The sequence below is a fragment of the Strix uralensis genome, chromosome 2 (assembly GCF_047716275.1).
Source record: "Strix uralensis isolate ZFMK-TIS-50842 chromosome 2, bStrUra1, whole genome shotgun sequence".
In the NCBI taxonomy this organism is placed as follows: Eukaryota; Metazoa; Chordata; class Aves; order Strigiformes; family Strigidae; genus Strix; species Strix uralensis.
In genome coordinates this window covers 33,769,212-33,877,392 of record NC_133973.1, presented here as the reverse complement: position 1 = coordinate 33,877,392, position 108,181 = coordinate 33,769,212, and the positions used below count along the sequence as shown (strand labels likewise).

Genomic DNA, 108,181 nt, shown 5'->3' with positions numbered 1-108,181 from the left:
AAATAATGGACCTGATACGTGGATCAATTTGCTTACTTTTAGGTCACACTCAATTTATTACATTTAAAATAGAAAGCAGTTATATGCAAGAGACCCTTTCACAAATAACCCGTACGTTTTGTGCCATGCCAACATTGATATATTTTAGATCTTACTAGGAAAATACTGTATGCAATTTCTGGTATTCAATGAGCTAAAGATTGAAAATGTTTCACTTGAACAATTTCAGACATATTTAGATTCCCCTGATGCAAATGGCCTTGTCTACACCAGGCATTCTTTTACCCAGAAACTAGTGATATTCTGCATGGTCCTAAAGTTGCTAGTGGGGGCCTTGCCAATAAACAACAAAACTGCAAAGGCTTTCAGCAGGATGTGATGGTAACTCGCCTCTTCAAAAAAAAAAAAAAAAAAACCAGCAGCTGTATTCAAGAGAACAGCAGGTTTGACTGGTGTAACTTAGTCTGTATCAGGGGCTTCAGACAGAAAAGCTGTTCCCATTAGCGACCATATCTCTGATGCGAACCAGGGAGAACCCACACCATGAACCTGCCCACCTTCAGGAAAGGAACCCTCTTCAACTGCAGTTAGTTCTTTCAAAGTAGCTTAACTACACTGATAGCCCTACCAGTGTAAGCCTCCATCTATACAAGGAAAATCGTGAAGACAGATACAAAAAAAGCAAGAGGACTTTAGTGTGTGCTGCATATTTGCTCTGGTTCCCTAAAAATTAATGCAGACAAAGTAATAACTACAAAAAACACTATTCATAGATATGAGAATCCACAGCCCCACAGGAAAGTAAATGATTCCTGCTCTCCACTCCCATCTCTGCTGCAAAAAAACCACAACCCTTTAGTTAAACACCTTCATTCAGTTAGGTGCTAGGTAGTTTTCAGATTAATTAAATGACATATTTTACTTTCATCTTGTCAAGACCAGTGATTGTTGCTGATACATTTAGTGTTCAATTTGCAAACATAGTATTACAGGGCTTTATTAATAGCAGTTCTGCTGCAGTCATCAATACTACTTAGAGCATTTATTCAGGTGACTGCTCCCTTTTAAAGCAAGAGTCAAAGGTATGCTTAAATATGTAAACAATATTTATTAAACCTGTATTTCATAAGCTAATTTACAAAGAACAGCGAGGTTTTCACATTACAGCTCTTGGGGGAGGAGGGGAAGCAAAACTATAAATCAAATCTGTTTTTATTGACAGCATTGTTGCACAATTGTAGCGTTAAATTGGACTAAATGCTGCCCCTCTGGTTTTATAAAGTTCAGTGTGGAACAAACTAAGGAGTACCTGGTCCTACCCAGTACTTAAAGACAGATACATAGGGGCATTCCCCCTGAGAGGACATAGAAACAAAATCAATCTTCGCACAGCCCTATCCAGCTAACTTTGTAAACCATCACCTTTACCCTCTGGAGCGATGTTCTACTTCCTACATAAAGTAAAAACAATAACCTACACCTAGATAAGGTTTTTCAGCCAGCTCCAGCACCTTCCCGGCCCGGCTCAGCACGCTCCCCAGGCAACACCCGCCCCCAGCGGAAGATATTTCTAGACTTGAAGAATTTGCGTGCAAAAGCCAATTAGTGTCTCTCTAACCGGAGACACAGAGCACCCTTCCTTCCCTCGCTCTCCCGCCCGCCCCGCGCCCCGGCCCCCGCCCCCGGGCCGACCCGCCGCCATGTCGCGGGGCCCCCTGGGTACTGTAGTTTTCGGCGGCGGCGCGGCGGAGGATGCTTTCCCGCTCCTTAAAATCCGCCTGAAGGAAAGTAAGTTTTTCTTTCGCTCTGGAGAAAGGCGCGCTCCGCGGGCCGCTGGGTGTCAGGGTCGTTTCCCGTTGCCAGCCTCCCACGGCCGGGCTGCGAGGCGGCGGCGGCGCGAGAGGGGCGAGGCGGTGGCGGGGCCATGTGCTCCCCGCGGCCCGCGCGGTAAAATGGCGGCCCGGCCCGGCGCCTTCCTGCTGGCCCCTGCTGCACCCAGGCCGCCGCGGGGAGCGAGCCTTGCCCGAAAACCCGGGCGGCTTCGGTTTAGCCCGGTTCCTGCTCTGCCCCTCACCTATGGCGGGGAAGGGGTGTATGGGGATATGGTTGCTAACGGCTTATTCATATATATAGATATTTATTTATTTTAATTGCATGTCTCCTGCTCAGATTTACTTCTGAGGAGCTTGATGTCTTAGAATTTTTAAATGTACTGCACTTTAAAGTATTTTAAAACGCACATGTCTTTTATTTCTACGGGGTTTTTTCTCTGCTCTATTTGGCTTGAAAAAGTGGTGAAATATTTGCTTTAAAGTAAATATTAAACTTCTAACCTCTATTCTTTTGGACTTTGACTCACTTTGATTCTTTCCCTGCTGTTTGCGAAGTTGGGGGCTTACCAACTTTAACATTGGCCCCCTTTTTTTATTCTATCCAGTAGTTAATCGAAATTAATGAGCAGAGTTAATACTTATTTCACTATGTTGTGTGTATAACTGAAATAGTAACAGAAAGGGCATTTCTCCCCCCCCCCCCCCCCTTCATTCTGGTTCTCCCCTAGTAGCTTCTGCTGAGGCATCAATGGTGAAAAACATCGAGCGCTTCCAGCTTCCTACATAGAGTTTGAAGTGTCAAAATTTAGTACTTCGAGGGTGGTTGTAAAACTTTATGATCCTATTTATTTTTAGCAGCGAATCTTGAGGTAATGTTTTGCCTAGGAAATGCGCAATCTGGCCGTTTGGAAGATCACACCAGGTGGCAAGGTGCCTGTCTTGCAGAGCCTCGATTCAGGCCACGTAAGACGTGTTTTATTCTCAGCTCTGATTCAGGCTTTCAGCATGCTGCTCTGATTTCTGCAGGGGTGAAACACAGGTATTAATGACTTACCTTGTTTTATTTTGTTTTATAAAGCGATGTGATACACCACACTCTATGCCCAGGTGAGAGCAAGGAATTAGTCCTAAATAAAACACATGAGCAAAATAAGCTTATTTAAACCCAACGTTATAACTAAAAATCTGTTTCTGGAGGCCTCTGAACTCCTTAAACAACTCTTCATGGTACTAAAACCTAAGGAGATTAAAAGTTCTCTAAGGCTGCGTTATTTTCCTTCGGGATGAGCCTAATGCTGCCCTAGCCTGAACTTGCAGTTCCATCATCGTATTTTGGCCATTTTGCCAGTTTAGGTGTCATGGCTGTTTGGTTTTGTACTTCTGTTTCACCAGCAGAGCTGCCTGCACAGTTGGCATGGTGAATTGCCTCTGGAAACCGATCCACATAGGAAAAAAATGTGGGGAGGCATGGATTTCTTTCCATCTCCAGTCCTTATTTGATTGTGTGATTCAGCTCACCCTCTGACCATAAACTGGCTGGGGCAAGATAGAGGAATGAGCAGTTGGGTGAGAAGGTAAATTGTGAAGCAGCATTTGCCACCAGTTGTATTATGGTCTCTCGATCAGTCAGGATGATCTGAGGGTGTAGTGCTCAGGACAGCTGGTTGCATGAGCGGTTTGCTGCAGCATAACCGAGCTCTTTTCACCCTCTCTGGTGAAATGTGTGTATATATATATATATTTACTTTACTGGGTTGGTTACTGTTGTAGCGTTAGCTTTCCTGCATTATTGTATTTCTGATCCAATTTCTGACTGCAAACCCTTGGCACACACGGGTGGGAGAGGGAAGGAGAGACTGGAGGTGGAGAAGGCAGTGGGACCAATGGGAAGCTGCACCAGCAAAGGACAGTGCAAGCCAATTGTGAAATACCAGTTGGTGAACCTGCAGTTTGCGCATTTCAGCCTCCAGTTTGTCTCTTTAAGTTTGAACAGGGTCAAGCGGTTGGCCAAGGTTCACTGAGAAGGCCAGCTCAGAGCTCACCTCGTGTACTGAGATCTGTGTGTGCTCATAACATGCAGCAGACTCTTAAGAAATGGCTCGGTCTGCTGATAAGAGCATTAATTCAGAAAGCAGAAGAGCTAGGTTCAGCCTGAGGGGGTTTGGGACCACGCGACCTGGTTGCTGGCGAGTTAGGGAGCCAAGTAAAGGATGGCAGGTTCCCGTGAGGGAGTATGGCAGCAGCCTAGCTGTTGAAGTTGGGAGTAGGAAGTCCTAGGTTTTAGCTGCTTCTCCAATCCATTTCAGTTTTACAGGTCTATGAAAAAACCACATAAATGGTCCTGATTGCTAGGGCTAGAAACTAATACTACACTCATTGGGGTGGCAGCCAAATTGCACAGCCTTCCCAGTTCTGTGTTTTTCCTGTCCCCTGTGAGTCTTCGTTGCTTTTTCTTCTGCCTAACTTCCAGAGGATGCGTCAACCTTCTCCTTTAGTACAAAGCCAAGTGCTCTTCTTCAGGGACTGGGGAGTGTGGGTTTGAACCTTCTCAGTGAGGCTGGGCTTGCATTCTTTGTGTTTGGGGTAAGTGCTGTCACTGCTGGGCCATTTTGTAGCCTAAGCTCTAGGAAAGGTAGGAGTTAAGATGCTCTGGGCAAGGACCATATCTTTCTTATTAAGAAATTTGGATGCCTGCATCAGTTTTTCTGAATCCCAGTGTTGGGAAGCTAAGGTATTGCAGCTTTTAAATGGCTGCAGCCAAGGTTAAATGTGTGCTGTGATACAGCAGATTGCTGCTGCCTGAAAGACAATTCTTGCCCTTGAATTCTTTTGCTCAGCTCTGTTGTCCCATCCATTCATTCACTGTTAGTGTCACTAGACCTTGGCTGATTGCACTTCAAGCCAGTTCATCTTACAGAAATCTGTTTTGGATTGTGGGTTGGTTTTTTTGTTGTGTGTTTTTTTTTTTTCTCAGGTTAGTTTTATGAAATCTCAGTGAATTGTCTATGCTCAAGTCAGCACCGGAGCCAGTACAAGGAAAGGGAAAGTGTGTCTGGGTTCATGACATCCCCTTTCAGTGACAACAAAGTATATGAATGGGTCCAGCATTAATGCATGTGTAAATTTTTGCAGCAGAGTGTAAACCTGCTTGAACAGCAAATACCTTTTAGTGAAGGGCTGAAGCACTTTGGATGCTGCACAGTGCAGCATTTTAAATATACCTATGTGTTACCATTGTCACTCCCAATTTTGTTGGAACTAAGACTTTGGTTTGGGGAACCTTTTTCACACAGGTTTTCAAGATATGGTATATTTGGCTCACCAAAGCAAAACACACTCCACCCAGGTGTCTCAATCAAGGAGCACAGAGAAAACAACAGCATTGGAGCTTAATTAAAAAAAAAAAAAGACACTATCTGAAACAGTGAGGTGCCACCAGTCATACCCTTTACTGTTTGTGCTATATTGCATAGATCTTATTTTAATTGCACCTTTTTACTGCTTTAGTTAGGGGTGAGGTGATAAGACAATGACTTATTACAAGACTCCACCTAGTTGAGGTAAAATGTTTAGGTAACTTGCACCACATACTTATGATATGAAACTGAAACTTGGGAATAAATCGCTTAAGGAGGTTACATTTTCTTATAGAGTTACCTTCATAAATGCATCCAAGGAACTGAGTGTAACCCCCAGGTCTGTGCACAGGATCAGTTCAAGAAAGAGTCGATGGCTCCTGTCCCTTCCTTATTATTAGGGAAGGGGCAGCAACTGAATTAGTAACCTCATCTCACTTCTACCTGTATTTGAAATCTCACCGTGCTTTGTGGAGGAGTCAGGATGGGGAAAGCTATCAGATACTGTTGGTTTTGCCTTCCTCACTTTATTTTCTCTGCTCCACAGGCCCTGACCTAGTGAAAGAGTTGCCCAGCTTCTTGGTGAGCCCTACCTTTTGTGGAGGATAAAGATCTCTAGTCTGACGCTCATCCCTGTTGACTTACTACTGGCAACCTCAGGGATAGGCTTTGGAAATTGCCTTGTCTTCACTCTATCCTCATGTCTTCTTCTCATGGATACACGGAGTGATTATCTTTCTGCTTTTCTGTTCTTACTTCATATAAGGACCCAGTAATAGACCCTTCTCTGAAATGCCACTTGTCTTTATTTTAAAGCATCTTTTAAACAAACATATCTTCCTTCTTTACAATAGCAGACAATGCTTGCTGAAGATAATTATGTACTGTGTTTTGGAATCTTTAAGGATTTCACATATTGCTTCCAAAAAAACCTGAGTGTGTGATAATCCTCACAGAAGAAATATCTACCTTGTGAATGGCTTTTGGTCTTTTGAGAACAAATTATTGACTCCTGGATTAGTAACAAAATAAAAAGAAATGTCACCTCTTGGAATTTTCATTTTTAATGCCAGATCTTGCTGGGCAGCAGAGGGCCTACACAACATCTTTCTATGTCAGTGTGAAAAAGAAAGGCTGCCACTGCTAGATTTGAGCTTCCTAAACTGGAATTGCCACCAGAAGTTCTTCTTTAGCTACATCCCTAAAAGTTGCTAAGATACCACTTGTGGGATGCACAAATAGAACTGAATTTCAAAACAAATGGCTGATACTTATTTTTTCCTCACATTTTGTTATAAAATGGTTACATTTTATTTGAACATATGATACATGGCTTGTTCTATTTACTTGCTCCCATATAAAACTTTATGATGTATATTATTAATTTTTTTCCAGCTGACAGTAGTATTAGAATATGTTACTTCAGGGGAAAAAAGGAAGTGATTCTTTGACTGAGTTGCCAGCATGGTGAGTTACTTCAGCTAGCAACAGTGTCACTGGATCTTCAAGCCTGTCCTGCTATTTTTAAGCAGTAGGCTTAATGGAGCGTGAATGTGCATTATGAACTTTATTCTTTCATACTGTTGATAGGACTATGCATAGCCTCATTTTTATGCATAGCCAAAGTGCATAGCCTCATTTTTAGATAAAAAGAGAATGTTTACAATCTGATTAGTAAATCGTTTTTAACTGCAAAAAATACCTGGGGTGGTACAGAATTTATTTTGCATGTTTAGAAACAACAGGATGTGCTGCTCCTGCTCTGCAAAGTTTTTGCTCCTCACTCCTGGACTATTTGTATGCAAGTTTCTGTCCCCTCTTCCCAGCTGGAATGGCTGGACTTTCCCGTTCATTGGCTAGTTGCACAGTGTCGTCAATGGGGCGGTAATATTGGGACAGGGGTACTACATTTTAACCAGAGGCTGCTTATCTCCTTTCTCTTTGTGCATCTGAACTCTTGAGTACTACTTTCCTCAAACTGGCAGCACGTAGGATAGAGTAAGTATGTTCTCTGTTTGGGTTTAAATCTCTGCACTCGATTCTGAGGTACTTGTAAGAAAACTATGTAATGTGTATAATTCAACTTCTTATTGATAAAATTGGCCTTAAAAATTACAATTTAATGATGACTCTCTGGACAGCACTGGAAGCATGCTTGGTTTGTTTAGTTAAGTTGGAGATAGCTGCCTGCTACATGATAAATTTTTGTTCTTTTATATTGCATTCTTCTGTCCTAGGTTACTGCCTGTATCTAATTCATCCATTAAGCCAGTCCCTTATTCTTTTATCTTTTCTTTCTGCTTGAATTGTAATATAAAAAGAAGTTTAGCATAACTTGGTGTCCCAACTATGTATATCATAACTGATGATTTTTAATCCAACATGTTTTTTTTATTGTAAGTAATCATGGAGTTTTGTAATTACAACATCTCTGCAATTTTGCAACATGTATATTTTGTCAAACGCTGTTGATTAGAAAGCTATTGGTCCCCCCCGGCCTGAGACTACAATTAAATTTTACCTCCAGTGTGTTTAGTTCATAGTGAACAACTCGGTATTAATTTTCTGTATTTTATCCTTCTATTCATGTTTATTTTGTCTTTATTCTGACTGGATGTTTTGCCTAAAAGTATCACTCTTTGAACAAATCATTCCTTCATTAATGGATTAAAATACAGTAGCGAATGGCATAGGAGTACCTTCTAAAACACGTGTGGGCTCTTCCTGTCTAAAGTATATTACAGAGGGCTTGGACTGAAAAATCGGGCTCACCAGACGCATCGCATAGTGCCTGCAGAGCAGAAGCTGTCTCCTGCGTAGTCCAGGTCCTCAGGAAGGACGGGTTTCACCAGGGTCAGAGCTATCAACAAGTCCAGCTGAGGCAGCTGACAGGAGGGAGAGGCACACGTCCCTGCCTTATCAGTTGCCTGAAAATCTGCTTTCTATCATGTCTTTTTGCTTCTCCCTTAGAAATCCTTTTTTTTTTTCCTCTTTTGTTTAAGATGTGCTTTGTGCTCGTCATCCTCTCTTGTCCTCGCACAAAGGAGAGGACCGCAGAGGAGATCTGAGTTTTCGCTGCTCTTGGAAATGGAGCTATCACCTGTGTGTATTCAAAGGGCATTGTGTGTGTGTGTCGGGGTTTTTTCCTGTGAGCTTGCCTTGGGAGGCACTGTACACATTGACAAGCACAGGTCAGTGACCAGTTGCTTGATGGAAGAGGCACAGGGAGCGACCAAGGGTTGCGTGTTACGTGTGCGGGGATTACAACAGGCGGGTGGGTTGTTCCTTTTGACTGGAATCTTACCTGAGCTGTGTTCCGCCTCCCGATGAATGGGATGTGATTCGCACAGCAGAGGGACACATCAGACCTCTTCGCTGGCCATGCAAAGCCCTTTGAACAAATTGTGCCATTTTCAGCACAAAACTGTTTTTGTTTATTCTCATTACTTAAAACGATTAAGCCATCTTTTATAGGTTTAGATTATTATTTTGCATATGGTAAGATTTAAAGTTCTTAGGTTATTTTTTGCAAGTAGTGCATGCTGCACATGGGCTTAGGACCACCTGCCAATTTGTAGCTGCTCACTGCTCTGCTGAATAGCTTCTTCAGGGACTGTTTGACTTCTGTGAATAAAACTCTCATTTTAACCAGTCCAGTGACATCATTTGTATATGTAATTTATTTATGGTTGGACTAATATGACTCTAACAGCTTATTCTTTGAATAGCTTAGGAGACTAGCCTTTGCTTCTCAGTGAACTCAAAATAAAGACATAGGTACTTATGTTATAAATTATGTACTTACTTATTTCTTTATTATGCTATTTTCTGAATTCCAGTGGGTTTTTTCAGTGAAAGCGAACTCTTCTGTTCCCTTGCTAGCTGTGTGATATCATTGTCGGGATAGCAGTTCTGAGGTGACATACTTCAGTAAATATGTAGAGAATATGCGTAGAAGTAATATGTCTTAAAAAGCAAAGGCTAACTTTCAAAGCTGCTCAAAGAAAAAATTGTAATATTGGCATCAGTCCAATATGTGTACATTAGGTGTACACACACAAGTAATGACATAGGGAGAGCGAAACTGAGAGATTTCATTTCATTTTTGTGACCATTTTGTTTCTAAACTGCTGAAAAGGTTTTGGACAGTTTAAGATTGTAATGAAATTGCAGCCTTCGTTCCTACACCTATTTCCACAGGCCAAGAGAGTGTTAATGTGTTTTTCTAAAACTCTGTGGAATGGGAGAGAGGAGTGGATGTCCAGCAGTACCTTCTCTGAGCCAGCTCCTTTATTAATGACACCTGGTCTTCCCTGTTGTTTGCCTCGTGGTTGTTCTCTCCTAAGGAAAGCCAGAGGTGGAAGTTGATTTCCCTGTCTCATCACTCTTAGCCTTTCCTCTTCATAAAGTATTTAGAGCTCTTTTAGATACTGCCTCTTAAAACTCTTGAGTGGTCCCATTCAGCTCTTAACACTGTAATACTGTGTTCATACAGTTAGTTCATCAAATGGGCTTTGCTCTTTGCATACTTGGATTCTCCAGGAATTTCTGTAGGCTACACATCACAGCCTGGACATCATAAGGGTTTTTCATATATCACAGACTTCTATATACCTTGGAGTAGTTGCCAATCTGACTAAAGGAAAACCGGGATGGGTTGCCCTCCAGGTTACTTCTGTGTTCTGGAGCAGTTCAATCTTCAACATTTAGTTTATATCACATCTGATTGAGTCAGTTATCCATTTTCATGTACATCTCTCGTTTGGTTTTTTTTTAAACCAACAAAACCCTTATAGAAATACTGTTGCCTGAAACAAAGTGACATTCACCTCTGTGTGAGCTGTGTTGCACCCAACACTTAAAACTGTGGTCTGAGAAGCTCTTGCTTTCCTAACCTCACGCCGCTAATTCTGGCTGTTTTTGCTTCTGGTTTTATGCAGACTAATGGCCGATCGAGTGCTTGTTATTGGCAGTGGAGGGAGAGAGCATGCGCTGGCCTGGAAGCTGGCCCAGTCTCCACATGTAAAACATGTGTTTGTTGCTCCAGGAAATGCAGGAACAGCTGATAATGGAAAAATTTCCAATTCAGGTAAAACCAAAAAAATACCATTTTTCAATTTGATAACCAGTAAGTTGTTCTATTCATCAATCTGAAATCACAGCTGTAATGCAATTATTATGATTACTATTTTTTAACATTTTGGACATGTGAAATTGATCATATAAATGCAGTTAAGAACAAAAAAATGTCTGAGCCAAGCCTTGTGCAACTACCACTCATTTTATATGATCTCAGTTGTGATACCTAATTCTTTAGGTTTGGGGATGAAGGATGCAGCCAAAACTCCATCTGTCGGATGCACGTTCCTCGGGGAATACAGCTCAGGATAGCTGTTGTGGCTCCCACCTCCCAGCAGCCTAGCAGGGAAAGGGTGGTGGTTTCTCTTGGTACCCACTGCAGTTCTACAGCTGGTTGGTGAACAGCTGAAAAGTGCCTCAAGCAAGTGCCAGCACCTAAAGTACTGAATTCACTACGATATTCTCAGATACTTTCTCACTTGAAATGTTCAACCATAGAAGAACATTCATTCCTTTGTCTTAGTGACCTTAAGAAGTTAAGGTTATTTTCAAATGTTTCTCTCTTTGTACTGACTGCCTATTTTGAGCTTGTAGCTTAATATGTTAAGCTCTGACTGGCTGTAATTGAAACTATTCATAGTCATTAGTTTTGAGAAATCAAGCTTAAGGTATTTCAAATTGAGCATCCAAAATTATGTGCTGCATTTGAAAAAACCGCACTGGTTTAAGGTGCTTGCCTGGAGGCACACAATGAATCGGTATAAAACCAGGGGTAATTACTCAGAGATTCCCGTCTTGTGTCCTTTATATAACAGATTCTGAGTTAGGTACTTTAAACAACCGACTTAAGTTTCCACTTTAAAATGTGATAACATACACAATTAAAGTTAACATAGTATGCATGTGAATACGAATGATACACATCAATTTTCTGCACTCGTATTTGTATGTGAGTAAAATCTTTTTTTTTGTTACCATCTCATGTGGAAACATGAATCCTGTCAGATTGTTGTACAGCAGGTAATTATCGTATTTAATTCCATTGGAATGCTTAATTACAGGCTGTTTAAATAACTTTGTCCTTAATTTCTTTGACTAGTCACAGTATCGTAAGTAGTTTTTTGTTCTATTTGGCCTCTGAGGAGAGAGCCCAAGGAAGAGCCTGACAGGAAAGTCATGTTTCCTTCTCATCTCTGAAAGGCAAACAAAAGTCTTTACCCTTGTGCAAAATGGAGTCAATGCCAGTCTGTATGGCCTGCAGAATTTTAATTTCAGTATTTTTTCACAAGTGGTATCTTTTACAAACTGCTGTGCTTTTCTCTCACCTTGTTATTCCATAAAAAATATTGCACCCTCAACAGTGGAAAATATTTGAGCATGTGCATAATAATGCTCGAGCCAGGTCCATGAAATCTACTGTGTGTACTAAAATCTTTTGGTTTTAGACTATGGGCTCACATGTACTTTGGGAGAGAACTCCTCAGCCAACCAGGGGGAGGGAAGAATATAGAATTTGTGAAGAGTTTGGTTTTTAAGGAAACAATATGTCTTATCCACTCAGGCATTTTAGTCCTACGACTAGGGTCTACATTTTAACCTAGGGTAAAAAATGGAAAACAGCTTTACAGAATCATGTGAGGCCTATTATATTGTGTGAGCCTGGGCAACAATGTCTGTGAAACTGCTACCATTGTTTCTTGGTTTTTTGGTATAATCAAGATTTGGCTCTGAAAGTTCATCCTCCTTTCATGGTTCATGAGATTGCCTTTAATTAGCATTGCAACCGTGATTCTCAGATGATTTCTGAAACATATAAAGGTGAGCTTAAAATTACAAATAACCTTAAATCCTTCAAACTTTGTCTGTATCTAAGTAAAAAAAAAAAGTTTTCATGGTTAATGTGAGTCAGTAATTGTTTCTGACAATAAAGACAGATTTAGGTTGAGTGACTAAATATAATTTTATATTAAATTTATATTTAATTAGCAGGTCAGTTTTGGTGCCCGAAGCTTACAGAATGGTTCGCTGAATCCGCAGGTAGACATATGCATGTCTGTGAATGGACTTTAGCATCCTGACACCTCCTTCCATCACATTTCAGCTGTCAGTGTAACTTATACTCTTAACTTTAAGCTCCAGCTTGGAAAACCTTGGTCCAAGGTCCTTCTGTCTGGTTTGAAAGGAATGTTTAGCTGTCGTTTTGAGAAATGAAACACAGCTACAAAAATGTCCCCTTTCAGTCTACATGCTGAGGAAAATTATGTTTGGGGGGAAAGTTAAAATTATATATCAACAATGTAATTTATTCCTTTCTGTTTGTTAGTAGGACATTTCCACATCATATAAATCTTGTGCCATATTCACTGTTGATACAATGGTAGATCACTCCTGTGACAAGAGAATTGGGGATGAAAAGCTCAATCACCTGGTGGGCTCTTTCCTTTCCCTGCTCCCCTTCACGTGGATTAATCTTGCAGGGAACAGGGGTCGTCCCTCTTCAGTTGCCCACCAGAGCTCCCTTCCTCTTCGTCAGGATCTGCTGTTCTCCAGCTGCTTTCACAACAGCCCCATGGGACTGAAAGACAATATTGACCTTTATGTTAATCAGTACTTTAAAGCCAAGTGTGTTATGCTTTTGTTTTTGCTCTCTTGTGAGCCAGAAGTCAATTGGCATAAATTGCACACAGAAGTCAAAGGCCTTTGCTTCTCCTTACTTACAAATGTTGGTGGAACAACATGATTGAACTATTAAATAGGTATCAAGGAGGTAATTTTTATTAGTATTCAGGCTGGTTTTTAACCCCACTCCACCCAAATAGGGTAAATAACCAAACATAACCAGATAGTTGCTTTTACGCCATCTCTTAGGCAGAAATAGCTGCTTCTCTTGTGGAAGCAGGCAATTTATTCATACAGGATGGCAGGAGCACTGCGGGCACTGACACAGAATCGTGTCTGTTTGTCCGTCAGAAACTGCAGTATCACTGCCTCTCCTTTCTCTCTCATCACTTCCCCAGAAACTAGCTGTAAGAGACCATCAGCTTCTGGCATGCTTGCCAGTAGAGTCATTAACAGAAGTTCACAGACAAAACTTAAAACAAAGTAGTCCAGCTGCAAGGAGGGGCTGTGCTGTGCTGTACTGTGCCCCCTCTGCCAGCTTTGTGCCCTGATGTGTTAGTCTCCTCCCCACAGGGTCAGCCAATCCATGCCAGGCCACGCTCCCTGCTTTTTTGGCTCTCTCCATGTCCGTATTCCCATCCTCTGTAGACTTTGGCTTTATTTATTCTTGATAAAAGCAGTGGCATTACATTGCCTTTGCGTAAATTTTTTATCATGAGACTCGACATGATTGTCTTTCATGCAAGCTTTTTCTTTTGTTTATACAGTTTTTGGTATTCCAAGTATGGTCATATTAAATGTTTGTTTATGGAAAGATAATGGTCGTAAAAACCTAAGACCAAATATCCTCACCCATAATTACAGCACCTACCCTTGTTAAATTCAGCCTAATGTAAGAAAAAATGTTCAGATTCCCCTTTGTTTCAGTGGGGTCAGTTTAGTGCGGCAGTTTTTAGCTGGCACTACAGAAAGAAGGAAAGAAGAAAGCAGTTGCAATCCCACCACCACCCAGTTGTTCCTGTGTTGTTCCTGTCCCCTACGCCATGATGACACAAACGTGTAAAGCTTCATGGTGACCCTACTCAGGGAGGAGACTGGCTGAAAAACATACATATTTTTTTTGCTTGTGAGTTATTTTTCACTTGGATCCTTTATGATGCTTCTTGTGCTGGCAAACAGGATTTTCCTAGAGATGAAACCAGTTTACTGTATGGCAATGTAGGGAAACCCAAAACTTCTTTTCTCACCTTCAAAAGCAAGATGGGGTGACAATGCATGTCAAACCACAGCCTGTGCTTTGGCTTTGGTGGTGTATTGGGCTCAGCCTTGTGTGTAAGTCTATATATTAGTGTTTTCCTCACTCTTCCAGATTCACAGTGACATGCCATTCAAGAATGTGAGACTGATGAAAATGCTGCTTCAGTGTTATGTGATAAATAAGTGCTAAGCAACAGTAATGAATGTAGTCTTACCGCCCTTTTGTATCTTTGACAGCTGTTTCAGTCAGCAATCATGCTGCACTTGCCCAGTTCTGCAGAGATCAGGAGATCAGGCTGGTCGTGGTTGGACCAGAGGTTCCTCTTGCTGCTGGTAAGAGAAAGCAAGCTAAAATTCATAGCCTTCATAATTAAGGAAGAAAAGTAAATTTTAGTCGCCATCTTCTGTACACCACTCACAGTATCTGAGTGTCTTCAGTAGGAATGAAAACAGATTCTCCCTGAAATTCAGGGTTGTGCTGTGATGAAAATGAATTTCTGAAGGGTACTGTGTGAGCTATATAACAGTTAAAATATCCTTAAATATTCAATTTCTTTTTAAGTGCTTGGGATTAGTAAAAGAGGTATCGAAGTGTTTCCATATAGGAACCTTAACTAGAGTTTTGATTTTCCTATGGATTTTTCATTTTTTGAAATAATAATAATTTGAGACTTGGTTAAAAAAAATAATAAACATGCTGACAATTTTTATGTTTTAACCTGTTACATGATCAACAGTTGTCATCTTCACAAAAGGCTAATGTCAACTTTGTGGCTAAAAGCTCTTAATAAAACAAGGGGGGATTGTCATCGCTTACCAAATGCAGCAGATCTTCTTAGCCCCAGATATTGCAGGGTTACCTGCTCATGATTACAGTGAAGAATGCATCTAAGGCCCATCTGATAAAATAGGCCCATAGATATATATGGCTTATCATTCCTGACATACTTGTTCCAATGAATCAGTGCATCTGTAGACTTGGACTACCTGTCTCCTATAAATCATCTGGTGATTTACAAATTTTTTTTGTGTTGTCATTTTTAGGAATTGTTGATGACTTGACAGCAGCTGGAGTAAGGTGTTTTGGTCCAACAGCAAAGGCAGCTCAGCTGGAGTCCAGTAAGAGCTTTACCAAAGCCTTTTTGGATCGTCATGAGATCCCAACTGCGAGATGGAAATCTTTTACTGATCCTAAAGCAGCATGTAGCTTTATTAACAGGTAAAATTTTTGTCGTTTTAGAAATTATTTTTTTTACAGCAAAGTACAATGTGCTAGGTATCCAAAACAATCAGATGATTACTAATGTATTAATACTTTTGGCTGTGATAGAACATCTGTAGAGGTTTTAAAGGATAATCTGATATGACACTATCACACCACAATAGGTCTGACAATTAGATGGTTCTTATTTACTGCTCTAAAATGAAAATAAAATTCAGTGTTCAGTTTACAGGAGAATATAGGACAAGCTTTTATTTTGCCTACTGTGGAAACCCAGCTTGCAGACTGATAGTCATATATTCTGCCTTCTTTGTACCTTTTCTCCACGAATATAAATTCTGCATTGGAGACTTACACAGCAAATTATGATCTACTCATCAAAATACAATCCAGGTGACCCAAAAATGACACAACAGTAAATTATTAAAAGGAAAGCAACCTTTCAGAACAGTAATGAAATTCAGTGGTGGGGAAAAAACAGGAGGCAGAAATCCTTCATAGGCATAGCATAACAAGAGAAGCCTTGTTTTTATTTGTGTGTTATTCAATAAGGTAAAATGATTGCTATGAAAACATAAGTATTTTGATCTTTCATCTATTGAAACGTTCAAAATGCCTGCAAAATGTATTTGCAATACAGAGTGTTTACTGTTGAATCTCTCTTCTCCGTCTTTGAAGTGCAAACTTCCCTGCTTTAGTTGTAAAGGCTAGTGGCCTGGCAGCTGGCAAAGGAGTAATCGTGGCTTCAAACAAGGAAGAAGCCTGCAAAGCTGTTACTGAAATCATGCAGGTGAGTAGAAATGTCATGCACTAACTGGAGGAGTTCTCACACAAAATAAGTTGTTAACCATCTCAGAGTTTCAAAGATATTCTTTATTTCTATGTAACAGGAACTTGACTGAAAGACATCAAACCTTTTATCCATTATTTGGACAGCTAGGAAGCTCTGTCATATTTATTGCTTGGGGCAGGGTACTCTTTCTAGGCATTGTTCCTATAGACTGAATAAAATAATTCTTAATGAAAACCCACACTTATTTCCATATGTATTTCTAATTGTTTGGGGTTTTTTTACCGTTTTTGAGACTGCTGCCATCAAACAGGTACTACAGTGCTGTAATACTAACACTGTTATTGAGCTGGATCTTGCAAGCCACATCAGCTTTAGGACTCCAGTCACACGCACTTAAATGTGCAGTAAAATTCCAGTGGAATTATTTCAAGTTAAGTATACATTTAGGTAGGATATTCAACAAATATATTAGGACCATCAAAATCTGAAGAGCAGCAAAATGAAGCAATTTAATCTGAACAGTTAGGAACATAGAGCTGGAAAATACGATGCATACAGGTCAGGTCCTTAGCTGGTGTCAGCAGCACAGCATCTTACAATTCAGTGGAGCTATGCTGATTCACAGGAGATACTGTCAGAGACACTTCTGTTTCAAGAGTTAGAATATAGGGTCTGCACTCATATTTTATTGTGTGTGTATGGTTATTGGGTAAATACATGTCTTAACATGTGGCCCAATGTCTTGAACCAAAAAAATGTATGTTAGAGAGTCTGATAGACACACAAAATTTTCTTGTCAGTCGGGGTTGGTTGTTCTTAATTGCCTGAATATGCAGTCAGTGTTAAAACATTGCACTGGAATATGAAAATATTGCCCCTTTCCAATGTATTCTATAGAATTTCACTTGCTTATAAAGTAAAGTTCAGATTATAGTCTTGACAGTCATTGGGATTAGTCCAGTATCATGGATGCAAACTTCAGAAGGTAGAGCATGAGGAATTGCTCAGTAAGTTATAAATATCATCTGCAATTTAAAAATACTCAAGCATAAAATCTGCATTTATTTAACAACAAGCAGAAAAAAAGGAGCAAAGATTTTACCATTGCTGACATACCCAGGGTGGAGAATGGATTAATAGTCTCAAAACTGTGTTGCATTTTTCTTGCTGTACTAAAAATATTTGTTCTTGTTGCATTTTGAATAGTTTAAAATAACTGAAACAGAACTAAGATTTTGGTTTTACTGTAGGATAAGACTTTTGGCATAGCTGGGGAAACTGTTGTTGTTGAAGAACTTCTTGAAGGAGAAGAAGTTTCTGTAAGTGTGCATCTCACTGTAACACTTTGATTATACCTGTTCTAAACTATTTAGGAAACACTGTGTGACTACCTACAGCAGGGGTGTGTAGGATTTTATTACTTAAAAACAGTTATCTGTTTATAAATAAAATTGTATTAATTAGACAGCTGTGTTAAGAACCAAACTTCCTGCAGTCTGTTAAAATAATTCAAATTTAAAAAAATAAACAGTAATCAGCTGTTGCCACATGGGAAAAAAATCAAACCTTAAAAATGTTGAGTGTCAATGAGTGTGCAGTTCCGTGTTATGATTTCTCTGACAGCAGAGACAGTATAAGATGTCCCTTCCTTTCCATATTGCTATCTCTTCACTGCCATTTGGCTTTGATTCAGTTATATTAGTTACCTGTTCATGAAGCTACAACCTAAAAACCTTTTTTCAAAGAAATCAACAACACCACGTTGCATGTTTTCTGTGTTGTGGTTTAGAGCACAGTGCCATTTGAATCAGTACAGTAACAGGATGGTGAAGTGCAGAGCAGGGCAGGGAATGGCTGGCAGTAAGGGAGGATGGAGATTTTCTTTAATCAGCTTTGCTGATGAAGAGAATATGTTGAACTGCATCATGAGGGAGCAGTAAACTCCTCTGGAGCAAGGGAACAATCAACTCAAGACAGGCGCAGGCAGGATCCTCTTTAACCGGTTTCATTACCAGAGATATTGCAGTGTGGAAGTGCACCCGGGGACAAAGGACCTGGAACCAAAGGCTGATGAATGTTTTGACAGTGTTGATTTACTCTGCAGATGTAGAGAGAACATTTCCTTCATTATAAGGTGATTGAGCTCCTTTGTTTAAAAAAGTATATCTGGTTTAATTAGCAGAATGTGAAGGAGAAAAGGTGAATTAGAGCCTAGGTTTTGAGGTGGCAGGGCAACTTGATACCTGCATCACACAAAGTAGAACAGCCAAGTACCAGCTCAAGTTCCTGAGTCCTGGAGCTGGAATTGACTTATGCTGGATGTTGTGAACATTCATCTTGGAGGTGGTGGTATTTATAAAGTAAGCCGTCATCTCCAACTGTTGCCAATCTTTGCATAGTCTGGTTTCCTGCCTGAAGAAATTAGATGTGCAGATATTGGTCATCCTTATTCCTTCCTGGTTGGCTTGACCTTTTTAGGAACTAAGGGGTTTTCCGGATCTTCATTCTCTGGCGGAAAATATGTAATGCTCTTAATTAGTTCTTAGAATACTAGCAGACTTACTGTAATATAACACAATAATATAAACACACAGTTTAAAGGTTTTTTTCCTGTGGTGACTGACAACATGAAGAAAACGTACTGCTTGCCTTACCTGTCAAAATAACTCACCTTCCACAAATGACTGTAGTTTTTAATATATTAATATTTTGGCATTTTCGGGTTTTGTAGGGGAATCCTTGCTTGTTTTTTTGATTAGCACTATAAAATGTTTTTGAGTGCTGCTAGCAGTAGTCCAGACAGTGCAGATCATCATCCAGTTACAGAAGATGCCAGCAGGCTTATTGCTATGAAGATATTGACCATAAAAGCATCTGCTATATAAGTAATTTACAAATAAATCAAAAGTAAATAGTATTATCAGCAAGGAAAAGGAAATCTTGAAAGGAATGTAATGCCTTCTGGGACAGGGGGAAGGAAGTGGGGGGGGAAGAAGTAGCTTCAATTGTGGAGTATTTTAATTTTATTTTTTTTTAACCTTTTTTCTTTTCAGTACAACTACTGATGTATGTTATATTAAAGGTAATTTCTGTAGGATGGTCACACCAAAATGAGGCACTGCTTCCTGAGGGAAAAGGGAAATATTTAGAATACTGTAGTTTGTTTTATCAGGAAGACAGAATTTATACTCTTAAATATTCATTTGCAACATTGAAATTCGAATATATTTGCACTTTTGCACTTTAATTTTAATCATACACTGGAGTTTTAATTATTCTCCTTGTTTTCTAGTGCTTATGTTTCACTGATGGCGTCACAGTTGCTCCCATGCCTCCAGCCCAGGACCACAAGCGATTAATGGATGGAGATGAAGGCCCTAACACTGGAGGGATGGGAGCTTATTCCCCAGCACCTCAGGTAAAACTGTATTGATAAGGAGATGTTTCACTACAGCTGTAGTACAGCTCTACTGTTGCAAGCATGTGTGAATTTTTAGTTCCGCTGTAATGAACAGAGAGAGTGAGCTCTTGTGGATGGAAAGAGTTGCCTAAAACAGACACAGTCAAGTAAAGTCCATAACTTAATAAATTTGTTTCTCTGGAGAGGATGATATTTTTACTCCATTACCCATTACTTTTAATTATAAAGGTGGAAGTGTTGTTATTTCTGCAACCTTGTATTTTTATTTGTTTTTTAAGTGTTGCGAAATACTGATCATTAGAACCAAGTATTTAAAACCATATTTTTAGCTTGTGCCGAACTAAACTAATGACACATTTTTGCTTGGCAAGGAACTTCCATATGCAAAAGGACTTACTTTTCTTTTTCTTCACCTATGTCATGGCCAGTGAATTTTCTTTTTTATTTTTAAAAAATATGGGGTTTGTTCCTCTATAAAGCTATTAATTTTGTTTATTGAATAAAATGTGATCATTGATCACTATGCTTCCCAGCTGTGATTTGTCTTTGTAAATTCCAGTGTATCTGTGCAAATGGTTTGCTCCAGTGAAGCCAGTGGGATTGCTTACACATGTAGATCTAAGCATGGAAAAGTGTCTGAAGAAATGCGAACATTTGTATTAATGCTGTGGCATGTTGTCTGAGGAGAGAGAAAAAAAATACTAGCTTTCCATTGTATGAAATGTTTTGGAGTGAGCAAGAGGCCATCCAAGTGTTCTGCTTGGCTCTTAAAAACACTAGCTGTCACAGGAAAAATCATGCACTCCCTTTTTACAACCACTGTTTTCTAATCCTGCTTTAATAGATTTCTAAAGATTTACTGCAGAAAATAAGAGATACTGTTCTTCAGAAAACTGTTGATGGCATGAGGAAAGAAGGTGTCCCCTATTTTGGTATGTACGAAAGTTTGGGTTTTTAATCATAAGGTGAAAGACTTTTTTTTTACTTTGTCCTCTTTATAGGCCTAACTTACACTGTAAGTTAAGGATGATAACTGATGAATTTGGAAGCTGGATTTGGTATCATTGGCTTGATTTAAGAGTCCATTGAAATCAGTGAATATCATTTCATTAACAGTGTAACATCAAGTAAGGAAGAACAGAAAGGAAAACATTTGAAAATAAGCTGCAAAATTTTAACCACAACTATTTCTGCCTGATTTATTTTTAACATTTCTCAAGTGTTAACATCCTACCTTTAAATGAGCATAGGGGGCATCCATTTTAACACTATTATGAATAGATTCAAAACAGATGACCTATGCAGTTGCTTAGATAGCTTCTCATATAATTTTTTATTCTAGGTGTGCTTTATGCTGGATTAATGCTTACCAAAGATGGACCTAAAGTTCTTGAGTTTAACTGTAGATTTGGTGACCCAGAATGTCAGGTGAGTTATTTTGTACCAGGTAGATACAGTTTGGCATTATGGGAAGAGAAAAATCTGTTACCATCTACCATTATTCCTAACTAACTTCTGGATGAATAATTAATGAATTGCACTAGAATTTAAAATATTTGGTTTGTTTATTCAAGAGGGAAGGTCTGTTATGAAATTGTTCCATTCCAGAGAAGATTTCAGCAGGTTATACTCAAATATGGGTTTTACAAGGGTAAGCTTGAGTGAAACTCAGCACTTTCCTATCCTTTCTGGAATGGAGTTGGATTTTTTTTACTGTATTAAAGAAGTGAACCCTTCTTTTCCCCACTCCCTGGACAAGTGGAACAAAACCCTTCATGACTATTCGTCATAACAAATAGGATTCTTTGGCCTCTGTTTTTTTCCCTCCATATGTAGCAGTTCTTTTACCCGTAGAAATTATCTTCAAGGAAGAGTATTTTTAAAGGTACATAGATTATGCACAGTATGTATGTGTGTGTGAAAATACAGTATATGAACATACTTATTTAATGTTATTTTTTACAGTTGCATTAGTATTTTTAAAAGCTCAATGAAGAAAATGTAACAATGTACATTGTTTTCTTTAATTTGCTGATCTGTATTTTTGTAGGTAATTCTTCCACTGCTGAAAAGTGATTTGTACGAAGTTATGCAAGCGGTTATCAATAAAAAGTTGTCTGGTTCCATGCCAGTTTGGTTTGAAGACAGTGCAGCTGTGACGGTGGTCATGGCTAGTGAAGGGTATCCAGGAACATATCCCAAGGGTCTGGAAATTACAGGTAAATATAGCAGGAGAACCTGCAGAAGTCTGATTCCTCTCCTGCCCTCCTTCCATTCTCTCTTTTGCCAGATGAAGGTGAATCAGTGTAACTCAGATTCATAGAAACTATAGATCTTGTCGTTACGGGTCAGCAAGAGACAACTGAATTTTCACACATCAAAGTTTATTGGTAATGCACCCACTGTATTTTCGATTCTCCGCACTATATTGTTAAGTTCTGTAGCATTTCTTTAATATGTGTTGTATTCTTACATAATGTTGATGCTAATAAGCTTTGTGGTCTCTATGTCAGTGAAGTATAAAATCCAGCTGGAATTAGATGTTGCATGCAGATATTTCAGCTAAATATCTCTTTCTGTGTCTCTGAGCATACAAGTAGCAGACTTGTCTCTCCTCAAAATGTAATTTTCACAATTTTTTTCCTATTTCCCAGCATGATCACACTGATTGTGATTTTTAGACACAGTCAAGTGCTGAATATCTGTTCATTTGTAATTTGATAGAGAATGTTCTAATCAGTTGATTTTTCTGCATTTATTTTCTTAAACAACAATCACAGGACTTCCTAAGGCTAAGCAACTAGGATTGGAGGTGTTCCATGCAGGCACAGCCCTGAAGGATGGCAAAGTGGTGACTAGTGGAGGAAGAGTCCTTACAGTAACTGCTATTAAAGAGGATCTAATGACAGCACTGCAAGAGGCCAACAAGGGAGTAGCAGCCATACACTTCAAGGGTGCCATTTATAGAAAGGACATTGGTTATCGGGCTATAGCTTTCCTGAGACAATCCAGGTAGATATTTGAAATACTTCAAATGGAAATAACTGGTGTAAAAGGGACTTAAAGACATTACTAGTTTACATTAATAAACTGATGTTGATATTATATATAACTCCAGACAAGTTTTAACTACCATTCTTGTAAGCAATCTAAGCAAGACCAGCCAAGGAAGGAACAGGCTTTTTGATGGCTCTCTCATCCATGTTCTTATTCTCCCAAGACTGAGTTAAACTACAGTGACAAGCACATAGGAATAACTTGTACTGTTAATGTCTGTTATACCTATTTTAGAGAGGGTGAAGTTCTGGTTCTTGGGCTTTAAACCATAACTTTTGCTCTAGATTTCTATTGCCCGTAAGTCTGATATTAATATCATGAAATATACGTATGAACAAGCTTTGAGCTATTTTATTGGATCATGTTAGAGATTTTAGAAATGGTTAAAATAATCTTGAAACACCTACCTGGTCAGGATATGCATTTTAATGGAATAGCTGGGTAACAATGTGGGTAGGATTTATTGCTTCTCTTTATTATTATGCCTTTTATTTTCACAGTATTTGGTTTAACAGTCTTGTGATTATATTGGTGCAGGCTTTTTTTTTAAAGCAGTCTGTCTTACTGTTTCTCTAATGTTACTGAGAGCTTCTTGCAGGTTTTTAGACTCATTTTTACCTAATAATGAAGCATATCTGCCTGCCTATGCTCTAATTAGCCCAAAACATAACTTTTGATAATAGGTGATTTTGTAGTCTGTGAAGCATATTAGTAAGAGTTTCATTTTTGTTGACAGTATATACTCATTAGTATATTGTAAAATTATGATCAATAAACTAATTAAATGAACAAGAGCATTCGTATTTAGTCTTCTTTCTCTCTCAAGTACTGTGCATCTTTTGAGAAATTTATGTGAAAATGTGTAATTGGTATTTGTATTGTAGTAGAAAAAAATCAGGTCATTGTGTGAGGCAAGAGGAGAAGGTACTTTAATGAACAGTTCTCTACAACACTGAGTTCACAGGCCATAGCCAGCAAGTTTCTTGACTGGAGTGCCTGTATGCTGGGAGGATCCCTATCTTATGAAGGGGACTCCTGGGAACTGTTGGCAGTCAGTGCCTGTTTCACTGTCTTTGAGTCTGCACCAACTTTTGCTCAGACATCTTAAAATTGGAAGAACGGACATTCAGGCACATTTCACTGTGGACTCTGTGTTGCACACAGTTAGGGAAGGTGATGGTTGGCTCTGTAAAGTTGTGGACGCACCTCCTCTTGGCAGCTTTGCAGGGTTAAGTCCTATGCATTTCACTTTGTGAAAATATCCAGAATATTTATTTAATAAAAATGTTTAAGAAAATTTAAATAGTTAAAAATTTGTTTAAAGAATCAAAGTAGATACCATGCATTTAAAAATAAGGTGAAAATATGTTGAATATTTATCATGTTCAGACTGAAAGGGCCTGACTTCAGTCTCTTGTTATTGCAGGCTAGTATTTCCTTGAGTCTTGTTCACAGGCTGAACAGCTGCTTCTTATAATTATTTTCCTCTTGCAAATTTTTGAGCAGTGATACAACGTGAGTGCAGATACCTTTGTATTTTTCTGATAGCACCTCTTCTTGGCCATTTGTTTTGTTGTATATGTCCTTGTGAATCAACAGTGTGTTTCACCCTTAGAATTTAAACTCACTACTGAATCACATCAGTAAGAGAGCTAAAATAAGTATGAACCTAAAATAGGGATGCACCAGGTAGCCTGGTTCATACCACTGACAGTGCAGAAATAACAATTACCTAAATGGAGTGAGATCCATTTGGTATAACTAGTAATTAAAAGTCATTGAACTCACTACCTACGAAATGAAAAGGTCTTTCTGTAAATTTGACATGATACTTAATGTCCCCAGTCAGTCGTATGGACAGACAAATTACATATACCAGTTTGTACTAAGTGTGTTTTCTCTGTTGTGTGGTTGTATATAAAAAAACACCCAGAGCTTATGAACATTTCTTTCTAGATTGTTAAAATGGACCTTAGAAACTTAGGCCTATTAAAATAAACTTTAAAATATATACTTCAATGGAAAGTCCATTTAAGTAAAAAAGAAGTGTGGCTGGTTTTGTGGTAGTATCATTCCGGGTGATAAGGAGAGGTGAACTTTAAGCTACAGTTGTAAAACTGTTGTAGTATCATAGAGGACTATTGATTTATGTGATATTTCTGTTTTGAAAAGCTAATGAGCTTGATCCTGCATGGTGCTGAGGTGTTCTGATTTAATGGTGCATTTTTGTGTATATTTTGTTTTGAGCATAGGAACTATACTACTGGCAGCCTCAGTATCTGGACCAGGGATTTATCTTGCTGTTAGTTTTTTTTGTTTGATTGGCTTTTATCTTGGTATTTTACTGGATAGCTTATGAAACTGGTGCTCTGATGCTGTTTTCAAGATATCTGGAACTATTTGAATACTGTTTATGGCAGACCGATGAAAATTCATGTAGTTATGTTTCTTTGGTATAACACTCCCTATCCTCATGTATATGTGTTGAGATCAGGTTCCAAACAGCAAAAAGATGAACTTTTGAGCCATTGAACCTGCCTGAAATGGGTACTGCAATACTTAGAAATCATTTTATGTGAGCTGTATGTTACTGTACAAATGGGGAAAATAATGGTACTTGACAGCAGAATAGGATTCTGAATGGTTAATCCCCTTAGTGATGCAGTAAATATTGTTTTAAAATACGTGTTTGTGCATTTAGTAATCCATTGCCTTAACAAGTTGTTTTAACATTCTTTCAGAGGCCTGACTTACAAAAACAGTGGGGTAGACATTGCAGCAGGCAATACTTTGGTTCAGAAAATTAAACCTCTAGCTGCAGCCACATCAAGGTCAGGTAAGGCTTGTACCTTCTATTCCTGTTTCAGTCAGTTTATGGCAATGAGGCTTATCATTTGATTTTGATCTTGATACAAAAGCTCATATATATGTATTCTGCATGTTTCTAGATTACACAAGAAATATCTGCAGTAAGCAAATCCCTGTGATTTCTTCAAAACTTCATTAAATTTACAGATGTTCTTCCCAAAATGACTCTGAATGTCATGAACATTAGAAATAACAGTCCAGCACTCTAAAAGGATAAATGCAAGCAAAAATCTTACCATTTAGTGCTATTTTTGATTACATGGACTATTATTTCTTGGCACAGTGAACTATACAGTTTTTGTAGATGAATGCTTAGAAAGGTGTACAAGATGTAGAATTCCTCAGAGATACTACCAATTACTTGAGATAGCTGTAGAAGACACATCTTTTGCTTGGTTAAAACAGAATCAATTCATCCTTTTTTGTTGTGATCTCAGGCATATCTTGCTCTAGCAAGTCCTTGTAATTCTTTTGATAGATTTAAAATATTGTTCATTTATGTAATAACGTTTTTACTTCAAATTAGCTGAGAACCTTCAAATATACATAGAGAGAAAAACATAGATACAAACACACACACACTAGTACAACTAGTCATTTCTTACTATTCATAGTATTTTCTACTCAGGTTTGTTTCACTCTTAGGATTTAACCAATTGTAGTTTTAAGTTTATTGTACTTACCCATCACAACCAGTCTTATGAACAAGGAGTCTTAATATGCTGTAAGTAGCAGTATTAACAAAGAGATAAGAAATTTCACTTGGAAAATGCCTAGTTATCATCTTTTCACAGGAAGCAGTGGGCTTCAATTTGTTACCACAATTCCTTTTCTGTTTCTCAAAGAAATACTAAGTGCAAGGGTGAAATATATCAGTCACAGTAATTATTGAATATTCAGTCACAAAGTTTTAGATTTTTAGCCTTAGGTAATAATGAAGAAAAAAGAAAAAGCAAATATAGGAAAATTAGGAGCTCCCATTCCTCTGTGAAGAGGCTCTAAATGTCATAGAAAAGTTTCCTGATGACAAAGCAAAGTCATGTTGATACACATTGGAGAGAATTTGTATTGGAGATCCTGGAGAAACCCATGAAAGTAAAAATTTACTATTTTCTCCCATTTTATGGCTGACAGGCTGCAATGCGGAACTTGGAGGATTTGCTGGCCTCTTTGATTTGAAAGCAGCTGGTTATGAAGATCCTATCTTGGTATCTGGAACTGATGGTGTTGGCACAAAACTCAAGGTAATGTGAAAATCCATGTAAAGGAGGGAAAATAGCACAGAAGGGAAAATGTTTTAACAGAAAATATCAGTTGTCTTTTGAAAATACCTATTTGTCTTTCTGAAAAGGGACTGAAAAACAAAATTGCCCTCCTTCAGGCAAAAGAATTAAATATACATTTAACTTCTTGCATGTAAATAGCCATACTTGAAATGATGCTTAAAATAACTCGTTTTTAATATTAAGTATGTAATCAGGGACTCCATTTCATTAAGGTAAAATCTCCACCCTGAAAAAGATTACTCATGGGGAAAACCATTTAATTACATGGTTGCTACTGTGTTTATGCAACCTGCAATGAAACCCTTTCCAGTTCAGTCCCCTTCCATAAAGTGCCTTTTGTACTTGCCAATTAAGAAAGTAACAATTCCTAAAATAAAATGTTGCGAGAGGCTTGCAGAGATGATAATAAATGAAGCTGCTCCTCAAAAAGCATCTAGAGGAACAGCGTGATTTCGATCCCCTTCATTGCAGACTTTGCGCTTGTGTTTCACTTTCTCAAAGCTGACCAACAGGTTCTCTTCTGTGTTTTGCAGATTGCACAAGTATGTAAGAAACACGACACCATAGGTCAGGACCTGGTTGCCATGTGTGTCAATGACATCTTGGCTCAAGGAGCGGAGCCTCTCTTCTTCCTTGACTATTTTGCCTGTGGCAAACTTGACGTTGAAGTGGCTCAGGGTGTCATTGCAGGAATAGCTGAAGCTTGCAAAAAAGCAGGATGTGCTCTTTTGGGTATGAACACTGTTCTTTGAAGGATATGAAAAATCTTACATGATATCTTTATAATTGGTTTTAATGTGTTTGTTTTCCAACTCTATTGAAGAATATTAGAGGAGTGAAAAAAACTCAAAGTGTCACATGTCTTTGCTTTCAGAGAACATCTATCCACTGGAAGGAGACAGTACTCTACAAATATTGCCATTAGCTCAGGAAGTTGTATATAAATTTTCTTATTTGTATCTTTTCATTTAACTTTGTAACTATAACAGCTACCTAGAAAACTAACAATTAATGTATTCTTTGTATTTTTCAGGTAAATTTTAAAACATGCCAAATAGGTTTGTTTATTTTTATTCTTTATGCTAAAGGAAATCCTCAAGTTTTCCTCTAGAAACAAGATTTATATGTGTTACTATGCATGCACATGTCCCTGTGTGTGTGTATATTATCCTTTGAACCTCTTGGCTGATTTTAACCAAATTTGACAGGGAAGGTAGAGATCTCACAGCTATTGTGTTCCCACAAGCTTCATAAAACTAGAAAGCCCGAGAATATCCTTATGAATGCAACAGAAGCTTTGACTGGAGCTCGCTATTTAAGACAAAGAAGCTAACCACAAGACAGAAACATAAAAGAAACCAGGTTTCATTAGTTACAAAACTAATAGCAAAATTATTTTCTACTGAAGACTTGCTGAAGATTTATTTCATCAAGATGAGCATATTCCAGGATGTTAAGACTCAGACATTTCCCTTTTCAGCTCTATAATACAAGTACATAATACATTTTACAAATTACGCATGTATTGTGGTATACAGTAACCTAGTTATCCATGAAAATGACACAATATTTCACTTCTTGAATCTTAAAAAATACAGCTTTGACACTGTTGAACTCAATAAAAATATACCTAGGTCAGTGAAAAATACATTCTTTCGTGTAAGTCTTTAGTTTATAAAAGGAATACAACACAGGGTTAAATTTTAAAGCAACAAAACCCAGAAAGTTCAGTTTCCTCACATAGTCTTGTTTTTTCTTCTTTTTTTAATAAAAACAGGCATGGAGAATTACCATGATTTTTAAAAAAAGACCTTTAATTTGAAACTAAAAATGACAGTTCAAGTCTCTTACTTTAGGTAGCACTTTATAAAAAAGGACAGTAATTCTGTCCTTTTTTCCAGTTCTTTAAGAGAGCTAGTAACAAAAGTCTTTTCTAAGTGGGAGTGTGTCATTTTGAGGTAGTTTACAAGCTTTGAACAAGAGGCTAGTTATGTTCTGATCTAATTTTTTCTGCATGAACTGTTAGCTTTGTATTTGTCTTAAAGTGTTCTCTCAGTTTATCAAATATAATCAAACCATTCATACTTCAGCATAAGGACATGTTATGTGAAATCTTGCTATGAAATCTCTTACTGAAATTTCAAGATTTTATTTCCAATTGGAAGACTTTAAAACTTCAAAGGGCTTTGGATGTTGTAAATTTATTACCAGAGAGTAATTTCTGGAAATTGTAAATGGGTTAGCAAATGCCTTTTTGTGTTAATAGAAAAATAAGTCCGAACTCCTAAATAAAACAACCATGATTTGTTCTCCAAATTTCTGGCACTCTCAGAAAAGGAGGGACAGAGATGATGCAGTAACTCTGAACCTAAGGAGGAAATGCTTTTCAGTAGCCTGGATCATCGAAATAAATTTCAGTTTGGGCTCCAACTTCACACATTCATTTCACTGTGCATGCACATAGCACGTAGATCTATCTTTGTATAGTATCATCCCATAAAAGTCTCATTTGAAGCATGTTCCTAAATTCGCACCTTGCATTTCTGCAATAGCTGAACATTCAGCTCAGCCACCTTAAGCTCATCACAGCCACCTTATGCTCATCACCACCAGATAGTGAGGTACTGAAGAGCTTATCTACATGCTTGGTTTTGCACAAATGTTATTAAATAAAGGTTTAAACAGATGTATCTGAGCAAATGAACTTTGATTTTTAAAGTTGGTTATAGCAATGTGATGTAGAAACCTGGAAAAGCTTCCAGAGAATGTAGTGTTGAGCAGTGTCAAGCACTGAGCACAAGAGCAGCTTCCACCATCACTCAGGTAAATTTGGACACCCTACAGGGACACTTCCTGGAAACAGAAGAATTCTGTATTGAATGAAACCTGGTGACTGCAAAAGAAAAAGAAGACAGTACCACTCAGCATGTTGGGGAGAGGTCATAATATAATGGCAATTTAATCATTGTCAGGTTGTTTTCTTGTAGACTTGACCAGCAGAGGGGCTTGAAGGAGAACAGTGAGATGGCTGTGAGGACAGCTGGGGAGAGTTTCTCCCCAGTATGAGGGGATAGTGTGAAGATGCCTGTTTGGAAAACTTAGGAGCGAGCAATAAATGCTCATTTCATGTGCTAAACACAACAAGTTCCCTCTCTAGACTGAATGAGCCATGACAGGCATAACACAGGTCTTCCAACAGTGAAGACCATCAGCTTATACCTGAAGGGCAGTAGGGGAGCTGGTGTTGGTATGCAGAGAGAGAGAGGGGGGGAATGCTGTCTGAGCAGTGCTGTGCATTTCTGTGCAAGCTAGCAAAATCACCTTTTCAGACTGCACTCTGAATGAGGTCAGCCAGATAAAAGATGGTTTTCAGGACAAAGCAAGAGGATGTTCTAATAATCAGGATATAAGATAATAGCCTAGACAAGAGTTCATCTGCACAGATAGGTAGGAAAGGCCCTCCTTCGGAGGTGTTCTCCCGGAACAGTCTATAAACCTTAGATACTCAGAGTTCGTGTGATAATGATGGCCAGGTTGTGGGCAGGAGTGGCGGGCAGGAGTGGCAGGCAGGATAATGCTATGTACAAAATCTTTATGAAGGCAAGTGAGACTAATAGCTGCTTTGTTCCTTTGATGTCCTTGTATGAATTTCTTGTATCTCTTCTGTCTTGTAGATTTTTCATGGAGAATACTAAACCTGGCAGAAGTTTGAAATATGAAGCACTAAATATGTGCTTTGATTTTAAAATGTGAATGCACAGCAGATTGGTACTGGTTGTCAGAGTGAGGGAGGAAATGTTCTTTCCCAATTTGCTATTGCTTGTTCAATTGACAAACATGTTTTTAATTATTTTTAATGTTTGTTTATCTAATTAAAAAACCTACTCTGTTAATGCCTTATGAGTTTAAAACTTCGAAAAATTGCATGCCTACTGGTCCTACTGGTTTTTCTAACACCCCCTTTCTGATTTTTTGGTTCCCACAGGAGGAGAAACTGCTGAAATGCCAGGCATGTATCCACCTGGAGAGTATGATCTGGCTGGCTTTGCTGTGGGTGCAGTGGAGCGAGGGCAGATGCTGCCCCAGCTGGAGAGAATTGCTGATGGAGACGTGGTTATTGGAGTAGCTTCTTCTGGGGTTCATAGCAACGGGTACAGCCTTGTAAGGAAGATTGTGGAAAAGTCTTCGTTCGATTTCTCTTCTCCAGTTGGTGTCTCTGGTGATCAGACATTAGGTACCACTTATAATGCAGTTTCTTGTATTATAACTTGAACTTCTGGACAGGCAAATGTCACACAATTGTTTTGTCTGTGGCATAGCTTTTGTAACTTTTCTAAGGTGCTAAAAAAATTATTCCGTTCTTTAACATGTTCTCATCTTCTTTCTTCCTGTGAATCACATACGCAGGAAAGAAATTAAGGGAGGGGCATAAATAACTAATTGTATGCTAAAAAAGGCAGAACACTGTGTTTTTCTCTGTAGTACAATGATCATTAGTATCCAGCAAATTAATATTTTGAGATTTCCTCAATTTTATATTGATTAACATTTCCTTGTGTGCTGTAACTGGTCTTCTTACATCCTCTTTCATCTACAGGAGATCTCTTGTTAACTCCAACTAAAATCTACAGTAAGACTCTGTTGCCCGTCCTTCGCTCAGGTCATGTGAAAGCCTATGCCCACATCACTGGAGGGGGCTTGCTGGAAAACATCCCCAGAGTTCTTCCAGAGTCTTTTGGTGTCATTTTAGGTGAGATGAAAAGAAAAGCTATGGAAACATCCTCATGTTAATATGGATTGATGTGGAAGTACATGGGGCCATGTCAACTGATTTGTGCTGTAAGAGCTAGACTTGACTGTCTAGAAATATTTGCTTTTTTTCTTCGTTGTTGCTGAAATTCTGCTTGCACCTGAACTAGAGCCAGTCAAAATACTTTGTAGTCTTAAGACTGCTACCCACTGAATTCACTTCCCCTGATGGTGTTTTGGATTGGATTTTTTTAGGAAACTCTATCCATACTTGCAAAAATAAAACAACTTTAAAAGCAATCCAAAGTGAGCTGTCACCATTTGCAATAGCCTACAAAATTATTGCTAATTAAATGATACTCATGAAGTCTTCAATTAGCATTCAAATAGCTCAAGTACATCTCATGCTATTAATTAATCCTGACCACAATCTCGCCAGGTATGCTAGAAAGAGTATTTCAATTATGGAGAAAGTGTAGTATGGAAATGTAAATTACTTACTATAGGTTATGCAATGTTCATTGGGTTGTAGAGTAAAATAGGGGAACTAATATTGAGTTTTGCACTCCAGAACTGCATGTAAATCATTCTTCCACTTGTCCATAGTGGACACTAGTATATATAAATGAGGATAATACCATTTTAAAGATAACATGACAAGAAAGAAACTTACTGTCTTTGGAGTTCCTTTACACTGGCTCGTCCAGAAGCATTTCTCATGCTGCTGTAAATCATCTCTACCTTCCTGGAATTGAGGGCAGTGTGGGACTTCTGTGACAGTTTCTCTAGAAGCAGAGTTGTCACCTTCAGGAAGAGAATTTTCCAAAGATTGCCTCAGAGGCCATTTTGAATTACTGATTAATGGATTGCAGTGGAGCAATATGATTAATTTCTTCCCAGAATGACACTTCTTTCTACTCCCAAGTCTTGTTCTGTAAGGAAGGAAAAATCCTGTTTCCATGCATGGAAGCTGATTTCGCTCAGGCTAATGCTGCTGTGGGACTTTGTGCTTTCCATCGAGATCTTGCCTCTTCATATTCTAATAGTTTTCGTATTTGTCCACTGATTTCCACTCTTCATTTGTATTTTCAATTCTCTTCAGATGCTCTTACCTGGAAGATTCCTGAGATCTTTTGCTGGCTCCATAAAGAAGGGAACCTCTCTGAGGAGGAAATGACTCGGACGTTTAATTGTGGGATTGGTGCTGTCTTGGTAGTTCAGAAGGAGCTGGCTCAGCAGGTCCTCAAGGACATACAGAGACACGAGGCAGCTTGGCTGATCGGGAAAGTTGTGTCCCTACAAAAAGGTTATTAAATTTTTATTTTCCTTAAAAAAAAAAAAAAAAAAAGCACAGCTAAATTCCTTAGCTGGTGAGTCTCCATGGAGGTTAGCTGAAAATCTCTTAACTGACACCTCCATGGCTCTTTTGCACAGGGTATTAAAATGACAGTCGTCACAACTTCAGTGTTAGTCCATAGAACATGTGCTTAGCAATGTCAGATGTCACCAAAACTATAAAAAAGTAATGAGAAGTAAAGCAGTGCCATTAATCTCTTTTCATAGGTACTCTTCTCCTCTGTTTCTCCCTTTATTTACGTGTTGTTTTGTTGTGGTTTTTTTTTTCTTGTACGTGTTCAGGCTCTGCCCGTGTTAAAGTCCATAATCTGCTTCGAGCCTTGCAAGCAAATAGGTCACTGTCTGTGCACAGCCATATTCAAGGCAAAATCCAGACAAAGAAAGTGAAGGTTGCTGTCCTTATCTCTGGAACAGGTGAGAGTTATGTTCTTTACTGCAGTGTAAAACAGACTATTGAAAAAGGAACTTCTGCTCAGATTTAAAATCTCTTAAATCCTTGCAGTTCTCTGTGGAGGCTCTGATGGGCTTCTAACAGGCTTTCAGTAACAGGCAGAATAGATTTTGCCCCTGGATTAATTTCAGTCACAAACAGAATGATCTTTAACCTCTGCTGCAAACTGACTATGAATTGCATCTGTGTTCATTTTATCTACAAATGTCTGCATGTCTCCAGATTCAGGGAACTACTGTGTTGCACTATAGGGACAGCAGCATTATTTCACAAATAGATCAGAACTTCTTCTTGCCATATAGGCACTCCTAGGGTTTCCAGTGTTCTCACTTGCTAAGAAGCAGACCATCATGCCAATTCCATAAATTACAGTTTAGAAATTTAATTGCTAGTAAAAGCCCTGTAGCCTCCAGCTGTCAAATTCCATTCCCAGTAAGATCAATTAAAAAAGGATTATTGTTAACATCAGTGGTTTTTGGATTGGGTCTCACCCACACTGCTGCTTATTTAAAACCTCTTCTAGCTGTTTACTATATTTATTCTCCAGGAATGACTTGATATTCATGAATTATTTTTTCACTCATAGGCACAAACCTGGAAGCCCTCATAAATAGCACAAAGAAGCCCACCAGTTTTGCACAAATAGTTCTTGTCGTTTCTAACAAAGCTGGTGTGGAGGGGTTAAGGAAAGCTGAAAGAGCTGGTATTCCTACAAGGGTAAGTATTTCTCATCTTTTTAAAATTAGCCATCATTAGCTCTGACTGTAGCAGGAAGGTACTATGAGATAATGAGTTTTACTAGGGTAAGAGATGGTTTGATAGGAAGCCTTAGCTTTTCTTTTTTGGTCTGTCATGAACTTGCGCCCTTGGGCAAACTACCTAACATGGGAAGCAAAATACTTCCTTTTCTCCTTCTCAGAGTGCTGCCAGCAGTCCTGATGGTTTTGGAAACTGTCATTATATTAAACCAGCACAGAACTTTCACAGTTACAGTTTGAACTTTGCCATTTATTTAACTGTCATGCATTTACACTAAAGTAACAAGCTATTTTATCTGAATTTAATTTTAAAATTACATGCTAAACAGACACGGTAGTTCATCTGAATGAAATAAGAGGTCAAAGTCAGTGGAACCTTCCACTGACTCCCTGGACATTTTTTCAGGCTCTCCAGGATTCATTCAAAGCAGACTGTGTTTCCCCTAGTGTCACTGGATCCAGTGCTGCATTGCTTTGTCCTTTGTGCAGTCATTTGTATTACAGATGTGAAATTCTGCTGTTCTGACTTAAGAGCATTTTACAGTCACTTTTGACTGATAACCACAGACATAGGAAAGATTTGGGCCCAGTGCAAGCTTTGCTATTAACTTTAATAGTAGCAGGGTCTGAATGTTCGTGCTGCTGTCTCATATTTGGGAGTACACAAAGGTCACAAGTAAAATATATCCATGTATGCAGGGGAAGAACAAACATACATTGAGGAAAAAAATACAGTCTGAGAGAGCTGATGGTCTCACTGGTTAAGATGGAGAGTGGTGGAACAGAGGAGTACACACCTTACCAGTTACTACCTGGTAGTTCCTAGCAGAGTTCAGCCCAGTGTTGAACTGAGCTCTATTTCTAGTGCCTTCTGCCACCTTTTCAGCTAACCAGTTCTGCTTTTTCAAAAATGCTGTGGTAAATCTGATAGGGATTAACAGGTACTTTTATTTAAAATATTGACCTTATGCAGTAGGGGCTGTTTTATGAGTTTGCGATTAGCCTTTCTTTCTGGGTTTTGTGATACAATTTTCAGCAAGGTTCAACTGCTAAAATGTCAGAGGCCTTAGACTGAGTGAAATAATTGTATGACTTTAGGTTGTCTTAATGACCTACCCTTGTAAGTTGTTAAATTATGGCAAAATGCTGGGGCCTACACCTGTGGGCCTAATAAAATAAAACTCTTGTTTATTCTCATGATTGCTCTATGTGAATAGGAATAAAGACTGCATGTTTGTCTGTTACCTGCATGCATTTATGAACTGTTGTTCCTGCTGTGGATGTGCACCCAACTCAAGCTACATGTGGAGATTTACTTGGTTTTTTGTTTATTACTCCAGGGTACCATTTCATTGTGCTCTTAGGGCTTTTAGATTACATTAACACTATGCCCGTATTTCTTTGTCTTTTGGGTTATCACAGGTTATTGACCATAAATTGTATGACAGTCGCACTGAATTTGACAGTGCAGTTGACAAAGTCCTTGAAGAATTCTCAGTTGAACTGATCTGTCTGGCTGGATTTATGCGAATACTGTCAGGTCCTTTTGTCAAAAAATGGGAAGGTAAGCACGGCATAGTACTGTATGCATTTAAAAAGAAGTAATTTTATGGCTTATCCTCAGGAAAAAGAAAATGGGAAAAATATAGAAAAGGGACCATATTAATTCTGGGTTTGCAGGCAACTAGACTCTTCCCATCTCATAAGGAAAAGGATGAGAAAGGGAAAGGCAGTATTCTTCCCCTTCCTTCTGTCATTTCCATAGAGGTTTAAGGAAGCCAAGGGCAAATGCAGGTCTTGTAGCCTTTGATTTATTAGAAATTATTTTTAAAAAGGCTGTGAAGACTTTAGACCTCTGCAAACATTAGGTGCAGGGCAAATTGTTGCCTAAGCAGTAGGTGTTGGTTGGGGAGAGGTGAGCATCCAGCCACTGAGAATTCTGTCTCCTAACAGATGAGCTGATTTGGCTGCATATAAAACTGCAAAACTGGGCAGCAATATGCAGTTCCTGTTAACAAGACCTTGCCAGTCTTCTGGTCAGACATCGCAGGAGCTGTGTGAATCCGAGGGTGGCATGTTTCACAGGCAGATCCAGCTCTTGTATGTCCAAAGTGTTCACAGTGTCTCAATTCTGGTCATCTTCTACAGTTTTTCCAGGTCTTTGTTAGAGGCTGGTAACACCTCATCTACTGCAGTGGCTGCTCTCCCTCCCCCAGTTGTTACATTCCTCTTATCTCTTTCTGTTTCTTTTAAAGAGTCCTGAATCACACAGAGGCAGCTGCTCTTCTCACTGTTTGCTCTGCTTTGGTTCAGTCACAGTTACTTAAACTGGTTCTTGCTCATACCAGTTATAGGCTGCTCAGCCTATGCATTGCAGCTCTTGGGCGGCCTTTGTTGTTCAAATGGTGACTTTTGTGTTACCCTGGGTGTGTCTGTGATACAGACCTTTTACACCTGAACTACTTTTCAAACCTCTCTTTAAAATCGGTGGAGCAAAACAGGCATTCCTAGGAGGCAATTCATTTTATGCTAAAGCTGTCAGCTAAAGAAAGTCAGATGAATTGGTTTTGTTTCTTTCCATTCATTATAGACTCCAGAAGACAAAGATGTAAATGTCTGTACTGTAGACAGCTGTAATTAGGAGAGAGGAATCCCTCACTACAAGAGATGTGTTTTGAGTAGAGTATCTGTGTAGAGGATGGAAAAGAACTTTCTCTAGTGCAGAGACCTTGTGCAAATAAAGGGTGAGTTTAGTTCCCTCTGATTGAGGGACAGAGCACTTCCAGCAGTGATGATTACCCTGCACAGTGGCAGGATTTGTGTTACGTGTATGACTGACCTGAGAGCAAAAGAAAAGACTTTCTTCAGTACAGTATGGTTAACTTATTTTTTAAATGTCCAGCACTGAATTGAGCTTGAAAACAGATACCTACCTGAGCTCTGACCAAGAGTATGCTTCAGTTAGGTCTTAGATGTGAGCTCAAACATTCAGTTCAGCTCAGGGATCTGTGCCAGCTAACAGGATCCTGCTGTAAAACTGACCCAGCCATGCCTAGTCATGCCTAGTCACTGACTACCCTAAATTATCCACGAGTAATCAATTCTTGTTGCTGCTCTCTTAAAAGCTGTTGCTTTTTGTTTCTCTCAGTCATGAGGACATAGAGTGTGAAGTTAGTTGTGAAACCCTTTCTTGCTTAAAGGCCATGAAATGTTAATTTTGAATGTTAACATAAAGGACAGATTTTAAAAAACAAGCAAACAGAAAACCACATTCCTTTAGAGCAGTTTCTAACAGTACTGTAATGAGAAACTGGGGAAACTCAGACAGAAGTGCAGAGTATTGTTTTCAGGTCACTGTCCCCAATACTTTCTTGCTCAAGCAGCAGGCAGGTTGATGATGCTTAAAAAGGGCTATTTTTCAGATACAAAACACATTTGAGATATTGTTGAAGATCAGTCGATACATTTGCCTCTTTAAGTTGCACAGGACAGTATCGGCATGAGTTACTGCAGTGAGAGTGCAGGTTTTGTATGGTGCTGCCAGAAATGGCCTTCACTTCACATTACAAAATCATAAGCCACTATTTTGGTACATTGCTGCCTCCGCCAGCATATGTCAGCTCAGTCTCGCTGCTTGGCATTTAGGTGGTGTTCAATGAATCCTGATGACATACAGTCTTCCTAAACAGGAGGCATGCAGAGATGGCGTGGGCGTAGCATACTGTGGTATAAATAGTATCGATGGCCACTTTTTTTTTTTTTAATCCTGTAAGGGTTTGTACTGAATTTAAGAGAAGATCTAGGGCTGTCAGGCACCTTTTGACTTCACTCTGGTCCAGAATGGACAGGAGGAGTTGTCACAGACATATTAGGAGCAGACAGGGGAAGTCTGCTAGAAGAAAGAAGGTTTTCTCATGGATTAACCATTGCATTGCTGTAGTGGTGAGACCCTGAGCTCCTGGGCAGCCGCTCTCCCTTACTTTACAGCTAGGTAGGAACTCAGGCATATGCTTTCTCTTTTAAGAGAAATGTAAGGTACAGGCTTCCCAGAGTTATAACCACAGTCACACCTGGTTGAGCATTAGAACTTACATTATCAATTTCAGGATCCCCCAGCCAGCTTTCCACGTGGAAAGTAGTAGTGTCAGTCAGGTGCTTTTCAGAAGGGCAGAGAGAAGGGCTCCTATATGAGCAGCTGTTGTCTTTTATTAAGCCAAAACAGGTGTGGAAGAAAAGTCCAGGCTAAAGAATTTTTGCCTTGTCACAGGGGGGATCTGTTAGGTCATGTGAAACTGCACTGAGTTTCTTCCAGGTCATGAGTTTGTAAGAAATAGGATTGTGCTTTATGATCAAAGAAGAGAAGAACAAGATGTCGAGGGAAAGGACAGCTACATCAAAAAATTAATCATTATTAGTCACTGGATAAATATGCTTGAGCCATGCAATTAATTGTAACTGATTGCTGTGTTTGATTTTTCTGAAATAGCAAGACATTCTGAAATGCTTTGGGCTGGTTACCTGTCAGTATCATCAAAAAACAAGCATATGCAAAAGTCGTGAAAAATCTTTTTCACAAATGTATTTTGTTCCTATGTTGATTACGGTACTTTGAACACTCTGGTATGGCTGAATGCTAAAAGGCAATGATCTCACTTATAATTTTCCAGGAAAAATACTGAACATCCACCCATCTCTACTGCCTTCTTTTAAGGGAGCAAATGCCCACAAATTGGTGTTACAAGCTGGAGTCCGAGTCACAGGCTGTACTGTACACTTTGTGGCTGTGAGTACTTCCTTCTCCCTCCTTTTAACTCTATAATTTATCAGTCTTAAGATTTTCACCTCAGAGCTTGCTTGAAACACACTTACACCATCATGTTTGAGTACCTTTCCTCCCTTGTTCATTCATAACATTGTTAGATGATATAGTGCTTTAGTTTGCTGTCCCTGGAGAAGGAACTGGAAATGAGTAGTCTATACAGGAGTTTAAGCTTTACCTAAGTTAACTTCTCTAAGCATCGCACTGCTGCCTTCCATCAGTTGGAGTGGGGGTATTAGTTCATATAAGGCCTTGGCTAACCCAAAATCTTTATTAGTACACAGCACCAACAACTTAGATTTTTATCATACAACCTTCCTTATTTGTTGCTTTCAAGAAAAAAAAAAAAAGAAAAAAAACAACACGGGACTGGAAATGGCACAAGAAGCTTAGATTTGTTAAGAAGTAATCTAATGTTTGTGGAAACAGAGAAAAACTTAACAGTTTATGTTAGTCAAAAACTGAGAAAACAAAAGCTAGAGACCTCTCAACTTGAAAAATGCACATTTTTATCAGTTCAGAGAGCATTTTTTCCATCTTGTTCAGTTCCCAGGGTTGACAGTAACTAGTCTCTCCTCCTCTGCTGCATTCTTCAGATTATCCTCCCCTTTTCCACTGCTCCTGGAATCTGTTCTCCTGATTTTTGCTTTCTCTTGGAAAAAGAGACAAAAACTATTTTTCCAGATAGAAGGAAAAATTGCATTCCTTTCTCCATGGGATGACTTAGGGTTTCTTCTCTGTGTGGCAATGTACTAAGAAACAATAACTAAACAGCAGGGATCTGCCTCATTAACATGCAAAAGAAAGATCTAGTCTGGCTTCATGCCAAGGCTTGGCTAATTCACTCTTCTGAATTGAAATGTCATTTTGTCCAATTTAGCCTATCACGTCCCCAGTTAACATGGCTTTTGTTGTTTTCTGTAGCAGAAATGTTACTCGGTGGTGTTCTGCCTACCTCCTCTTTTTCTCTGAACCCTACACTTCTGTTAGTTCCTCATGGCCAGCCTGAGTGCCAGCATCTTTTCTGCACTCCTCACGTCAGCCCAAATTCATGTTTCCCGTAATAACGTAATGATGAACAGATCCCTGAGGCAGCTGGATTACACTCATTGTCGTACAGCCGGGCCCCCTTCTCTCTCCTCTTTCAACTGTACAGACTTTCTGGCTATTGCTTTTCCAGGAGGAAGTTGATGCCGGAGCAATCATTTTCCAAGAGGCCGTTCCAGTGAAGATCGGTGACACGGTGGAGACCCTGTCCGAAAGGGTGAAGGAGGCTGAGCACCGAGCCTTCCCAGCTGCCCTGCAGCTTGTCGCCAGCGGGGCCGTACAGGTGGGGGAAGCTGGCAAGATCTGCTGGAAGTAGGAGCAGCATGTCTGCGAACATCCTCAGATGGGACAGCTGGGGTGCCTTAATTGATCAAAACAGGGGTCACAGCCTCATAACACGCACACTGTATTCTCTTCACAAAGTGTTTTCAACATAGAGTTTACTATGTCATGTTCTCACTCAAATCATTGAAGATTAAACGTCAGATCCAGAGAAAGCCACTAAATGGGAATATTAAGGCAGGGGGCTGTTCTCGGTAGTTTCAGCAATGGCTCTGTTACATGCTTCCTAATTATAATCACTTCCTTGGCCAACATTTCGGTTCTCAATCACTTTCTTAACAAACAAAAAAACATTCCGTTGGTTACAGAGAGATCTGAGCATCTCTGAGATTGGCTTAGAACATCAGGATTACTCTCTAACAGACTATACAGGGTGTAACGGGATTCTCTTGGCATGTGCTGTGAAGTGTTTGTGAGGAAAACTAATAGAACTAGTACAATGGCAGAGACTGCTAAAGGCAAAAAACTTTACTTGTAAAAATCTCTAGCCAAAACAAGAAAAACTGGCCTCCCGAAACACTAACTATTCCTGCAGATAATGAAGCAGATTTTTTTCCATATAATTTCTGGTTGAATATTGGTAGGTCTTGCCTGGTGCAGATTCTGGACATACCCCATAATTTCAAATATTGGACCTGCTATTAATCAGATGCTAAATAGAATTAAATGTCTGGTGACCATCTGCCTCCGAGCATCCCATGTGAATTCTCCTCAGAGATTTGTTCAGAGCCGAAAGAGTTGGGTTGTTGTTTTTTGAAGGAGCAGAAAGGGAGTTAGGACTAGATACAAAATGTGTTCTTGGCTCGTGAGACATTCTTCAGAAATTCTGTTGAAGTTAAGTGCCTTTATTCTTGGAACAGTATTTTCACCTGGAATAATACTCACGGAAACCCAGTAAATGTTACCGTTCTGAAAACAGTAAGGTTTTTTGCACAGCTCAACTCTTGTGAAAAAGCACCTGGTCTTCTTTTAATGTTTTAGTATAGTTGTGAAAACATTTTGATGTATTTACTAAAATACTCAATTTTCCCCCATGCAAACCAGAAGCATCTGACTGAAGCTGATTATGTATGTTTTAGAGCTCCCCTTTAATACAGAGAAAGCTGATTTGTATTCTGTGCACTGATGTCCTTATGGTACTTCCGTGTTGACGTAATCTCAATTTGGATTTGAAATAAAGTCTAATGAAGTTCAGAAATTAAATATCAGAGTCTCTCCTTGGAATTCCTTTATCAGGGGTATAAATTGTGGGAAGATTTAGTGGAAAAGAATTTAATACCTTCTGCAGGACAGCAACTGGAAATCAGGTTGTGAGGCTACAGACATGTGCAATCCTGCGTAAGTCATGATTCGTGGAGTGTGGTGACCTTACTGTTTCAGTGGCCAGATGGTCCGTGATGAAGAAACTTGCTGACAAAATATTCCTGTCATCATTTGTCACCGAGGATAAAGCTCAAGCAAATACAGAGGAAGATGACATGGTCAAATTTAATTTGCTTGTAAAGAGCAAAGAATAAAAGCTAAGTCTTCATCCCAGAGTTTTTTGTTACAAACCTGCCCTCCCACAGAAGGGCCTCCCCCGCAGGCAAACTGCCCGCCAAGGCTTGAAATCCAGCCTGTCTCAGTGAGAATGCAAAAGATGCGGGGGAGCGTCCAGTGCTGGCAGGGGTTCAGCCCGCGCAAGTTCAGTGCCTTAGCCGTGACAAAGTAAACAATTTACAAGTCAAAAGAAATTGTACTTAATTTAACGCGCATGTTAGAAGAAGTAAGGGTACGAGGGGGGAAATCACTACCTCTACAGTTAATAAATAGAACATTATTGATAAAAGCGGTTTGATTGCTGCCAGAAAGGCTGACAGCAGAAGACCTGAGTGCTCCAAATCCAATACCCCATTCCATCACAGACAGCTTGAGCAAGACTCGGGTATTTTGCCATCTAAGGCTGATGACAGATGGGATTTAGACACCCGTCTGTATTTCTACAAATGCGTAAAAAGAAATTTCATTGTGAACTGGATCTTGGATGGCTTTGCTTCAATTACCACTCTGTAAAAAGAATAAATAGATTAATAGACTGTCACCACACCCAATCTCAGAGGGATGCCAGGAACACAAAATTACAGAAAGAGTTGTTCGATACCATGGTGATCGTCTGGAGACTGATCAGAGCAGAATAACTAGCACCCTATCCTCTTTAACATTTTATTTGTTAAGTTTGGAACATTCAGTCACGCGTGCTATGCAATTCAAATATACAACAGAAAGTTACTATACGGTTACAACAGACTGAAAGCAAACTAAGCAATGTGTTTATCATAAAAATTATCTACATATACCAAACAGCTGTTAATCTTGTCTTGTTGCAGTTCTTCCTATTTCTCCCAGATGATGAAAAATACACGTTACTTGTTGCAGTTGTTGAAATGCAAGAGACAAATACAGATTTCTGTACATAAATGGCAGAGCTTACAGGAGGGAACTGAATTTTTCTCCCCTCCCTAACTACTGAAACACCACTAGCTACACATTTTAAAAAAAAAAAAAAAAGGAAAAATCTGGACTTTTTAACTGGAGCTGACTCATGCTTTCAAACAGCCCAATACAGCCAAGAGCGAGATGTACAGTATGTCCCTTACTAGTACAGTACATGTAATACCAAAACAAAAATACATTTTTTTCACTGCATGTAATGGCTACTAGTGATCCCTCCTCTGGAAAATTCAGCTCTGGCTACTTCTTTTCTAGTTTGTTCAAGTAGCTTCTTTGCTACTTTTCTTCCATTATTCTGGTAGATATAAAATAAGCTTCCCACAGAAAAAGGTTTTATTTAACAGCAGTGACTCTCTGGACCAATCCAATCATTCAGTCAACAAAGAAAATTGAGATTTTTCTGCAACTGCAAGTTAAGCTTAGGAAGCCTTGTTTTTGTTCTGCTGATTTCAAGGATTAAGGAAGAAAAATGCCTGAAATCTGGTGTTTCTAGTCCCTCTAATCAAATTTTCATCCCTCAAGATCCAAATGTTTTAATATGAAATTCTGGGAATGTCAATGCACTGCCCCTTTTCAAGGAGCAGGGGAAAGCATCTAGATGTATGTTCAGTGGCCACTATTACACTGTATTGACAAATAATCTGTGAAGGGGAGTTTGTTTCTTTTTTCTTTTTTTTTTTTCTTCCCCTTTTAAAAGCTCCCTGCCTTGTTGGCCTTTGGATCTTCTGCTTGGCAGCTCACTAGACGCTGGCTCTCACACTGGTGCACGTTTGCATATCCTCTTCTCCTCTGTACCCTGAGGTGCTGCCGTGGTGGTGGGGCTCACAAGGATGAGGTCCTTGAAGGCTCTTGCCGCCTCCCACAGAACTCTGCATCGTCCCTAATGCTTGGTCACCCCCAAATCCACACCATGCCAGGCTGGGCCTCACTTCTGCTCTGTCCCGACATGTCTGGCCTCTTCCATCCAACAGGAGCTGGTCACTCTCTGACAGCAGCACAGTTCCTGTCTGCGGTTGCTTTGTGAAGCCCTTGGTGCTCTGCAATGTGATGCAGCCAGCAAAAACTGATCCCTCAGAAGAATTAATTTCCCTCAGAAGCACTAGGCCATTTTTACAGCTTAAGCCTCCTCGTTACTTTGTAACACAGTATCTCCTTTACAGATGAAAAAACAGAACAAAGAAATTCAAAATCTGAAATGATAGCTTGGCCTCCACCGCCAATTTTGCAAAAGGAGTGTAACTAAAGCTGCAAGCTAAGGAAAAAGGATCAGGGCTCAGAATGGAAACCCGCGACACTGATATGCCTGCAGTTGAAGAGAAGCACATAAAGGGCAGGGAAGAGGAGGGAAAGATGAACAGAGAGCAAGCCACTCATTAACCTGGCTACACCACATCGTTTTCTTGAGGCTCCAGAGCCACAGGAGAGGATGTGCAGTCTCTCTTCTCTTCTTGAAGACACAGACTCTGGCTCTCTTGTTTCCAGTAGGTTTTACCATCAGCTCCTAACTGCACTGCTCCACTGGCCACCAGCTGCAGGGCGATGGGAAAAGCCCGACACTCGGCTTCTTTAACCCTTTCTGACAGTGTCTCCTCAGTGTCGTCTGCCTTCACAGATACCGGCTCCTGGTGGATCACCGCTTTCGGACTAGATTCCTCCTAAAATGGGGATATTGGGAGTCTTTTAGAAGAGGCTGGTGAACAGTGTCAGGAAGGTTATGGACAATGCGGATGGGGCAGAGAAAGTCTCATGAGAGATCTCAGTGAGCACATGTGTAGCTGTGTGCAGGAGGCTTAACATACATCTAGAGAGGCTTGCCACCTCCATTAGGGGTACCTACATTACATCAGGGGGTACAGCGGGAGAGACACATGGGCTAGAAGATTCAGAGGGCAGTTTGCTGAGAGTAGGAGAAACTGAAAAAAACACCTCATAATATGAACAAAGAAGACAGTGCCTCAAGAAACCACAAATGCAATGTAACCCCCACATCCTTCTGTTTTTACTGGTAACAATCCCAAGACTTCCACACATTCCTGTTTCTGCCTTCAGAAAGAAAAGAAAAAAGCAAATTCCTTTTCATAACTTACTCAATGTTAGGCAAGAGGACACTTACCAGGACAAAATGCACAGTGCAGCCTGTGACTTTGAATCCACTTTGCAGGGCTTGCTGATGGGCATTTCCATCCCTGACTGGTGGGAAAAGCGATGGGGAAGCATTCAAAATTTTTCCTGGGCATCAGTGTGAGAGGAGAAAAAAAGAAAATCAATTTGAACTGAATTTCCTTTAAAAATAAAAGTGAGATGTGATCAGCAGTTCCAAACAGCAGCATTGACCACCACTCAGGAGTTTAAACGGTCTCAGCTGCAGTCAGAATGTTAACAGGGCATGTTCAGATTCAAGTTAAAAAGCAAAACATCTACATGGTGTTACAATCTCTAAGGAAATCTGAGGAAGCACTGCCCTGATCTGAGGAAATACTGCTCTCCCAGGAACCCAGGTGATGGTGTGCAGGCTGCGGCAGTAGCCAGGCAAGCACCTTTCAGTTAAGGCCAAGGACCTCATTTGCTTTTGCATCCATGGATGGACAGACAGAGCGGTAAGTCTCTCCCCTCCCAGGTGAGCCGCCCTCCTGCTGCAGATGAGGGGCTTGGAATTAGAGGACTTCACACTGCAGCCTCGTGCAAAGCCACTGCACAGATGGAAGTGATTTTCATAGGAAATATCATTCCCAAAGGAGCCTGTCCAAGTGCAATCCGCATAGTGAGCGAGTAACTTCTGAGGAAGGCCTCAGGAGCTGGCACTTGGCGCCCAGAGCCAGAAGGAAAGAGGAGTGTGCATTCCCTCCTCTGTGGGCCTGGAACGTGTCTAAAGAAAGCTCTGCCGCACAGCAGACACACGCACTCGGGGGTCTGTAACAGCTGTATTTCCAGCACACGGTACAGACTAGTGCTACGCTGTGCAGCCCTCTGGGCAGCACAGGAGGAGACGAACTGAGAAATCAGTCTCTCTCCCATGTTCTTCTGAGTGACAACTGCAGGGAGCAAGTTCAGCACAACTCTGCAGTGCAGCTCCTTGACAAATGACACAGTTATGCTACCTGTCCCCTACTGCAGACAGAACCAAACTCCTGCCTGCTCTGCAGGCATTTCTCCTTCCCAGAAGGAACTCCATGACCCTGATTTTGCCCCTCTGTTATTCATTATGCCAGCATAAGGCATTTCTCTGCCAACACACAGTCAGAATCCCAGCACAGTCCCACTGGCTGGAATGAATGAAAGCGTAGGGCAGCCCCACTGATTTACATGCAAACCTCAGTGTCAGCGAGGCTGTTGGAGATTTAATCAAAGGACGAAGAACTATGACTGTGTCATTCTGGTGAGACCAAGCATCCATATTTCAATTTTTCTTTTACACTTACAATTTCTTACCTTTCCATTTTCTGAGAAAAGGACTGGACAAAATTCTCATAAATCCTGAAAGACATATTAGTTCAACAGCGAATTCTTCAAGAACTCGGTCAATCGTGCTGTCAAATTCAGAGCGACTCCCATATAACTTATGATCAATCACCTAAAACATTAAAACACATCAAAAGCCATATCAAGGAAATAACTTTGTATGAATGAGAGCAGCTACTTGGGCAACAAAGAGAAAGCAAACTGGATTCATTTCAGGATGTGCAAGGATTTAAAAGGTTGTAAGTTGGTACATTATTCACGACGTTTGTGATTTTTCACATTCCTATAAACGTTCCTGGGAACACCCCAATCACTTGCTAGCTAACACTGGCTGTACCACACAGGATGTGTAGAAAATCCACACAAAGAGAAGCCAACTGTGAAAAGAGAAATGTGGGTAACGTGGTGTAGAGGGACTGAGCACATGAGACAAAGGTCTTTCTAAGAAGGGATGAGCCAAGGACACAACATGCCTATGCGTTTTGCAGAGCCTGAAGTCTTACTGATTTCAGCTAAAGCTTGAAGCTGTATGGGCCACAGTCTCAGACCCAAATCATCAAAGCACTTGCAGTTTTTAAGTCCTTTCCTAACTCCAGACTGCAGCACTTACTGAAGAGACGGGAGAGACTCACAGCCTCCAGTGAGTGCTGCCCATACAGCTTTCAGCTCTCTCTCTGCTGATGAACTTTGACAGCTTTGTGCTACATCCACTTATCCATAGTAAACAAAAGTGAAACATGAATGCTCATCAAGCATTTCATAAGGACCTACGAATTCAGTAGCTGTGAGTTGGTGATAAAAAGGAAAGGAAACAGGTGTCTTTACCCTGGTGGGAATTCCAGCCCGAGCTGCATTTCGTAGTTCTTCCACACCAGACTTGTTGGAGATGACAAGGACAACTTGAGCACAACTGCCTGGCTCTTTTGCATAACTGATGAGCGCAGCAAGGTTTGTGCCTCAAATGAAGAGAGAGCAAACATTCATGAAATAGATGAGCACCTATGTCACTGAGAATTGGCTCTCAGTCCTGTTTATAGAACAAAAAAGTCTCGTTTTCAACAACTGCACAAATAGAAGAGGACTAAGGAATCTGTGTGCCAATAAAGCTCATTTGTTAAGCAGTACAACTTCTTGACTTCCAGTCTAAATGCAACCTTAGTTTTAGAAGGCTCCGTAGACTCTACCAAAAAAAGGCAAGGTATCGGGGCTGAATTCAGCCTCTCCTTTGTAAGGACATTTCTCTGTGTGATAATAAATGAAAGCTCACCTGTTCCAGAGATGAGAACAGCTACTTTAACTTTGTTCTTTCTGGGTTGGTGTGGACTCTCAACAACAGTGTTATTCAGCAGATGCTGGGAGCTGCTCAGCTGCAGAGCTTCTAGAAGATTCTCGACTTCAACGTGAGAACCTCCTCCAAATATGTGAGGAAAATGTTAAAATACCTTAGATTTTACTTTTCCATTTAAATTTATTTTGCATAGTTTGTTAACCGTAAATTTCAGTTAAGAGAAAACCTATCAGCAATTAATTTATGTTGGCACTACTGAACTACAAAAGCATGTATTACTTGAACAAACCAACTCACACCAGTTGTGTTGATCTCTCTTGTGTTACTCACTCACAGAATTGTTTACAAAGGCCTAGGTATGGCATGGTCTTTTCAAAGATTATCCCCATCTTTTATACCTGCCTTCCTTTTTCTCTCATGTTGCAAAATTACACTAAAATTATGCTGACAGAACTGAGGTTGCATTTTGGCTGCCCAACCTGCTCCCCAAGCTGTTTGGTTTCCAGAGGGATTTTGGCTCATGTCTTGCTGTATGTCAATCAATGGACATGTCATCACATATGACTATACACAGCTGTGGCCTATCCTCAGTCTTTACACAGGATCTATGTGAGTAGGAAGGGGTTGGAAAGGGGGTCATTGATTAACACGATTGTGGTAAAACATAATCAACTAATGTTTCAGTCCTTACAGACAGTCATTAGAGGGATTCACTCAAGTTTCAAGCAGGTACCCAGGTAAGACATTATTCAAGTAGTGTCACTCTGAAAACAAGCCATTCAATTCTCATTGTATTTAATAATGAAATCTAGATGTGAAGGTGTCAAGTAGCCTCCAGCCTAGTGAAACAACAGGAAAAAGATGTGAACTACACAAACTTTGCAATAGGGAGTCTCCTCAGTGCCTACAGAACTGAGGACAAGTGTTGCCTCCCAGGAGATGCTCAGCACTTCACAGAATCTACTCTAAAACAACTTATGCTCTATCAGCTTTAAAATTAAATAGCACATCCCTAAGTGGAAACCCCTCTGAAGTGAGACAGATGAATCTGTTACACTTTGAATCAAACCATACTCTGTTAACTTCTTGTGAGTGTCTTCATTTCCCATTAGGACACCTGCTAACCTGTGTGACAAGGGGCAACAACTTTCCCAATCAGCCAAGCTTCCTCACATCTCTGTATGTCCTTGAGAACATGCTGAGCCAGCTCCTTCTGCACAACCAAGACTGCACCGATGCCACAATTAAACGTCTGAGCCATCTCCTCTTCAGAGAGGTTTCCCTCTTTGTAAAGCCAGCAAAAGATTTCAGGAATCTTCCAACTGAGAGCATCTGAAAATGATTGAAATTTGTATATGGTCAGCACAAATGTTTGCTAGACATCTTTTATTATATACAATGGTATATTACAAGACCTGATAGAGTCTAATTCTTGCTATTCTAAGAATACTGTCCGAGGAGGACACAGACCCAACTTCCAGTCAACTTTATAGGTGCTTCTTAGCTAGAGGTTTCTAGCCATAATTTGTGCAACCCAAGTCTTCTCTAGGCTCTCTAAGGAGAATATGTAGGAAATGATAACGAATTAAAATGTATTCATCCCTCATCAGCCAGAAGGAAAAAGCTACAGATGACTTACATCTCTTCTGTAAGAGATAAAGGAGCTGTGGGACAAATCATCTTCTGGCTTTTTTGGACTACTTAAGCAGATCCTGGTTTTCTGTTTCAAAGAATCAATAATTAGTATAAGAGTGTCTACTTAGTTGTATTGATGGGCAGACTGGAACAGGGCTGAGTGCTTTACACCAAGGATGGGAAGCATGGATAGGCTTTCACAACAATCCTACTCACATAGACATGGCCTTAGGTTGTCTGTGGAAAGCCTGATGGTGCAGCCTTGCCATCTCTAGAAAACTAACAATCCCTTAGGCTTGTTACCTTGTCTGTGGTTCCAGGCACTTGCAAGAAAGCTAGGCACCACCTTAGTAAGCTGTGTTTACTTCTTTCCTTTCTCATTTCATTCTACAGAAATACAGACAGACATACAGACACCTTCCTTCCCCCCTCCCCATCACCACAATATTTTTGGACTTGCATTAATATGGTTTTCTTTAATATTTTGAACTTTTGAATATTTTGCCCAATTTTGGCTTCAACAGAGAAAGTTCTACCTTACTTGCAGATGTCAAATGCTAATCTGTTGTGGGGAAGCTACCACCTGCCATAAAACTGCATTAAATATGTGTGTGTGTGTGTGTGTACACATGTACTGTGGAGCAAGTCATGCAAATCAATTCTTGCAACAAGCTTCACTGTTTGGTCAAAATGTTTAGTATGGAGAGGTGTCTTGCAGAACATGCAGTCTCCTCAAACACCTTTTGTCCTAGAGATGAGCTGACTTCAAACTCTCCTTAAATTTCCTTTCTCCACGGAGAGAGTGGTGCTCATCAGCTGATGCTTACTTGAAACAGGAATGCTTTTGGTAGGCTCTTTGGAAAAGCATTGACTTCAGGTCATTCAGTCTCCAACTACGTATACACATGCATTTCTGAATAGCTCTATAACTGAAGCTGAAAAGCCACGTCCATGCTGTATATAAATTTTGTCAAACACAGTCATCTTTCCAGTACTTACCTAAGACAGCGCTGACATGTTCTGGCAGGATTCTGGAGATGCCTTCCAGCAACCCCTCCTCAGCAATGAAGGCAAAAGCCTTCACGTGCCCTGAGCGAAGGACAGGCAGCAAAGATGGACTGTACATTTTTGCTGGGGCCAGCAATACATCTCCTGCGAACAAAAGTGTCAGTTCAATCAATTTGTTTAAAAGGTTATGAGGTGTTTAGTGGGAATGCTTCTCTGAACATGTTCCATTCTGCTCTTTGTGGCAGACAACTGTGGGAAGTAGCAAAAAGTGCTGGCTCACTCTTCCGAAACTGTGGATGCAAGCCCACGTACGTACCTCAAAGACTAACCCTAACTCATCCTAAAGTAAACAACCCTTGGCAGCACCTAGTTATGAGAATGTCTGAACACAATTCATTCGCAGGTTTGCTTTTGCAAAGAAAGATATTGTACCTAGAGTCTTGTCACCACAACTGCCAGGTGCTGGCGAGGAGTAGTGTAAGGAGGACATTAAGAGAATCTTCCTTATGATGCTAAAGCCACGGCCATGAATCCTGGAAGAGGCCAATCCAATAAGCGCATCCTCCTCATCAGCTCTCTGCAGCCGCAGAAGCATCTGTCCTCGCTCCACTGCACCAACCACAAAGCCAGCCAGGTCATACTCTCCAGAAGAATACATGCCAGTCACCTCAGTCATCTCCCTGCCTAAGTGGAGAGAGAAAACAGTCAGCACTAGCTCTAAGTGTGTTTTATCGTTGACTTTAAATCTATAGCATCTCTGAAAATAAGCAATGTATCCAGGATAGCTGCAGAGACATGCAGCCTAAGAAGCGCATTCAGATACATTTTAAAAATCCTTCTTGGTTTCTTACCTCACCTCAAGACTTCAACAAAACAAATCTTCATGAAGTTACTGAAAGAAGAAACTTCTTTTTTTTCAGTTCATGCTACTTATCTGGCACCTCCCTGCTTATGACTGAGTATCACAGAGGGAATGAAAACATATTAACACTTCAGGAATGTGAGGCATCCAGTTTTGCTCTCCTTTGTACAAGGATAAATAAGCAAGAATTAGGATCCAGATGCATTAATAGTAAAAAGCATCCCTCTGTGCTGACCCACCATTTTACAGATAAGGAAGAGTTTAAGCCCAAATGCTTGACTGTTTTTTTCCATCAAACAGAAACCAACAGTTCTAATGCCACATATCATCTCTGCCAACAAAGCCTATTTCACTAGTAATCGTTTCAACATCAGAATCTTCAAATCTCAAAGGAGAGGAGTGTTCATACCCAGGTAAGCACATCCTGCATTTCTGCAAGCTTCAGCTATTCCTTCTTTGATTGTTTCAGTCACTTCAACATCAAGTTTGCCACAGGCAAAATAACTGAGGAAGAAGAGGGGCTCTGCTCCTTGAGCCAAGATGTCATTGACACACATGGCAACCAGGTCCTGACCTATGGTGTCATGCCTTTTACATACTTGTGCTATCTGCAAAACATGGTGGGAACAATCAGTGGTGACAAGAAATAGGCAAAACTCAGGTATTAATCAGTCAAATAAGCAGAAATCTTCTCTTCCCTGAAAAGAATCACTATAGAACATACATGCAGAAGATAACCTGGTGCATCATCTGGTTTAAATCAAGAGAAAACAGCTCATTTTCTTGCAGACAAAAGAAAAAAAAATTTGGGTTTTGAAACATTAATTCAAATTCTAGCTCCAGCTACCCAGAAATTGTCATTTTGGACTGTTTGTTTGCTTTTTGGAATATTATGTCAAATCAAGAATAAGGGGTATCTGAAAGCACTTACAAATGCTCAGGCTATTCAACCTATAGAACATCCTAGCAATTTCCAAAAATTAGGTCACGTTGCTCAAACATCACTGTGCGTTCTGCTTTACTTTTGCCTACTAATTTCACTGGGCTATGCAGCAAAACTGAAACAATTTAGTAAGTGGTTTTCTTCTTCTTCTCCAAGTCCACAGGGAATGAGATTCTTCACTCCCACCCTCCCCAAGGAGTCTTTTGATCTCAGCTTTCTCATGTCACAGACAATAATGTGGGCCTGGTCTGTAGGCTCCCTTGAAAGACAGGTCTTTCACAAAACAATAATACTTCCCTCAGGAAGGCTGCTATTTGGTTTTTAAAAAGTTATCAAGGTGTTTGCATCCTACAAGTAATGAAACCTGATTCAGATATCTTGGCTTCTACAAAGTGGTGATATTTACACTACTTATTACAAGCAGAAGTTTCTACACTGCCAGGGATACACCACAGCGGTTCCGCTTGTGCCACGTGCTGATGGAGATGTGCAGCACCAGCTCACACGGTGCAACTCGTCCTTGTCAGTTACTGCTTCAGGGTTTGAAATAGGACAAAGATTGCATATGTATGGATGAATTTTCAAGGTAACTACCTTTTACTGACACAGCTCTATCAGTGTAGTTATACCTGTGCAGAAAAGCTCAGTACAGAAATATGGGCAAGGGAAAAATACAGACAAATACTATCACTGGCTTCAAAATGGTAACAGATCAGCACCTAAACAAAGTCTGTGTTTGGATTACAAGCTTGATTTCTTTCACCGGCTGGTGGATTTAGAAGTGCTATGGAAACCAGTCATCCCATGTCCTTTGTTGCATTATAACATCTCCCTCCCACTGATCTAGTAACAATTCATATAGACGTCGGCCAACTTTTTTTGGCCAAGGAAGAGTCTTGGGAACCGTCTGTGTAAACACAGTTGGGAACGTCTCTCTGCCAGGCAGTTGGAACAAAGATTCACAAGAGCCAGCACCAATCACTTTTTCATGCTCAGAGGTGTCCAGGGATGTAAGACTGCAAAAGACACTCTGGACTATTATGTTCAGTCTCATGCTGTTGCAGGAAGCCACACCATATCATCCCATTACTAAAGGTATAAACACCAACTTGAAATAAGTTCCTGTGCTTGACCAGTGAAAGGCAGCTTCAGACCTCCACTCCTCTGATGGCTGAAAGCTACCTTCTGATTCAATATATAAATATATTCCTGACTCAACTTATCCTGTGTTCTTGTGTAATTAGCATTCTTTATCTATTGGCTTCTCTTCCCCTTTAATGTTTATCTCCTCCAACCTTCCTTTCCTCAGTGCCCTGACAGAGGTAATCGTGCTACCTCTCTGCATACAATTAAGCTGACAGTTATCATTTCAACACCCCCCTGTACTCCTATGCACTGACCTTTCTCAAAGCCAACGGACCCTCTATCCTATAACAGAAATTCTGGTTCTTAGTTCCTTAAGTGCTCAGCTAAATTTTTTGGTTTATTATCATTTCATCACAAAATATCCAGAGCCTCCACATTCTCCATAATATATGCACAGACCTTGCTCAAATGATCATCTACAAAGTTCAGATGACCATTGCAGTGGACTTGAGATGTATTTATAATGTTCAGAAGGGTACAGATGGTGCAACTGGCTGTGGCATTTAAAATGGTCTCGGGAGATAACTTAAGCTTTGCTACAGTCAAGTTGCAAGTTACCTGCAGTTTAGGTCCAAGGCCTTTAGTTTGAGATACCAAGATAGGATCATCATAACCAGATGCTTTCAAGTCAAAGAAACCAGCAAAGCCGCCTACTTCTGAATGACTGCCTGCCAAGTACAAATACGTCAAGAAACATTTTTAAGGGAAATAAAAAGACCCCAAACAGTCACCAAGGCAAGTACTGCAAATTATGATTTCTTGGAGAAGACAGCACTCCATCCACTGACAGAAACATGCACAGCTTTATGAAGCATGGACCCCAAACTCACATACTTCATAGTGTTGTAAACAGATCTTCATTATTCTGTATTTGTGTCCTACGGATTGTGTATAGCAAAGGTTAAACATTCCCAACTGTTAACAGCTCACCTTTTTTCTTTATGTAGCTGCTTTTTTTCTAAGGGGAAAAAAAAATCAATAAGGAATTTTCCTCAGCAGATCACTGCTAAGAGTAAAGGACATAGTCTGAAGACCAAATAAGAAGCCTGGTGATTGTTAGTGACACTCTAATAACTGTTTGGAAGTTGTAGTCATATTTACAGCTGGTAGGATCACTTCTGTCCAGTGATGTACAAAACCATTCCATTAATCCAGGAGTTATTCTGCTCACTAGACTAACCTTGAAAAAGTGCAATCATCTCCATGGTAAGCCAACTATTTTTTAATTAAGCAAAAGAGGAGTGATGAGAAACAAATGAGAGTTTTCTCTCTTTGTGATGACCTCAGCCCAGCTTCTCAGCTCAATTTCAATGCCAAGAATGCATTGCTCACCTCCTGGGAAAAAAAGAGTTCTGTTCCATTCAATGTACTGAGGAAATTCAAAGATTCTCCCAGTCTTACCTGATCTGGTACCACTTACAATTGAGGTTTCTGGCTGGTGAAAGAAAACATCACTGGTTACAGCTTCCACATGTCTCTCTTTGTATATTAGACCCCTGCAGAGAGTAAAGGACATGCTAGCAGCAGTAGTGACATTTTCTGCATAGACCATCATTCATCACACAAATGGGAACAATAGATAGAAAACTCTGGACTAGCATCTCTTTCTGCTAGTGCCTTTGCTTACATACAGAGACTGTTTGAGAAGACGTACACCCCGATGGCCAATGTCCTTCCTGTAAGTGGCACCCTTGAAATGTATGGCCGCTACACCCCTGTTGGCTTCTGCCAGTGCTTTCATCAGGTCCTCCTTAACAGCAGTAATGGAGAGGACTCTGCCACCACTTGTCACCACTCTGCTATCCTTCAGCGTTGTGCCAGCATGGAACACCTGCAGCCCTAACTCTTTGGCTTGCAGCAGACCTACAAAAGCAAAAGGAATTTTCTGAGTATTTTAAATCACATGCTATGTTGGCAAAGCAGTGAAGATTGAAGTCCTTTTTTCAGTCAAGGGAGAACAACAATAAAACTTCCCACCTTACCTTTCTTCTGAGAACCAGCACTATCAGTGAAGGGTATCCCACTCCACTGGCCCTAAGAGTCCCTTCTGAGACATCCAGTAAGGACATAGATCATACAGGACAAAAATAAGGGATCCAGGAGCCACAACAGGACATATAACTACAGTACGCCAGGGCAAAGATGTGCTGTATATTGCAATTGTGAATAATTCATGCTGGGCTTTCCTGTATGAAATCACAGTTCATAGCAGTTTACTGCCCAGATTCTCTCCTTTCCTTGACATTAAACCATTAATGCTAATGTTACCTCAGCACTCCCCTAGCTATTCTGCCATGCCCACCCCACACAACATGCCACCACACCTGGAATCAATGCCCTACAAACACTTGCAGGTAGCTGTTCAAAAGCTAAAACAAATGATGTATTTTGTTCTTTTCATTTGGCTCCATGTACACTCGTGTTAGAGGAAAGCAAAATTGTTCAGGGGGTTTTTAGATTCATATTTTGACGAGAGGATAAGGGAAGAGGAGGAACTGCTGCCATCATCTGGAAAACCCAAAACAAAACACAGTTTTCCCCTTGCTATCAGCTAGATAGATTTTATAAACAAGTAAAAAGGACCTTTATACTTGCTGAAGGTACAGTGTGTTACATTGCCACAGCACTGCCCTGACAAGGTCAAAGCTGAGCCCCAGCTGGCCTTGCTGCAATGGAAACCTAACTCCTTCCCATCATGTTTTAAGGAACACTCCAGAATAAAATGTTTGCTAAGCCATTAAGATGTTGGAATCAATGTTAAAAATAGGAAAAAATTAATAAACCCCACAAACTCCAGAAGTTGGAGTACAATAATAAAAGAATGGATTGAATTTCATTGTTTTGACTGTCCTTTTTTTGTGATTAATAAGCAGCGCGTCATACCATCTCACTTCTAAAGGTATGATTATCAGCTTGAAAAAAGTTAAGTTCCTGAGTCTGACTAGTGAAAGGTAGCTCACTAGCAGATTCATTCAGTTATGTGGTTTGGATTTTTACAGTTACAGAAATGCAGAGTTCCCCAGAATATCACTGACAAAACCTAAATAAATACAGTGAGGGAAGTGAAAGAGGAGTGTGGGTGAGAACATGACAGCAGAAATCTTGACAGGGAAATTGCAATATAACATGACCTTCTCCCTGGGTGATGTAGGGTAACTGGAGTTCTGACAAAAATAAGGTGGCCTTGATACAAGATCAGTTGTCTGGGTTGCTTTACACAAGGCGTAGTGTTGGACTGGCAGGGCAGTAGCTGAGGGGGGAGGAAATAGTTCTGCAACAGTTCCCTCTGCTTTTTAAACATTTAAAAAAATCTGAATGAGATATGAAAACATAAGAATTTTAACACAGAAAATTAATATTGATCTAAAGCCCACATGCCCACCTTTCCAAAAACCCTTTAAGCCCTGTGAAGAAGAGGTCCTTATACTAGTATTACACAGCAATGACCCTGGCTGGCTGGCACAAGGGAAGGAACCACACTTGATGGTGGAGGCATGCACTGTTCCTATTTTAAAGACCATAGGTCCTCAAGTCTCACCCTTATCACCTGGTCAGGCATTAGCTAAGATAATGTGACCTCCTGGCAAGGGAGCAAAGCCAGGAAAAAGCAATCATGTGCTGACAACATTGTGGTCCACGTTTCCAGCACAGTTTGTGGAAGTATTCCATGTGGACACACCAGAGTTGTTCCAGGAGGACGTAATTCCCCATCATCTTCTTAACTCAGCAACCAGCTACAGGCAGAGCTTTATAGAATGATGTAACTTTAAACATTTAGCCCCTGTGCTACTCTGGACACTCTAGTTAAAACTTCCTACTGAACAGCTCTCCCTTGCGCAAAGACGAGTGACGGATGAAGGCAGACTCTGATAGGGTGTGAGGGGATGGGATGGAGGAAAGCTGTACAGATCTCTGGGAGAAGTAGTAAATGTATACCTACTGAGGTTCTATGCTGCAATTAAATAGTAAACAACCTGCTGCGGTTACCTGTTACCTCCATGCCTTTGTCATAGTCTCCTGGGTATCCCGGACTTGCCATGACCACACAGACAGCTGTACTATTTTCTGACCAGGCTGGCATGAAGCTGCAGAGTTTGCCATCAATTGTTGCTTGAATCACTTCATAAAAATCATTTTTAAGCAGTGGAAGAATCACCTGCAGAAAATTTTCATAGCGATAGAAGTTAACTTTCATTTTGCTGACTTGTTGAAATTCAACTTAGGGAAAATTCAATTAATAGAGTAAAATCTGTACCTGTCAAACTGAAAATATTGTATTTCTCTACACCAGTAGACTTGGAAACTATAGGTGAGCATTAGTTTGCAGCATCTTTTTGCAACAGTCATAAATTCACATGAGATGTGGGATTATGTAGAAGGAACATGAATTTAGGCCCCTCCCATTCTGCTTCTATCCAGAAAAACAAAATCTGAGGATCAGCTCTCTAACTTAAAGTCTTTAACTCATAATTCACAGAAACTGACTAGCCAAAATTTTAAGTTAACTCATACTTTGTCTAAGACATTCATATTCAGATCTGCATGTTCAGGGGAAGACATAAATCCAAATATAGCATTCAAATTTCTCTAGAGGTAAGCTAGAACAGGTAGAGGTAAAAGAATGGAGCATATTTAAGTTTACAGTATCTTTCACTCACCTGGCACTGAGGGTCACCAAACTGACATTTAAAGTTTAAAATTTTCACACCATCTTTGGTAAGCATTAAACCTGTTTGCAGCACACCTGAACAGAAAGAACACAGCCAAGCAAATTAATTTAAATGTTCGTTTTGCAAGAACTCCTTTAAATGCAACATAGTATTTTGGAATGTGGGATGCATTTCTGCAAATCATAAGGAATTAGGAGCAGGGATTCTGCAAGCACTTAAATGCAAGTCATAATAATTCCACAATAACCAACAAAGTGGCAAGCAGTGGCAGATCACAAGGAACTGATAGAACAAAAAAACCAGTTCCCATAAAACCCCATTCATTGTGCAGACCTTGTGATTCTCTTACCATTAAGTGCACTATTGTTATGCATAAATATAGATGTATAACTGCATTTTGGGCAAAAATACCAAACCAAAGTTCACTACTGCTACTAACAAACAAAAATTTATTGAAGTTGGTATTGGGCAATTTCTACTGCAACGCACATATATGCATATGATGATCTAATGCAGGCCTTTCATTGTTTAATCAGAAAACCAATCCCCAGAGAATAACAAGTGTTAAATTTTAAACCCCACAAAGCATCAAGTCCTCCAGCATCATCATGAAAATGCTCAACATCCACTACATTCTTTGGGCATTGTAAAAAAGCTACCAAATAGCAGAGAATACATCGCAGACTGGAAACCAACTCTTTACGTGTATGTGATCTGGAGTCTTCAGTACCAAGAGCAGCCATTGGCATTAAGCGGCAGCTCTGAGCATCACCTTCCTTTTTCAAAACAGCCTTAAGACAAAGATCTTAAGAAAACTTACATTGTTGTATATAGGAGTGAACAGTATAACTGAACTTAACTATATAGTATACCCTGAACTACAAAGAGTCTGGTTGCATTTGTTTTAATAAAAAATATTTCATAAAAACACAGTATGTTTTATGGAGAAATGACAAAAGTTCTTCTCGCCAAAGGAAGAGCTATAAACTAAACCAGCAAGGCTTAACACTGCATGAAAAATTAACTACTGTTTTTTTTAAACAAGTATTATTTGGAATTCAAAACCAATCTCTAACAATGAAACTAACCTGGATATGACTTTACCTTGGTTTACAGTCGAAAGCTTACTTACCTACATATGCTGTTCCTTCTTGTCTCATACTATCAACAACATGTTGAAGGATAGCGTCATTGATTTTCTCTAGAAGAACTTCTGGAACCTGACGATCAACATCAAACTGATTGAGACAGGGATGACATTTGCTGGACTAGCTCATAGGACCTGGAAGGACTAGGGTAAGTAAACGCCTCTGTTTTCTGCTCTCCCACCCCCAGCCAGTGCACTCCTTTCATTAGGGTGCTACTGCCTGAAGGGCAAATATACTGATTCTCTGTCTCCCAAGATTTTTTGTTTTTTCTTTCTTTAGAAGGCCAATTTTAAGGAGGTTTGAGACACTGGCAACCCGGGCTGTCCACAGTAAGATTGTTTCTGTACTTATAGAAAAACACACTAATAATGTACTTGAGCAGCATATTTAGAACAATGCAGTCAGCTTTAGGAATCAACAAGAAGAAACCCAAGGTTATGTTCAAGACACAAAGACTCCAGGCATGTGGGGAATTCTGCAGGGACATTCCAAGTGATGCTAATAGGAGCAGAGAAACACCAAGTTTAGGAATAATGGAAATGGTGAAAGAGAGATCATTCCTCAAAGACTGGCTCATTAAATCCTAAAGAAGGACTACTGAAGTTTGAGCCCTGTATTGCAGTTACACAAGCAAAGTGTCAATCAATTCCAAAAGAAATCTGGCCTATGTGATAGAAACAAGATTGGATCCTAAAGGAGATATATTAACCACAGATGTGATCAGCCTTATTGCAGGCTGAGGGGGAGGACTGCTATACCTGAGGAACCGGGCAATAGGCTCCCATCCCTCCAGTGTTCGGACCCTGGTCACCATCCAATAATCGTTTGTGAGCCTGCGCTGGGGGCATTGAGGCAACAGTGACACCATCCGTGAAGCACAAGCACTGTTAAGAGATGCACACAACACAGAAACAGTGATAGTGCCCTGTCCTATGGGAACTTAATACGCTGAGGTTCAGTTCTGCCAAGAAAATTTAAGAATCAAAGATAGAAAGCAATAGGATCCATTTATTCTGCTGCGGGCCCATTGACCTGAGGATTCACTGAGCTATCTTTCTCATTTTTCAGATAATCAAGAGAAATGGTGGCCCTCATAACAATTCCTTTCTGATGAATTAGATCTTGACCTATCAGTCATGTGGACATACGCTTACCTTAAGGCATGTGAATAGTCTTCACTGACTTGACTGAATTACTCACATGTTTCAGGATAAACCTGTGTGTTTGCAGATCTGGGGCCTGAATGAGTGTGAGGTATTCTCAGTGCAGGACAAACCTTGCACAAAGAACTCATTTTGAGTTTTCATGTGGCATATAATATGCATACTTAAGTTTTATCCTGCCACCAAGTAGTAACCCATGGTAAGGAAAGTGCTAAAACAGGCACTAAATATTAGCACAAAACTATTGATGTAACAAGAATTACCAAGACAAAGTCCATACAAACAGGTTTGAGGTCATATTCGGAAAAAAGATCATTTTCCACCTAAAAAGATCACCATAATTGCAATTTTATGGCTAATGTAGAAGAAAATTCTACTGACAACATACACTGATTAGTATGACATCAGATTGCTTAGATTGCATATTTATTTATGTAAGTAAAATAAACAACTCTTTGAAACAATAAACTTGTGTTTACACATAGACAATAGCAATAATACCAAAGAATAAAAGCACATAACCACACCATTGATCACATACAGAAAGTTCTTCCCCTTGAAGAAGTTCTTCAATAACAACCATCTCTCCAAACATTCTGTCCTGTACAAAAAAACATTTCTCCAGTTAGCAAACATGACATCTACTGCCTAAACCCTCTCTTTATTTTCTTTTAACAGGAAAAAAACAATGTATATGAAAAGTACTAGCTTGCTTGAACTCTGGTATGTTGAGCAAAGCCAACAGAATCTCATTTGGAGATAAGGAAGAGACACTGAAATGCACCTTATCAGACCCCGAGAGCCAACCAAAAATGAAAAAGTTGGAGGGGCAGGGCAGCAGGACTCAGTGCTGGAACAAGAGTTCAGTCACCAACTCTACAAAGCCCTGCTCACCGCCCACTGTCTGGGGCAAACGTGAGAAATTTGAGGATGATCCTCAGAGAAATTCCTTAGTCAAATGGGCAAGTTTCTCCTGAAAATACTTGCTCCCTGTGGCTGAAATTACAAACTCACAGGCTACAGAACATCAAGAATTGGATTCCCACTGATTAATTGAAGATTTATCCACCTGCATAATCTCTTGGACAGCTCTGCAGGCTTCCTCTTTGCTGGCTGCAATAGTCACTTCTTTTCTAGCAGCAGGGCCCCTTGCCCGTACAACTCGTGCAGGAAAGTCTGTGCTTTAAATGAAAGCAGAAGTGAGATTCGGGCATCCCTACTGCATCCAGTGAAATTATCATCTTTAAGTTGAATGCCTCCCATATTCTTCCTTTTTTTCTGAACAGTTGAAGAATAACACATGAGAAAAACACATTGCCCATCCTGTCATGGAGGTGAATGGACTCTTCTAAGCCCTCAGCACAGAACTGTGAACCAGAAATCCATTAATTCTGTTGTTGGTTCTGACACCAACTCAGTGTACATCCTTGGACAAGTCAATGAACTTTAAGACCTCACAGTTTCTTCCTCTTTTCCCTGAGTTGGATTACTATTTTATTCCTGTCATAGATTTGGAAAGATGAATTTATAGTTTTATAACACCTGATTATAGTACATAATCCTATAAACCCCTGTGGAAGTTCTGTTTAGGGTGGTGAGGTTAAGGCTGAGTTAGGTCTTGCACATGAAGGATATGTTAGAACTAGTGTATTAACACTGTATCCCCAGAATTGCTCCACTTACTCTTAAACACAAACTAAATCTAGAAGAAAAAACAGAACAAAACCATAACGTTAACATATTTTAACTACACTTCATCCATTCACCTCTCTCCAGCTTGTGGACAGTCAAATAAAATGTTCCTTTTGAAGAGCTGATTCTACACACTAATGGCCTGTTTTCTGAAACAACATCTCATTTCTCCTTTCCACATTACGATTTATATTAGGATAAATCTCAACCCTTGATTTATGCAAGCAGTCAAAGCAGGCTCACACAAAGCTCCCTTTCTCCACATCTCAGTGTGCTAACCTGAGATACAGTTTTCCTTTTTGAGTCTTAGGCATGCTTACAGACATACAAGTTGTTGGTCTGTTTCTCTACATGGCAGTAGTACAGACTAAATGCTGTTACAGAGCAAAGTCAGCGAAAAGGTTGTTTTTATTTAAAAAAAAAAAAAAGTTTCACAAGATTATACCAGATGTAGCATTGATAGCAAAGACAAGAAGTCTGTGAAACTGACACACAGCCACAGACCAGTGTAGCTGAACACAGCAGCTGCTGTGAGACTGGACCAAAATAGCCACAGCGGTAAGTTACTCTCCCAAAGGTTCCCCAATGACTTCAGAGGCATTACCACTCAAAGCTGTCGCAAGATATGCAGTTACATTTCTCTCTCCCCGCAAGAGAGATGCTGTCTAGCCTTGAAGAAATAAGAGTATACTCCTTAAGTTATGAGTATTTGACCAGTACCTCTCAAATCGCTCCACAGATAGCATTTTCCTGGTATCTGTGTAGAAACGATTCTTACCCTTACAGAAAGATTTACTGAAATATTTCTCTCTGTCAAAATCTCTTTGTCTTTTAAAAGGTTAACTAACATCCTGAAGACCTGATCAAAGGGAAGAAGAGCTGTGATCTGTGAACAGAAAAATCAGCCTAAGTTCCCTACACCTTCACCATCTGTCTGTACAAAACTAATTCATTCAGTAGCTATTTGAGAAGAACAACAGTTGAAAAGTTACCAAGTTCTAGGTAACTATCATAGGTGAAGGCCAAATGCATAAATGACCTGACAGAGGAGTTTCCAGTATCAAAATATGTACCTGATAATAAACCTACAAGCTTCCTGGGGATTGGTGAAGGCCTTCCATCTTGCTGTTGGGATCCCATGTCGATCCAGAAAGGCTTTGGCAAAGCTGGTGTTGGATGCCAGCTGGGCTGCTTTTGCAGATGGTCCAAAACACCTAACTCCTGCTGCTCGTAAGTCATCAACAATCCCTAATTATCACAAATAGCAAAAGAAGCAAGACACCTCTTCAGAAACAGCAAGTCATTTTGACAAAAAGAAAACCAGAGAACAATTCCGGCACTCTGTTACACTTTTCCTTGTCTCAAACAGCTAATTCATCCTTAAAATAAGGTTATGCATATCCACTAATCTGTTTCATCAGTTAGTTTTAAGAGGTCTTTAGCTCTTTACATTACTAAGCACTGTCACAGTTACCACCCCATGACTACTGTCAGGACTGTCTGGTACATCTATTCACTATTTAAGACATGGAGGTCTTACTGTACCACATTACAATAAATGCATGTGATGCTCTGGGCATTGTTGCATACAGCAACAATGTCAGGACTATTGCAAGAAAATTCTTTATATAAAGGACAGCAGAACAGAAGACACAAGAGTACATGTAACTGTTCCTGATTCTTCATCCTGCATGACTTCCCCTGCTGATTTCTAACATACAAAAAGCAGCATACAGCTATGAAGCCAAATGTTTTAAGTGAGTACAATTTACATTTACAAGATAATCCAAATTTTTTTACTCTTCAGTTTAATTAAGTCAGTGTGTGTCCTAAGAGCCAAAAGAGGTCCTTTTAAAGAAGAATCAAGGTGCTGATTTTTACTGTCAAGTTAATTTATTTCAGCCTTACCAGCTGCCAAAAGAGCTTCTTCTCCAACTAACACAAGTCCAATGTTATGATCTTTGCAGAACTGTGTAACAATAGTGTGATTGCTTACTAATACAGCTGAAAAGGAAAAGGGAATACAATTAAGTTACCACTGTAAAGCCTAAATAAGAGATAGGAGATGAGAATGTCATTGTTCCATCCCCCTAAGAGGTATGATTAAAATAATGAAACAGCCCATGAAGGGCAAAATAAAACAAACAATTTAATAACAACAGAATCCAGAAGGAACAGTGAACATTTCCAATTTGCACCACTGTTTTTGCACATCTGCTAACTTATTAAATGTATTTTATTTGCTATATGTAATCAATATAAACTTTTTAAAGCTGCTTATCGTAACAGAATAAAAACTTTAAAAAATAAAACTGTAAGTTCACAAGGAAACTCAATTCCAACATTTGAGCAAAGATTTACTCAATGCCAGTGCATGATGTAGCTAAATTTAGCTGAGCAGCCTGGTCAGACATCAGAGAAGTTTCTATCCAGAAGTTAATAACTTTAAGCCTTCTATTTCTCTGTTAAGTTTCACTGAAATTGGTCAATAAATTCAAGCATAACAATGGGAGGAAAGAGATGAGGTATAGAAACACACAGTCTGGTATAAGCCTCACTATCTTAAGAAGTTAGTCTAAAAAGATATAGTATGATGCTTTACTAGGCAGTTCTAAAATTTAGAAACAAAACATACAGAAAAGAATATGTGCCTTAAATAATTTGTGGTACCACTAAAAGAAAAGAGCAATTATCTCCTACAGACTCAATACAAATGTGGTCAGCTTTGTTTCAGTTCCAACACCCATATTACTGTTTGGCACAATATTTCATTTTTTCCCCCTTTTTACCTGAATTTGAAATTTTTCCATTATCAGCTGTTCCTGCATTTCCTGGAGCAACAAACACATGTTTCACATGTGGAGACTGGGCCAACTTCCAGGCCAGCGCGTGCTCTCTCCCTCCACCACCAATCACAAGCACCCGATCAGCCATTAACCTGTGCAAACCCAGAATCATCATAAATAGTACTATCTATTTATTTCACAAACACATGTGAAAATAAACAAAAATATATAAATTATATCTCTCATTTATAACTGGTAAGTAATATCAATCCAATTTGTATTAGAAAGGTATCTATAAGACATCTGAACAAAGTGACTGTGCCAGTAGTGTCACTGGATGGATGCATCATTCACATTTGATTTAAATACTGACAACTGTGAAATCACTGAGAATTTTTTCCACTTGTTTCAGCATGGTCAAGATTTCCTCTGTTAAGTATCCAGGCTGAAATAATCTTGTCATGACTAGGTCTCATTGAGTCCTTTATACAATTACTCAGAACAGGACCCAAAGCTTCATGGAAATGCTCTAGGTAACTTACCAGACAAATATATTTCAAACTGAACACTGTGGTCAATCTAGGAGCTTTTATTAGTGTAAACATCTTCAGTAATAAATGGCAAAGACAGTTTTCAGAACAGATTTTATACTTTAACAATTGCTAAGAGGGCAACTTCAGCAGAACAGCATGCTCAATAAAAGAACAACTGCTAATTTCACTAGCATGCTGACATTTAAAACAGTTCCTCAACAACATTTCTAGGCAAATTAGTTTAGATTTATTTCCGAAATATTATCATACTTAAGCATAGGTCACATCTGCAAACTTAATTTTTCCATATGTGCTGAATGTGGACAAATGTCAGAAAGAAAAAACACTCCAGAGCATGACCTTTAAGGAAGATGCTAATGGCATAAACCAGTCCTTACCCAGGAAATAGATAATAAATTGAAGATACCATAAAACACCAGCTTTGCAAGCAACATGCCAGCAGTCTTTTCACAAGAAATTGGTTTGAGTTCACTGCATAGCTTCCAAAGGCAAACAGAAGCTAAACGGTGACCCTGAGGTATAATATTTCAGAAAAGATGTGCATAGAACTGTGATAAATCAATAACCATGTTTAGAGTTCCTGAGACAGTATTAAGATGTCTTAACCTAATATCAACAAAACAAAATGTAACTATTTATTTTCATAATTATTAAATTGTCCAAGTACAATGTAAGTACTTCAACTAGCCTGTCCCTGGGGACTACAGACCACTGTGGATTATATAAGAGATGAAATTTACGGTTTAGGTGTTGTGCTCTAGGAGTATAAACACAGAGCATGTGCTTAATGCTCTATCAATCGTCAGACTGCCTCGCAAAAGACTTTTCTAAGTCTTTAGACTGTGTAAGTATCCAACACATCAGACTTTGTCTTTCCTTTTGTCACTACTTGACAAATACTTCTGGAGTCACTAGGAAGTTGCTATGAACTTAAAAGTAAAGGATTACAACTGCTGTATCTGTAACAAAGACATTAACACGCTCTCTATGAAGCTTCATTAGGCACTACAGTCCAACCGTTATTAATAAAAAGCAAAGCGTTTTTAAAAGCAAAATTATTTTTTCCCTTAAATATAATTTCACAATTCACTGAAGTTTTCTGAGACAGAATAAATCAAAGTTCCTGATTGGGAAGAGAGTGAAACCAAGCAGTGCCTCCTACCCTGTGGAAAAAAATGCACATTTCCATTCCACATCATAGTGAGGACACTACAGACATTTTTTACAAAACAATGCAAAAGCATACTGGATAAAAGAAAGCTGGTAAGACAGTTGGTCCTAGAGGAAATGCTGCAGAGAGAGATGCGTCACTTGAATTGTCTTCCCTTACCGTGTCAGAGCCTGCTGTTTGTCCACACAAAAGGCTGGGGAGTCCTCCAGATGGATTCAAGTTCTTCCTTCAGCTCCTGCTTCAGATCCAAGTGATTTCTGATCTCCTAAAGCCAAGGATAAGGGTGGGAGGGTGAAAGAAGCAGACAGACATGCATGCTGTCCTGTCCCCTTTTATCCTATCTAACGGGAGGATCCCCAGCAGGATCCCCTTAATGCTGCCCGCCCTTCAAAACAGACCTCCCCACAGACTTCAGCAGCATGGACCATTCTCCTTTCCATTTTTCCTTAGCTAACAACAAAAACAATTCCTCCCCTCAAATCAGGCCTACAATGTGAATAGGATTCAACCCTAGGAAAAAAAAAAAAAAAAAGCAGCTACAATGTGGTATCAAAAAGCTGAGATCACTGCTCAGTTCTCATGTTAAGAGCAATTTTATATCCCCTGACAAGTAAAGAATCTCAAAGACACTTGTAAAAATAAAACAGCTTTCTTGGTCTACAGGTAAACAGAAACACTCCACTTAAAACCTGCACATGTGACTCCCACAGACCTATTCTTTGTAATGGATCATATCCTTAGATGCATATATAAAGGGTATTTTAATAGCTAGCACACACTGGAATTGTGCCCCCCTTAAGTGCTACCCTTTTTATCTTTTGAAGAAATTTAATACAAGTAGTGACAGAGATACAATGTATATGATGTTATTTTATTCTGCACTGGTTCCTACACCATCCTCTTTAACCGCCTAATCCTTTCATCATAGTATCTGAAATCCTTTGCTTAACGTTTGTCAAGCTTGCAATGCTACCATCATTCTTTACTAAAAACAAAATTAATGTATCCCAACACAGCAGTGAGCAGTATCTGTATGCCTTGAAGTCAGGCAATGAGAAATAAAAAGATACATTAACAGAAACACAAGCCTTTCCTTTCACACCACTAAAACAATTTTAAAAGGAAATCTGCAAAGTTTGCTTAAAACTTCTATGGAATTAATGGCTTGTGTGCTGTTGAACAGATGCTGTCTTGAACCTTCCAGTTTAAGGAGATGTGCCTGCTACAACAGCCTTAAGCATCACTTACCGGGTATCTGTAGGCTGCCTTCCTTAGATTTGCAAACTCAACGGTTCTACATTTTCTACCTGTGACCTGAACAGCAAACCACCACAAGGAAAGAATCCTATTTCTTGTAAGATGATAAAATTTCTCTCTCTCTTTTGCCAAAGTTTTTGGAATTTTTTCTTCTAGTCAGGAGGCTGTGACAATTTAAGTCACAAACAGAACTTGTGCAGCCCTGAAACGTCTCACTGCAACATGATTGGCCAGAAGAAAGTAATTGAAATTTGCATTCATTACAGCGGGTCAATTTGTATTGCAATTATTTGACCAAATTGTTTTCTTAGGTGATTAAGTGAATATGCAGCGGAGAAAGACAATATACACAGAAACTTCCAAATCAACATCTTTTACAGAAAGCAAATTTGAAATTTTAAAAAATGTAGAAAGCCATTACCTAATGAATAGAAAATGTCTCTGAAACAATGCATTTTAGTGTTGTTTGTTCACCAAGATAGCATACTGGTAAAGCTGTAACAAGATGAGCAGTCAGAGCATAATACTGGAAGCTGTAAAATGAAGCAGATTGCTCTATGTGGTTGCTGCTTCCTTTCAGATGTCAATGCCACCATTTCACTGCCTGGATCTACAACATACTCAACCATACTCCACAAGTACCATTAATAAAAAACACAAGGGGTTTGTTTGATTGATTTTTAATAATAGGTGCTGGTGTCCAGAGAGGAAACAAGTTGTTATTAGTCTTCTATCTGCTGGGCCTTTATTTCATGTACCTGGGTCCTCCTTTCACAGCTGAGTGTGAGCACCGTTTCTTGGCTTGCGGTTTCTTGAGCTGAAGTTGTCATTCCCTGACACTCAGCGATGCCAGGAGGCTGTATGAAAACCCACCAGGTGTCACCTGCCCTGCAGCAACGCAGCAGAGTCCGGGGGCTCTGGGTCACTACAGGCCTGGCACAGCTGAGCCCAACAAATGCCAACTTACCCTGCTGCTAACGTGGCTGCTCAGAGACACTCAGAGCATTTTGAAAACCCTGTTTATGGGCAAGGGGGAGGACGCTGTGAAAGACCAAGCCTTGTCAGGGGGAGCACTGCAGGGGAGGCGCTTTCACAGCCCGTGAAGAGGCAGGGGAACTTACCACCTACCGAGGTGGAATTCACTCAGGAGAACAAGCACTAAAAAGCAGTTAAGGTCTACATGTATAAGCGTACATATAAAAAAAAAAAAAAAGTATAAGAAAAGCTAAGCCTCCCGTCATCAGCAGCCTTTCGCGCGCCAACCCCCCCGCCATGTTGAGCACCACCCTCCTCCACCCCCCCCCCCGCCACGCCGTAATGTGCACGCGCCAGCCGCCACCTGCGCACGCGCGCTGAGCAGCGGCGCCTCCCGGCTCTCGCGGCGCATCCACGCGCCGCCTCGTCACGTGTCCGCGCGGGCGCGGCAGGTCGCGGGCTCCCTCCGCTGGCGAGCGGCGGCGCGGGGCCGGGCCGGGCCGCCCTTTCCGCTCCCACGGGCGCTCTGCTCCTCCCCGGCCGCCCCTCCTGCCGTCGGGACAGGGTGCCTGTCCTTGGTGAAGGGGAACAGTCGTCGCCCCTCCTCTTCCTCCTCCTCCTCGTCCTGCGCTGCTGCCGCGCCCCCCCGGGACTGCGTCGCTGTGCGGGAGGGGGAAGGGCGGGCGGCGGCGGGGACCAGGTGAGGCGGGGTTGCTGGGCAGCGGGGCTCTGGGCAAACAAGTGCGTGTGGCGCTGCGGGGAGCCTCCCCCGCCCCACGCAACGGCCTGGGGAGGGGAGCGGGGGGGTACCGAGTGCCCGGCTCCTCGCCTGCCGGCAGCCGCTCTCTTCAGCCCCCCCCGGGCCGCATCGCCTCAGGGCGCTCGCCCGTTCCCGGGGCGGGAGCCCCTCCCTGTCCCCGCGGCGGTTGGGGGGCAGCCGGCGGCGCTGGGAGGGCGGCGGGGAGCCGCGGGGGGCGAGGCCGGCTCGTCCGCCGGGCCCGGCGGGGGAGAGGGGCGACCGGGACGCGCCCTCCAGTGCCTGCGCCCCCCTCGGCCATGCAGGGGGCTCGGTCGTGTCCCCCTCGCGCCAGGCCCCACCGGGGAGAGCTGGATTCGAACGGCTGGGGAATAAAAATCCCCCCAGCCGGCACTCTCCGGTGCCGTGGGGCGAGTGCTATACATACAGTTCGATACACTTTTTTAAAGCACAAATACATTAAAATGGAGGCTACTTCTGATCAGCACGTTGAATTTCAAGAGTGTATGCATTGATTTTTCCATCTAAGTAGTAGTTACGTGGATTTTTATGGCCATGTGAAACTAAATTATTATCTTTGCCAACTACCTAGAAGGAAAGAAACCACTTATCTATATAATAAATAAAAAACTTCAACATGTTCCGTTATAATAACCAGAAGCTGATGACTTAATATGTTACGTGGATCAAAATCAACGGGAAACATTCAGGACTGATCCAGTCTTTCATCCAGTCCCAAATACATCTCCTTTCCCTCCTCTTTTCAGATGGGTTAGGGTGGAAGGGCAGTTTGTTATATGCAGAACACACTTTATTTATTCCTTAACCTTGATTTAACGTGGTTTTTTGTTTGGAACAGAAATCAGCAAAGGATATGTTGTAGTCATTGATGAATCTGCGAAAGGAGGCTCTTTAGCACCATATGTGCAGCATTTGTCTTAGGATTTTCGTTAATAAAGAGAAAGTAGCTGATGTGTAAATTGTGCATGCAGTTTGTATGATATTTTTCCAGTTCTGATTTTACATGAGGACTGACTTACGTTGTCATGTGCTAAAGGTGTTCCTTTTGCTATTTCCCCAAAAAATCAAGAAGCACTGGTATTCCTGACAGAATGCGATACTGTCTGCTACTGATCTGTTCCACAGGTTGAGTTCCACAAATGAGTTCCACGTTTATAATCTTACCTGGGACAAACAGAGGAGACTGGGCACTAGGCCAAGAGTCCTGCTGGGATACAAGAATTAATCTAAATGAATCTATAAATCTGAATGCTACTTCAGATGTTGCTGTAAAATGCCAAAAGGGTACTGTAATGAAATCCTTTGAGAATGCACCAGGTCTTGAGGCATTGATGTATGTGAATAGAAAATTCAGTTGATGGCTGGGAGAGATTTGTTCCAGCAGAGTTACCGCTCAACATAAAGCATATTTCCTGTTTACATTGCACTGACTTTGCAGAATGGCAGTAAAGCTTTGGCCTTTTGGGAATTCTGCAGAGCAAAACAAATCTGTGCTACTGTTGCTATACTAGGAGAAAACTATATTGTGAATTAATGTTCATTGACATTGTAATACTACCACTTAGTAGTAATAAGAAATGCAGATTTCAATATTAGTCTGTAAAAGAAAAGAATATTGTATACTGTTCTGAAATTTTGTAGGAATTTCTTTAAATAACAAGTTAAAGATAATACTTAAATCATGTAAGTTATTTTAAAAAGCGTATTTAACACAAGTTTTACAAAAATGTGTTTATAGGTCATTGTTTATAATGTAGCTGCATCTGAAGAAATAGAAAGCGGCTTTGTGTCATGCTGACTAACAGCATAGGGCGTCACTTAATGGTACATCAAGCAATGATTCCAAGAAAACTGAAGCTGTTTCCCTGCATTTGTGGCAACAGAACGTTGTCGGGTTACAAACCTAAAAGCAGTGTCAAGGACTCTTACAAAATTCTTGAGCTTGAGGAAGGATGTTCCCTTGATGATATCAGAAACTCGTATCGAAGTCTTGCCAAAAAATACCATCCAGACAGCGGTTCTGCCACAGCTGATTCCGAAGCATTTATGAAAGTAGAAGCAGCGTACAGAGTCGTGCTCAGTGATGTGGAGACCAAAAAGAAATCAAACGAGAATAATGAAGAGGAGGAAGATCAGTTCAAATCAAAAGCACCACAGCATAGACACTACTTGAGTTTTGAAGGCGTTGGCTTTGGAACACCAAGCCAAAGAGAAAAGCAATACATGCAGTTTCGAGTAGACCGTGCTACCGAACAAGTGTTGGAGTACCGGAAGCAGAGACTTGAAAACCAGTATGCTGTGACTGACCTAATGAAAGCCAAAGACGTGAGGCAGAGCAAAAAGGTGAAAATAACTCAGGCAGTTGAACGGTTGGTTGAGGACCTCATCCAGGAATCGATGGCGAAAGGAGACTTCGACAACCTCAGCGGCAAAGGAAAACCTTTGCAGAAATTTTCAGACTGTCCACATATCGACCCTATGACTCACAACTTGAACAGGATTCTGATAGACAATGGATACCAGCCAGAGTGGATCCTGATGCAGAAAGAAATACGGGAAACTATTGAGCGGTTAAGGAGGGGTCTAGTGGCATCTCGAAGTAAGCTTGGAGGGCCAATGACACCCTATAGGCAAAAGGAGTGGAATCATATTTGTGAGCAATTTATAGAAGATATCAGGAAATTAAACAAAAGAATTGACAACTTCAATTTAGTTGTTCCTATTCTGAGCAGACAAATGGTGCACTTCAGTGCAGACAAAGAAATTGTTCGAGCACAAAAGACTTACGAAGCTTTGATGGAAAACAGAGAGGCTTCTAATTCAGACACAAAGGAAAATGAAGAGGAAAATGTTAAAAGGTTTGGGTGGAAGTCTTCTCTAGTTAAGTGGTTAAACCTTACACTGAAATAAGATAATACTACTTCATCTGTCTTGTCAAGATTTTGAATGCACTTTATTAGTGAAAATTGTAGCGCTAGAGAAATTACAGGTACACTGAAAATGTGAAATCCAGCTGTCCTCTGTTAAACCAGTGAAAAGGAATTGGGTTGTCTGATGTACATTTGCAGGTGCTTGATTGATTTATTTGTGAATATTGTTAAGGAACAAATAAATTCAGTTATCCTCTTGCAGCTCATTTTACTTCTGCTTAAAATTAATGCTTCACTTTTACAGACTGTTATCTCTTCAGAAGGTGAAACTGAGGCTTAGCAAAAACATGTTAAGGAGAAAGTGGAAGTAAATGTCTTGCCGTGCTCTGTTTAACCTTTATCCTTTCGTATTTAAATGCTTACAGCTCATAAATTGTTGACAGGTTTCATGCATTTTTTTAAAAGTACCTTCATCTCTTCAAGGGTAAATGAAATGGGAAAGGAAGGTTCTGGATGTCTGGACTTGGACTGTACATTCTGCAGAAGTCCATTTTTGGATCTGGCTTTTAACAGAAGAAAGTCTCAGAAAGCATCTGAGCAAATAAAGAAGACTGACCAAAACTGTACGTTAGTCACAGGGCTCTTTGGAGGCAAGAGGAGAAGGGAATACTAATTTTCAAAAGTAATTTCACACTTAAATATTTCAGACTATTGTCATCAAAGAACTTACTGTGAAATATTGCCGTACTATTAAAATTTCTAGGCAATGGCTTGGAGGGTGGGAAAATCTCCATGATGCCAAAGATTTATTTGTCTTTAGTAACCTCTCAGCTCCCCACACAATCTGATTTTCCTGGAGGACTTTGCCTTTGCAAAGGTGTGACTGGATGTATCAGTATCTGTGTGGGCCCCATTCCTCAGTCATGCCTCTGTGACTCAGACTGTCTCTGTCTCCACCTGTGCAGGAGCTGTGCTGTGCCCAGCCAGTCCGTAGGAAGGTGTCCCACAGGCTCTGGGTATGCCACAGAGCAGGAATTTCCACTCTCAGGAGTTTCAGAGATGAAAGTTAGATGATGGTCGCAACCATCCTTTGGCAGATGCCCCAGCACCAGCAGAGTCTGGGTTAATGCGTTTGCGTTTGGGCAGGTAACACTGCATGTGCTCCTTTTGGTCTTTGTGCTCTTGCTCATCTAGATGAGGCCTTCACATGCAGGCAGAACGTTATTTATATATATTGGTAGAATGGATCAATTGAAGTATCATTTGTCAGAGGGTATTATATCATCTAGTAATATAATTGAATATAATTTATTGTTAAACACTATAGGTCTTTCAAGCCTTTGTGTTAGGGCAAGTGAGTAATAATGACAAGGTGTTTGTCATGTTTTAGAAAACAGGGCTAATCTCAGCTTCCTTTAACACACCTTTCTGTAGGAATTAAGGTGGCCAAAGTAAAAAGAATGGCGTTCTGTGCAGGCTGATCTGTTGCCCCTAGGTCATGCCACTGGGATGCTTGTGCTGTGCTGTGCCCTGGTGTTAGCTGGAAGGATTAATGGCTATTCGTCCTGTCTGCTGAGATTCAGTTAGGAGGCAGGGGTACGCTAGTGGTGCATGCATCACTCGGGCCAGCCAGTAATTAATGTACTCCTCAGTGCCTCTCCCAGGTTTGTAAAGATGGCCAGAAATAATGGGTGTCTTGCAGATACAGGAGTTAAGTCCTATAGAGTGGTGAAGTGGGAATAAAACCTGCCATGTAAGTAGCCCCAATCTAAATGGCGGAGAAAGAAAAATCAGGTTAAACAGCAGTCCTGTTTTTCTGGGAACTCTTAAGAGTTCAGATTGCTGTCATTTCCTTCTTTTCTGTGAGATACAGATACGATTCACTGAGATCGGGGTGTTAGACCGGGTGATACCAGAAGGCTTTGACCTCAAGCTCCTCACTCGTTTTAGCAGCTGTGTGTATGAATGTTTATTTCAATAACTTATCTATGCATTCTTGCTTTTAATGAAAACTGTAAATTAAACACACTTTTATGGAAGTCCTTTGACATAGTACTCGATCGGGTTTTGATTCTCATTATGATCTACAGGAATGGGATCTGAATTGCTGTTTAATCTAATCCAGTGACAGATTTAAAAAGAGCTAATTGCAAATCAAATTCATTGCACAAGAGTAAATAGAAACCAGATTGCAATAATCCAGCTTTGACGGAATTCACTTTGTCTCACAATGAAGATAAGTATCAGCAGTTTAAATATTTAAGTTGTCATAATGGATGAGTCAGCATACTGAGTGATTTTATGTTCCTTTTAAAACTACTTGGTTTTAAAAGGCAGAGATGTGACCTGAGTCTCAGCACTTTAAATCAGCCTTACACTGTTACGAAAAATTGCCAGGCACAAAAATCCACTTCGTCAACATTTACGGCAATGATGATGAAAAGAAAAAATTAAATTTTTATTTTCCCCAGGTGTGTGGAGGAGTATATTTTTGCAGGGCTGGTCTATTTTTTTGTTGCTCTGAGCTCACAAAATCTTAAGAGCAGTGTTTAGTCAGTACTTCTAGAACAAGTAATGCCAAGTACTGCATACGAATTAGAAAAACCCAGGAGAGAATGGCCTTCAGAAGTAATTTTTCTGTCTGACACTAGACTGTTAATTTGAATTTGATAACTGTTATCTTATTACTGACCTCAGAAGGATGAAATCATTGCTGATTTCAGATACAAATACATGCTGCTTATTCCCAGAACTCCCTGTGTGTTGGGCTAATTACCATACGGCTTGTGGCTTGAAAGGCTTATCTAGATGACATCTTAATATGAAGATAAAATAATATTTATTATTAGGCTATATTAATTGAGGTATCAGTTTTTCTCAGGGTGAGGAATCTGTTTCTTGCCCAACGATCCGATTGCTCTTCCAAGCACTATTAGCAAGCTATACAATTATGCATGTTAGTGCTTTCCAGTCAAAGGAAGAGACATACAGCTATAGGCTATCTGAAATAACATCTCAGGCTGTCCTATAAACTGGAGAGTTTCTATATATGCTGTAAATATTGAGGCCTTGTGGTTTAACCCCAACTGGCAACTAAGCACCATGCAGCCTCTTGCTCACTCCTCCTCCCGCCCCGACCCCCAGTGGGATGAGGAAGAGAATCAGAAAGAAAAAAAATTAAAACTTGTGGGTTGAGATAAGAATTAATAATTGAAATAAAATATAACAGCAATAATAATGATGATAATAATAATGAAAAGGAGGGTAACAAAAAGAAAGAGAAGTAAAATGCAAGAAAGACAAGTGATGCACAGTGCAATTGCTCACCACCCGCTGACCGATGCCCGAGCAGTGATCAGCCCCTCCCAGCCAACTCCCCCAGTTTATATACTGAGCATGACATCCTATGGTATGGAATATCCCTTTGGCTGGTTCAGGTCAGCTCTCCTGGCCATGCTCCCTCCCAGCTTCATGTACATCTGCTCACTGGCAGAGCATGGGAAACTGAAAAATCCTTAACTTAGGGTAAGTGCTACTTAGCAACAACCAAAACATCAGTGTGTTACCAACATTATTCTCACACTAAATCCAAAACACAGCACTGTACCAGCTACTAGGAAGAAAATTAACTCTGTCCCAGCCGAAACCAGGACAGGCCTGCTGAATATCTTTCACCATAATAACACCTCTCAGGATGCATATGGAGTTAGGGAAAAGGCTCTGAGGAGAAGGAATAAAAGTCATGAGAAGCAAGAGCACGGAATGATGTAAGAGACAAAAACAAGTGGTAAATCTTTATTGTTAGTGGGAGAAACTGCCACTATGAGGGAGAAGGGGATGCGTGGTGTCTTCCTTATTTCCCTATCAGTTGTGTTTCCCTGGATGTGGCAAACACACAATTTACCTTCGCACAGCTGAGATCAGCTGTTAAGAAAACAGAAATGTGTGTGCATGTGTGGGGGTGGGAGGGGTGATAGAAAGGGCCTGGAAGGAAGAGAGGAGATTAGGGGGAAGGCCCACAGCCTGTAATGCTTCCAGATGAGGGTGAGAAGACAGTGGCACATGTATTAACAGGGATGGAGGATGGAGAGCAGGCACATGTGAATTACAAAGAAAATTGGCTATGATCCTTTTCAGTGAACAACAAGGCAAGAGTTTCCTTACAAACTTTTTCTTCATGGTATGGTTCTGAGCATCACGAGTAAGAAACAACTGTTCCTCTTGATCCTCTCTGCAGTGGGTAGCCTCTTTTCTGGGCCAGATAAAGTGGGAAAGGAGGAGCTTCTTCAAAAGAAAACTGTGGCTTAGCTCCAGGCCTGGTGGAACACAGTGAGCACATAACTGAAGGAAAAAAGGAGGGGAGCTGAGAGAAGAGAGCTTTGAATGCAACTTTTAACTTTGAGTGGGATTTCATAGGGCCACACTTTAACTGTCTTTTAACAAGAAACTGAATATTCTGTGGCCATTTGGTTGCATCTTTACAGGCCTGTTTCACAGTGCTCCTTTTCTTACTTAGTGCCCCATATTGCTCTTCATCATTCTTGAGCAATATCCTTGAAATGCCTTCCTCTTTGTTTATCCTTTTCCACTCTTAAATTTTTACTTCTCACTTTTCAGATTGATTCTGTACTTAATTTCACCACAGTGTGAGTTTTCAAGACTAATCACTTTCCTAAATTCAATGCTTAAATTAATTCAATTGCAGCATTTTCCCTCAGTATCCCTAAAATCTTGATATCAAATCTGTTATAATAGGCAGCAGTCTGTATTTTACAAGATAAGGTACCTCTGGTGCTGGCATGGCTCTCTTTCCAATGCTTTGGCAAGAAATAGCCCAGAAAGCCAGAAAAAAAGAACTGAATACTGTGTGTGGGAAGTATGAAGGGAATTTGAGAGTCAAAAATTTGGGGTTGGTTGGTACGTTTTGGGCATGTTCGAAACCATGTTGCGAGCAGACATGAATATCATGTCCATTGTGCAACCAAAATGCGTAGAAACACTCTTGGCTCTCCCTGACCGTGGCAGGTACGGAGGGGTCCCAGGGTGAGTGGTGTGGGGTAGGGCTCCCCGCTGGCTCGTCCCCAACCCCTGCTCACTTACTGCGTGCGGGAAATGGGGGTGCGAGAAGCGAGAGCGCAGACATCAGCCGGCTGGTGATGAGGGGGGCGTACAGGGGGTGCAAGTACTGCCCGGGCTGTGTGGGAGCTGGCTGGGGAACGCGGCGAAGTCAGGAAGAAATAATTCAGGCGCTTCTTCCCGGACAGCTGAGAGAGCGGAATTGCTTATTAATTCCGTTTGTCTTTACTGAACCCGGCGCAGGGCTACGGTGTAACAGCCCTTTGCGGTGAAGTGCGTACGTTCCACTATGGGAGCTGCTTGAGAAGCGTCCAGGTTAGCACACTGCACCTCACCGGGGGACACTGTAAGACGACTCGGGTCACAGCCCTTCTGGGGGGCGACTCCGGGCGTCCCATGCGGCTCCCACACCCTCAGGCCGGGGGAGGGGGCGGGGTCTCCCCCGCCCCGCGCGGAGAGAGGCGGGGCTTGCGCCGGCCCCTCCTGCCGCCCGTCGCTCCGGTCGCTGGCGTGGGCTGCCGCGTCGGCCAATCGTGGCGCGTCGTCCTCACCCGGCCTCCGGTGACGCGCAGCGCTAGCTTCCGATTGGCGGGCGGCCGCGTCGCTCGCGGGTCTCTCTGCCCCCCTCACCCCCGCTCCCCGCAGGCGGAAGGAAGAGTCTCGCCCAGGACGGGGGGGTACGTGCGGCCGTTGTTTTCCTGCCGCTCCGCTGGCGCCGGTGGGGGCGAGGGGTGGGGGGGCCGCGCCGGAGGCGGCTGCAGCGGCAGCGGCGCCGGTGGGGGGGCGGTGGCGAGGGAAGGAGGGGCGGGCGTTGGCGGGAGGGTAGCGCGGGGCACCCGTGTCCGGCGGCAGCGTGCGCCCGCTTGTCTCCCCCGGCCAGCGGCCCTCGCGCGCCCCGGTGCCCTCCGCCGCCTCCCTCCGGTGCCCTTCGCCGCTTCTCGCCAAGCCGCGAGGGACCCTCCGCTGCACACCCCCCCGCCCCCCCGGCCGCGGGGAGCAGCGGCTTTTCCCTTCACCTGCGCTCGGAGCTCGGGGCGGCTTCGTCCGTCCCGTCCCGGTCGCCCGGGGCTCCTACGCCCCCCTCGGTGCTGGTCAGGGGCAGCGCGACGGGTCTCTGCGGGCTTGGGGCGGGGGGTGTCCGGCGGCGCTTCCCTGCCCCTCACGCCGGAGCCGTGACCTTTTGCCGTAGCGCGGCCTCAGCCGCAGGAAGCCGCGGGCCTGTCGCCGGGGACCGGGGCGGGCAGCTGGGCCCGTCCCTCCCGCCGCAGGGCCGCCGTCGGGTCTTAGGTTGCCGTTATCCGCATCTGGGAAAGGAAGCGGTGGGACTGAGCAGAAAGTTTGAGGTCTGCAGAGGAAATTTTTTAAAAAATTACTTATTTTTTCGAAGTAATGTGCCCTCAGTGTAACAGTTACTGTCAGGGCTTTGGTTGCAGCTTTGGGATTCTGCCTCATATTGCCCCGTCATGGCTTGAGCCCATTAAATAAATATTGATGTACATAGTGTACTCCTATGAGCAAGAATAGGCCTGTGGATGACTGCAGAATTGATCTTTTTTCTGCCTCTCTCAAGCCTTGAAACTTTAATAGTGCTCTTAATACTTGCTTTCGACTGCAGTCACATTGCTCTGGGGCTGAGCATCACACAGATTCGTGCAAGGCAATTGCCTGCTTAATAATTTTGCCACACCCCCTCGTTTTTGTATAAGATTATTTAAAAGTTCCTTTCTTTTCTCCTCCTGTTCTCTGTAAGACTTAAAAACTAGACAAAATAGTATTGGGCTATGGTGTATGGGAAACTGAAAGTGAAACTGCATATAATTAGTGAAATGAGTGAGTAGTCAAAAGACCCCCCTTTAAAAAATTACAGTGGTAGAAACATTCACATAAGCTTCTTACAGCGTCTCTGCCAAATACCTTTTCATAGTACATACATATGCGGAAGTGTGTGTCTTAATGCATATTCTGATCGATTGCTTGTGGAAGGTGCTTTCTTATTTGAGGAAAACAGGATTTTCTTCTTGACTTTATATTTCTTCTCTTCCTCCTGTCTATCTCTTTTTTTTCTTTGGAAATAGGTGGTTCCGTTCTTTGTTAACCTGGCAGTATTCTAGGGCCCTTGCACAGCTCTTCTTTATGCAGGCTTTTTCATATTTTCTTGCAATTGCTTTAATATTTTGTTCGAATGAAATCAGTTCATTTGGGGAGAAACTGATTTTCAGATGAAAATTTTGAGCTCCAGTTTCTTGTGTCTTCACTCCATTTGTCTGAATAATATATAACTCAGGTTTTAACCTGAGTGCTAGCATCTACCAAGTATTGTTTTTACAGTAAGTATAACTGTCCTTGTTAGTTCTTCAGTCACCAGTTTGTTCTTGCAAGTGTTCTTGTGTTTCTGTTTATTGGACATGAGTGAGAAATGTTTCCTGAGAAAGTGGGAGAGCCTGTCTGCCCTTGGAAAAGGGGAGGAGACATTGTAGGAAGGGCATTGAAGGACAGCTAATGCAAGGGGTTTTACCTGTTTCCTTGCTGTGAAGTATGTGGATGTAAAAGTGAGTTTTGTACCTTTTAGTCAGGTAAGAAGGTCAGCTGAAGGCATGTGTCTTCATCAGAGTTTTCTGTTTCTGTGGTAGGATACATCTGGGCTAAAACCTATGTATGTAACCATATTAACCCACATGAGGATAAACTTTAACTTATCTCCTGTGGTCTTGGTCGACACTCAACTTCACAATGTCACTGTTTTTTCACAGTTGAAATATAGCTTATTCTTTTCCTCTTTCTTTGTTAGGGGTGTTGAGAACTACATACATACAAAACATTAACACAGAAACACAGAATGGTTTGGGTTGGAAGGGGCGTTCAAAGATCACCTAGTTCCAAGCCCCCTGCCATGGGCAGGGACACCTTCCACTAGACCAGGTTGCTCAAAGCCCCGTCCAACCTGGCCTTGAACACTGCCAGGGAGGGGGCAGCCACAGCTTCTCTGGGCAACCTGTGCCAGTGTCTCACCGCCCTCACAGTAAAGAATTTCTTCCTTATATCTAGCCTAAATCCACCCTCTCTTGGTTTAAAACCATTACCCCTTGTCCTATCACTACACTCCCTGATAATGAGTTCCTCCCCATCTTTCCTGTAGCCCTCTTTAAGTACTGGAAGGTGCTATAAGGTCTCCCTGGATGCTTCTCTTCTCCAGGCTGAGCAACCCCAACTCTCTCAGCCTGTCCTCACAGGGGAGGTGCTTCAGCCCCCTGATCATCTTCGTGGCCTCCTCTGGACCCACTCAAGCTGGTCCATGTCCTTCTTATGTTGGGTGCCCCAGAGCTGAACACAGGGCTGCAGGTGGGGTCTCACCAGAGTGGAGTAGAGGGGGAGAATCACCTGCTGGCCACACTTCTCTTGATGCAGCCCAGGATACGGTTGGCTTTCTGGGCTGCAAGCGCACATTGCTGGCTCATAGTCAGTTTTCCATCCACTAATACCCCCAAGTTCTTCTCAGCAAGACTGCTTTCAATCAGTTCATCGCCCAGCCTGTATTTGTGCCAGGATACAATTGGGTTTCTGGACTGCAAACGCACATTGCCGGCTCACATCCTTTTTTTCCACAGGGCTGCTCTCATTCCATTCGTCCTCAAGTCTGTATTGATATTGAGGATTGTCCCAACCCAGGTGCAGGACCCTGCACTTGGCTTTGTTGAACTTCCTGAGGTCTGCACAGGCCCGCTCCTGAAGCTTGTCAAGGTCCCTCTGGATGGCATCTCTTCCCTCCAGCGTGTCAATGTGCTCCTTCCCTCTAGTGTATTAAAACCAGTACTGTTTGATAGCTACGTGTTTATGTAACAACTTGTGAGAGGGTGGGCAACCTGTGGCATTTGGGTTGGCTCTGTACTGTCCGTCATCCCAGTAAGTCTGATTGGTACTATGCTTACCTTTTAAATGAGAGCACAGGACAATAGTTGGTTGAACTGCAGGCTGGATTAATTGTTCTGGCATCCTGCAGTCTGCTTCCTGCCACTCTTTTATATGGAAACCCCATATCCCTTAGGTGTCATGCCCTCCTCACGTGGGTGCCCTCAATCAGGTGTGCATTTGATCAGAGATCAAATTCCTCACAAAGAGAGAAATATCCACACGCTGGTCACAGAATGTAGGCACATTCAATAATGCTGGAAGAAATGGTCTATCACTGCTTTTTAGTCGTGTATCTGTGAAGTCTGTACACATGTGGAGCTATGTCAGTAGTGAGAGAAATGTTTAATTATTTTTACTGTTGAGTGGGGCTCTCTTGAAATACCTGTATGAAAGACTCCTTTGCAGAATTCTGAATGGCATCAGTTAATGTTTAGGTCATCTTAGAAGAAGGGCATTAGCACCTCTGTTTCCTTTTACCGCGGATCATATTCTTGCGTGCCTGCTCTAGCACTAAGCTTTCTTTGTGAAATCAAAGCTGGTTTCCAGCATTAGACACTTGTAGAAATAATTCAAGATTTCTTGTCTGTGTTCTGTTGCAAATTCTCTGCACCTTGTTTTTCCATGTTTGTCATCTTATTCCAGTGGAGCAGAAGAATTGTGTTGTCAGGTACTAGTCTGCTGTAGAAAGACCACCAACAGATAGTGTTTATTTTGCCTATTCACATTATATAGGGTGCTTCTCTCCTGAGCATAAAGATAAGATTAAAGCAAAGTGCAGGTTTGTGACCCAGTATTAAGCAACAAAAATATAATTTCTGATAAAATAATATGCTTTGTCAGAAGGCTACCCTGTATCTTAGAAGATACTTTAAAAAACGTGTAAATCAACTTTTTCTGGTCTCCCTATAACTCATTTGTTATTAATGCAGTTGTTAAAACTCCATTTGATATCCAATACGATTGAGAGAGGTTGTGTCTCATATTTTTGAAGTGAGCAAAATGCCTCTGGTCTGTCACCTAATGTTTAAAAAATGCTTAATTAAGACAGGGTTTTGTGCAATGTATGGTATCCATAACGTTTATCATTACTGACTTTGCAAAGTTGAAAGGGTTTTGCTAGGATAAATGCTAGTCAGGTTTTGGATTGGAAGTTGGCTTAATTAATTAGCTGACAAAACAAACCATATATCCCCTTTCAGTGGTAGAAGGGAATGACTTTTTTTCATTTTGTTTCAGCCTTTAGAAGTAGAGCAATTTTGTAGAAGTAAGAAGATTTCTTTCATTGAGTCATCCAAGAATTTAACAGGCTCTTTCTTAAGTATCACAGAAGGGTTGAGGTTGGAAGGCACCTCTGGAGGGCATCTGGTCTGACCCCTCCTGCTCAAGCAGGGCCACCTACAGCAGGTTGCCCAGGAGCCTGTCCAGGCGGCTTTTGAATATATCCAGAGATGGAGACTCCACAGTCTCTCTGTGCCAGTGCTCGGTCACTCTCACAGTAGAAAAGTGTTTCCTGATGTTCAGAGGGAAATTCCTGTGTTTGTTTGTGCCCGTTGCCTCTGGTCCTGTCACTGGGCACCACTGAGCAGAGCCTGGCTCCGTCTTTGTACACTCCCTGCAGGTATTTCTGTACATTGATAAGATCCCCCTGAGCCTTCTCTTCTCCAGGCTGAGCAGTCCCAGCTCTCCCAGCATTTCCTCATATGTGAGGTGCTTCAGTCCCTTCACGGTCTTCGTGGCCCTTCACGGGGCTCTCTCCAGTATGTCCATGCCTCTCTTGCACTGGGAAGCCCAGAACTGGACACGGTGCTCCAGATGTGGCCTCTCCAGGGGGGAAGTAGAGGGGAAGGATTGCCTCCCTCCACTGGCTGGCAGCACTTCTAATGCAGCCCAGGGTACCATTCATCCTCTTTGCACATCGCTGGCTCAAGTTCAACCTGGTGTCCACCAAGACCCCCAGGTCCTTTTCTGCCAATCTGGTTTCCAGTCAGTTGTTCTCCAGCACATACTGGTACATGAGGTTATTCCTTTACAGGTGCAGGACTTTACACTTTCCCTTGCTGAACTTCATGAGTTTCCTGTCAGCGCATTTCTCCAGCCTGTCGAGGCACCTCTGGATGGCATCCAAGTAGAGGGTGAAAAGTAATTTCTGTTGTTGACATATCCGAAATAATTTTTTCCAGTGGCTTTTCTTGGCCTGCTTCTGAATTGCAGTAGAACTTTACATTATGTTTGAAGGAGGTGGGTTTATTTAGATATGTTAGTACTAGTTAAATGGTCCATTATGGGAAAAAATTCCAAAGGAAAATATAGCTTTGAAGAAATACAGCTTCAGTCATTCTGAAAATGACTGAAGGTGTATTTACAGGCAAGGTAAAAACTTTGGTAGGTTTGACATAACCACGACTGTGTTCAGTGAGGAGCAGAAGTAGCGCAGCGTGTTTGTCTATTTACTCCTACCTGCGGCCAAACCCTGGAGTGGGACAGCAGTGGGAACCATGAGCTCTGTGCCAGGGTGGGTGGGGAAGGGAGAGGTTAGTGCGGGATGAGGAAGAGACACACTCAGTGTTTGAAGAGGAACAAGTAAAGTACAGATGGAGCCATGTTAAGAGTGGAAAAGAAGGAAGGACTGTAGGAGCAGTTGTGAATCTGTAGTAGCACAGTGCGGCAATTTTGTTGTAGAAAGAATAAGGATCTGAAAATTGCTAGGTAAAAGTGTGATCTAGGAAAATAACTATATGGTTGAGTCCAGATACTGTACAAAAGTAAAATAATTTTGGAATTGAGTGATTGATTTTCATGCTTTAAGGTAGCATCGTAACTATGGATGGATTTCTGGAACTAGGTTCAAGTGGACAATTTTTATGTTATTCATAGAGGTGTCCTGTGTTTGTAGTGTAGGCAAACTCTATTATTTTATTTTTATTTCACTTCTCACTCTAGACTTCTAATTACCATTATTAACAAGAAAAATGCTCTACATCTGTCTTTCCTGTAACATAATCGTAAAGGACGTTTGTCTGTTGTTAGCCTTTAACAAGTATCTGGAAATTATTTATGGCAGGTTGGGAAAATACAGAAGTTGACAATACTGAAACAACATAGAATGGCATTAAGAGTGGCTGTGAGTCACTGCTAAATAAAAAACTGTAAATATTCTAACTTCTGATGTTCAAACTATATATGCTAATCGTCTTACAGTGTGAGAATAGGAATACAGGGCAGGATCTTATATAGCTACTGTCTCACCAAATTGTTTGAGAACTGTGTTGTTTTAGTAGTCACTGTGTAACACTAATTACCTTTACTTTCCTCTTCCTGTATTTAAAGTTCTGCATGACCCTCTCTCTGTGAAGCAGGACATTCTTTACCCTTGGTATTAGGTGACTCACTGAGTTGATTCCTTTTTCTCTGTGTTAGAAAGGCACTATACTATCTATCTTATCTGGAGACTGGAAATATGGGTATCTTATGCAAGATTCCTTGACCTACCTCAAAGACCAAGTTCTGGTCTGCGTATGGAGCCCTGTTGTATGTATCCTACTTTTCTTAACTGCTAATGCTAGAGAAAGAATTCTATTTTGAAGATAAAACTTAGATTGAAATATTTGCTTTTTTGCTCCTGCTTTTTTGCTTGCTTTTGTTTTTGTGTTACGTACATTTGAACAAACAGTACATTCTATTTGATTTCTTTTCTGTTTCAGACACAGTACTTTATATGTAATGCATAAGTTTTTTGGGTCGTGTGATGATTTTATTTTGTAATACTGTTTGTAAGGTAGGTTGGTTTTTTGAATATAGCTCAATATAGAACCCATAGAGTATATGGAATACTTAATTCTGGGGAAAAAAAAAAGCCCCAACAAAAAGCAAATAAAAACTCACAGACATTGTAAAGATTGCTTGTGACTGTTGTCAGACATCTCAAGATCTTACTATTTTGTATTAAATGCATCTTTGGCTGTGTTTCAGGTATTTAGGACACAAGCGTGTATGGAAAAATTAATGTATAAGAACAAAATAAGAAGGGCAATCTAACCTTTGAGGAAATGGCAGGATTCCTAGACAACTTCCGGTGGCCAGAATGTGAGTGTATTGACTGGAGCGAAAGAAGAAATGCCATCGCTTCAATCGTTGCGGGCATATTGGTAAGTTTTGAGAGGACGTGAATCATAACTGTGTTGATAAGTTTGGAAGTATGACAGTTACATTTTTGTTTCAAATTCAGTGAAGTTTCACTCTTAACTGCCCCTCAGTCCAGTATATTTCTTTAAAACTTTTTAAAGTGGAATTGATACGCAGCTTTTTTGCAAGTCACATAACTTTGCATGTTGTCTGATAATGATGTACCAGTTCTGCTATCTCTTCTTTAAAAAGATTGAAATTCCTAGTGGATTTTTTGCATAATTGGATATGTTAGAACACCTCTGTAATACATAGTTTGTGTATCATATGTGTTTAGAATCTGAATTCTTGTTCTAAAAACTGTACAGGGAATTTAGCCATACACTGATGCTTAATTTGAATAGAAAATGTGACCGATTCCCAAATGCTCCTCTGAAAACATCAACTTTAAGGTTTATGCAGAACTTGCATATCAAACAGATTTACAGTCTGACTTAAAGCTAATAACTTTCTAGAATACCTTGTACTTGTTAAAAGACAATTAAACCAATGATATGCATGAACATTTGCTGTGTTTTGCCTGCCTGTCTCTGTACCCTGGCAGCCTCGTAATACCAGTCTATTTTATTTCTAGTTTTTCACAGGTTGGTGGATAATGATAGATGCTGCAGTAGTTTACCCTAAGCCAGAACAAATGAACCATGCGTTCCATACCTGTGGGGTGTTTTCAACACTAGCTTTTTTCATGTAAGTGTATATGAAGGGAGTTCTTATAAAATAAACATGAGCAGTTTTTACTAGACAATACAGTATATGATAAAACTTTGAATCACTTGCTTATAAATTACTTACGAGTAATCTTGTTGTGCCTTTTTGCATGCCAGTGTAAAGGCCTTTTTTCTTTTACCTGTGGCCTTTGTTTCTGATTGTGGTTTGTTTATTCCTTGTTCTGTTGCCCCCCATTTGTTTTGAATGTCAGAAAGCAGACCTTCCATTATGCAAGTGGCTTTCTGTAATAAGTGCTTATATTTCTAGATCAATTTTCATGTAATGCTGCCCAGTTGCTTACCTCAAAATAAAATGTTTGATTGCATTTTCCCTTTTAAAAATAATTTTTACAGCTGTCTCTGGCCCAAAACTTCCTCAAATGGGAGAGGTAGCAGTATTATAGCTATTGTTATAAGGATGTAAATGTGGCAAGCTTGAAGGAGAAGTAATAGCTGAATCGTACAATATTGGTAAGAAAAAAGATACATTTGGATATGCAAGACCTTCTTAACACTTGGTATCTGAAAGTTTCTGGGGTTTTTCCTCAGCAGTGTAACTCATTGTAAGAAAATGTCCCTCCTTACAGGGTGTCTCTCACTTGAATACTTACAGTATTCATTGTGAAGGAAAGTAACTGGTATCATAATCATGTGAGCACAGTGTTACTGGCTGTTACTTTTCCTGTGAAATGGCTTTAGATATTTTAAAAACTTAAACAGCCAAAGAGTCACCAGGAATATTTCAATCACTAAAAAGGGCAATTCTTTCATCTTACAGGTCTGTTAATGTAAAAATATAAGTAAAACTTAGGAACGAACATGGAGTTTGCTTGAAATTCAGTTGGAATCCTTCCGTTAAGGCACGTGTAGTAACGTGACTATACAGAATGCCAAGTAATTTTCCCCAAATTTGTCTCCTCTTGAAAAAAGCTACCTTTTTACTTATAACTTTAAATTGATTTTCTAATAATCTGAAGTTTATATGCTTTTTTGTTCCTAGGATAAATGCTGTATCAAATGCACAGGTGAGAGGAGACAGCTACAGTGATGGATGTTTAGGAAGAACAGGTAAATTAACTCTTAAAAATCATCTTGAGCTGAAAGACTGATTGTTGTTGGGTTTTTTCTAAGTGGTGGTTAAAGAAACAATAATCAGAAGTTAAGGAGTAGGAGAGAATTTCTGTGAAGTTAATTTCTTCTCAAAATTAACACTTGGAGATAAGTACTTTCTTTGTTAAAAAGGTGAACATAGAAACTTTCAATTTCTGTATGTCTTGAATACCTAAACTTTCCTCTGCAAATCCCATAGCTGCTGGGAGAAATAAATTTCTGCCTTGTGGTAGGCTATGGAGCAGACATTCCTTAAGAATGACTTATTTAGAATGTATCACAAACAGTCTGTTTCCTCTGTATGTCACTAACTGTGTGGTGTCTGTGGACCTGCTGTCCTCTCTCTGTGCTTTCACTCACAATTCCCTTACTATTTTCCCATGTGGATCCCAGCATCTGTTTTCAGGCGATCTGTAGAATGCCTCACTGGAAATCTGGTAGGATTTACTGATTTTTGAACTAGCGTATGATGCTTCATAAATTGGCTCAAGATAATCTTTGCATAGAAATATTTTTCCTTTCCCATGAGTGAGCAGGTTGATTATTTTCAGTGGCGTCATCTTCCTTTTTCAGCAGGTGATGTCTAGCTATGGTAGATGTTGTCCATCTGAAAACATCTTTCTGAAGTAAACAGAGGAAGCGTTTGTTTTTACGTGCCCTATTGGAATGCCATCTTTACCTCAGAAACACTATAGCTTTGGCAAAGTACCTCATCATTAGTCCACTCCCAAGTTGTGTTAAATGATATTATAGGCATTCCCTACAGGTGAGGGGAAATTTCTGGTAGTTGTGTCTGCTCACTAAGATAAGGGGAATCCAGCTACTATGTGTTTTGCTAGAGAAGGCGAATTTTGGTTTATGTTGCCCTTGATACAGGGTTTAACCCTTTCCCTTTGTGCCTTCAGCAAGGTAACATACTGTGTCATAATAGACTAGTATCTTGGATCATCTGTTACGATGGACAATAGTCTACATGGTTCTCAGAGGTTTTATTATCTCCTGCAGGTGCTCGTGTCTGGCTCTTCATTGGCTTTATGTTGATGTTTGGTTCACTTATTGCTTCAATGTGGATTCTTTTTGGAGCATATGTTACACAGAGTAAGTTTGTTTATTTTCACATATGGATTTTCTGCCTTTTGGCTGACAGCAAAATTACTTCTCCATAAGAATGGAAGTGTGTGGTTTGTTCTTGTCAGAGCCATACCATCTAGTTTTGCAGTCAGAGAATAGATGAATAGTGTGTTAAATACACCTTCCAATACAAAAGAACTTAATATTTCCTTTGTTACTTACTTTGCAGACACTAATGTTTACCCTGGATTAGCAGTGTTTTTCCAAAATGCGTTGATATTTTTCAGGTAAGTTATCTGGGCAAATTTCCCTCCTTCCAAAGGGGTATCTGACTTACCGGCCTCCGTGCACATTGATACTCCTGGAAAATAAGTTCTGAAAGCTGGAGGCTGGCTCCAGGCTTGGACCTTCCACAATGTGGTGTTTGCTGCTCTCAGTGTAGGACCCTCTGTATCTCAATTTATTACTCACCCTGAGCTTTACTTGAGGCCCAAAGGGACCTCTTGGGTCACTGAGTAACTGACATTGTACAGAGAGCTGATGTGATATTAGTCAATGCATAAACTGATCAAACTCTTTCTTAAAACTACTTTTTTCTACTCACTTTGCTCCAGTGCTTAGAAACAATGTTTTATTTGCCCCTTCTCAGCCCCTGAGAGGCTCTTCACTCCCCTCATGCTCCTGTTAGTCCAGCTCTTTCTGGTCTCACTGAACTTACAGCTCTAGAACGTGGGTGACCACGCATATGGACGTTATTCTGGGTGAGACATTGTCAGTGTCTGGATAATGGCAATGGTGTGTCATCTCTGTACTACAGATACCTTGGCATATATCCTAACAGCACTACGTGGGAGATCCTATTGCCCTTTTCCTGACTATTTCATACCAATGGCTCAATTATCTGGTAACTGATACACCTAGATTTGTTTCTACTGGATGAGCTTTCAGTCATTAAGAGTGATAATTTTTTTCTTCTGAGAGCATGATGGCACATTTTGTAATATACACTTAATTTATTTTATTCTGCTTAATATCATTACGTATCTTTTTTTATATTGTATAATGCATTCTGCAATCCATGGATTTTATTAATAGAAGACGATGAAAGCATTAGTGTAAGTTCCAGTATCAGTCACTGAAGAAGTTCACATAACCTTCTCTTTTGCAAGTTCTTACCCACTTAAATTACTGTGCTAACAATTTTTCTTCTAGTACTGTAGCAAATGCTTTGCAGCGAGCTAGATCGACTGGTTCCACTGTGCCTCCCTGTTTGGAAAATGAGTTATGTTCTTGCAGAAAATAGCAGTTCCTAAATCTTCTGTAGTTTTGCACATGACTGAAATGGGATACTGATGAAGGCAGATTTTTGAGAATAGTTTCACCATGCCTGAAATCTTTAGTCTCATTTCAGTAGTTCAATGAACTTATTTCTGAAGCTGCTTGTTTCTGAAAGTGTCTTTCTTTAGTTTCTGTTGTACTCTGCAGATATATTTTAGGTTTATTTGTCTTCTAAAATTTGTTTTCTAGGTCTGAACTATGAGAGAAATTACAACCTTTTTATTAAAAAAAAAAAGTTTTTGTTTTTTATCCCACCACAGACTTCAGGCAGCAACACTTGATAAGTCCATCCATTGCTGTAGACTCCTTTCCTTAGGCCAGACCTGGGTCAGGGATGCCCTTCTCAGTGTTCTTATCCAAAACTTTGGTTTTGATTGAATCAGATTCTCTTCCATCAGTGCTGTTTTGTAATGTCTGTATTTCCATAATGTCTGTGTTCCCTGAACCAGTCCTTCAGGATTTGCACTTCAGCCCTGGTTTTTACTCCACCAGTTTTTTTACTTAGTTTAACATGCTGTGTATTAGTTCTCTAGTTAATTGCCCAGGCATCTAGCTTGTTTTTTACTTATCGTTGCTTGTTATTGTTGGTCTCAGTGTCAGTATTTCTCATTTCCCTCCCTCTTCATTCTCTTACGATTTAGTATGACTGTGCCCATCTTTACTGCCTGTTTGTTGGCTATAAGAAAAAAGAATTTAAAGTATAAGGAACAATAAGGAAATCATGCTTGGTTGTGTTCCCTCAAATTTTTTGATTCATGACAATATGTAATTGCATCTGACCTTATAAAAGGCATTTTGGAAATCAAATTATAATTCAGATCTCGCTTATCCACCACAGGATCAATATTCTTTCTGATTTGCTCATAAAAATTTAATTGCTTAGATTCTATCCTAGCATAATATGTTATGTTCAGCTGATTGCCAGATGCCAGAATGAGACTTGCTGCTCTGTAACTCTGTGGATCGGTCCTAGAATCTCTTAAACACCAGAATATTTTTTTTTTCCTTCAGAAGGGCAGCTGCTTTTACTGTGAGACACTCTATTTTTTTTGTCTGAGCAGTTGCTTCAGCTGGATCTCATAGTTTTAGCAATGCATAATAAATGAAATCTAAGTACAAAACCCAGATACTGACTTGAACAAAAGTTAAGGTGACTGGAGGGATATTGATTTGCAATGTAGATAGTGTAAGATATAAGGATACTATTAAAATTACCTTTTCCACCTTATGTATGGTCTGAATTTTTTTTTTTCCTCTCCCCCTTTAGTACTCTGATCTACAAGTTTGGAAGAACAGAAGAGTTATGGGGATGAGATATCACATATAGCATTGTCTATTCCATAGTCGCTATATAGTACTATGTATGTAGATATATCTACATTTATTTGTTCTTGTTTTGCTTTCTAAATTGTATGAATTGAGACAAATTACAGTTTCTGTAATAAGCTCCCTCTTTTCACCGGACAAATTTGTGAATATGTACATATGACTGTATATATCTTAAAAAGGGAATGTCAGGCTTTCTTTCTGAAACCTTCAGGCTTTCTTCAAATACATGGGTTTCCATCAGCTCCTAAGACTTGATCTTCCAAACCTTCACATGTATCAGAGACTTCAGTGGAACTCTTAATGAAAAAGCAGGATAAAGCCTGTTCCCTGTAGAAGGGGTTATTACTTTTATGCATAGATGAGCTAGAGCTGATCTTCCAAGGGCTGCCTGTGTAACCTGAAGGAGTTGTCGGTGCATGGAAGTGACCCAGCTAAGCCTCTATTTAATGATGGTAAATTCTATTGTATGCTGAGATAAGAGCTGATTTTAAGAATTTTATATAACTGTTCAGAAAAATATAAAGTAGCTTTTTTTTTTGTAAAAGGTTATGGATTTTTAAACAAGGCCCTATGTTAAGCAGGTTCTGCATGGCAAATCAAACTTTTTGACTTCTGATTGCTATAGCACAAATGACATTTGGTAGCACCACAGTCCTTAGAATTAATCTCGTGCTGTTCAGTGTAATAGATAACAATTAGTATTTAATGTATTTACTGATATTAGAATAAAAAAAAACCCAAACCAAACTGATGCCAGTCATATTTAAGGAATATAAAGAATAAATGAGTGAGACTAACATTTTTAAAATTATGTTAGCATAATTTTCTTCAGGGAAAGCTTTTTGCTGATAAATGAACAGTTATCCTGCTATGTATTACCTTTTCTGTTTAAAAGGTGAGCATTTCACTTGGGGATATAGTAGATGTATTTATTGCTTACAATCTTACCTTGAAAGAATTGCTGGGTTTAGGACTGCCATTTGCCCCAGTTAAAATGTATTTATCTCCTAAATTCTATGGGCACTTTATGCGAATGCTTCCATTATTGAAATCCAGTTTCTTCTAGCTGGAGTATAGGGAAAGGGAGAACAATGATGTTTTGTAGCTTTGGACTGATCTTGTATATCCATCTTGCTATTGGTGACTTCTCTTACGAGTTCTATGTGGTTTTTAAAGCATTTGAAACTACCTTGTGTCTAAAGGCTTTTATAACTTCTGTCTATCAAGATTGCTGACCAAATGGTATTAAAACTGCAGAATGGAACTTCTGTGCATGGTTACTGTATACTGTTAGTCATCTAATTGCTCCCTTGTGGGAATCTCTCCAGTGGACAGAATATGAAGCGAATACTGCAGCTGAAATTGTGCCACTGGCTAGACTAACTTCATCCTGGTTTCACTATCCTGCAGTGAGTTATGATATATTCACTGGTGTTAATCAGAGCTTTGTACATAAGTTGTCTGGTTGTAATTTCAGAAAACTGCAATAAACTTTCTCTTACATTCTCAAAATAGTGAATTTGACAAGGGAATTGTACAGTAGTACTCAATAGCTCAAGTAGTACTGACCTTTAAGCCAGTCTTACACTGGCTAGTAAGTAAAGCCAAGGCTTTTGTTTTCATGTCTGTCAGTTTCTTGCTGAGAAGCCTTGGGAGTGTTTGTTGGCATTTTTGCTAAGTGAGAAACAAGTGTAGCCTATACCTAATTCTTTTTACAGTATCTTGCACCTGCCACTTGAACAGCACAGGCTAAGTGCTTGACTCTGGAAGAACTCTTACAGGGTGCTTTAATGCAAGTTCCCAGTTAAAAAAGTTTTAAGAGCAGGGCAAGAGCTGCTTTCTGAGGTTATCTGCATCTCCTACCAGAAGTTTGCTTTTGTGCAAGTAGTTCTTGACTGACCCTTCTGGTTTTAGAGAACTGGAATGATCATGCTCTCCTTGCAGCTGCTAAGAGAAGAGAGACAGCTTTGAGCATGTGTCTTTTCTGGTAGCCTACACTGAAAACAGGCATAGTATAAGAACGAACCATGTAGGCTTCATTCAGAATATGCTGAGGTCCACTTTTATACCCCAGGTGCTTCCAGCACAGGCCAAGGTGGAGGGAGATGGCTTGGTTAGATAACATCTTGGCCCATTACAGGTGGCAGTTGTGAAGATAACCGTCAAGTTACTCCTAACAAAAGGGTTTTAACTGTGGCTGTTTGTGTAACTGAAAACTATTAACCACTCTAACAGTATGCTGTATTGCTAAATATTCACAGATGTTTCAACTGCCACCTTATTTATGCCCTCTATTATGCATTTAGGTTGTTCCTTTTGCAAGCCTGGGGTTCTTCACTTATTTATAGCACATTATATAAAAAGAACATGGATGAACCTAAGAGCAGGTATTAGAGTCTGGGGCTGACTTGAAAATTCTTCCAGAGTTGAAATCTTCAGATAACTACATTGTCTTGGCATGCTGCCTAATCACAAGTGCTTGGATTAGTTCTACAAGAAAACAACCTCATGAAGCTTTCAGAAAAAATGTTACTGATTTTTCATGTTAGTCTTAGGTATTGCTGGAAGGGAGGGGTGGAACAGCATTATCTCAGATAGACAGCCCACAGCTCTGACAGGGACCAGGTTCATTAATAGAACAAGTAATTTACAAATAAGCATTATTTTTTAAAAAAAACAACTTGTGTCAAACCCAGGAAAAAAGTCAAATAAAAACAATTTTTTTAGTACAGTAGTGGTTCTTTGTGCTTTATTAGACACTTTCCAGACCCCACCAGGTTGTGATGTGAGGCTTAATTTGTAGTCTTCTGCTTTAAGGGACTCAAACCACAACCAACAATTTGCAGGACTAATCTGATTGTCAACAAGAGATTTTAGTGTCTGACAGTTACTGATACATGTTACATAAATTCTGAGCAAAATTATTTTAAAGTTTGTTTTGCTGTGAAGGACAATTGTCTCACTGCAGGAACAGAAGATTAATGCTTCTAGGAGGCAGCTATTAGGAGGCCTTTCCTGGAACAGTTCTTTGCAGAACTTCACACCAACTGCCATTTTTATCTGGAGGGAAGAAGCTGCCACAGAAAACTGCATGTACTTAAAATGATTCAGAAAAGCATGCTGGGGGGGATATAATACACACTGAGTGCTAACACTGACTTCACAAATAAGGCAACAAAACAAAAGCTACTATAAAAGTAATTCAGGGTACAATTATTCACTCACTGAAAAGTTTCAGGTTGTACTACACCCTACCTACCATAAAGTGCCATTATTTCTGAAAGCTTTATTTCAATTTGCAGTGGGAAATAGGATGATGTTAATGTAACTGTTTTATAACCTGTCTTTAGGCAATTTAGTGTTCATATCCCTTTCTCATTCCACCTTCTAAGTCTCTGGCAGAACACAGTTGCTGTTGTAGCACAGCAGAAGCCATTTAAACAGAGGCTCAGGGTCCAGGCTATTCTCAGGAAGCAGCGTCTTGCTCAGGATTTGTCAGTGGCTGCATTTTGTCCAGAGCTCTGTCTGTCCTGCCAGTAGCCACATGGCACCGCTCACGGGCAGAAGCCTCTGCAATGTCTTGGTAGAGGCACTCGCACTAGGACATCACTTAAGTTACTTCACTGTCACCGGAGACACTGTGTGCATGAGCTTGACCGTCCAAACTGCTGCCACAGGCTTGGCTTCCATCTCCAATAAATACAACAGATACGGAATCGTGGGGATCGTCCTCGGCATAATTGTCCAACACCTCTAAACCAGGCATGCTAGGGTCCCTCAAATACTGGAAAAAAGCCAGAAACAAGAGTTTAGATACCTATCCACAGAACAGATGTAGTAGAAAGGACAGAGACAGAGCAGGTACCACCACCTAGAGGCGAATTGTTTCAGATCAGAATTCACAGCAAGAGCTGTACTAGATTTCCTTGAAACTGCACTGAACAAGGAGAAAGTTAAAAATACCTTATTTCTGTGGAGGGAAAAAAACCTAAAAAATCAATCCATCATGCAAATGTCCATTTAAGTAAGTTAGAACAGCCTCCATTTCCTTTTTTTTTCTCTTTATAAATTTTGGCTAATATTCTCATGTCAGTTCAAGCAAATTCCTACTAGTTAAGAACAAGCGACAGAAGAGAACACTTCATTACGCTGCTGGGGACATACCCTCCAACGGCAGGAATCCAGGAAATGACAGCTTGTCTAAAAGGCTGATGGAGCAAACGAGATCTAGGATTCTGGTTTGTTCAGTGTCAGGCAAGTCAGATCTGCATCTTTTACTGCTACCAGAAAACTCCAGTGGCATTCTTCTCTTGTAGTTACTTTTTGCTTTGACCTCCCCCCTCTGCTCCCCTTTCCTCCAAAATTAAGTCATCAGCTTTACAATGACTGCATAATCAAAGAAAGGAGCACTAGAAAAAAAACATAGGCCAGAGAAAATCCTTTCTGTTCCTCCTGCCACCCCCATATACTCTCCTTATCACTAAGCTGATCTTGTGTTTCACAGGGAATTGGAGTCATCTACCGCTTCATGTACTGGAAAAAAAAAAGTGCAAATCTGCCATTGAACACTTTTTCCCTGATTTAAAAAAAATTAAAATAGATGTCTGGAGCACAGACACCTTCACATTGTTAAAAGACTGACATAGCTTGTAGTTTTACTCAAAAGTTTGTTCTCTACCGTAGGAGGTGTCGTAATCTGGCTGAGACGGACCGCAGCTCAAGTCACGTCTGTTGTGGGACAAAATTAACCTTAGTTTCAATTAAGGCACCACTTTCTCTGTAATCATAGCAAGGCTAATAAGCAACAGGATTATTTTTTCAGGTGTATTAAAAACAAGTGTTTCATATGGGAACCTCAAATACATCCACTTCAGCAAATTCAAGACATAAATGTCAGTTTGGCTTTGCTATGTGAAGGTAGAACTGCTCCCTGTAACTGATGCTGAAAGCTGAGATCCTTCTGTAAAAGAAGGAAGCATATGATTTTTCTGAAAATCTAGAAGAGTACATATGAAACTGCCTTAAAATAATCAGTATTCCGTACTCATGGAAAAGTGTTTTAAGAGGAGATACCTCAGGCTGGTTGATTCCTTTTCGAAATACACTTTTTTAAAATTCTGTGTATTTACTGATTTTCTTTCATTTCTTACCAGTGTTTTGCCCAAAACCAGACTCACCATTGTTCAAGAGTATCTCCTTTTGCAGCAGGTTTTCCAGATTAATGCAATTACTCCAGAATTAATGCAATTTCCAGATAAATGCAATTACTCCAGAAACACATGATTAGAAGATATAGAAATAGAAATTCTATTCTTGAAAGTCCTTTGCATGAAATGCTGCACTACTGTACTACACTGTACAAGGACTTCTTTTCCTACATGAGATATACTTCGCTTGATATGTGATACAGCTGCTTCCACTGAGCCCCCATGAAATGGTAGCTGAGGTAGCACGAAGAGAGAAAATGATATACTCAGGACTCTGCAGAAAGTCTGGGGTCATTCACCCAGACTTCTATAAAAATCTGGTAAAACAGCTCCACAATCACAAAACTACCATTGCACAATGGAATACTCTGACACACAGATATATATATAAGGAAATGCACCTCAAAGAACTGCAAACAAATACAAACTTTTAAAAATATGTAATATATGCTGAACAAGAACTTTTAAATCAAGAACTTTGTTTAAAGACTACTTCCCATTTAAATACTAAAAGAGGAAGATGAACAGGACAAACAGTATCGTTTAGTACAGAAATGTGTGAGCTACAAGGAGAAAAAAAGTCCCAGGATGACTTTTTCATCTGAGTATTGCTAAACCTACAGGAAAAAAAAAAGAAAAAAACCCAAGAACATTCCCCTAGGTGGTAGTTAGGTGTTCAAGTCAGTCCTTGTTCTTAAAAGGATCAGTGTCTCCTTTTCTGTATTTGATTTCTAATCGGAGACCTAGGTCCCAAGTACACGTTCTGCAGCACACAAAAGCTTTTTGCTTCAAGTGAGCGACTGTTTCAGGCCTGGTGACTTCGATAAGCAAAGACAGGGATGGACAAGGGGTAGTCAAGGAACAGAGACTCTTACTCTGGTTTCATAACAGGATTATAGCAACATTTGTATCTTTGTGCAGAGGAAAAAATAATTCAGTTGAGTAAGAGGAATACAGTGGGAGATCACATATTAGAAAAGTAACACTTTACACTGAGTGAACAATCTATTGTTCTATTTCTGTTATGCAACAACTAGCTTCCTACTCACTCAAAGATCATCACTGTCTTTTACAGGGGAGGGGAAGAGCAGGGACAAAAATAAAATGTCTACACATACCTCTTCAAAGTGCGATGGGATTTCTAAAGGTGGCTGAGACCAATATTTAATTGTTTTGTGGTGCCTCCACAGAAGAAACAAACCAGCTGTTACCAGAATTACAAATAATGACACCAACACAAATATTAGTATAATATATGCAGCTCTGGTTGTCTCTGAAAAAGAAAAAACAAACAAACCACCATATACATACAGTAGGTTCATATTTATGCACCATCAAATGTAAGACAATATACAGCAAGCTGAAATGTACTATGCTTGGTAATCAAAGTATAATTTCCAAGGCTAAGATCGCAACTCTACTATAGATACATTCTAAACACCTGTGTTCAGAAGTAACTTGTTTTGTGATTCCACATGGAAGTCACCAGCTCCCAGGAGCTCCTGCCCCTTAATCACGCAGTCTAAGGCAAGCAGGGCAAACGAAGGGCTGAAGGGATGGATCCCTGCTGTGGGGCAGAGGGCGGGCAGGGAAGGCAATCTGTCCTTCCACCCTTGGGTGGTCTGCAAGGGCCATTAACCGCAGGGCCTTCTCTTTCAAGACATGCCCCTCCCTTCAGCAAAGGGAGCGTCCCAGACTCCAACGTCACAGCTCGTCACAGCTCGGGGGCTTGTGAGCAGGTACTTGGCCAATGCTACCCAGGAGGTCAGCTCCTGCACGGCTTCAGAAACTGCGTAAGAGGTTTCATCTACGCGTCTTCCAGTGTATTCAAAGCATGCTAAAGATCGGTTGTGCCTCTGGTTGTGTTGATGGTCGTACGGAGAGATTCAAGAGAGGGACAAACTGTTATCTTGCACATGCCCTCTCCTCCCCTCCCCCTCCCTCTTATCTCATACAAAAACGTGGAGCTCAAAATGTCAGAGAAGGAAGTAGGTCAAAGACGAGAGGGACGTTCCTGTCCTGCAGCAGGCAGTGGCTGAGGAAGACGATTTGCAAAAGTAATACCATCTCCTTCATCAATCACTTCCGCTAAAGATCTGGTACTTGTATTTTCTGTCTTTGCATATTTCTAGAAAGAAATACCCACTGCAGTATTTATGAGGGAAAAGGACGAGGGGAAGAGTACAACACAGACCCTCAATTACTAACTGAAAAATTTCATTATTTTGCCATTAATGACAGTTGTGAGCTACTACTGGTGGTGCTCTTTTAGCACCTCTGACAAGTACAGGTATGTAAGTGACCAGTTCCATGATCAACAACTCCTGTTCTACACTCATCCTGTTATATACCAAAAAAAAACCCCAAAATCAGATTTATACCACTGATTGTAGTTCTGTGACACTTTGGGACACTTTGCAGTCCAAGTAGCTGGAGATCTGAATGTGTCATCAATTCTACTTGAATTCTAAAACAATAGAGCGTCAATTCCTTTAGATTTCCAATCTCAAATAGTGTACTGCTCATCTTTATCTCCTGTTTAAAAAGACACACAAAAAAAAGCACTGTTACTGTGAAAACCAGACCTGTCTTCAACACAAATCCCCTCCCCATATTTAAGTTTCTCATTCAAAAAGCAGAGATTTTATTTTGCATATGTCAGCTTTCCCAAACAAGAGACACAGTGAAATATATTTCAACTTTCCCATTTGAACGCATTTGAAATTTCATTATTTTTAAACAAAATTAAGCCTGACCATTCAAAACCATCTCTAAGGCCATGAACAGCAGAGGCATGAAAACTGATGCAAGGTATCATTTTATCCACAACACGCTGCTGGATGCTTTGACGCTGCTTCTGTAACAGCTCAGGCAGTGAGCACAATATAGGAAGGGGGAGGGAAAAACAAGCTATGAGAAGTGCCTCCACCATCAGAGGAGGCTGACGGAAGTGTAGTTCAGTGAAGAGCTTCCATTATGTCAGCTCCTTCCACTGAAGAGGAAAACAGCTGATGGGCACACGGCCAAAGTCTTTTGGGAGTTTTTAGCTTGTAAGGGGCCTTGGTGAAGCCTACTGAAGCATACAAGAGTGACTTCTGGTCTGAATCTCAAACATGAGGGTATTTTATGTGTGTCAGAAAAACACATGTTGGCGCAAGAGAGGAAGGAAGTGGAGGCGTTTCAGATTTAGCAAGGTCTTTGAAATAAACAGGTTTTTTTTTTAAGTAAATCTTTTTTCTGCTTCTGTTTTTTAAACATTTGACTTTTGAATGACGTTCTTTTGAATCTTCTTCCTCTTTTTTTTAAAATGTAACTTAATGCCTCCTCTGCAATGCTGGCCTGTCAAGAACACAATTACCAGGGTCCCCAAACAGCAGCATAAGCGCACGATGAGACCAACACCTCTCAGTCACAGTATGAGCAGGGACAGCTCATCCCAGCTGTGTCCAGCATGTTTCTAATAACTCTGCCTTTCTCTGCCCTAGGAAGGCGACATCAGGCCAAAGCAGCCCATTACCGAAGCTGCCAGCACAAACGAGACCAGAACAGGAAAGGAGGAAGGATATTCCAGTCTTCCAAATTGCCTAAGCAAACTTTGAAATCAAAATGTCATTTTAAAGTCACCCTTGACACTTTGTGGATTCTCTCCCTTCATCTGCAATGTGATTTAACCTTCGTTTCATACGGAGGAAAAAAAGATGGTTTTGAAAGTTTCATAATACATGCAACACTTGTGCCAAAACCAAATTAACTTTTTTTCAAGACACCAAATGGTGACCTTCACTGCTAGAGAAAAAAAAAAGTATTAGTCTTCCTCCTCCATTTCTGCTGTTTTGCCAAGAGATACTGACTCATATCTCAGTCACAAAGACATTATGAACAAAATAAATTAGAGAGAATTCTTACTTTTTTAGTAGTACTTGTTGCGTTCTCCCAGTAGGACACATGATACTGAAGAAAGTCACCTGCTTCAGATCCAAAAGGAGGTGTGACACTAATGAGAAGTGAGTCAGAGCTTTCAATCACGCTGTTCACTTTAGGGGGCCCTATAGTAGCTGAAAACAAACACAGAAAGAGCAGTGAACAGCTCATCATACCATCTTCAGCTTTACTTAGATACTCTCAGCAAACATATTAAATATTGACAGCTTTTTCTCAAGCAAACGAATACAACATTTTCTCATGCATTTAAGTTATCTGCTTTATTACAAATCTAAGGAAAAAGACTTGAAAGCATAAGTGAAACTATGTAATTAAAAAGTTTCCTGTTAATTTTTTCTGGAAATTCAGTAAATATTCACTAGAATGTATCTGAATTTATCTGTAGTTAATGGTGATACAATTTTTGGGGTTGTTTTTTTCTTTTTTTTATTTTTCCTTCAAATAGCCTGCCACATATTCTATGTTCTCTAAAAAGCACACTGGGTCAATAGACTGGAAGAGGAATAACTAGTTTCCCCCCCGCTTGCTTTGATGTCTCCATCTGTCCTACAAGGTAAAGATGACGCTTTCCTTTTGTGAAGAACTCTGAGGTCTAAATCATGAAAAATATTATATAAAGTACTGTCAGTCCTCATACAAGATGCTTGTGTGATCACAGGTCACATATGGTCATTAGTCACTTATCCTTTGTATCTTGACTTCTTTCACCAGCTAAGCATATCAGCATTTGTAAAGCACTCCGGGATCTCAAAAAACCCACTCATGCAAATATTAGAGTAGTTAACAGCTGCTTGCATACTAAAAAGGAGTAACTATTAACAGTAAAAATCAATCCTTGCATGCAACATTGTTTATTGTACCTTAAAAATTTTTTTAAGCAGAATCTGCTCTGTCCACTGTTAGTTTAGAGAAAATTGGCCACCATGATCTTCGTACTGGTAGAGAAATTTCAGTTTCTTTCTACTTCCTGTTGCTGTACAACTGCAAACGCCTTGCTGCGTGTCCTCCCAAATTCCCGAAGCTCCCCCTCTCAAGTGGGACTGACCCAAACGTTAAAGGAAGAGAACAGCCTGACTGAGTAGCCCATGGTCTTGGTGTCTAGGAACTGATCTCAAGGGTGGTCACACAAGAATGATGACATGATGCTCCTCTTGCTCTCCCAAGGAACAGACACACAAATGTCTCTCCCACACTGAGTCTCTCCTTTGTCTTGTATTCCCATTAGTCCAGTGCTTTCCTAACTGCAAAGGATCCCACTTCCAAACAATCCTGGATCACAAGCTACAGATGCATCAGTTGTAATCCTCAGCTCAAGATCTGGGTAGTTCCTCATTCCCACACGCTTTATTACTAGACATAATCCAAGATTTAGAACTGAAGTCACCAGGGAAAGTATCATACTCTTTGCAGCATGGTCCACCACTGCTTCTCACAAGATATGGGAGAACTTGAAACAAAGAGTGAATAAATTCATTCCTCTGCTTAGTTATCATTTCAGAGGTATTTTTAAACTCAATATTTACTTTCTTCTAATCCTGAAACCAATCACAGCAAGGCAAAAGAGCAGATCTTATAAGGAACAACAATATGTTTGTTCACACACTTAACAGGACTTAAAGTGTGCCTTGACCCTTCTACACCGTAGTCAGGGCAGTTTATATTTATTAGAAAAGAGATCTGTCCAAGAGAAATAGGTATTTTGTACTCAGACTATGACAAATCAAAGGGGTGTATGTATGCATGCAGCAGCACTAAGTGAAGAAATAAGAAAATGGAAAACTCTCTAACATAATATACGTCATAGTTCTTGTAAGGCGTAACCACCCAAGGAAACTCCTCTGTTTCTCTTTCAATACCTGTTGAAAGAGTGCACTGCTAACCCCACTACAGAGGGACTAAGTAGTATCAAATTCCTAGTGACACACCAAGGCCTTGTAGTCTTTGTTAACTGAACACATACAATTCTCTCACTTGGCTTTTGTACATAATACGAGTCAAAGAAGCCTAGAACAGACAACAAACAATTTTTTCAAAGAAATCTCCTTTGTGAGAAACACTGAAATCATAAATAGGACTTACTGTTTCTCTCTGCCACAAATGGATCTGTTTCCACCCAGTCAGAAGTCACTTGCCCTAGCTCAGCTCTCACACGCAAAACAACAGTCCAGCGCCGCTCCTTAAGCGACAAGGGGAAGCTGCATTCAGTCTGGGCGATACGGGTGCAGTTCATCTCATCCCACTGGTTAAAGGCCCCTCTGCAATGCAAAACAAAGGACAAATAAACCATCAGCAGAACAGCACAACTATCTCAAGTACGATCCCTCCCACCGAGACAATTTTTGTAACAAGACCAGAAGTTACAAAACTACCACTTTCATGCAGGTTTGGCTCCATGGCCCTTTCAGCACCTGCACCCCCTCAGTATCTGGGGAAGAATTTAAATTAGCGAGGGAGAATTAAGTAAGGCTAAAATTATACAGGAAACTATGAGACATTTCTGGGTGCTCTTCAGGTCTTCAATCTTTGCTCAGTTCAGTGGAAATATTACAGGCTAACAGACTGTCAGTCTTCAGAAGCTATATAAATCATTTGTAATAGACAACTCGTTTACTTATTAATTTTTAGCTTTTTAAAAAAAACCAATTGTGTTACTGAATCAGAACAGAATCGGTTTGGCTGGTTTTAGAGCTATGTACTTACGTTTTAAAATGGACTGTATATAACACCAAGCCTCTATCCACTTTAACAGGGGACCACCTCAGTGAACTACGAAAGTTATAGGAATAAACCATCACATCCTTTGGTGCTGGTAAACGTGGAGAAGATTCTAAAGTAAGAAGAGGAATAAAAGTAACTATTAAAGCATTCAAGTATACAGTAACTAACTTCTGGTCTCCAAATTCCATCACCATATATTACATCTTTGCAGGCAAAACCATTCCTCCTTCTCATTCTATTTCTAGGTGCACATGAAGTTCCTGCTATCCACAAAGCACTAAATTGCAACTTACTGCTTTTATTTATTCCATACAAAACATAGCACTGAAAGTACCGAGTCCAGAGCAAAACAATGAACCTCAGCCAGCTCTCCCATGAAGCTATAAATTAAGGTCCACTGCCACTTGCTCATCTATTTCAACTGTCCGTATTTCACATTTTATTTACTGTGTTAACAACTCAGAACACATTTTTCCTGACCATCTGCCTTCTGCTAACTTGTCTGAAAACACAGTCATTTCGCTGAAACTTTCCAGGAAACAGGTCAAAAAAACAAAGCCTTCCCATACTTAAACATTCACAAACACATAGAGCACTGTTCCACTTGCAAGCCTGAAGTTTTGTTAGATTTGAAACTGATTTCACAATGTAGAAAAGGACAGAAACCTCCATCAGAGGCGTGCCTTCTGCTAGTAGGAACATCTACCCAAATTTGGTCAGGCTATAAACTCCTGAAGGTGAAGGAAGACTGCAAGCGCTCTCGAGCAGCTTGTCAGGAGGCGAGCAGCACGGAAGTGGAGAGCAGAGTCGTGTCTCTATTATGGGAGAAGAACTACTTCCCTGCTGGTCCAGGCGGAGCGGAGGAGGAAGCCATTCGCTGGGACTGGAGCACGGCCAAAGGCCAGGCACTGAGCTGGGGGCCAACGGACAGAAAAGCCAAGTGGAAGGAGAGAGGGAGGGAGAGAGAGAGAGGGCAGCTGAGCAAAAGGCAGAGAACCAAGGGCTTGGGAAATAGGGGCAAGTGAAGTAAAAAAAGTGGGGTAGCAGCTGGAGGGAAATGTTAACTGGCAAACAGAGCAAAACACCAGACTGGAGAACCAAAAGCACTGAAAGACAAGGAGACCAATGGCAAGGAATTGGGATAGCCAAAAGAAAGAGACTAAGGTCACCGCAAGTAGGCTGAGGCAAGGAAGACAGGAAAATGCAGTTATTAATGCCTTAGAAACCAGAAAAGCCTCACACTTTTAATTGCAGCACTGCAGGAAGGGCCCTCAGGAGGTCTCTAGTCCAAGCCCCTGCCCCGAGCAGGCCTAGCTGTGGCATAAGACCTGGCTGCTCAGGGCTTTCTCCAGGCAAGTCCCGGAACCTCCACGGACAGAGCCTGCACAGCCTTGTTGGGCAACAGCTTCACTGCCTGCCTGTCCTAAGAAGGAGAAAGGTTTTTCTTCTACATTTGACTTGTATTTGTCCATATAGCGATCCCCTTACACTGGGTCAACAGGTCCTAAGCTCAAAGACAACCACGACATGACATGATTATGATAAGATTTCCATTTTTTGTTCCTAAGACAATAGTCTCCTAGCATACAGTTTGCTTATTTTTACATAAATAAGATCAGAAGATCAAGCACTTAAGCTAAATTCTGGCCCCAGTCTTCTTTGGGAATATGGGGATAATGTCAAAAAGTTTTTTCTTTTTCATTTCTACATCTGATTTTGTTACACAGCACTAGCCAGCACACTGATGCTGACAGCCCTATCTTTCAGAAGAAATGTCACGCCAAGCTCTTAACATCCTCCATGTACAGGAAAGAGATGACATGAATCTTCATAAAACTGCATTAAACCCTAAGTCCAAAATAATTAGTTAAGTTCTCAAACTTTTAATTAGGTATGTTACTAGTTTCTTAGCCTCAGCTTTTGAGTAGTGCTCCTAAGTAAACACACATTGCCTTGGGCTACAGATGCATCATTCAGCATTGCAAAACTCTTGAGATTCTTACGTTACCTAAACTATTAATCTCTCGAGTATTTTAAAGGCCACTAAGTAACCTTTCCTTCATTCAAGAGAAGTTTTCACTTTCCAGTCACGCAGATTCTTTCTTGCACTCTCACTGCTGGTCTGGCATGTGGCAAGGTATCTCACACCATCAGTAATCTGTGCACTCAGACATCCGATACAAACTAATTTTACAAAATTCAAGAAAGCTGTCAGAACGAAACATAAGCAGTAGCATTTTTTTTTCTTCTCTCCCTCTTAAAAAAAGAGAAAACAGAAAAGGAAAAAGCAATAAAAGACAAGGGCAGCTGGTTCATATTCTCAATAAAGACTGCACACTGAATATTTTGCTGTATATTAGCATTCAGAAACAGATCATTTCACCTACCAGCTTCAAAGACACTGAAAAAAACATCAAATCTATGGCTCTGTAGTTGAACATCAAGATGCTGTACGCCACAAGGCACTTGCTACTGCACTGAGGAGGTGTTTCCATAGCACAGTGAAGGAAAATGCATTTGTATTTCAGTTAGATAACGTGACAAGGGAAGTTACTTAAATTTCTGAAATCACACACTGAACTCCATAATGGTCATTAATTTGTATGACCCGAAGTAACAAAATGCACACTTCAGAAAAAAGCAGCTACATATGCACGTATCCTCAAAAAACCCAAACTACCTTAGCCATGAAAAGGCAGAAGCGCCCAGTCCTTTCCCTCTGTTTGGAAGGTGGTCTCGCTGAACTGGTTCTTTTAAAGCATCTGCCAAACAATGCTCAGATTGTTTTTTCCTGATGCAGAGACTTCCTGACTCTTCAAGCCGCAAGTCAAAGCTTTCACAGAGCAGAGCGTGAAGCCACAAGTTACACTGAGTGAAAGCAGCTCTGCTTGGCCTAGCCATCGGTTTCACAGACCCTGCTCCTGAGAGGGCATCAGCCTGAGAACACATCATTCTGCTAAACTGGCAAAAAGGAAGTCTGTGGTCATTTTTTTTGATGGACTTTTGCTGTTCTAGTGTACCAAACTGGCTTCTCATATTGTCAGACAAGCACCAAGGCCTGCAAAAGGTGAACAGCAGAAGCGTGTGGCCAGGTAGGGACAGGTGACCACAGCTGGCTATTCTTTTGGCTCAAAGGTGAAGCATCCCCATTTGCAATGTAAGAAACACAGCTCACGGTGCCTACCAGAGAGAGCGCAGAGGGGGAGTCAGGCCCTACACACAAGTCAGACACCAGAACAGCTCCCTGGGACAATCCTGCCACTGCTGATGGGATGGGACTGGGCCATGCTGACTGCGGCAGGACCCCCAGCTCACCTCAACCCACCCGTGGGCATTTGGACCCCTGAGTCCAGCCACAGACTGCAGGCCTGGAACGGCAGCTGCCCCCAGAGAGCCGGAGTCACAGCCTGGCCAGCCGGGGTTGACGAACCCCAGAGAAGGTGATAGCGGACACGCTGAACTCACGGAGGTACCCGCGTGCCTGAACACGGACCACGCTGTACGCACACCTCCTTCAAGACACGCCGCAGCAGCTCTTCCCCACCTGCTGCCATACACACTGAAGCCAGGACCACACTCGAGAGCTCAGACCCGACCTGAAGAGCAAAACCCCCCCGCCCCGTTACGACAAAGCATCTACATCGAAGCCTACATCCAGTCCTACCTAAACTGTCAATTCACAAAATTACGGACGAGGCCCAAGTGCAGTGATGAACCGGGGCCACGTCACAAACTACACTCACATCGACGACCTACCACCGCATCAACCCCCCTCAAGGCCGAACCCGGTGGGGTTCCGGCCGCTCTCTGGGGGCCGCAGCCGGTCTAGGGCCACGCTGCCCGGCGGCTGCCCGCGTCCGGGACGCCAGGCGGCGGCAGCCCAGCCGGCGGCAGATTTCCGAGGAGCAGCAGCCCCGGGGTCGGCAGGGGAAATCCGGGCTCGTCCTCCCTCCGAGGGACAGGCACAGGCTGGGGAGCAACGGGTGAAATCCACCACAGCCCCGCTCCCCCCGCCGCGGCTCCGGCACTCACTTCAGCGGACGGTCCCGGGAGGCGCCGCTCCGCCGCCCCCCACCAGCCGCCCCCCGGGCCGCCCCAGCCCGGGCCCTCGCCCCACAGGCTTCCGCCGCCTCCCGTGCCGGAAGCCCGCCGGCGAGGAGGAGCACGGAGAGGCGCAGGCCGGCGGCAGCCTCCAGCCCCGCGCCGCCGGCTGCCCCGCGGCCCGCCCCGCCGCACCCACCTGCGCCCGCGGCCCGGGCCGAGCCGAGGAGGAGGAGGTGGAAGAGGTGAAGGAGGAGGGAGAGGAGCAGCGCCCGACACGGCATGGCCCGGCTGGCAGCGCCCCGCCGCCCGGCCCCGCTCGCCGCCAGAGGCTGCTCGCCGGTCCCAGAGGAGCGGGGCCGGCGGCGGGCAGGCCTGGCGGGGCCGCCTCACGTCCGCGGCCCGGCCCCTGCTGCGGCTGCTGGCGGGGAGCGGGGCGGCCGCGCCGCTCCAGCCCGGCCCCGCTCCGCCTCCAGCCCCGCCCCCGGGGGGGCAGAGCCCGCCCTCGGCCCCGCCGGGCCCCGCCGAGGCGGCGGCGGGCGAAGGCTGAACGCTGAGCGGCCTGAGGGCGGGCGGTGGCGGGGACCCGCGGCCTGGCCCTGCCCGGCGCCGCGCAGGGCCCGCGGCCTCCGCGGCCGCGCTCAGGGGCGCAGAGGGCTGCGTGTGCCTTTATGGCGTGCGGTTGATATGAGAAAGTCTTGCCATTAAGTGGTTAAAGTTCCCCAGCGTTCTCTGGCTGCATCTAGCGTAACACCACCCCGTGGTTAAGCCTAACCGCATACCTTTAACCGGTGTCATTGATTCCACGGTACCGCGATTCAAAAATCTGGAGGTGATGCCGGGGGGCAGCGTTCCTCCCAAATGATCACTATTTTAATCGAACAATTGCTTTTAAATAATTCACTAGGCAGGGACCTGTTTTTTTTTTAAGAGGTTCAACGCTACTGAAGTTAAAAGCACCGTAAAGCAGAGGAGTATTTCATATCTCCCGAACAGAGTCAAAATACTCCCTCTTAAACACTTCTGGGAGAAAATCATGGTTTTTTAAGTACAAGACTGGGCAGTCAGCAGACTAGGATGAGCAGGACTGTCAACAGAGGAAATCATGCAGAGTTAGGGTACTTAAATCATCTTTAATTAATATTAATAAAGGTGATGTTTGGCTGCCTGAAGGCTTCCTGAGCAAAGCTTGCACTACTGCTATCAGATTTCCGACAAAAGGAAAGAGGCAAGTACAGCGAGATTATCTTGCGTTCAGGGCACTAGGTAAGGGCTGGGCAGCATTGATTTCCAAGTAAGCTTGGATGAATCACTTGGTTTCGCTGTAGTTCAGGTCTTTCTCAA

General features: G+C 41.0%; 5 protein-coding genes across 15 annotated transcripts; 3 read left to right on the top strand and 2 right to left on the bottom strand.

The window, feature by feature from the left end:
* Positions 1 to 1,681: 1,681 nt before the first annotated feature.
* GART (phosphoribosylglycinamide formyltransferase, phosphoribosylglycinamide synthetase, phosphoribosylaminoimidazole synthetase) lies at positions 1,682 to 41,515 on the top strand. Of its 5 annotated transcripts, none has more exons than XM_074858239.1 (24): positions 1,682 to 1,788; positions 5,736 to 5,914; positions 10,129 to 10,277; positions 12,254 to 12,304; positions 14,381 to 14,476; positions 15,188 to 15,362; positions 16,044 to 16,155; positions 17,409 to 17,477; positions 19,451 to 19,576; positions 20,424 to 20,511; positions 20,922 to 21,007; positions 21,630 to 21,798; positions 22,360 to 22,591; positions 25,378 to 25,472; positions 26,639 to 26,748; positions 27,324 to 27,522; positions 30,776 to 31,024; positions 31,388 to 31,540; positions 32,642 to 32,845; positions 33,178 to 33,309; positions 33,933 to 34,063; positions 35,527 to 35,668; positions 38,772 to 38,887; positions 40,104 to 41,515. In XM_074858239.1, the coding sequence occupies exons 2-24, from the start codon at positions 5,889 to 5,891 to the stop codon at positions 40,284 to 40,286; spliced, it is 3,093 nt and encodes a 1,030-aa protein (XP_074714340.1). In that variant the 5' UTR covers positions 1,682 to 1,788; positions 5,736 to 5,888; the 3' UTR covers positions 40,287 to 41,515. The 5 variants fall into 5 exon arrangements, with proteins under 5 accessions (XP_074714340.1, XP_074714343.1, XP_074714342.1 ...); XM_074858240.1 differs by having other exon boundaries at positions 1,744 to 1,788; positions 5,736 to 7,186; XM_074858242.1 differs by lacking the exon at positions 12,254 to 12,304.
* Positions 41,516 to 42,500: 985 nt separating this feature from the next.
* LOC141939122 (trifunctional purine biosynthetic protein adenosine-3-like) lies at positions 42,501 to 69,053 on the bottom strand. 3 transcript variants are annotated; one of them, XM_074858235.1, is made up of 23 exons: positions 68,924 to 69,053; positions 66,487 to 66,592; positions 64,606 to 64,754; positions 63,725 to 63,820; positions 62,890 to 63,064; positions 61,194 to 61,305; positions 60,666 to 60,725; positions 59,720 to 59,845; positions 58,946 to 59,033; positions 57,802 to 57,887; positions 57,131 to 57,299; positions 54,775 to 55,006; positions 54,545 to 54,639; positions 53,702 to 53,811; positions 51,464 to 51,662; positions 50,625 to 50,876; positions 50,184 to 50,336; positions 48,675 to 48,881; positions 47,529 to 47,672; positions 47,087 to 47,217; positions 46,232 to 46,373; positions 44,916 to 45,031; positions 42,501 to 44,457 (listed from the first exon to the last, which is right to left on the bottom strand). In XM_074858235.1, exons 3-23 carry the CDS (start codon positions 64,748 to 64,750, stop codon positions 44,185 to 44,187), a joined length of 3,111 nt encoding a protein of 1,036 aa, XP_074714336.1. In that variant the 5' UTR covers positions 64,751 to 64,754; positions 66,487 to 66,592; positions 68,924 to 69,053; the 3' UTR covers positions 42,501 to 44,184. The 3 variants fall into 3 exon arrangements, with proteins under 3 accessions (XP_074714336.1, XP_074714337.1, XP_074714338.1); XM_074858236.1 differs by lacking the exons at positions 42,501 to 44,457; positions 44,916 to 45,031; positions 46,232 to 46,373; ... (4 more) ...; positions 50,625 to 50,876; positions 51,464 to 51,662 and having other exon boundaries at positions 53,749 to 53,811; positions 54,324 to 54,639; XM_074858237.1 differs by lacking the exons at positions 42,501 to 44,457; positions 44,916 to 45,031; positions 46,232 to 46,373; ... (5 more) ...; positions 51,464 to 51,662; positions 53,702 to 53,811 and having other exon boundaries at positions 54,444 to 54,639; positions 54,771 to 55,006.
* A 62-nt stretch (positions 69,054 to 69,115) lies between these two features.
* On the top strand, positions 69,116 to 72,468 carry DNAJC28 (DnaJ heat shock protein family (Hsp40) member C28). Of its 2 annotated transcripts, none has more exons than XM_074858246.1 (2): positions 69,116 to 69,259; positions 71,076 to 72,468. In XM_074858246.1, exon 2 carries the CDS (start codon positions 71,129 to 71,131, stop codon positions 72,245 to 72,247), a length of 1,119 nt encoding a protein of 372 aa, XP_074714347.1. In that variant the 5' UTR covers positions 69,116 to 69,259; positions 71,076 to 71,128; the 3' UTR covers positions 72,248 to 72,468. The 2 variants fall into 2 exon arrangements, with proteins under 2 accessions (XP_074714347.1, XP_074714346.1); XM_074858245.1 differs by having other exon boundaries at positions 69,130 to 69,259; positions 70,463 to 72,468.
* Positions 72,469 to 77,792: 5,324 nt separating this feature from the next.
* Positions 77,793 to 100,022, top strand: TMEM50B (transmembrane protein 50B). Of its 4 annotated transcripts, XM_074858232.1 has the most exons (8): positions 77,793 to 77,960; positions 84,610 to 84,720; positions 85,162 to 85,337; positions 85,949 to 86,061; positions 87,082 to 87,149; positions 88,197 to 88,289; positions 88,492 to 88,549; positions 99,622 to 100,022. In XM_074858232.1, the coding sequence occupies exons 3-8, from the start codon at positions 85,239 to 85,241 to the stop codon at positions 99,722 to 99,724; spliced, it is 534 nt and encodes a 177-aa protein (XP_074714333.1). In that variant the 5' UTR covers positions 77,793 to 77,960; positions 84,610 to 84,720; positions 85,162 to 85,238; the 3' UTR covers positions 99,725 to 100,022. The 4 variants fall into 4 exon arrangements, with proteins under 4 accessions (XP_074714333.1, XP_074714332.1, XP_074714335.1 ...); XM_074858231.1 differs by lacking the exon at positions 84,610 to 84,720 and having other exon boundaries at positions 77,795 to 77,960; XM_074858234.1 differs by lacking the exons at positions 84,610 to 84,720; positions 99,622 to 100,022 and adding an exon at positions 90,868 to 92,441 and having other exon boundaries at positions 77,814 to 77,960.
* On the bottom strand, positions 93,648 to 107,280 carry IFNGR2 (interferon gamma receptor 2). The gene is made up of 7 exons (XM_074858230.1): positions 107,037 to 107,280; positions 102,779 to 102,905; positions 102,158 to 102,333; positions 100,043 to 100,191; positions 98,518 to 98,671; positions 97,255 to 97,409; positions 93,648 to 94,713 (listed from the first exon to the last, which is right to left on the bottom strand). Exons 1-7 carry the CDS (start codon positions 107,119 to 107,121, stop codon positions 94,540 to 94,542), a joined length of 1,020 nt encoding a protein of 339 aa, XP_074714331.1. The 5' UTR covers positions 107,122 to 107,280; the 3' UTR covers positions 93,648 to 94,539.
* Between the last annotated feature and the right edge of the window lie 901 nt (positions 107,281 to 108,181).

Bases quoted from the DNA above. Each gene is read 5' to 3' on its own strand.
- GART (XM_074858239.1), top strand. From the start codon at position 5,889: ATGTCTTCTTCTCATGGATACACGGA. The intron at 19,577-20,423 runs GTAAAACTGTAT...CTGCTTTAATAG, and splicing joins CTTATTCCCCAGCACCTCAG to ATTTCTAAAGATTTACTGCA. The intron at 31,025-31,387 runs GTACCACTTATA...TTTCATCTACAG, and splicing joins CTCTGGTGATCAGACATTAG to GAGATCTCTTGTTAACTCCA.
- LOC141939122 (XM_074858235.1), bottom strand. From the start codon at position 64,750: ATGGCTGATCGGGTGCTTGTGATTGGTGGTGGAGGGAGAGAGCACGCG. The intron at 63,821-64,605 runs GTAAAAAGGGGG...TTTCCTTTTCAG, and splicing joins TGGAAAAATTTCAAATTCAG to CTGTATTAGTAAGCAATCAC. The intron at 47,673-48,674 runs GTTAGCAGGTGT...ACATATTTGGAG, and splicing joins TGTTGCCCCTTGTCACACAG to GAGGTTCTCACGTTGAAGTC.
- DNAJC28 (XM_074858246.1), top strand. From the start codon at position 71,129: ATGCTGACTAACAGCATAGGGCGTCACTTAATGGTACATCAAGCAATG.
- TMEM50B (XM_074858232.1), top strand. From the start codon at position 85,239: ATGGCAGGATTCCTAGACAACTTCCGGTGGCCAGAATGTGAGTGTATT. The intron at 86,062-87,081 runs GTAAGTGTATAT...TTTTGTTCCTAG, and splicing joins TCAACACTAGCTTTTTTCAT to GATAAATGCTGTATCAAATG. The intron at 88,550-99,621 runs GTAAGTTATCTG...TCTCTGCCCTAG, and splicing joins AATGCGTTGATATTTTTCAG to GAAGGCGACATCAGGCCAAA.
- IFNGR2 (XM_074858230.1), bottom strand. From the start codon at position 107,121: ATGCCGTGTCGGGCGCTGCTCCTCTCCCTCCTCCTTCACCTCTTCCAC. The intron at 102,906-107,036 runs GTGGGTGCGGCG...TTCTTACTTTAG, and splicing joins GGCCCGGGCCGCGGGCGCAG to AATCTTCTCCACGTTTACCA. The intron at 97,410-98,517 runs GTATAAATCTGA...TTTCTTTTTCAG, and splicing joins TCACAGAACTACAATCAGTG to AGACAACCAGAGCTGCATAT.